The following is a 144,179-nucleotide window of genomic DNA, read 5'->3' on the forward strand; positions in this document are numbered from 1 at the left end:
GGCTGCGTCCGAGTGCAGGTCAATTTGGGTTATGGAATAAATGTACTATGTGTTGCTATTTCTGAGGAAGCCGTTGCTCTTCCACGAGAAATCATTGGGAATTTGGAAAATGGAAAGAAGTTATATTACAGGATTCGTTTTGGTAAACAAAACGCTTAATTACAAGAGTCCTAGAGATCATTGCATCATATTCACTCGTAACAGCTCCCTCCAAACATGATAAAGTCGGCAAAATGATAATTAGAATAATAAGAAATATTTCTTTTTTATACAGAAAACTTGACTGAAGACTCAATATGACGACACCTTTGATGACGAACCATTCAAAGATTTTGCATGATGCGAATCATGCAACATCAATCTGAAACGTGACCTAAGTATCAGTTTCTAAAGGAAAAGTCGATATTTACAGTATCTAAAAATTCAAGGATCTTGTGTTATTAAGTAAAACTAAACCAAATATGAAATTTGTTGCATTTAAATATTTGAAAAACATGGAACAAGGTTTATTTCGACAATAACCGACTACGTACTATTGTTTAAATAAACAAACAAACGTATCCCCTTTGTTGTCCAAATAAATTCTGAACAATCATATTTAGCCCATTTAGTACAGTAGCATACAACGATCTCACCAGTTGATAATCAACCATCGACTGAGCAACAAGGAACCACTTTCAAAATGTCCAGGTTCACCAATATGCTTATTTGGGCCATAACGAATCACTGCCCAGCAAAACGCCAAAAATGAAACCAAATGAAAATGAATACATTTGCTTATACTGTAACGAAGAACTGCCTTTCTCGAATAAAAGATAAAAGTGTAATACAAATCTGTTAAGTTAATTTGTGTCGCAAAGATAAAATGCGTGTTGCGAACATTATTTTAGAAGATTGGAAAACAAATCTTAAAAACAGGTCCAAAGCTGTACTTTGAAGTTATTGTCTTTTGATAAACTTTTAACACTTAACTTTTTAAGTGTCAGTCTTACAAACATTTTTATTAGTCAATTATGTACTTTAATATAGCAAATCCATATAAATAAGCTCATATCTAAACTTCATGGAAATAATGGTAAATATACAAATCACTATAACTTCTGATTTTCTCGGAGAAATTATCTCAATTTTTCAGAGAAGATGCTTAGATATCAAATGTTTTGAATGCTTAATGCAAAGCTGATGGTTACTTGACTAGGTTATAAATTAATTATGATGCACTAGTGGGGAAAATTGTGAAGTATGTAAAAATCCCTTCAAAAATAGCTCAAAACTTTCAAATCAAGATAACTTCCGATTCCCTCGTTTTAAATATTTTGAAATTCACGGAGAAGATGATTGAATACTATATCTTTCGAATGGTAGGTGCCAAATTCTTGGACATTTTTTTTGCGTTAATAACGGTTTCTGGCACACCGTGCAAAGAGTTATTCTTACTTCGTATGTATTTTTCCAAAAACATTTTTTGAATTTTGCTTACTAAATTTTTGCTTAAAGTTGTGACATTTTTCAAAAAACACACTGTAAAATCATATCTAATTTCCTCAGCATTGGATCGACCAAAATTTTAAATCAAAGTGTCATTAGAATCGTAATCTCATATTCTTTGAAGAGACTCCACGAAATTTTGGCGGAAAAATCTGAAAAGTATTCAAAATCAATGAAACAGTCAGTCAAGTTATCGTGCAAAAGTTTGGGTTCACCCTTCAATATGATGCAAATCGTGCAAAAGTTTGGGTTCACCTGAGCCGCACGCACATCATTTTTATCAATATCTCTGCCATTTTTCAACCGATTTTAATAGTTTAAAGCTTTTTCGAGCGCAAATAATGATTAGTTTGAGATTTCACAGATTTTTCATGTTTAAAGTATGTTCAGGTGAACCCAAACTTTTGCACGATGACTCGAACGACTGTTTCAATAATTTTGAATAGTTATCAGATTTTTCCGCAAAAAATTCGTGAGTGCTCTTCAAAGAATATAAGATTACGATTGTAATGACACTTTGATTAACAATTTTGGTCGATCCAATGGTGAGGAAATCAGATATGATTTTTCAGTGTGTTTTTTGAAAAATGTCACAACTTTAAGCAAAAATTTTGTACACAAAATTCAAATAAATCTTTTTGAAAAAATACATACGAAGTAAGAATAACTCTTTGCCTTTCGAATGCGGCTTAGAGAGTTTCAATTGGACGTGTAATCACAGAGATATGGACAGAACACTTTTGTATGTTTTTTAGAGGGTGAACCCAAACTTATACACGGGAGTGTATATCTACAATCTAAATTAACACAAATAATTCGTAAAACTTTTGGATCCCGGATCCATTTTTTTATGATAGAAACACGGATTATCAAGCCCCTGGGTAATCGCGTTCGACCGTATAACATTTGACTGTGGTAATATGATTAAATTATAAATGTTTGCATTTCATTCGAAAAAGTTCTAAATGAGTCATGATTGTTACGAAATTTTGAATTGATTGTTGTTCAAGTTCCAGTTTACTTTTCAAAAAAAAAAATCTGATGTTAAACATTTTCCAATAATTTTAAAAATGAATGAGTTTCTTGAAAATGTGAAATTTAGAAACCTCTTTCCAGGAAAAAAAAGATCAAAAAGTAACCAAAAAGAGACCGAAAAGAGACAAAACAGTAATCAAAAACCGAAACCTAACAGGAACCAGGACAACATAGTTTAATCAGACCAGACATTTCTCTGAAAATATTTTTAAACTTTTTTCCAAATTTTTTTTTTTTTTGCGACATAACGACAACATACTAGCACATCTGGTATATGCCAGTAAAGGACATTGATGTATTACGACAGTGGTCCTCAGCCTAACTGGTTGTGCGGGCCACCCCTTTGCTTATAAAATACGTCGCGGGCCACTAGATGTAAACATATAAGTTCAAGCAAAACGACTCAATTAAAATTACTCTCGACCAAAAAATTCGCTTGGCACGACTCATTCAATCGAGTTTTTCGACATTTGTTACTCAACTTGAATGGGTAATGATTTGGGCAGAGACTCGACAACACTTACTTAAATTTCGTGTCAAAATTAACCAGCCTCTGACTGGTCCGCCAGACAGCGTTACCAGCAATGATTATTGTACGATAGCTTCAGCCCCTTCTATGTTCAGCTTTTTTTCTCTCTTCTTTTCAATTTTCAATGATGTGTACCAGTTTTCTGGCAACACAAGGATCATACAAGAGAAGAAGAAAACTGATAAGAAGTCAGGTGTCACATCCTGTTTTAGGGGTCGGCAGGTGATTTATGGAATTTGCATGCCTATTATGTCTGGCAATTACTAGCGGTTTCAATCATCTTTCCAAATAACACTGATGTCCCTGGATTCTCAAGAGTTCATCCTTCGTGCAAAGATAAATGTCAAAAATTATAGGATTTCCGAAAGTGAAACATCATGAACATAATCAATTCAATAGCGATTCAAGAGATAAGGCAGGTGGAATATTTCTTTAAAGATGAGGATGGGTTTGATAAATTATCAATATTATAAACATTTGAAACACAATGATTTTAACAATAGCATAATGCCAACAATTAACATCCATAGAAGAAAAAAAACCTTAACCAAATAAAAACTATGACTTCAGCGTTATATAAAAATTAAAATTGAAATACTTGGAAAAATCGCTTTCTTACTTGAACTTTGAAAACTGCGCTACTAGAACGTTGAAAACTTTGGTGTTTTAAAGAAACGATGATATCAGACTTGAAGAAACTTTGGGTTATCAAACAAACAAAGAAATAAGAAACTGAAATTGTTTACCTTCGTTTCTTGATAACCAAATCTGAAGAAGTATCGAATGGCTTACAACAGAGAAACTTTTGCCAGATATTGCAGAAGATATCTTTTCAACTTCTGAAATCACAAGATGCGGGCCGCACAACTCCAATATTCAAAATCACTCCGCGGGCCGCACAAAACCTTGCTGAGGGCCGCATGCGGCCCGCGGGCCGCAGTTTGGTGACCACTGTATTACGACGACATTACGAAAAGGTTGGATTCATATCTATATTTAAGATATTCACTCTCCAAAAATTTTCCAAAGGAATTCCTCCAAAAATTTTGTTTTTTATATCTCAAAATAGAACCAAGATTTTTCCATACATTATCACAAAAAATACCACAAGGCTTTCATCAGAAATTCCTTCACATATTATTTCAGATATATTTTGTGAAAAAAACCCTTAGTCCTCGAGGATTTTATCCGGTGATTCTCCAATTAGTTTTTTCTAGAACATCCTCCAAGACTCCCGTTTAAAACATGTTGTAATATTCAAATAGAAACTTCTCCAGATGCCTCCAAGGATTTCTCAGGATTTTCTACAAAATTGTTCTTTAGAATTTTTATAAGATTTTGACTACAAATTTCTCTGAGGATACCTTCAGGATTGCTCCTAGGATTTCTTCTCGGAAATTCTTCTATTAATTCTAAGATATTTCTCAAGGAAGTTTTCAAAACCTTTTTCTCAAGCATTCTTCCATGAGTTTTCACCAAGGAAATTTGAATGTAATTTCCCAGAAAGCTGAGAAATAAAAAAAAATCCTTGACGTAAATTTATGGGTATCTTCTGTTACAGTTACTTATGTAATTTCACCCTTGATTAAAGAGGATTTTCAGGAAGGCTTACTTTTGAAGAACTTTTAGAAGATTTCCAAGATTATTGCTACGATAATAAAAAAAAAGAAAAATCATAATATCTCGCAGGATATTGCGCAGGATCTCCTGGAACACAGGACGAAATTACTAGAAAATTGTGTAGGAATAATCATTCCTACAGTCGAAGGATTTCATAGAAAAAATTGCTGTGCTGTTAAATTGTGTGGAACCTTAAAAGAACTTTTCAATATTCCATGGGAATTTTTTGAGAAATTCATTGAAAAATGTTTGGATGAACTCCAGTGATCCTTGGATGAAATGCTGGAGAAATTCCTAGAAAAAACAAAACTCTAAAGAAACTTAATAACGAAACACAGGTCGAATTGAGGGAATTTTTTGAAATGTTCTCAATATATTGACTCGAATAACCCCTCGAGGAGCTTTTGGATCTATTCTTTGGAATAACCGTAGACGAAATGGCGTTGAAATTCTTGTCAAGTTTTCTTGGGAGAAATTCTGTGGGAAACTTTGGATATCTCTTTGATTAACGACTGTAGAATTCGGTTGGATAGTTGTGTGAAAAAATATCTGGAGGAAGTCCTAAGATAGTCTTTGTTCAAAGTACTGCCTGAGAAAAATTTATAGAGGTATTAACGTTGGAATGTTCAAGGATTTCCTGAAGCAAATTATGGAGGAACTCCTGTAAGCATCCTATGAAAAAAATGCTGAAGCAATTTCTTGAAAAATTCATAATAAAATCTCTGAAGAAACCACAAGGATATTTCCTGAGGCTGTTCTCGAGAAATACGAGAAGAAATTTTGCATCTCAGTTATCTGCAAGCAAGATAAGGAAAGAAAAGAGACTTTAGATACTATTTTGGTTAAAATAGAGACTTCAGACACCTTTTATCAAAAATAGAGACTTTTTAGAGACTTGCAAAAACATGGTATATAAAAAGAAACCTGCTACCAGCCCTAGGTATGTTAATCCTTTACCGAATAAATTTAGATACATTAAAAACATCAATCATGTTTCCATAAGCTGATGAAATTTCATACTCGAAAGAATTCTCACTGAACAGCTCATATAGTTTTTGGAGAGCAGCGCAGCCGAATTTTTTTCGAATGAAGATAGTTTTCTGGCAATTAATGATAGCTCTGGGTTATAACGCAAAAATCCTTTGTCGTGAACATATTCTATCATGAATTACTGCTTCAAAATAATTTCCCTGATTGTGATCGAAATTCCCTGAGAATTCCAGGTTTTTTCCAGGTTGAATAAAATTCCCTGATAATTCCAGGTTTTCCAGGTTTTTCCAGGTAGTAGACACCCTGTGAATGATGAACAGTGTTTAATCCTCTATGCTCCAACGGCGTCAATTATATTAAAAACCATTGTTTCCACAAAATTTGAAGTGTTTTAGAAGAAATTTGGCTGACCACACGTCACATATAGTTTGTGTGGCAATCACTATGGGAAAGACGAATCTTTTGTATTCAGTCATCTAGCTATGATAAATAGCTAGATGACTGAATACAAAAGACAATAGAAAAGTTGACAATCTGTTCCAAATTGTTTAAAAACAATAACTTTTGAGACCTGAGAGGTTGATCAAGAATCAATACGGACCATGCAGTGTTCCTGAGTTTCGAAAAAAAAATATCAGAAACTTTGTTCAGACATTAAACTGAATCGTACGCCGCTTTAAAATTAATAAACAGATGATGAGACTGCAAGTTACACTCCCGGAATTTATCTAAGATCATTCGCAAGGTAAACATATGGTCCGTTGTTGAGCGGCCCTCACGAAAACCGGCCTGGTATTCGCCGACGAAGGACTCCTCGAGCGGTCTCAGTCTGTTAAACAGAATTCACGACAGTATTTTGTATGACAAATTCAGCAGGTTAATTCCTTTGTAATTACCATACTCCACACGTGTCTCCTCCACGTGTAGCGAGCATGCGATCTCTAACAACGATGAAACGCGGGCAATCGAACACGACATGCTCCGCTAGTTCCTCCACATCAGCACAATTGGGACACGCAGGAGATTCTGAGTGCCCGAACCTATGCAGGTACTGCCTATAGCAACAATGCCCTGACAGAAACTGCGCCAGGTGGAAGTTTACTTCCCCATGGTTTCTTTTATACCAATTTGACACATTTGGTATGGCTGATGAGTCACTCTACCTTTAGTGTAGTTATCCCATTCCTGCTGCCAACCTCTTAGCGTCGTCTCTTTACACGCGTTGCGGACTCCTCTTAATCAATTAATTTGATAAAACCTCGTTAACGATGTTACGCCAATTTACTTGGTGCATGGCTGTGTCTCTCCAACTTCGATTTTGGCCCACGTTCTCCAAAACTTGTTGCACCTGATCAAGCCACCTCGCTCGCTGTGCTCACCGCCTTCTTGTGCCAACCGGATTGGACGCGAACACCATCTTTGTAGAATTGTTGTCCGGTAGTCTTGCAACGTGCCCTGCCCAGCGCACCCTTCCGGCTTTCGCAACCTTCTGGATACTGGGTTCGCCGTAGAGCCTAACGAGCTCGTGGTTCATTCTCTGCCGCCACATACCGTTCTCCTGCACTCCGCCAAAGATCGTCCTAAGCACCCATCGTTCGAACACTCCAAGTAATTGCAGGTGTTCTTCCTGCATGGTTCATGCTTCATGTCCATAGAGGACTACCGGTCTTATAAGCGTTTTGTACATGGTACATTTGGTGCGGGGGTGGATCTTTCTCGACCGCAGCTTCTTCTGGAGCCCATAGTAGGCGCGACTTCCACTGATGATGCGTCTCCGTATTTCACGACTAACGTTGTTATCAGCCGTTAACAAGGATCCGAAGTAGACGAACTCATCAACCACCTCAAAAGTATCACACTGCTTCCTAGGCGGGTTCTGTCGCGCTCGGTTCCACCAGGCCGACTTTTGTCGCTTCACGTTTCAGGTGGGTAATGTACAGGTCTGTCACCGTTCCAAATGTTCTGCCGACAATATCCATGTCATCCGCGAAGCAAACAAATTAGCTAGATCTTGTGAAAATCGTACCTCGGTTATTGAACCCGGCTCTCCGCATGACACCTTTTAGCGCAATGTTGAACAGCAGGCACGAAAGTCCATCACCCTGTCGAAGTCCCTGGACTTGGAACTGGAATGTTCGCCCGAAATCTTCACGCTATTCTGCACACCGTCCATTGTTGCTCTTATTAGTCTTGTGAGCTTCCCGGGAAAGCTGTACTCGTCCATTATTTTCCATAGCTCTTCGCGGTCGATGCTATCATAAGTCGCTATTAAAATCGATGAACAGGTGATGCGTTGGGACTTGGTATTCACGGTATTTCTGGAGGATTTGCCGTACAGTGAAGATTTGGTCCGTCGTCGAGCGGCCGTTGATGAAACCAGCTTGATAACTTCCCACAAACTCATTTGCTATTGGTGAGAGACGACGGAAGATAATCTGGGATAGCACTTTGTAGGCGGCATTCAGGATAGTGATCGCACGATAGTTTTTACATTCGAGTTTGTCGCCCTTCTTGTAGATGGGGCATATGACCCCTTGCTTCCACGCCTCCGGTAGCTTCCCAGATTCTGACAATCAGCCGATTGAGACAAGCGGCCAACCTATCCGGGCCCATTTTGTTGAGTTCAGCTCCAATAACATCCTTACCAACTGCCTTGTTGTTCTTGAGCTGGTTGATGGCATCCTTAACTTCCCTCAAAGTGGGAACAGGTTGGTTTTCTTCATCCGCTATGCTGACGTAGGGCGGCGTCCATTTATTACGTAACGCTAAAATTGGAAATTTTTGACCGCCTCCCCCCCCCCCCCGTAACGCTTTTTGTATGAAAATTTTCAAATTTTTGTATGAGTCGTAACGCTCGAGCCTTCTTCCCCCCTCCCCCTAGAGCGTTACGTAATTTGTGGATGCCGCCTAGTCACTTCCTCCGCTGTCGTGACCGTCTGCGCCTGTGTTCCGTGCCATCAGGTGTTCATCGTAATGCTACTTCCACCTTTCACCCACCTCACGTCCGTCACGGATGCCTCGGCTGCGTTGTTGATGGCTGCTTTTATGTTGGTCCAGCAGTCCTCAAGAGGGGCTTCGTCAAGATCGCCCTCCTCCGGCAACGCTACCTCGAGATGCAGCGCGTATGCGGCGGTGACGTTTGGTTGGGCCAGTCGCGCTAGGTTATACCGAGGTGGGCGTCGATATCGTACATTGCTGATGACGGATAGTTTTGGGCGCAGTTTCACCATCACTAGATAGTGATCAGAGTCAATGTTTGCGCCACGATAGGTTCTGACGTCGGTCATATCGGAGAAGTGCCGTCCATCGATCAAAGCGATTTGTGATTCCGTCTGCTGTGGTGATCTCCAGGTGTACCGATACGGGAGGCTGTGCTGAAAGTAGGTGCTACGAATGGCCATGTTCTTGGAGGCGGCAAAATCTATCAGTCGTATGCCGTTCTCGTTCGTCAGCCGGTGGGCGCTGAACTTTCCAATGGTCGGTCTGAACTTCTCCTCTTGGTCAACCTGAGCGTTCAAATCTCCTATGATGATCTTGACGTCGTGGCTTGGGCAGCGGTCGTACTCGCGTTCGAGCTGCGCGTAAAATGCGTCCTTGTCATCATCAGTGCTTCCGGAGTGAGGGCTATGCACGTTTATGATGCTGAAGTTGAAGAACCGCTCTTTGAGCCTCAACTTGCACATTCTTTCGTTGATCGGCCACCACCCGATCACCCGCCTTCGCTATAAAAGCTGTTCCCAGCTCACGTGTGTTGCTGCAGCTCTGGTAGATGGTATGATTACTTCTAAACGTCCGCAATATCGAACCTGTCCAGCACACCTCCTGCAGTGCTACGATGTCGAAACCGCGGATCTTCAGTACATCGGAGAGTATGCGTGTGTTTCCGATGAAGTTGAGAGATTTGCAGTTCCACGTACCGAGTTTCCAATCGCTAGTCCTTTTTCGTCCTTGTGGGCTTTGCCGATTGTTCTGGTCCGTATTCTCTCGTTAACGTTCCTGTGCTTAACAAATTGTAATAAAAGCTTAATTTTGTTTGACCAAATTAGGATGATAGTGTTTTCTAACACAGAACACTTAGATATAAGAAATGAGTGTAATGTTTGATTCTAATGAAGGAATTAAAAAAAAAGATTTATATACCTTCCTTAAAATGCTACCTGTTCTTGTATGGAACTGCTTCATGCAAAACGTATTTTATGTTAAACGTCTTTATGCGACATGAGCCATCCCTGATCAAGGCGTAACTTATCATTTGCAGAAGAAATCGGTATTCCTGTAGTGTCTCTGTCGGTCCAAAGGCTAGTTTTTTGTTTTTGGTGCAAAGATAACACGGCGTAACAAAAATGACATTTTTACGTGTCTCTAGGATCAAATTATGTGTCTCTAGTAGATTTAGGGTTGCTGAATCCGATGCCGTTTTCTGAAATGTTCCAGCATTTTAAATATTTAGCAACAGGTCGCCAAAGTTGTACAAAACACTGGTTTTATTTAAGTTTACATAAAAATTAAAGTACAATTTATCAAAAAATTTTGTGATCTAATCCACCAAACATGCAAAATAGGACGTTAACTTTCATTTTAGATATAATTTGATTGAAATTGCGCGATTGAATTAAGATTAAACCGATTTGTTCAACATGCTTGCAGTCTTCATAAATAAAATCTTCATTTCTCTTATATGGTGAAATACAATACTTTTCTAGACCATCAAAAAATTCCTTTTACACATCGTAAATATTATAAACTTTTAAGACAAGTACAGTCATACAAATAAAGTTTGAATTCTGGCAAATAAAGCAAATAAATTGCTATAGAAGCTGGCAAGCTTGCATGCAAGTTGGCTGAAATAGTCAATTTTTGCATTTTTTAACAGCCAATATCTCAAAAACTGTACGTGCTATGCTATTTTTGAAAACGTCAATGGATTCAGCAACCCTTAATTAAGTAAATAGCGGTATTTTGGTGCATGAGACAAAATCGTGTTCCGCATTGTAATTCATTAGCATTTAATGGCCTACTATAGAAAAGACAATAATACCATAACAATGTTATTTTGAGATTTTATTTGTTATTAGGGTATTAGTATCTTGGCATTTACGATATATACCAAACTTATAACATGAGCCAGCCCTGGTTAAAAATTAATTACTACTGACGATCCATGTCTAATTGTCGTACAAACGTGATATCTGATTAGTGGCTGTCACTAACTAATTAAGCTTTGTCATACACACGGATGCCACATTGTTCAAAAAAATCTTTTTCTCTATAAACCTCAAACGATATGTGCATCTGTTCGAAACAGTCGAGACATCAGTGCAGCCGTCTCCGTCAATTCGATTCGGTCGTGATCGTGAAAACTTAGTCTCGATCAATGCTCCGTAGAGTAACTTTTTCACGAAAGCTCACAGCTAACTCGTTGCAGCTAGTTGCAATTTGTGTCCCGTCTGAATAGGTTTGTTTCGTTTGAACTTTAACCGTTTCAACTGGTGTCGTTCGAATTGCGTTCGTACGGCCTATGATCATCGATTACACGCGTGACGTTCTTGATCTTGAATTTCGCGTTTCCGGTCGTTGCGGTGAATGCTGCTTTGAAGTTTGTGGAAACGTCGTGTGAGTTGAAGACACTCGAGAAACCGTTGATGAAAATATATCTGCGTATGATTACGTGATCCTGCTTGGTCCAAAAGGAATAGTTCAACGATTTGAGGTTCAACAAGAGCTTTTATGGACTCAATCGCAGAGAGGAAACTGTGCGTCGAGTAATTTTTCATCGCAGCTCAGTGAAACATAAGGGTAGCATATCGATGACATATTAAAAGTTGCAAATTTTATAGCTTTACATAATCGCAGTAAACCAGAGTTTCGAAGATCACAGTGAGATTCGAAAATAAACGTAGTTCAACATTCTGCATAAGTATAGAAATCACATTTGTCCACTCTAAATTGGCGCAGGCGTGCAGGGAAATCGATTAATTGGTATATCCCTTTCCTATTCCAATCGTCTAAGAGTGTCTGTCGATTGGTGTTTAGGGTAGATGTACCAATAGTGGACGTAATAAGCACGACTGAACTTCTTTTAACCGCCTAAATTCAAGAAGCGCAATTAATGTACATGTTAATGTTGTAACGGGAAGAAACGACCATTGATTTAATGAGAAAAATGATTTCATCGCAGTAATCCACGGCATGTCAGTAAAAAATAATACCTCCATTATTGGTACACTGTTCCTTTAGTTGCGGTATATTTTTAATTTGTGTTCCTATAGTTGCGGTATCCGTTGTTTTCTTATGGGATCCTCCACTATAGGAACACTTTACCGCAACTATTGGTACAGGTAAGAAAAGGTTTTGCAAATTCAGTGATATTCCATCAGTTTTGAAGCAATTTGAACGCTCTTTTCGACTATTCCGTGTATCAACAAGCCAATACGTCGATTGGCAGTGTCAGTTCTGTGGCTAATATAGTAAAATCAGTGTAAACGGCACTACCGCAACTATAGGAACACCCACAACTAAGGGAACACTTACCCTACATACGTGACGCAGTGTAATAGTGCTGACTTAAGCAGGATAGTAAAATCTGTCGGCAGACGTTTGCTGAATTGCTTTACCTGTCATCATAAACCTTTACGATGAGTGACATCAGAGAAGAGGTAAGTTGAGATTGGTTTATTGGAGTAGACAAGATTGTAGATTTTGTTTGAAGATTGGAAGGAAATTGTCAATCAACTGTCTTCAGTTCTCTAAATGTGTTTACTTGCATAGAATAACTATCATATTTATCATTATTTTAATATCAGCGATTTTATCGTCCCCATTTTTTCTATCATTAAGAAAACATTTCAATATTCAATATCTTTTTAAATTACGATAAGGATAATCATTAAAATTGACAGCTGGTCAGTAATTTATAACTCTAAATACTCAATTATCTTGTGCTCATTACTGGTCTCTGAATCAGTTATCACTCAACAGCGCCCATCGATATACTTTTGGTCGATTTCCTGCTTTTAAAATCTAAAGATTCGTAAATGTTTTATTTTAAAAAATAAGTTATTTCTAAAAAAAAAATCAAATCAAATTTAGAAATTTTAGACTAATGTTTGTCGATTCTGAAGACGCTTTTTACCCTTTTTCAAAACTTAAAAGATATATATGAAAATTCACAATACTTTACCGTTTCTATTTCAATGCAACATAACGTAAAAAGGTGATATATTTTTAAAAAATAGAGGAGAACTCAGATTTTTCTTTCCTTTTCTGTAAATTTTGAAATGTGTACTGGCGATAGAATTATAGTGAAAACCTACTACCTAGTCCTAAAATTTCCCTCCAAGATATTAATCGAAACTTTTTTTAAAGATTTTAATATATTTGTTTTTGTCTCGCATATAGTTTTAACATCGAACATGTAACATGTAAGTGACAACAAATTATTCAGTTGCCTTCAGTTGCTTTGAAATTCACGAAAGGCACAAACATTTTGTTTTTGAAAATCGTCAAGTTTTGCCTTATATGATATTGAAATAGTATGCTTGGAACAGGTATAAACATATAGAAATGTGCATTTATAATTCTTCAAACGCATAAGAGTACACTCATGTATTAAAATGAGTGTCTTCTGCAAATATTATGAATCGGTATTTGCAATTTCACACATACTAGCACATTCGCCCCCTTTCTGTCTTTTTCGCCCCCCAAATTCAGTTTCAAAAATTTTCGATTCTTTGAATTCCTGATATTTCTATTAAACCAGATGGGATTTTTTGAATTACCAACAAGTTTTTTTTCCTTTTGAGAGGTACCACAGATAATTTCCATTATTGAACTGTAAAAGATATCAACAGCTTTTTCAACATTGTTTTCTTCTCTGATCAGTGATTGTCAGTCAATTAAATTTATTCTATTTTTATGTTTTCATAATTTGCATTATCGTATTCATAGATATTCTCATATTCGCACACTGTGGGTCTGCAGTACTGCAGTTGTTGTGGATAAATAAGGGTGTAATACTTCCATTTATTTTTTACATGATTAATTTGGTTCATGTCCAAAATTACAATTTTGTCGAAAACTAATTATAACGTTTAATTTTCCCCGACCACTGGAAGCATAATGCCCTCATTTTCAAAATCAGGGATGAAGTCAGCATATTTTCATCTCAGGGGGAAGGCCAGATATGATATCTTCAGCATTTAAAAAAAAGAGTCGTAAGCATGTTTGTTGGCATGATCAGGTGGAAAGTACACTGATGAAAAAAAATGTTTGTCGTTTTCTATATTCACCTTCACCCAAGCATGCTCAAACTCTTTAAATTTCGAAGAACAAATAATTTCAGAATTAAATGTTGAAGAAACTGCAATGAGGACTCCTCCTCTTGACTTTTTTTGTGACATAAGAAAATCACGTCTCTAAAAACGTTATAATCACATCCGAAAACTTCTTCGCTTTTTATATTCATATTGTTTTATTTTTTAAATTCCTTTATTAGTATCACTTCAAACATTACATTTATTTTAGGTGTTCTTTGTTAGACAACACTTTAATTCCAATCTACAACAACTATTGTATTGAAGTTTTTTTTTTAATTTTCAAAAATGCACCATCATTTATAAAAAGAAATCCTTCAGATTTTTTTTTTATTTTTCTCCAGTCATTTACAAAAAAATCCACCAAACATTCAACTATTACACCTAAAATTACTTCAAAGAATGTTCCAAACACGTTAGTACTTGAATTTTTAGTACAAACTGATCGTCCCATAGTTAAAAATAATTCTTCAAACTATAATGAAGAAATTTTCTGAAGAGAGCAATCCCACCCGGCGGATAGAAAAGATATTCATAAGTTTGCTTGATATTATTTAGCTTCTTATGGGACGATAGCCCTACAAACATCTTCAAAAATAAAAAAAAAAAAATCCCAAAGAAAATTGCTTTGAAGAATTAATTTTTACTATGGGATAATAGATTTGTTCTTACATTACAGTACTAACGTGTTTGGAACATTTTTAAAAATTTCTCTATAGTATAAACCTACATTGTCTTTGGGCCATCTTTACATCGCCACCAAAACAGCTGAAACTTTCACAGAACACTATTTTTATGGTAAGGAAAATATGGAAGATTTGAATTGCAAACAATTTTAAATTTTGAATCTCCCTAATAGTCAATTCATGCGAGGCTTAAACAAATTCATCTGATAAGTTTATTAATACTAGTCGCTTTTCGATTAGATTTTGGTATTATAAACAATTGTTTGAAGTCCAAAATATTGTGATTTTCCAGTTGAGTGAAATTCATGTTTATTCTGAGCTGTGATGAAAATATCAGGTCAATTGAACCCTTAACAGCCGAGATCCAGACCTCCAAACTTTTTTTTTTTTTTTTTTGTTGGTAGCGATAGGGGTAGTACTGGCACTCTTAATCCGCCCTAAGCTTCTTCCCAGCATTTGCTTTTATAAGCCTCTATTGCGTTCATCACACAGACGTTCCTAAGCAATGTTGCTCAAATGGTCACTGTGTACGCCGTAGTTTTGCAGTCTAGTAGTTCAGACTACTATCAAACTATGATAAGGCCTGAAATGCTACTAGAGTGGTTAAAGTGAAGAACGAAATAGTTTTATTAAAAGGTCCTCATTCCCCATTTCATTTCATCACTCACTATCGTCACTTTTATTTTCGACACTATCACGAATATCACCGATTATCACTCATCAACTTTCGTAATACACTTCAGATATACTTTGCATTATAGCACTTTTCACATCACACCATTTTCATATAAATTCATTGTTATTACCGTTTGCCATCTGTTAGCATCACTAAGTAATTAAAAGATACTCAATTTAAATGTTCCATTATTTTTGTTACTGTAGAGTCATTACTATTCAAACTACAATTTAGCACTATCAAGAAAGTTACAGTAAAACAAAATCACTTAGATCCATTCTTCTGCACACGCTATCATTATTAACACATTTATCATGTATGTTTGAAGAACTAGGCAATAATGTTTATGTTCAGAGAAATGATTGCAAAATGTATTATGGCCTTTATTGAATTAGTAGAGTTCACATCATTATACATCATCATTAATATATTTTTAACAAAATTATCAGAATCACTTCTGATTTCATTTTCAAATTTTCATCACCATAGATTTTATTATAAAATCACTATTAGCTCCCTCACAATCACTAAATTTAATAACAACGAGTGTTACGCGCAGTTCCACCAAACACCCATTCTTATGTTGCATTATAAAACGATTGATCACACGTTAGCTTCGAAACTTAACAACCATTACTGATTAGTACAAAGGATGCTACAGCTCGTGATGAACGAACCAAACCATCAACAGCCAGCACTGGTTTGTAAGTAACTAATAAGCCCTGGCGGTCCCTCCGTTCGAAGAAGACTTGATAATATGCCGAAACATATTAACAGATCCTCCGCCTGAATGCAGCCGTTTCATGATAAATCATGAACCGTTAGAGGTGTGCCAAAGTATTGGGAAGGTGATATGTTTCACAGACGGGTATTATTATGGTGCACCTTCTACTTTGGCACCGTCAAACCCTGTGATCGTGGCCAGGGAGATCCAGACCTCCAAACTTGATCATTTTGTGTTACAAAAAATAATACTGCGTACTTTATTCTGTCCCGTACTGTATGAGTACGTATTGCGCACATTATAAGTGCGGTTAGAAGAGCGAGATTGCAGATAAAAGTGCGGAATTACGTCGGACAGATTTAGTGTTTTCACCGCACTTATTCAGCATAAGATGACGAATAAGTGGGGCAAAGACACCAAACCGATCCAACGTAATCCAGCACTTTTATTCATGATTCCGCGCTTATAGCAAGTCAAGTTTTCGAAGCAATTAAACAAATCATTTGTCTATCATTACGATCATTCTCTTTGATTCTACTAAGCTTCAGAGTCGTGCCTTTCAACATGTAGGTACACACACTCCAAATAAAAGCTTTACGTCAGCATCACACTTTGAGTGGTGATAAGAGCCCCTCATTCATAAACAAAAATAAAACAATAATTCTGGCAGGCTAAATGATAGTAACCCGGATCCAATAAATTATACGTTTTATCAACCTCCTGGTGCTGTTCAATTCAACTCTAAACTGATAGATGTTTGATGTTTAAATGTATATCGTGTGTACAGCGACAGAACCGATCAGATTCAAATACCTTCGAGTGCATTGATAGCTATCAGTGAACGAAAAGGAGGTAAATCACCCCACGTAACACGTAAATATGTTATTGTTGCTAAATTTTGGGAAAGCACACGCCATAAAACGGAATTGCATTATCATTTGTGTCGAATCAAATACACGAGCCACCACCAGAGGCTGATAGCTAGATTGTTTTATTATTTTTCAAAAATAAACCAGTGTGCTGTTGACCTTTAGTTTGATTCTGTACGCATACTTGCGGTTTAGTCTTTCCGTACCAGTAACATGTGTAAGTAAACCATGCTAGGCGAATTTCGAACTGATGGGCGTTTGAAAACAGAGCTTCCTTAAATTTTCACAAGAATGATGCAATCTGGGCATGAACTCTTGGAGTGTGAATTAACACAAATGGATGAACTGAAGTTTCAATATCAAGGTGCGACAGCTACCTCGAGAATCAGAGATAAAAAAGTTTTCTATGCTAAATTTGCTATCCAAATCGAAGGATTTGGTATTGTGTAAATGTGGTATACGCACTGATTTTACCAATAGCCCTCCTTCGATAATAAATCTTCGAGCTGTTTAGTAGAATACCTATAAGTAGATGAAAAAACCGAATTTAGTACTATACCATTTAATTCCACTAGAGTTTGTATCCTTTGACAGATACGCGTATTTCGACCTCAACTGTAAGGCCGTCTTCAGTGTCGTGTACTAGACTCGGGTACACGACACTGAAGACGGCCTTACAGTTGAGGTCGAAATACGCGTATCTGTCAAAGGATACAAACTCTAGTGGAATTAAATGGTATAGTACTAAATTCGGTTTTTTCATCTACCTCCTTCGATGTTCAATGAACATTCCGCGGACCCTGAAAATGGATGAAATCGAAATGCAAATTTATGAAAATTTTCCAAATTATAAATTATAAACAACAGATATCCTTGGCAGCCACACCCTTCTTCTTCTTCTTCTTCTTGGCATTACGTCCTCACTGGGACAGAGCCTGCTTCTCAGCTTAGTGTTCAATGAACACTTCCACAGTTATCAACTGAGAGCTTTCTTTGCCAAAGTTGCCATTTTTGCATTCGTATATTGTGTGGCAGGTACGATGATACTTTTATGCTCAAGGTAGTCAAGGAAATTTCCATTAAGAAAATATTCTAGACCGTCCGGGAATCAAGCCCAGACACCTTCATTGCTTTGTAGCCGCGGAGATAAATTTTTACATAAGAATTTTCTATAAAATCCGTCAAGACACACTTCTCTGAATTTTTTTTCCCGGAAATTACAAGTATTACTGCTCGTAATACTGGATGCATTTTGCAAGATTTTTTCCGGATTTTTTTTTATCACAAACTAATTCAGATATTTGTCTTAAGTAAACATTTATCAATTTTTCAACGGTGATTTTAAGGAATTTTACCATTAAATTAGGTCAACATACATTCAACAATTCAATTTGATTTTTTAAGGATTGCTCTAGAGATTCCACCATATTTTTTACCAGGGATTATTCCAAATATTATTTCATAAATTCTCCAACAAAATTTTGGAAAAAACATGACGGTTTTTCTAGATTAATTGCGGAGACAATTATTGAAAACATAATCAATTGAAACCCTGCATAAAATTCTGTAGGATATTTTGGAGGCATTTCTAGAAAGTAATTGAAAAAAAAATCCCTGCAAGGAGAACAAGGTATATTGTTGGTAAAAAAAGTATGACGGTAATATTAATAATATTTTTAGGTTGTTGAAAATATAAATATAAATATTGTTGATTTGACATTATATTATTAAATATAATTTCAATCTTGAGCTAAATTTAAGTATGCATTTTGTTTTATACATTGCGTTAGGGAAAGCTAATTTTTTTTATGTTGGCAACACTGATAAAATGTCACTAATAAGCTAAATTCTGTCAGGTATCCTGTAAGACACCCCACGGTGCTCCCCTGGCCGGCCGTTATTATCAGGAAAACACTCCATCAAATCTGTGCTCACCAGTTGTTTTCTATAGCTAAGCAGCATGTCTGGGAAAAAATCGTATAAATCGTACATAATCATATAGTTATTTGTAACTTCTGGCGGAATTTTGAAAGAGAAGATCAACATAATTTGGAATTACGCTCTTTTGGAGATGTAACCATTGGAACACTAATTTAAATTGAATAATAAAAATAAAAAATCGCATAACGTATTTTTAAAGACGTCCTCAAAAAACATTGATCTAGCACTTCAGAATCACTAGATAATATTAATTTAAGGTGATGCTAAACTTTTCAAGATGCTGCAATATTCAGTATGAGTGTTGCAATACGCGATTCCATACTTATGATGGGTAGTGTATTTGAACAAACCATCTTTTGAACAAATTTTAATGGAATACTTCTTCTGACAATCACAACCAATAAAACCATCCCTCCCTCCCCCAATATCTCAGATTTCCATTGCATTTCTGGACTTATACCATCGAAAGGCGTTACTTTAAAAGGGCTCGTACACCCAACCATGTGGCTTATAGGAGATCCAGGGCTGGTTTAGGGGATTTCGTCAGTTTGGGGGTGTTATTAAATATCTTGTATGCGTTAAGAGCCAGCACAGTTCTGTCTTCACCGAAGGTTCAGTACTCATTATGATCTACCTTTAGGTGTTGAGGATCATCCTTTTAGTTAAGAGCTTGGCCAGCAGGGGCGCTATTTTCGAACCAGATGATTGGGAAGGTTGGTGTCCAGGGAAGAGTTGTTCAAGGGCTCAAGGGCTGACATGCGGTGGTTATTTAAATACGGAATTCCACCACCAAGGGGCGCTTGTGTACATGAAACTTTTGTTTTGCGGATATCCAAGGATCCTAACCACTTAGAAAGATGGCGTCTTGCGCAAAGTTGCTCAGTGAGTCAAGAGCTATAATTATTCTCAACAGGCGACGCTAGCAAGCATGAAACTTTTGTTTTGCGAATATCTAAAGATCTTGCCAACTTAGAATGATAGTTCCTTCAGTAAATTTGTTCAGAAAGTCAATGGTTATCATGGACCCTGATACTTTTGTGTTGCCGATGTTTCAGGAATCTGACCAATTAGAAAAATGACGTCTTCGGCAAAGTAGTTCAGTAGCTTAATGCCTATCATTATTCGAGCCAAGAGATTCGAGATTTTGCTGAAAGACAGCACTAGTAAGCATGATTTTTTTTTCGAGGATATTAGGAGCCTGACCATTTTGAAAGATGGCGTCTTAAGCAAAATTATTCAGTAGCTCAAGGAATATCATTATTTGAGCCATGGGATTCAAGATGTTGCCATCAGATGGCGCTTGTGTGCATGTAGCTTTTGTTTTGTTAATATTTCAGGATTCCAAGTGATCAAGGAAAGACAACGTCTCCGTCTGTTAACTAAGTCAAAGGCCTATCATTGTTCGAGCTAGTTGATTTAATATTCTGCCAGAAGGCGGTACTAGTGTGCATAAACATTTTGTTTGCGGATATCTCAGTCTTCGGCAAATATATTCAGTAAGTCGAGCCGAATGATTAAATTTTTTTCCACCAGGTGGCACCAGTGAGCATGAAACTTTTTTTTTTGTTGAAATCTACTTGCTAAAATAATGATTGCTTGTAATCAACTAAACAACTCTACCATAGACGCCCCATTTTCACATAGTCAGGATCCTGATATATCCTATTGATATTTTGGTGGAAATAATGATAGTCCTTGAGCTACTGAACAATTTAGCCGAAGACGCCATCTTTCTAAATGGTCAACATACTGAGATACTTTTAAAACAAAAGTTTTATGCTCACTAACGCCGCCTGGTGTCGAAATCTCGAATTTAATGGCTCAAACATGATAGAAAAACTTTGTTGAATGCACCACCGTTCTAAGTAGTCAGGATCCTGAGATATCAGAAAAAAACAAAATTTCGATGCTCACTATCGCCGCCTGGTGGAATTTCGCATCTCAATGACCACCTACACCTATCTACTGAAAAAAATGGCTAAACATCATTACCCTCTATTTTGAAAACTTTTTAAGATATTTATCATTTCCCGACCAACCAGTCTTCATAATTCTTTATAGATCTTTGACCAACGATGGCGATCGCTAACGGTTCAAAACGAATCTATATCGATCGCTATCGAAAATCACTGACTGGTTGACCGGGTTATGAAAATGATCGATAATCTGATTTTTGGTCGTAAGAAGTGGTCGTATAAATAATCATCGTAAAAAGAGGTTGGAATGTATATTTTTGATGAAAATTTTGATTTAAATTTAATTGAGTATACAATATTTTGCAACGTTTACTCAGCATTTTGTTCTGCTTCATCAACATATCTGAAAAAAAAAATCGTTGCTCCTTTATCGACTAAAAAACGAAACATTTATAAAAATCATAACGATGTGCGCATCGGCAAATTTTGATTTGATACGTAATCTCCTGCGTTAGAGCCGGTTATCTTATCACCTATAACTTCTTCTTCTTCTTTCTGGCGTAACGTCCCCACTGGGACAGAGCCTGCATCTCAGTTTAGTGTTCTAATGAGCACTTCCACAGTTATTAACTGAGATCTTACTATGCCAATGACCATTTTTGCATGCGTATATCGTGTGGCAGGTACGATGATACTTTATGCCCTGGGAAGTCGAGAAAATTTCCAACCCGAAAAGATCCTCGACCGGTGGGATTCGAACCCACGACACTCAGCTTGGTCTTGCTGAATAGCTGCGCGTTTACCGCTACGGCTATCTGGGCCCTACCTATAACATTCCTCGCAAATTAGAAGTAAGTGCATTTGTGAGCATGACTTGAAGGGTAATGATGTGAATGTTTTCAGATAGTGGCAATTATCGAAGTCATAATTGACATATGTACATTAGGGTGATTAAAAATGTTTAAAATGTTTGAAAATCAAATCTTCCTTACTATTCTTAACATAAAAATAGTGTTCTGTGAAATTTTCAACTTTCTAGGTGGTGATTTTAGAGTGGCTCAAAGACGATGTAGGCTACTATGGGGAAATTATGAAAAATGTTCCAAACAAGTTAAATGTTAGTACAAACTCCCTTAAATCACCACACAGAAATCTTAAAATTTCACAGAACACTATTTTTTATGGTAGGGATTATAAGGGAGATATGGAATATTGGATTTTTAAACTTTTATAAATATTGAACAGCTCTGATGTACAAGTGAATAGCTGAATCAATGAAGTGTGGGAATTTAATTTGGCCACAAATGAGACGATTTGTTTACGGAATTCTTGATTATTTAAAGTAGATTCGCTTATTGGGCTTCATTGATATTTTTTTTTCTTAAATGTGCTCTTCTCGCGATTTATGAACGGTTGGTAAACCTATCATGACCATGTTTTCCAATCGATTTCAAATTAAAAAAAATGCAAAAATGCAATGTGTGCCACAAATGAGATTTTTTTCAGTATTTTTATTCAAAAATTTAGACAATTATCTACAAATCATCCATATAACACTGTGTATAGGAGTTGCCATTTTTCGATTACATTATTTTGAAAAAAAAAAAAATCGGGTAAAAAAGTTTGGTGCTTTTCAAATGATAGTCAAATTCAAATGGTTCAAAGAATCTTCGGAAGAATTTCTGGATGAGTCTCTACCTGTATTTCTGTGGAATCTTTTTCCTAGAAGAATATATGAAAAAGTTCTTGATGAAACAATGGAATTGCTTCGTAAGAATCTTTGGAGTACACCATAGTTTTCTGCAAGAAAAAAAAAGGCAAAAAGTTATTTGATTTCTCTGGTTTTCGAGTAGAGATGAAAAACTGTATAACTTAATAACTTTGAATATGTTTTGTTGAATTGATATTTATAATAACTAAAATACCATGTTAATGTCAAATTTGGCTATTATGAATAGCGAATAAACTAGTAAAAGTTGTTGTCTATCCATTAATTATTATTTGACTCTATTTAGTCACTTTCTGCTGCTCGGGTATCATACATCATTAGTGATTCGAAAAAGATGAATGAAACTCCTTGTCTCGACGCATGGCTATTCGACCCAGTGTGACCCCTGAGAGGGCAGATTCTATATTCCCTTTTTCCTATGACGTCAGAGACGTTTGCCTCCCTTTGCTTTTTGGAGGTGTGTCAGAATCGTGTACCATTGCGCAAGATACCTTGCCAGCGTAAATGTACGGATACAGTTATCGTTCACTCTGGTTATGTGTCTACTAATACGAACAAAATACCAATACTTTTCCGATATAATATATTATGTTCTAGCACTGATGCATAGTTTTTCGATGTGTAATCGAAAAAGCTTTCCTACATGGCCACCAATACACAAGCCAAATGTTGTTGAAAAAGCTCTGAGTTTCCGTATACAAAGACAACTAACATCCCCTATAAATATATTACTTGACAATTTGCCTGATACTTGATACTTGATAAATTTTGAACCTACTACGTATGATGTAGAACAAGTTATTTATTCAGCTTGGAATTTTCTGTGATTTACAACATATAATAAAGCGAATGTTGTTCTATCTTGTTTTACTAGTCGTCCCATTCTCGAGCTTATCTTTATTGATGTATACAGTATACCTTCGCTGTTTTATTATTCTACGACGAATGGCACGAGTTTGTACCCGTGCCCTCAGCCGATCCACGACATAATTCGAGTTGTTAGCTGATGTCTTTTGAGCTGCTCGTAACCTCGATATGTCGCAGACTAGAACGTTTTCGAGTCAGCAGTCTACATCAACTAGGCATATTCAATTGGAGACATTTCAGACTACTTGCTAGCTTTGGTATTGGTTTTGAGAGTGGTTCTAGTATTGAACCATTTTACCAGTGATGCCATGAACTGTTTTTTTATCTTGGAACTGTAGCGGATATGTAAACCAGCATGGAGACGTACTGCCCATAACAGCATATTTGTAACATTCGACACAAGTAGGCATTGAGTAAGGGGTCATCCAAATATGACGTCTATTATTTTGGGGGATGGAGGGGGGTTTCTATGAAAGTGTGACATAGTATTGAAAAACTGACGTGGCAGAAGGGGGAGGGGGTCTAGAAATCCCGAAAAACAATGGACGTCATATTTGAATTTTCCCTAAATGGAATACCAAGTGTGCATTTCATGGCAGTATGGGAAGAAACTAAATTTTCAAAAAATTACCAAGAACTCAAAAGTGGTTATTTGAGGCTGAAATTTTGTACATATTGCATATTGGTTGAATAGTCAGAAAATGATTCTGATTTCATTGCTACTACATTTGAATAAGCTCTATGTGACTGTTATGCGATTACAATTGCCAATGTGACAAAACAACTTGGCATTTTTTTCGATTTTTTTTAGAACAATCTCACCGATTTCAGTGAGTTGATCGAAAGTATTTATCATTTGATGACTGTCCCCGGTATTAATTTGAAATCTCAATGTGAGATAGGTCCCTTTGAAAAGTTACACGAGAAATGGTCAAATCGCTTTGTAAATTCCCATAGGTTACTAAATTGCTCATAACTCCAGAAGCGATGAGTAATGATGTTTGATATAGTATGGTATAAAATATTTCTGTGCAAATAAACATTGTTAAAAACATTTCTTGAGCCCTAACCTTCATCTTCCTAAATCGTGAGAGGGATAGAAAATCATACATTCGTACATTCAGTCCATTTGTTGGTCGTCTGTTAATACCATGGGACGTCACTACAATACTCAATACTGATTTTTCATGGAAGTACCCAAGTAACAATGAAAGCTGAACAGCAAGAGTATTTGCTGAATATTGGCTGATCAGTGGTGTACAAGGCTGAACACCGTGACAGCTGAACAATAATTTGAAGAAAAGCTTATTAAACACTCTTATTCAGCAGAATACTCAAAGCTGAATATTGAGTTGAACAAACTATTTTTCATCTACAATTTTAACTTTTGTTCAGCCAACCTGAATAATATTGATTAAAGGTTATTTAAAGCTTTATTGAGCATTTTGCACCTTATTAGACTACTGTGCAGAAAATATTTGCACAGTGAACAATTGCACACTTCACACAACCACGTACTTTAGAGTTTGACAGCATGCTTCGATACTAACTTTTTAGGTGTTTGTTTTGATTTGGGGAAATGATTCAACTGACGAACTAAATTTACTCGGTCCGGGAATGCAATCCGGACATTGCCAGAAATGCCACCCAAAGAAAGATACAATGGCTTGTGCAGAATTCATACCCGGTATATCTCTAGATGACGAGTTAAGTTCGATCCTCAACGTGAAATAGTTGGGTGAGCCGTTGGACAGCGGCGAGGATCAAGTTAGTAAAAGTTCTTCCGCTAGGAGGAATGCTGAATCGCTAATCGATTACGTACTGTATCTGCGGCAGGCTTGATAGAAACTCCTCTGCGATGCAAAGAGGAGGCGATTTTGCCGTTTTTCTGAGGAGAAAAAAATAAACTCAAAGTTTTCAACACAGATCCTCAAGCGATTCGAGTGAGAGTGCAGAAAAATGCGAGGATTTTTTCAGACACTCTCTCTCTCTCTCTCTCGTTGCGATGCTCACCATCACTCACACTTCAAACGAACTCTCGAGTCTGCCGCCCGAACAGACAGTCCTCGGGGAGTTGTGAGAGCACCCTTTTTTGATGGAATTTAACTCGGCTTTTTTTTGTGCTGCATCTTCCTCGCTCATTTTTCGTTGCCTCGCTGCTTAGCATTTTTTGGCTCCCTCGCAAAGAGGCACTGGCAGCACGCTGCTCTAGAGTATGTCACCGAACTCTGATGATGTTGAGGAGAATTATCAAGCCTGATCTGCGGAAACGGCTCTGATTCCGAAGACGATTTAGATGATGGATCATCAGATAATATCTTCACAATGAAAAAAAATGCCCATCCCCATTGCAGATGCTGGCTATTGGCTGCCGCTCGCGATTTTAAGACCCAGGAAAAGGGACAAGGGAAATGAAGTTTGTTTGTGGGATGTAGCTGGCAATACGGTAGACACTTTTCTATACCAATGCTAATTACTTTCTTATAAACATAACTAAAAAGAAGTTTTCATTTCTCTGCTTGGAATTATTTTGAAACGTCATAAATAGCTTTCGAGGCATACGCCTACTGATGTTAGTGAGTGTGCAAATTGTCTCTAGCACATGAACAATTTCAATAGAATCTAAAAATTCGTGCAATGGTCAATAATCAAATCAACAGCCATTGTCGAAAAATTGTTCACCTGTATGTTGATAAAAATATACATACCGAAATATATACCTACATTGGGTCGAACACTAAATTAATTATTATAAAACTGTTTCATCGAGCAACAAAATTTTCACATCCCGAAGCAGACATGCTGTAAACGCACACGGCCCTATCATTTGTCGAAAAAAATTCTGAATCCGGCATCGATGACCTTGTGTAACAACAAGATAGAACACTACACTCGATAACGCAGATTTCTTTGTAACATTTTTAATTAACTTTACGAAATCCAAATCATTACCAACTTGCGTTGACAACAATTGAATAGCAGAAATTGAAAATTACCGAGGATTCTATTTTGAAACAAAAATCACAACACACTTTGACAGCTAACTCAAGTGTTTTTGCATAGCGCTGTTATCACTTTTTCAGCCTCAATGTAGCCTAGCCCTTATTCAGACAAAATAATATGTTAGTCCCTTGCTGTTGATGATGTTCACACAGTCTCATGTGGAGCAGATGTCAAGGTAAGTGGTTATAAATCAGCGAATCCCAGTTCAAATCTCAATGCCACATATTTACTAATCTTCATCTTTAAATTCCAGCACTTTTCTACACTATGTGTTTGAAATTGTTAGTTGCGTTGATAAAACCCAAAACTATAAACCTGTAAATACTTTTTAATTTTTTTTTGGTTAATTGTTGAATAATGGATGAATAAGCGATCGTTAAGCTTTCGAAGATCGCCATCTGTTCTAATAATAGAATTATGGTTATTGAAAGAGGCCTGAATAAGCGCATGCTAGACCTTTATTCAGCCTTCTATACAGCTTCAATTAAGCTTAAGGCTGAATAAAATCGCCAGAATTAGATGTTTAACAGCTGAACAACAGTGAATGCAGGCTATGAACAGCTTTTGTTCAAACAAAGGCTGAATTGAATTAGCTATAAAAGCGTTTGAGCAGCTTCAAATTGTTACCTGGGTATACACTTATATGGTGCTTGTATAGAGGTTTTTTCTAGGGGGGGGGGTGTGGTATTGTTTCTTGGAACTTCACAGCCCCATAATTTACGCCCATTGGCTTGAAACAGCGTTAACAACTGATGAGATTTATCATATTGTTTGTCATTTCCAAAACCAAATTAAAAAATATTTGTAATCACACATTTTTTTATCTACCAATCAAATAATCAAAGTTTTCAAAACATTCAAAAACTCAAAATTTCTGCTGAAATGCTCAAAGAACAGGCGTTTAAAATATAACATTAAAGGACGTCTGCAACAGCTGCATTTGTATCGAAATTCTGAGTCTATTATTGATCTACGTTTTCTAATTGTTGAATTTAGTGAGTTCATATTCAGCCATTCCATGAAAAACCGAATTCCGTGAAAATTCGCTATTTTGTTCCTTATCCGAAATAAGGAACAAATTTTCAGCGATGTATGTTTTTAAGTTAAGTTTAAGTTTAAGTTTAAGTTAAGAATATGTATCAAAGACTAAAAACCATGCATCGCTGAAAAATTGACCATAAATGTAAAATTTTCTGAACTTTCAAGGAAAAATGAGAATGGGCTATTGCTATTTTGTCCCAAGGTCTTCGAAACACGAAAAACGGTCTTTTTATTTATTTATTGTTTTCATGTAAAAAAACAAGTTTTGTGAAATTTTATATTTTTCTTGAAAAGTCAAAATCTTTAGCTTTCATTTCGTCCAAGAAAATTGAAAATCGGTCAAGCGGTTCAAAAGTTACGCTTTTTTTAAATACATTTTTTGCAAAGTCGCTATTTTTCTGGTCACTCTATCTCGGAAATGGTCACCCTAATAAAAAAAAAAATCCCAAAACACGTGTATCCTTATTTCGGATAAGGAACAAAATAGCAAATTTTCACGGAATTTGGTGACCCACTAGATCGGTTTTTCATGGAATGGAATGGAATGATTTACATATTTTCTTGTTACATTTTTTTTTGTTTTCAGCGTAATTTGATAATAACTACAAATTTAGTCAGCTCACAGCTTTCCGTAGACACAAATCTTAAATTCTGATGTTTACTTTTGAAATTAATTTTTAAGTGGAAATATTGAGCGCTAAATATCACTCTTCAAAATTTACAACTAAGGTTTATTGAAAGTACGTTTATGTAAAATTCAGCATGAAATCATGCACATAAAGAGAATAACGGAAATTTCCATGATGATCATATATATAAAATTTCAGAGTTATCTGTCTGTCAGTAATGCTCTGAAATGTTTCATCGAAAAGTTTCGTTGAGCACTACAATAGAAGTTTAAGAGCACTACAACGGTCAATTTTAATATAAGAACATTACAATTGCAAATTGTGGAGCATACAATAGCTCTTTGTTCGAAAGGTTGTTGTCTGTAATTTTTGCCGCTGGCGCCAACTGTTAGCGTTTGAGAAAAAAATAAACAGTCATTACCCTATTAGCTGAGATACAGAGCATGGAGTATGGAAGAACAGCATTTGATTATTAAATTTGTCACTGAGTGTATATAAAAAAATAACTGTAGTTTTTAAAAATCGTTTACATTTTGTTAAAAATTAGATGACATAAAATACATGTTTTGTTAAAAATGTCAGAACACAACATAAAAATAAACCAAAAACTTGTTATATAGCTAAAATAGCTTTATTATTTCTTGACTCTCTCTACGCTAGATATCCCACTACAGCTCGGTCTGGGATCTGCTAAAAATTGAAAGCACAAAGGCCAACATTAACGTAAAAATAAACGTTGAGTCGTTGACGTTGAACCAACGCCAAGCATTAACGTTAACGTTGATCAACGGCCCAAAAAAATCAACGGAAAATTCGTTGATCGTTACAGTTAACGTTAACGAATCGACGAAACGACGTTAGTCGTTGATTAACGTTAACAACCCTGATAGGTATTGTTATTCAAAATTTTATTACCCTTAATTCAATTAGCCCGGAATATAGTTATGCGGGGTAGATAAAAATGCTCTGTTTCTTGGAAGGTTTTTTTATTTGCATAAATCCCGAAGAAAATACCTTAAACAAACATTGGAAAAATTTCTTATCCAAATCCAGAATATTTGTGTTTAGGAAACACAGAAAGAATTATTTAATCATTATCATTATGAAAAATGATATGATTTTTTGCAGAAACTGATTATAGAATTATAGGACATGTTTCTAATAATATGAGTTAGGAAACTTATGAGTAAATAGGGTGCAGCACCACTTGGGCACTTCTATGATTCATTTTGGCATGGGGGGTTTTCCTCGGTCGAATCGTCTGAAACTTTGCAATAAGGAGCACTTCACTACGACGCATATTGTGGCCAAATATGCGCTTTATAGCTTTCAAAAAACCCCACTGCTGAAGTGAACTAAAGTGCCAAGAGTTGGGTTCGGCTCCCTATCTTGTTTTTTAGAAACTCCTTGAAGTAAAGTCCAGCAGATTTTTTTTTCACGTAATTCGTGGAGGATTTTTTTCTGTAGCATACACAATAGAGAAGAATCTTTGATTCTTTTCCAGCAAAATTCTTGATTGACATGACAGTTCTGATGATATTGTTATCCCTACATAACCAAAAATGGTGAAGCTGGGGGGAATAATATTGTTCCATGATAAATTTTTCAGCGAACTGTTTGCAAGATTCTGGTATGGTCAACTATGTGGCGAGCCTACACAATTAGAAAATATATTCCTGTAACAAACTCCAGAACACTCATGGTCCTATGGCAATTTTTCATCAGAATGAGCACTCTAAGGTATATTGTCTGATAGCTACTTATAGATCAATAATAATGGAATACTTGTCAGTATGGCCCCTTTGGGAACTCGTTCAACATATGTTGGACTTTTTACGAATCAGAAACACTCATTTTCCAGAAGATTGATATCAATTTTGTATGGACTGTACTGATAAGTGCTTGTGGTCAACCATGACGATGACCACATAAAGAACATTTCATAGAATGTCCATTTCAGGGTTAACTTCTATGGTTCATATTTTAGTCCAGGTTGGACAGGGGTGTTGGGCCAAAAATGAAGCATATCAAAATCGGAGCATGCCAAAATTGGAATTCCATGGTACTAATTTGTCACAGTAATTAAAACATAATCTTTACAATAACTTTGAAAACATGTTTTATTTCTTAAATACGTTGTTTACCGATTAACTATTGGAAAACAAATTTTCGAGTAAATTCAATATCACAATTGTCGATTTTTTCGGCCTATTGGAAAATTCTAAATAATTTCCAAACGCAAATCGAAGAAATCTTTCAAAACAATGGAAAAAACGTCTAGTTTAGAGAAATTATGGAAAAATACATAACGTAATAGAACTGTGCAAGTAACAACAGCGAAAAATTCAGAAATTCAATTGTAATGATGACAAATATTTTTTTTTTGTGATGTTCTTTATATCTCAAAGAAAATGCTATAAAATGAACGTTTTTTTCCTCCTGGAGGAATTACACATGTTATTGATTATTGAAATGGTTTTTCCAACACAGTTGTACACTAGGGCGATTCAAGTTTTAAAAATGTTTAAAAATCCAATCTCCCATATGTTCCTTACTATTCTTACCATAAAAATAGCATTCTGTGAAATTTTCAGCTTTCTAGGTGGTGATTTAAAGGTGGCCCAAAGACAATGTAGGTTTATATGGAAATTTCTATGGAGAAATTTCGAGAAATGTTCCAAACACGCTAGTACTGTAATGTAAGTAGAAACTTATCATCCTATATTGACAACTCACTCTTCAAACCTTAATGAAGGATGTTGCTGAGGAAACAAATCCCTTTTGAGGAGTTTAGGATTTTTGGACATGTTTGCAGGGCTATAATCCCATATTGAGCTAAATAATAGCAAACAAACTCATGAATATCTCTTCTGCTATCCGTCGGATTGTCTTTCTCTCTTCAGCAAATGTCTTTATTATGGTTTGAAGAATGAGTTTTTACTAAGGGATAATAAGTTTGTACTTACATTACAGTACTAGCGTGTTTGGAATGTATCTCAAAATTTCTCCATAGTAATTTCCATATAAACCTACATTGTCTTTGGGCCACCTTTAAATCACCACCTAGAAAGCTGAAAATTTCACAGAACTCTGTTTTTATGGTTAGGATGGTAAGGAACATATGGGAGATTGGATTCTCAAAGATTTTTAAAAGTTGAACTGCCCTATTGTACACTTCAATGCAATAATATCAAACTAAGCTTAAGCACAAGATTTTTTAAATTTTATGACTGTGCATTTTAAAGGTAAAAAGGTCAAATAGAAGAAAAATTCAAAATTCGAGAGAAAGAATTATAAATAATTAATTTAGCAATTTTTATTTTGGAACTTTCCTTGACCTTTTTTTAAACGTTTGAATTTAATCTCTACTAGTTACACTGCTACATGACTACGATACTTTCCCATCCTTCAGATCGGTCCAATACAATCTATAGCTACGCGAACTAACACAGCGTACAACCGCGAGAAGGCGATTTATTTATAGCGTGATAGCAGCAGTCAGCACAGAAAACACATGTGTCCGACACCCATACCGTCTTGAACGGATTTCTCAAGTAGGGGGCAACCGAGAGAGACTGGTAGACAAGCAGAACATGAACCAACACACATTGCCATAGAGCAGCACATTCGCTACCAGTCCGCATCAAGGTGACCTTCCTGGACAAATTTTCCATCAAAAATCACTTTCTCACAGTTGTTTTTGACACGCCGGCACCGAAAGTAGTTACACTCCTAGTCTATTCCCTGGACGGATACCGAGCCACATTGCTCCGGAGATTATTGTATCTCTATTTGTAGTCAATCGATCACAGCCGATATATCCTCAGGAATTCCGACGTTGAGTATCGAAGCACCGAGGACTATCTAAAATTATTTTCTTTTCGTTTTCCTCCCTAGAGTGGTTGTGAGTGAAACGTGGAAAAACGGGGTTTGGCCTTCTTGTTAGGGTGCACTGTGTGTCGAAGAGTCAAAGCTCAAACCCATCTCGTCCTTCTCGTGTTGTCCTGTTGTGTGAACGCTAAGTGTCCCATAATACAGTGTTGTTTCGGGGAATGTTATCAATCTTGTCCATAGTAGCGAATAGCAAGGCGTGAAGAAAAGGCTAAGTTAGTGCGGAAACAAAATATAAATATTTTCTTTGTCCAAGTAAATCGCCAGTCCAGTAGTTGTACCTCCAAGCGGGTATTAGAGTAGCGGGTTTATCAGTCGTGAACGCGTTCGTGCTCAGTCGAGAAAGGTTAACGCAGCAAAAAGCCTCAGTGAAACCGTAAACCGAACCGAACGACGGTCAAGTGGAGTACATTCATTCACTCTTGCACGGAAAGGAAGAAACGCTCTACATCTTGGGTGTAAAACAACTTTTCCCAGAAGAATTTGTGAAGTGTTCAGAACAGTCAAGCATAGTTGATTGTTTATATCGATCACACTCGGTGGAAGATTTGATACAGTGATACATTGTCGCAGCATCCCTTGCTTAAGAACACAGCTAACTCTACGAGATGGATTTGGTCAAGCCATTCATGGATCTACACGTGGATAGAGTCAGCAAGGAAGTAAGTACAGCGGGGAATACCATTGATTGCAGTATTTTCGTACAAACAGTGAAAATTGAACACTCCAGAATGATAGCAACTCGATATGAAGATTAGGTAACGCTAGTTGTGTGCGAGGAAAAGAATCACCAAAAAGGCCTTCTACCGCGTGAAGACATCACTGACCTTGGTCGCGGGTTTTGAAGGACGATTGGAAAGAATGGATTTTTGGCTCGCATTGACTAATGATGCCCACTGTATTTCCTATAATTCCCAAGTTCAACGGAAAATTGATTGACCCGGATATTTTTTGGACCAAGAATTGATAAGAAGCGTCGCGACTCGCGAGTCATTGTTTTGTATCGTTTCGTGATTCATTTGACAGATTGGAGGCACATAAACTGTCACAGGCGTATCACATCAAATGACGAAATTCATCTGCAATCAAAGATTTAGCAAAAATTCTTTAGTGTGATGTTTACATTTCAAATTTCTTGTTAATCCAACAAGAATTTTAAAATTCCAAGTGCGACAAAAAATTTAGATCTTCGATTGCGTCATGTTTTCACCGAAGGCAAACGAGTAGGTCAGATGAAGCAACAATAGACGAGTGAGCACGAGACGAAAGAAGAACGGCGCACACAAAAATCAATGAGTTGCTGTTTCCATCGGTTATTCGGCATGGTAGGATGAAATGCCTATCATAGTGAATGGAAAATCGAGGATAATGTGGATGATTAATTTCTAACAGGTAATGGAACTGGAACAGGAATGGTTCAGTTTGAAAAACATTGAATTAAAACTGAATCAATCGAAACCAAATCTTGTAAGCGAAAAGTGTTACACCACACCTCGAAGCTTATCGCCAGCAGTTTGACCCTTCGAACTCGGAGGGGTCAACTGTATACAACAAATGTGTTCTGAGCGGCGCCGGTTGGCATCAGCAGCACGAGAAAACACCGTTTCCGGCGGATTGGAAATGCTAAACAAATTTGAATCAAACAATTTGAATGTTTGAATGTTGCTGCCTATCGAAAAGTACTTAAAACATCATCTGCATTTTAACTTTATAGTTAACGCACATGAATCAATCCTTTAAGTAAACAAATTTTGTGAAAAACAATCTGAATAGGACTGATTTTTATTCGTTTTTCAAAAATAGTGAATGAAAATTGCTAATTATTTTTCAAAACATCTTCTTTCTAGCCCAGGCTCTTTGATTCAAGTTAGGAAACAAAGAGTGGTCAGTTGTTCCGAATTTGGGAGTTTTAGGAAGGGGATCTCGAACTCCATTAGGGGAATCAAGGTTTCCTTTCAAATCGCAACGAAAGGAGACTGTCGCGATTTGCCGGAAACTCTTAAAGCTCGCGAACTTCTTCTCAAACATCTTGAAGAGAAAATGCATATTTTTTCTTTTTACTTATGACGACAAAACTGAACGTTTTTTCAAGGTCGTTTTGAAATGTCTCTCAATTGACTTATCCAGTCCAATCATTATGAAAAAGAGAATTCAATCTGGTATCCATCTCAAGAATATTATTTAGTTCTCTCTAACAAAAGTGATCTAAATAATATTGAAGCTTTCAAAAAACCAAGACGTATGTTCGATGTTCGTGTGGCATGGGAACATTTCCAGAAACCTGGAGGAAATTCCCAAACTCCACTCAGTGCCGTCGGTGCCAACAGTGGTGTCATGGTACCAAACATTGCCACATGGATGCTAAATGCATGATTCGTGGAGGTTCTTCTTACACTAAGCACGTCTGTCCTGAGAAACAAGATATAAAAGTTTGTATGCGCGAATTGCGTGGGCAATGATAAGTCTAACTTTTGGGATTGCCCTTCGCGCAAACGAATCGTTGAGGCTCGCACCAGGCAAATGAACAACAACGTTTTTCGTAGCCGGAATTCGCCAGGCAGAATTTTCATTTTTCTCATTTTTCAGTTAACGATCCTTGCTTAAGAATCATACCCATTAGGCTAAGTTTTTTTTCTATCAGGAAACCGTTCGAACCTATTGAATTCGAATGGATATACCCTAGGGCAATTCAAAATTTAAAAATGTTTGAAAATCCAATCTCCCATATGCTCCTTACCATCCTAACCATAAAAATAGTGTTCTGTGAAATTTTCAGCTTTCTAGGTGGTGATTTAAAGGTGGCCCAAAGACAATGTAGGTTTATATGGAAATTACTATGGAGAAATTTTGAGAAATGTTCCAAACACTCTAGTACTGTAATGTAAGTAGAAACTTATCATCCCATATTGAAAACTCATTCTTCAAACATTAATGAGGGATGTTGCTGAAGAAACAATTCCCTTTTGAGCTAATTTTGTTTGGGATTTTTGTACATGTTTGCAGGGCTATAATCCCATATTAAGCTAAATAATAGCAAACAAACTCATGGATATCTCTTCAGCTATCCTTCGGATTGAATTTCTCTCTTCAGCAAATTTCTTCATTATGGTTTGAAGAACGAGTTTTCAATATGGGATAATCAGTTTGTATTAATATTACAGAACTACCGTGTTTGGAACATACCTCAAAATTTCTCCATAGTAATTTCCATACAAACCTATATTGTCTTTAGGCCACCTTTAAATCACCACCTAGAAAGCTGAAAATTTCACAGAACACTATTTTTATGGTAAGGATGGTAAGGAGCATATGGGAGATTGGATTTTCAAACATTTTTAAATTTTGAACCGCCCTAATATACCCCCTCCCCCTATCGTAATGATCAACTGGATGGAGCATGTGCAGGAGTTGCTATCATCATTCATAGGCGTACAAAACATCAACTTTTTTCGTCTTTCGAAACCAAAGTTTTTGAAACTTTGGGTGTTTCTGTTGAAACACAGCTTCGTAAATATACTTTCATTGCTGAATATTTGCGTTATAGTTAATAACTGAACTGATACTGCTGTGAGAAAGATCACCCCTGAAAACCCGGAACCTGGTGCGGACCACCCCCTAGTTGCGCTACTGTTTGAAAGACTTCCTGTAAGAGCTGGTGTTACTCAAGGCAGCATTTTGGGACCAATTATACAATATTTTCACATCTGACTTACCTGAGTTATCTCAGGGATGTTAAAAATCTTTGTTTGCGGATGACACAGGCCTCGCCGCCAAAGAAGGAAGCCTGCCAGTCATCAGTAGTAGATTGCAAAAAAGTTAGGATATTTTTTCTTCACAGTTGCAAAAATGGAAGATTTTTCATAATGCTTCCAAATCGTAACTAATAATATTCCCACATAAACCAAGAGCTCTTTATTTGAAACCTTCAAGTAGACATGTTGTCACGATGATAGAGGTTCCAATAAATTGATCAGATGAAGTTAAGTATCTAGGGCTCATGCTAAATAAGAATTTAACTTTCAAAACTCACATTGAAGGCATTCAAGCCAAATGTAACAAATATGTAAAATGTCTTAAGAACAAGCTTTTGATATTCAAACAAATTTTCAGGCCAGCCTTGTTGTATGCTGTACCAATATGGATTAGCTGTTGTAATCTCTTATAAGCAGGTGAAATCAACTCACCTGTAAAAAATCTGAACTGCTACGGCAAATGAAATGTAATATGTTGTTAACAAAATGGTAATAAAATCTTAAATTAGTTTTACCAAATTAGGATGATAGTGTTGCCTTACACAGAACACCTAGATATATGAAATGAATGTAATGTTTGGAATGATACTAATAAACAATTAAAAAAAAATTACATCAGGGATATCAAAAATCTTCGTTTGCTGATGACACATGCATAACCGCCTATTCTACATTAAAAGTACAAAAATCACAGGATCATAATGGGATTCCCTTAAAGCCCGATCCGTTATGCAGTCTGAATAATGGAATCGTCAAAGTACAATGCTAATTAAGTGGTCGAATCGACCACTAAGTCTCGTGCAAATTTATTATTTGTTAAGAAATTATTTTTTACGATTCAAAGTGAAGGGATACTTCTGAGCCTTCTGATTGAAACCGATTAAAATTTAAGATTTCATGCTTTTTAAGTTGGTTTTTAATATTATTAAACGAGTATGTTCAACAAATTCTCGTTGTAGTTTTCTTCGTATGAAAACAATCAACATCGGGATTTGAACCAATCATCAACAAGTATGTTCGTCATACCCTGTCGTTGACCAGAACAGGCCCTTGATGAGTTCTACGGAAAGAGGCGTGGCCGCTGTAAATAACACTACCGTATAGATGTGCGGCCACAAATACCGAACGTTGCACGCGCGATTGACGCGTAAAAGTTACATCCTCAAGGTCAACAAGCTATGGGTGAATGATACTCCACAGCCACTACCATGCAGGCCCGCAACTAGAGTACTTACTTTCACATTCATAAGCGCGCCCGGTGGCTATGGCAAGCTCTGCACTTCGAAAAGTACTAAACCACAGATAACAGACGTTCAGGTTCGATAATGAACCTGTGTAAGACTATTACCGGTCGTTTCAATAGGTACCACAAGAAGCAACATCATGGTGGCGCTGGTATCGCAAAGTTTCCATGAGATTGATAGTGGTGAATAATAAACTTATCTAGATATGATAATTCCTCACTGATTGAGGCAATGTGTCGCATGGTGGCGCTATAGATTTCACCGTATTTCAGTTTGAGTCCTTTAACCGCGTTCCAGAAGATTTTTGTTCTAGCATGGATGTCTGTTATCTGTGACTACACTATCGACTTTAACTCGCAGGGTATAGTAGTTAGTCGGAGGAGCTAAATAAGCAGACAGTCGTCTCGCTTCGTAGATCGCTCAATTCTTGAACCGACCCGTTCACTGCGCAGTACTTTGTTGTCTTCCGGTTGTGTGCAGTTGTCAGCGGGGGGATACCTGAACTGACCGAATAAATTATCATACCCAAGTGAGGTCGATACCGGATAAACTGTAGCAAAGCTCGATCGATTGTAGAATGAAGTTATAGAAAAAAAAAATATATCAACTTCAACAGGAAGCATTTGCGACACGGTTTTGACGACAAGCTTTATAACAACCGACAACGCGATTTGTCAAGCAATTGCTTAATTATCCTTATCCCGCGTGTTTGTTTGCTTTGAAGTTCGAAAACTCTGTAACGTCTACGTCAATGACGGCTCGTTCTAAGACGCAAATGTAATTCCTAGAAACGAGACTAGCCGAAGGGGGGCTCGTACTGGCTGGCAAATGTAATCGTCTATATCTCCCTCTCTATACAGTTAGGTATAGTCTATTAGTAGAGACGTTGTCAATCACTTTGGTAATTTATCGACTGCCTTGCATCGAATGGATATAATTGTTGTATGTATTGTGATGAGGACTTAACATAAGCTAATTGGGAAACGAAATTTCGATAAAAAAAAATAAAGATCGAGATTCTAGCTGAAACTTTGAGGTGGAAGGAGATTTAGTAACATCGCCTAGTAGGAAACCTCACTGTATATATATATTAAACTTGATTAGAAATGTATCAATAGGGTGATTAAAATAACAAAAAAGTTTGAAAATTGCATATCTTCCTTACAATCTTCATAATAAAAATAGAGCGCTGCCTAATTTTTATCCACTAAAGGCGACTCAAAGACGATTAGGCTCATATGAAAATTATTACATTGAAACAAATATTTAGAAAAATCTTCCGAACACGATAGAACTTTTATGTAAGTACTTTCATCTATATGTCTAAACTTATTCTTCAAGCCATAATAAAGAAAGTTGCTGGAAATAAAAAAAAATCTAACGGATGTAATAAGAGATATACATATATTTACGTGTTTTGCGGCAAAACTTTTGCCCCTTTCCCCGGATGAATGGACATCCTCTTAGCATTAACGTGGACTCGATAGTTTCACTGGTATTGAAAGCATCATTTTTTTTAGTTTTCATATAATCCTTTAACGTATTTGAGCTAGCATAAAGCTGTCACCAAAATGGCTAAAAATTTGGTAGAACTTTATTCGTATCGTAAATTTTGTACGAAGGTATTGGTGGTGGTATTTCCAACATTTTTTCTACTTGAACCACCCTAATGCACCAACAAACAAAGAGAACCGATATGCTATGGCTATGTATCGTTTCGAAGATCCAATAACTATCAGATAGCTACCGGCCGCAGTCAGTGGTGCACGGCTGGATGTCCTTGAACAAGTGTAAACAGAAAATGCGGTGCACACTTGTTCGAATGTCTAGCTACACGCAGGCAGAGATAGCGAGACTCTCCGATGTCGTCTGATTTCAGCAATAATCAATCTCGATTTCGGCAAAAGGTCAACCAGTCGACGAGTCCCGCTCACTGGTACTACCGGTTTGCACCTGGGCGCTAAAATCTAGCAGAAATCAGAGCCAAATTGACCGGTTTCACTTTTATCCGATCCAACGTAAGATGGAGTCTAATGTGTGGGTGCAAAGGATGTATTTTTGTTTTCTCCCATATCATTCATTGACTACATCTAAAAATAGGCCACGAAACGAAAATAAAACATTTTTTCGGTAATCTAATTATCAAGACTGTTCAATAATAATCGGCCGTTGCTTGATCGTAAGATTCATGCAAAAATCTCAACCCCATGGGACCGTCCATAAACAAAGTGCGGGCTTTAAGAACACAGAAAGGACCAAAAACCACAAACTAGTTTGGACAAAGTAGGATCTGGAAATCATTCTAAAAGAACTACGTAGTTCATGAACATCCCCGCATTCGTTGAGGGAATCGGTATTAATGCAAGTTTATTTAACACACGGGATAAAAGTTCCCCATCGCGTGACCGAGCATGACTGTGCTTTTCATTCGGGGAGCTGAGCAGTGACGACAACCAAGTTCCAGACGCACAGCTGTTAATATTTTGCACATAGACCTTTTATAGTGGAAGCTTTTGAACAGGCTCTTTCGTAAAATGACAATGCTGATTTGTTCCTCGACGAGGCAACACACACAAAACAGACAAAACAGTCGTAGCCTTAGAGTGCTAAAACGTTCAATCAGCAGAAATTCAATTATTCAATTAGTTGAAAAACTGTTTTCAGCATTAAACTTCAATATTCTAATCTTCTACGCATATTTTGTGAAAGCCAATAGTGCAACTGGAAGTACTGATAATAGTACACCCACGTTGTGTGTTATTACACTGCGGAACACGATTTTGTCTCAAGCATCAACATAATTTACTCAATTAAGGGTTGCTGAGTTCATTGCCGTTTTCAAAAATATCACAGCACGTCTAGTTTTTGATATATTGGCCGTTGAAAATGCTAAATTTGACTAAATTTCGGCCAACTTGCATGCAAGTTTAGCAGCTTGTAAGGCTATTTATTTGCTTAATTTGCCACAGCATTCAAACTTTATATGTAAAACAATACTTATCACCAATGTTCATAATACTTTCGAAGCTCAAAAGTTTTTTTTTTGTGTTTTAGAAAAGTGTTGTATTTTGCCATATAAGAGAAACAAAGAGTTTTGTATGGAGGCTGCACACATGTTGAAAAAATCGATTGAATCTAAATTTTATCGTACAATTTCAACCAAATTATATCTAAAATAAAAGTTGAAGTGCTATTTTGCATGCTTGCTGGGTTGGATCATACAAAAGTTTGATAAATCATACTTTAAATTTCATGTAAACATCAATTAAACCAGTGTTATATGCAACTTTGGCGACCTGTAGCTAAAAATTGTGACGTGCGGGAACATTTCTGAGAACGGCATCAGATTCAGCGACCCCAAATCTACTAGAGACACATAATTTAATCCTTGAGACACTCAAAAAATGTCATTTTTGTTACGCTGTGTTATCAGTACTTCCAGTTGCACTATTGGCTTTTTACATCTGTTTTGCCATGAGCGCCAGCAGCTACTCATCTAAGTATCCTTGATTCACAACTCGAGTTTATCCAAAAATGATTGTGAAGATTGCACTGCAAAAATAAACTTATAATCTTCTTCTATTGATATATGAGCAATGAGGCTGTGCAGCTGAAATGACACCCATTGGGAACGATTTTAAAGCTCAGGGGGCGAAAAAGCACTAAAGGGGCAAAAACGCTGCTAAGGCAAAAGCTGAAAATAACGAGAGATTGTAAATTACTTATTATTCAGCAAACTGAACTTACTAACTCCAGACAAAATAATTTCACATTTTTTATAACTGTTTTACTACATTTTTAGGAATGTTCATTTTAAAGTCATGATAAAATAACATGAATAAATGAATAAAATGAACATTTTCCAAAAGAAAATGTTGGCTTTTTCTGTTCTTTGATCTCGGCTAAGCTACGTGGTGCTGAACAATTTTTAGTCTCATTTTTCAAATTTATATAAAAAGCTTGATATGATTAATAATAGGACATTTCTAAGTGTCTTCAAATTTAAAAGTTTTATCGGAATCTTAAGAACTTGGAGAAATCCATGATATTCTTTGAGCTTAAAAAAAAATTAGAAGAACTTTTTTTTATGAATATTCAGATTTTTTATCAGAAAAATGTTGTTTAAATTCTTTGATGTGAATTAGAAAACGAATTTCCCGAAACCGTTAAAATAATGGTAAATTACAGTTCAAAGTAATCAATAAAGTTAACACAGTAAATCATAAATAACAAACCAAATCATACTGTATTGAGCTATCCTTTTAAGCTGGAGTTCTTTAATTTATCAACAGGTCGACAACTTCCTACTACTACACAATGTGAACGTACTCGATCTTTTCGCAAGAAGTTCCAAAACTACTTCAAATGTTCATAAGTTTCATAGAATTGATGCTTGAACATTGCGCAAAATAAAACATAGAGCTAGACTAAAAAAATGCTTTCAACAACATATCGTGTGCGAAAATTGATTAAAATAGCAACATTTTCCACGTTAGATTATATATTTTGATTAAAATGATTTTATTTGTATTTTTATTTTATTTTTTTAACAACTCTAAACTAAACTAAACTCTAAAATGTGCCATTTATTCTAAAATATGTTTAAGTCTCCAGCACTCCGGGTATAAATCTATCCCATCATTTGACATGGACGAATGTTCGAGATGAGGTCTGTGAAGAATGTTGCCTCCTCTGTTAAAATCTTTCCGATATGTGCAAAAACATTTTTTTGGCGAGCTTCGCGAGAATATTGAATTATAATGCATGTATTAGGTGTGCCTGCCAAGTGGATTCGTTAATTCTCCTTAAGGCCTTCGACCGTTTTCCTCTGCACTCCTGATCAGGTTCCTTACCAGATATTTTTTGATTACTTGACGAGATCGTTAATGGATTCTCCCATTATCTCTGTTGAATATCTGTGAAGAATTTAAACTGATGTCTTTATTTGGGTTAATACAGTTTGATTGTTATTGTAATCTATATTCATGAGTTCATTTGTCTTAAAGCTTATAATATGGATGAACTCTGGATGGATTTAAGGATTTTTCGGAATTCAATACAAACAAATGTTTCTCGTTATAGAAACTAATAAATCCACGGTTAAATCAAGAATTGCGTCAACGTTTTTCAACCGACAACAAAATAGAAGTATTTTCGATCATTAAAAGTGTATGATTCTTGGATGATTGAAACATCTCTAATAAATGAAAGATAAACTATTTCCAGTGCTCATTTCAATGGACAAAGAACACAAGAAAAACAAAATCAAGCTCATTTACGAAATTCCAAGCATTGAACGACTACTATTAGTGATCAAACTGAATGGTCCTGCTATACGGGTTTCTCCAGTGTTCATTTCGGTGCGTACACACTTAAACAGACACTCGGAGTTCGGTAAAATAAATTATCGGAATAAATCGGTGAACTAGAAATTCACTGATGATTCGGTATTTGATAGCCTGATTACCGACATCCGTAAATTAAAAGACGAACGGTCTGTGAATTCTCACGAATTTACCGAACACGGTGAAATATTTTACAGATTAACCTGTAAATCAGCCATTTTACCGAAATCCGTAAAACTATTAGCTGAGTTTCGGTAAATCGTGTCCACATTACCGAAATCGGTAACCTGTACAGCGAGAAACGTCAATTCCGCCATATTATGATTTCGTTCAGCTCTCGTGTTTCGATCTGATGTTTTTGAGTGATTATACCGGGTGTTAGAGCCAATTTTCTTTAATATCGTGAACAGAATATATGCCAAATATAAGCAGCCACGCTATACGGTAAGATTCCTTAGAGGGAAATTATTTGGTCCTATACTCACGAAGCATAACATGTTTTTTTTCAGATGGGTGATGACCACTTGCACTCGACAAACGCTGTCTCTGCACATAATTGCGTATAGAGCAAAACAAATTCAAGCGCCCGGATTCATGTCCTGCTCCGCAAACGCTATCTTTCTACATGCAATTTTACTGTAAAATGTAACCTTGGTATTAGCTGAAGCACGAGCAGATGGATGTGTGCCGAACAAGTGAATAATAAAATAGAACACATGATTGTTTATCTTTTCTTGCAAATAGGAATCCACCGGTGATTTTTTATTTCCACAATAAAATACAGCTTTTCTGTAAAATAAATTACAAACCACACTTTTTATTTCGGTAAACGTTACCGATCAGTCGGTAAATTTGACAGTTGCAGCGCCAGTCCTAGCTTACAGACGTGTCGGTAAATTTTTCGTTTATCGAAACGATTACCGACTGTTCAGCTGTTGAGATTTCGGTAAACGAATCACCGAAGTCGGTAATTTTTCCTTACTGTGTAAAATGGGATGGGGGTAGCCACTCACTTACTTTTTTGTAATGCTTCATCTCATTGACAATCAGGAAATTTTAGCCTTCGAATGCCTAGTTAAAGTACAAAAACTAAATTTTACCACAATACGGCTTTCTCCGATGATCATTCCTCAAAAGATTTGATAGGTATTTTACCCATTATTATGTGAGATTGATCAGAGGCTCGGAAACCCAGGAAGATTAATTAAATCATGAAAATTGAATCCTTATATGTCTAGTCAAATGGATCAGCAATAAAACAGACTTCTTCGGTGGCCATTCCGGTGACCGAAAAGTATCTCTATTTATAGAGCACGTGAATAATTGCATAGAACGGCTTAGTTTACTTGAATATTTAGGGTTAATGTAACTGGATCCCGGTGGCCAATACCAATTTGGATGATATGCATAAAACGATGCTCAATTATCTGTCCTAGTTTATGTGGAAAGAATAGACCAAATGTACGCAGAAATTGCCAGTTTTCCGACTTTTGCCACTAGCTGGCGTTGTAAATTTATATCTGGAATATTATAAGACAAAAGACTCTATTGTGATATTGATCACCCTAACGAGTGAATAGGGTCCTAAAATGTTTAATGAAATCTTGTTTTCATTTAATAACACGAAAGAGCATGTTACTGCAACTACTTTAGCAATTTTTCCCGCTTAAATAACGAATATATCATATTGAAACTTCAATTTAAAAATTGGATTCATAAATGAACCATAACACTTGAGATCATGTTTGACGTTCGCTTAGTCGACAAAAATACCACAGGGTTTTTAGTTTTAACACTGGGGTTGTTCCTATCTGACATTTCGGAAGGGACACGGAAAACAAAATACATCCAAAGTTTGAGTTTAAATCAAAGGGTGTGACAAAATCTATAAAAACATAAAAAATGTGTTATTGTACTTAAACAAATGAAAAACATTAGAAAATTGAGTAAACATGTGTATTTGGCGGAAAGAATTGATGATCAAAAGAACTCACAGAATAATTCGAATCGACAGCAATTTAGTAAAGAAATGAGAATATCTTGTCAAATGAACTACAAGCAGATATCTACACGGTCATCTGCCCATTCGGCCATAAGCCAGTCGAATAAATATGTTTTGACCATTTGTCCTAAACATTTAGGCAATAGTTGAGTAATTTCTTAGGATTTACGAAATAATTTTGAAACTTTATGATATCACCAAGTGCTTTCCATCATTCATGGTTAGAGTAAACGTAGGGAATTAAACTAAAAAAAACTGTTTGTTAGCAGCCCATACAGGGGTCATAAAACTGGGGGTTTCCCGAAGAATAATATAAATAACTTTTCCCCGTCACAAAGCTGAAATGCTCAAGCACAGTGCATAGGCTGGTTTTAGCGGGTCGTCGTTGGTACGTCATCCCCGCATTCCCTGAGTTACCTTCTCAGGGGATCTGTTTGCAGATTTCCCCCTTGTAAAAAACAAAAAAAAGCTGGACCAGTCTAGTCTAGAGGGGAGTTTTCGTTTTCTGCTAAATAAAGAAAACCCTAAATTACTCAACTGTCATTGTGGTTTAGCGGTACGTGCCTCCAGCACTCGATCTACACGATAATGCCGGGACAGTGTCCTATATAAGTGCTTTCCGACATTACAACAGGCTTGCGTCAGGTTTTGGATTCGGGGAACTACCAGTCACTGCAGTATAATGTCATCATTTAGCAGTGGTTGCAAATTTCACAAGTGCACAACGCAGTCAATTGAGCGGAATTCCAACATAGATAATGTCGTATGGGCACTTATAACTCCTCTAGGCATAGAATCTGATAGTTTTCCGACACATCAGTTACACCCACGAATGAAAATGTGTTCGATAGGATAGCAGAAGTGCGAAGTGGGCGTCTGACAGTTCCACTGTCACCTTGTTTCACATATAGGGATTTGTTTCACTTGCTGTCTATCGGTAAAGAGCAAGAAAACTGAAAGCGGTGGTAAAACGTCTGGGTAAAAGTTAGGAGCTTGATTGGAGCCGTTGTTGCGTTAAAAAGCTCCACTACAACCCACGACATCGCATTCTATGACGTCACAGACGTCGCAGAGGGCATGTGCGATGCGAAGGTGTTGTTGCAATGCTCGAACACTCACTCAGCCAAAGTGTCTCAAAGCCAAAGTCACCTTCGTCTGTGGTGTTGGTGTCATATCGGAATGCTCAGCGTATGTACTTCGAAATACACTGATCGTTGTGTGCGTTTAGTCATGTGCATGTATACGTGTGTGAATGAATTTCATTCCGGCGGTGGTATTGGTGCTAATCGATACAGTACAACATTTGTACACATTTTTACATCACAGTGTGAACTACCTAGAATGCAAGGAGTGGGAGAAAACACGTGGAGACTCGCAACAATAATGAAACTGTCGAAATGTGTGCACGACGTATGTGGTGATGGTGTGCAACGCAGACTGGATTTCACCATACGGCGATGATGCTTTAAAAAAGTAAACAGAGTCGAATGTTTATGGAAGTGTAATGATCGGTTTAAATAGCAGTTCTAAGAAATTTGTGGATAATTATAAGACAAAAATAAATGATATGCAGTACAGTAACTGAGCATCCATAATTGCGTTTTTGTTTAAATATTGATTTACCAAGAATATCAAACCCATTTCTGCTGTCTAAGTAGACCCAATTGCTGATAACTTCTTGAAACTTAATTCAACTATAGTCAAGCTGTTTTTTTTTCTAATACATTTAAACTCAAAATAATTTTTTAAATATCAATTGTATAACCTTTTGAAAATGAAGATATATTGAATTTATTTGTATTTTACAACATTACAAACTTGTCCGTCGATTTATAATCACCTTTTTTTTCGCTCTTTCGATTATTGCTCGTAAAATTGTTTTAAAGAACTGTGGTAAATAGAAAAAAACTTATCTTGATCATTGCTGCTTTATTCCAATGCCAACTGAACAGCATTTTTTGGAGTTTTTAGAATTATTCTACGAAAATCAAATCTTTCCAAACTCCGCCACTTTGCATTGCATTCAGTATATTTTGACGCGTTCATTTTCAATCCCTTCTTAGAATTTTTTCAACACTTACATATGTAAATAATGTTTATTGTTCCATATTGTCGCGTAAATTTTACTTTCTTGTAACAAAATAATGTTTATTGATTGTAAATGATCATCAATTCTAATGTAATACATCTTAAAATATTTTTGTAGGTTTTTTAATTAGCCCCGCTTTGCTTTATCGACTGTTGAAACTCATTCACCACCTGCACTTTATAAACAAGCTTAAATTCAGGTGTTTGTCCAAAGTTTGCTTCAGATACTATTCTGAACACTTGTACAGGAGTTATTTTAATCATTCTTTTACGGACAGCCTAAGGAATCCTTCCAAGATACCTTCAAAGAATTGTGCCTAGATTTTTTTTTACAAGGATAACTCACGAGATTCTATCAGTATTTTCTCCACAAATGTTTTCAATTTTTTTTTTCAGAAAGTTCAAAGTCCTCAAGGAATTTACCCAATTAATTTTCTCCAAGTTTTTCGTTTTTGACACTATGAATTCAACCAGTTGTTTTCTTCAGAGATGCCTATGCCCACAAATTTCTTCTAAAATGGTCGTTCAGGATTTCTTTAAGATTTCAACAAGCAATTTCTCTGAGAATACCTTTAGAAATTACTCAGGAGATTCCTCATAAGATGCCTTAAAAATTTCGTTGGTAAATTCTCCTAGGATGTCCTGAAATCAGACTTGATACTTTATTCTATCAAGTCTATCCTCTGCGATGCAAAAATGAGGCGATTTCAAGGGTTTTCTGAGAAGTAACTGAACTCAGAATTCACAACACGAATCCTCAAACTATTCGAGTGAGAGTGCATCGAAATGCGAGGATTTTTTTCTGGAACCCTTTCTCTCATGCTGCTATGCTCACACTTCAAAAGAACTCTTGATTGACCCGTCCGAACAAAACAGGGCTCGCGGAGTTGCGATGATACTCCTTTAAGGCTAAGTAGCCCGTCATTCGTTTTGGCAACAATGATGAGTTTTCAGCTTGCATTTCAAAGTGATAAAACTCAGTCTTGATAGTTTATATTGACCTGAAAAAGTATCACTGTACGCGCTAACATGCATAAAGTATGCTGATACTTTTTCAACTGTGTCAGTGCCAAACTAACTGATTTTCTTTGATTCGAAATCGTGAGATGAATTAGCAACAATCATCAACGAAGCGTACAAATTTCAATGACGGCCTACTTCGCCTTAATGGCATTTTCCTTCGTTGTGTTTTGTGTCGCATCGCATATTCCCCGCTTATTTTACGTTGTCTCTCTGCTCAGTAAATTTTCGCTTCCTCACAAAAAGGCAAAGTCAGCATGCTACTCTAGAGCATACTATTGAACTCTGGTGATGTTGAGGAGTAGTATCAAGTCTGCCTGAAATCCAGGAGGTCCTTCATAGATGTTTCTAGGAATGATCAACATAAATTTTCATAAACCATTGGAGATATTCTGGGAGGTATTATTGAAGAAAAGCCAATGTTCTTTGTTGAAACTTCTGTAGAAATACCTGAAGAACTCATACAAGGGCTATTATATTTCTTGTTTAATTATTGAAAAAATATAAAATCGTATTTCTGGATAGTATGTAGAATATCCAGAATACATAATTCTTTGAAAAAACAGCACGGATTCCCTGAAGAAATTTGTGGAGGAATGGGCAAAGACATAGCAAGAATAATTGCTGTAGTATTTGCTGGTGTGAAACCCTGAATAAAGATTTTTCTTAATAATTTCTTGAAAGAGTTCTAAATAGATTTCCTGGAATAAATCATGGAGAAATTTTTGGAACAATTGCTGGGAGAATAAATGAAAAAAAATGGCGTAGCAATTCCTGCATAAATACTTGTCGGGTTCTTTAGATTTTTTTGACGGATTTATTTAAAACCTGTCCAACATTAGATCTTCTTGGAAGAACTGTAGTAGGAAGATGTCCTAGAGTAACAACTGGGTAAATTACTGGGGGTAGTAGCGTTAAAGTACTCAAGGATATCCTGGAGCAAGTTCTGAAGAAATTCCTCAAATAATCCCATGAAAAGCAGCTGAAAAATACACAATCAAAGTACACACCCTGCTCAACCACATTTTGTTTGCATTCTTTAAATTTCATGCTGCATCTACCTGCATAGCTTGATGAATTCCACACGTTTATAACAAATTATTGGCTTAACTCTTGAATATACTGAACGGAAAAGGAAATCATAAGAAAATGAGTAAACGAAAACATAATGAGAGAAAAATTAAACTTTTCAAGCATCCAATTTACTTAATTGTGAGTAAAGTGAACACAAAAATTTTAGATGTTTTTCTCGGTGTTATCCTAAGTAAACTTTTGAAATATTAACAATAATTATGCACATCAGAAATCGTTAAGATATCAATTCTAGACAGGGCAAGCCAAGAACCCTTATTTTTGTACCCAACCCACGTGGAAAGCCGCAACCGTTTCTTCATTCTGTGTGAGCGCAACTTGAAATCGTGAGTTCGCGCACGTTGGCCCAAAATCGTTCGCCGTCGGCGTCGGTCGTCGGATGACGTGCCTCCTTCCTGTCCGACCAATCGTGACGCTTCGCAGGAGGCTCGTCTCCCATTCAAACCGTATGTAGGTAGACGCGCGTCGGTTGGTTTGACGCGGCATTTTCCCAACAGAGAAACCCGTTCGTCGTTCGTTCCATTTTGAGTCAATGGAAAACTACGGCTCAGTGTTGTGGGTAACCGACAACTCAGCGGCTTGAACTGGAGGATTTCATCATACACATAAACACAGTATTGGAGAATACATTTGCAACTTTCTTTCGATTTTCCATGCAAAAGGTTCAACTTTGGTATGGTAGATCTCAGTTATTTCTGGACCGATTTGAATGAATCTCAGACGTCAGACATAATTTGAATATCAACATGAGTGATTTTTCAATAACGGGACTAAAGCGAAGCCAATACTCAATTTGCTTGAGCTATGTCAATTCTCAAATACTTTTTGAAATCGATGTAAGCAACTTTTATTTGGTTTGAAAAAGAAAAAAATATTGAGAACCCTTTCTCCTAAAACTGTTTTTAAAATTTTTCGTCGGGTACATCACTTCAACATTGCGTTCAAAAATTAAAGATTTTCTTCAACTTTCCCACTAAAACTTTAACACAAAACGATACATCGTTTTATCAAAACGCTTACGAAGTTTTTGTACCAGTGTAAAATCAACGCAGTGATTAGGTTCCGTTTGAACACTTTAGCCAGGATTTATAAAATTTGTCAAAAAAAAGTCGAATCGTTATGATCAACTATGCTTTCGAACTCGAGACTGAAAAAGTCACTCAAAAATATATGTTGAAATCTTAGTTATGTCAGAAAAGCTGTGAAAATTTTATTCAAATCGATTCTTAAATAACTTAGATATAACCCTCCAAACTTTTATATTTTGTATGGAAATCAAAAACGTTTCAAATGTATTGTCCAACACTGTAGATAGGAACCAGCCGGCACCGGTTCGGTTGCGCGCTTGACCGAGGTGACGACGAGTGTTGTTGCTAGACACGTGGGAGTAAGTAGTACCTACCTAGTTTACTTTGGAGGAATGCTTTTTCTTTCGACCGATCTCCTCATCATCGCATCGGCGGCAGATTGTGCGGCAAAAGAAATGAAAAATTCTTGCGTGGTGTCACGGGACGCGTCAACGTCAGCCACCACCAGGCAAGTAACGTATATCTGTTTGGTGTTTTGCCCTTGCTCAGGTCGTCCGAGAGTGTGAGTTGGTTTGTATGGGAAGATATATTAAATTGAGCGGATAAAAAAATGTTCATCGGGACTGAAGCTTATGTGATTCATTTTAAAAAGATGGAAGCAGAATGAATAACGTAAAAATATGCGTCTGAACTTGGTGAATCTTATTTGCCCAACACACATAAGAACAGATGAGAAGCAGCCTCTGTCCAAGTAGGAACGTAATACCAGAACGAAGAAGACACGTTTTTCAATAACTTTTGCTTACACATTGACAATGCTAACAATTGTTCATAGAACTCAGTAACAATTTTGGTTTTACCACAGTTCTGTAAAATAATTTTGGCATTTTGATCGGAATTCAAACAGTAGTAGGAAAAAAAAAACATTTTCAACCCATATAGACCTGAGTCTATAAGATATTAAAACCCTCACCGCTCAGTGAATACTTAACTGATTCAAATAAATTTTTTTACGGTATACTGGCACATTTAGTTTCTAGAAGTGGCCAGAGGAACTCGGGAATATTCCTATGGCCAGAGTTATTCTGTAGGGTCACTGGTTCAGGTCGAGGGCATTTTTTTGAGACATGCCAAGTTATCTTTATTTATTGGCAATGCAAATAATTTTAATTTGTTTGAATCATTAAGATCTGATATTCAACATCATGAATGAAGAGTTTTGTTCCGTTTAGAAAGAACCGGAGGTGACCACTCGGACTTCATGCCCCGAAGAACCGACTATAGACTTGTTGGATACTAAACCGTTTCAATTATCGTAAAGTAGAGATCAAACATAATAGTTCACTAAAATGCATTTCCATAAGCTTGGCGCAGATGAGCTTGAGTTTGAGCTTGATTGGCCGCCCGTGGTTGCTACTCCAGTATCGCCAGATCAGCTGCACTTACACAAGGAACCAATCAGATGACTGCTTGGGAAGTTGGGATTAACAGACACTCTCAGTGTATAAGTGCTGGTGATCTTCTATTTTTAGGCAACAATGGTGCCTGCCACGTCAGAATGCAGACCAATGAGGGGAAGGCGAAGGAGTTGATGATGCATTCAACTGGCTCCCACGGTAGACCGTATATACCACTGCGTCTACGCCAGTTCATGCGGGAAGGGTGAAGGGGTGGGGTATTTTTTATGGCAAAGAGGCTTGCTGGTTTGGTTAGCAGACTGCCTATGTATCAGGCGTAAGGAAAGGCTATAATGATGAAAGAATGGAAGCGTAGGGAAACGATTTATTTATGTCCGTCTCGGGTTATAGCAAACGCTATAAACTGTAATAGATCAACTGTGATATATTAAGAGTAGTAGATAGAAGCTAGTGAAAGATACCACTACAAAGTACGAGGAAAGGGACGGACCTTATGAAGCAGAAGCGGTAGCCATTTGACCACCTTCCCCATCTTTCCATAAGCTTGGCGCAGATGTTTAGATACAAATTGGCCACTTAAAGTAAATTTTCCAGGGACCCAAAAATGTTTTTTTTTAGGAATGCTGGAAACATTGTTCACACTGATGTGTTTTTATTAAAACTGCTTGATATAGTGGTCACATTATAGCCGATTCTGGAAATTATCTATGACTGGAAATTTGACTACCTCGAGGGGCACAAAAACACAGCACGCTTATAGCCCGACCTGATCCAGTGACCCACTGGAATAACCCCGGCACGGTGTGCTGGAACACACATATTATCGAACTTGCATGAACCTCCGATCTTTTTTCACTAAAAGTTAGCCTTGATAGTCAAAGAAAGCTTGCGGAATATTAAAAAATCTTTCATCGGCAAAAAATTGAAAAAAGTCGATTTTTGTTTTTTTACCCTTCTCCCATATATGAGTTCATAGGAGAATATTAGAGTTACGCTAATATAATGACTTTTAACGGCTTAATGACCGATTTGACATATCTTTAACATGAATGAATTCTTAGATGTTTCAAATTAAGCATCATTTCCTACATACACTCACACAATATGGCCAGCCCATGGTGGTATGCCGTATTTTGTATAATGGAAATTTCACTTTTCCTCCAGAAAAACTCATACGAACGCTTTGTATTCTTCTTTCTGAATCAAATCAGTAATGTTTAACGTATGCGGCATAGTTTTTTAATCAGAATCGGAATCCCCAGAAATAGATACACATAGCAGTATAGGCTGTATTCATGTGCAGGGTTCACTATAGCATAATTAACAGTAAATGGCTTATATAGCCTTAATGTGGTCTCAAGCTCATCGTGATACAAGTTTTGTGCAGTCACTAATCTACTCATATGCAATGCGCACATTATATTTAGGATTAAAAGTGCCTGATTTTGAATAAAAGGGCTGGATTACTTCGGATCGACATTATGTCATCACTATAATTATTTGCCATAAGATGAATAATAAATGTGGCGAAAATGTCAAATCGATCCAACGCAATCCAGCACTTTTATTCACGACTTCGCACTTATGGAGTGCACATTTTGCGAAATAGACATAACAATTTCAATAACCAACATGGACACATAAACTTTAGTATCGTAAAACGAGGTATCTTTGATAATGCGGGTAACTTTGATAGTGCGGGATTCGCAACGTAATAAACAAAATAACAAAAATTATGTTATTCAGTTAAGCAAAACGAATGCGAAACTAAGCAGTATCAGTGTGACACTTCACCTCTGAGCTGTTTTCGTGCCAATCGAGAGTATTTGAAGCATCATATTCGAATATTAAAAAATGATGAGATTCTAGTACTTTAAAAACGCTCACAAACAATCTGTTTTACTATCACTATTTTATGAAATTATAATGAGTTCGATACGTATGCTTGATGGCCTAGCTATAGTAGAACATGAATCCGGTATCGAATCTCATAGCGAAAAACAGTTTTACAATTTAGAATCATTTTTGTACTCAAAGTCACAAATTCCCCTATAACATTAAAGCCTAGAGGTATGCAACGCCTCATGTACTTTACGGGATTCATTCGATTTATACACAGTCATGTTCCAAAAACGATTGATTTATGGTGAATTTAATTTTATACCCATTATTATCAACTTATAATGGTATTTGTCATGTTTGTTTTGCCTGAAAACACTTTTAAAGGTGTTTTTTGTTCAATAAAGTATGCACTTGAATTGATAAAATCTAATCCAGTTTCTGTATTAACATTCTCCAATCCAATTCAAACTGTGATGTCAAACAATAGTTTGTTGTGGATTTTCATGCGCTTATCTACTCATTATCAATGTTACCCCATTACCAAAAACTGACTTTCGATTATATGAGAAACTATTAAGATCGAACCGTTATGCAATCTTTCATATGCAATCGATAACTAACAAAGTAGTGCTTGTTTTACAAGCACAAAAAATAAAATATTTAGATTTTCTCTCAAAAAACTATCAAAATTACCCCGTTTTATGGTATGTATTTAGTTTTAAGTATGTGAATGTAACTAATGATACGTTAATGATGTGATGTTTTAGCAAACGCACCCAACCAGAGGCTGCAAGATTTCAATATAACTCTGCATGACAACTTTACAAATATTATATAATATTGTTATTCATACAAGAAACATAAGACTATCCTAGATTTTTTTTATGTTCACATTTTACATTTTCTGTATAAACCCTGTATATGTAACGATATATTACAATATTTGTATGCGTTCTTGTTTTGGATGTAGATACACAGTATTCAGGTTTGCGTAAAATTTTCCTCCATCTTTCAATCAAAACAAATGTGAATAACAAGACCAGCTAGAGTGAACATACCATACAAAATTGAAACAGTACATTGCCCTATATAATTGTATGGCTGTTTATTTTAATGGTTGCATGTGATTATACAATTGTCTGTTATCTTAAAAAAGCTTCATGTTAATTAAATGCGTAAAAATGCGATGTCGTTAATAAACGGCATACCACCATGGGCTGATCACATTGTGTGAATGCAGGTAGAAAATATGCTCAATTTGAAACGTCTTGTAATCGATTCGTGTTCAAGGTATATCACATAAGTCTTTGAGCTATTGCAATGCATCAAAATTATTGTAACTCTAATGTTCTCCTATTAACTCACATATGAGGGAAGAATAAAAATACAAAAATCGACTGTTTTCAATTTTTTGCCGATGTAAGATTTTTTAATATTCCGCAAGCTTTTTTTGGCTATCAAGGCTAACTTTTAGTGAAAAAAGATCGGAGGTTCATGCAAGTTCGATAATATGTGTGTTCCAGCACACCGTGCCCGGTCACAGGAACATTCCCAAGATCCTTAAACTACTTTCAGAAACTATATATGACAAAAAAAATAATTGAAATCCGTTAAGTAGTCGCTGAGTGGTGAGAGTTTTACTTTTTTATTTCATTCAGGCCTATACGGGTTAATTGCAGTAATATAAAAAAAGAACTCATCAGAAAGGTCAAAATAGATGTCCTAGAAATGTTTCTGGAAAATTCCTGAATGAATTGTATAGAAAACATGCGTATACTGTATGAATTGCAGTAGCAGCTTCTATGAATAATATGGGGAGACATTTCAAGAGAAATACAGGAATTCACGGAGAAATTGCTGTAAAATTGTACATGGTTAAATTTCTGGCATAATAATTTTAACATTTGGAAGAAGCTATGAAGCAGTTTAAAGTGTAATTCTTGAATTTACTTCTTATAAAATCGCAGAGCATTCTTTGCTGCAATCCTGATGTATATGGTTGAAAAGGCGCTTTACCAACTAAGGGCTCGTCTAGCATACAAGAGTCCAGGGTTCGAATCTTAGCCGAACACGTGGATTTTTTTTACATGGTTTTACCCATAATGTATCCATCTTTACCACGCGTTATAAGTTAATTAATTTAATAACCATGCGGATTGGATTACCGAACATCTCAATATATGTGTCAATAGATAAAATAAGTTTTTGAAGAAAACTTCGACACTCCATGTGTGGAACCATTCATTTTTTTTTTTAATTACATGAACAGAAGTAAAGATATGTATTCTTCAATATGTATTATGTAACACATGAATTAGAGTGCGTTGACACTTGGAGTGTCAAACCAATCACTGACTTTGAATTAAAACATAAACGCAACATTTATTCCATTTTCACGACGAAGATGTGTGTTTAAAATAGAATCATGAAACGAGCTCACCAATTTATAATCCATCGCACAGTGGCCGCATCCCATACAAATGCTGGCCAAAAGTACAATTCTCATTCAAAACGTTCAAAAATGCTAATTATATGACAAAACATGACTTTTAGAGGTAATTTGATAGAAATAGTCGCTGAAACTGAAAATCGATATTTCCGGTACATTTGACATAATTACTTTAAAATAGCACATTTTTTTAATTCACGCAATGAAATCCGTATCCAAATTAAAATCAAATGAAACGTCATTATTTCGATGCCAATTTGAAGTTAAATATCGTGGGCAAGCTCGAGGTGGTTTTTGAATCTATTCAGGAGCTTATAATGGAGAAAAATGCAATATTTATATCAAGTAAAATGGTCCAATGGGCTGATTCGTAGTGTAACTAAAAAATATTTTTTCTTATCTTGGCGCAAAAAAGCGCAAGTTAAGCCATAGTACATCGAATACTATGGAATATTTGCCACACATTGAGGGGTAAGGGGTCATTTTAGAGCGTTTCCCAGATATCTTGCGCCACCTTTGAAAAAATGACTCATTTTTGAAGCAGCTCTATATTATACACTTCTTGACTTTCTCAAATAGTGAACATGTCAAATATGGTTCGAAATATCTTCAAAACATAGCCTTAGGTATATTCTTTCGAATGAGACCGGTTGAGAAAGATTTGGCCATGATTTAGTACAGAAACTGCAATTTCTATAGAACAACCTTAACGAAATTCGAAAAATCCAAAAGGGTCAATTTCAGCTGACATCTCTCCAGGTCACATGCTGTTAAAATCCAAATATACACCGATCGATCTGAAATTTTGGGTCATTGTTATTCAATACTGAAGAAAGCAGGAAAAAATATTCCAGAAGGAATTTGCAAATTTCATTTTTTTGACTTTTGGCCAGCCTTAGGCCACTGTGCATCGATAGGGCAGCGCACCTAACGCATACGAACTAAAAGAGTAACTAGGGTAAATGTTCCAATAGTGGAGGTACTAAGCACGATTCAACTTCATTTAACCGCTAAAAATTGAAAAAATAGCCATAAATGTATAAATTATTGTTGTAGCGGGAAGTAACGCCCATTTACTTAATGACAAAAATAATTTCATCGCAATAACCAACGGCATGTCAGTGAAAAATAATACCTCCACTATTGGTACCCTGTTCCTTTTTCCTGTTGCGGTATATTTTTCGATTCGTGTTCTTATAGTTGCGGTATCCGTTGTTTATTTATGGGATCCTCCATTATTCCTTTACCGCAACTATTGGTCCAAGTGAGAAAAGTTTTATCAGTTTTGGTGGTATTTCATCAATTGTGAAGCTATTTGAACAATGTTTTCAACTATTTCGTTATCAACATGCCAATACGTCGATTGGCAATGTCGGTTCTGTGGCTATTTCAATGAAATCAGTATAAATGGCAATACCGCTACTATAGGAACACCCACAATTAATGGATCACTTACCCTAATAGGCTTTCTTGGGCTTTACGAAGCACTGTACATCATCAGGCTTATTTGAAAGATCGTTTTTTGTCATCAACAGCTCTCGAATAAATTAAAAAAAACCACAGAAAGTTTGCCCATGATATTCTAACTCAAATTGGTTACTTACTTTACTTTTGATGGCACTACGTTCTTCAAGACATAAATTCAAATTGGTATGCAAATAATAACATTTTTTAAAATTTGAATGATGATACGGTTTCATCATTCAAAATAACAAAATTTGCTATTTTTAGCCAATTCTGTCAAATGTACCGGAAAGAAAGGGTACTTTGGTCTTACAGTGCAGGGTGTATCCACATAAAAAAGTTTCTAAGTACACTCAAAATAATCCAAACGTCATTGTTACGTGGTTTTTTTTTTTCATCGCACTTTCCTCGTAGCTCTTACGGAGTTCTGTTTGATACTTCGACCTTGACACTTGCTTTTCCCGGGGCAAGCGACGAGGGCAGGATCAAACATGTCGCGCGTCGGTCTCGTAAGTGAAAAAGTGGCGTGATCGATGAGTTCGGTTGAAGAAAGTGAAAAAGTGCCGCGATCGGTTAGTTCTGTTGGATCTTTCGACCTTGACACTTGCTTTTCCCGGGGCAAGCGACGAGGGCAGGATCAAACATGTCGCGCGTCGGTCTCGTAAGTGAAAAAGTGGCGTGATCGATGAGTTCGGTTGAAGAAAGTGAAAAAGTGCCGCGATCGGTTAGTTCTGTTGGATCTTTCGACCTTGACACTTGCTTTTCCCGGGGCAAGCGACGAGGGCAGGATCAAACATGTCGCGCGTCGGTCTCGTAAGTGAAAAAGTGGCGTGATCGGTGAGTTCGGTTGAAGAAAGTGAAAAAGTGCCGCGATAGGTTAGTTCTGTTGGATCTTTCGACCTTGACACTTGCTTTTCCCGGGGCAAGCGACGAGGGCGGGATCAAACATGTCGCGCGTCGGTTTCGTAAGTGAAAAAGTGGCGTGATCGGTGAGTTCGGTTGGAGTAACTGAAAAAGTGCCGCGATCGGTTAGTTCTGTTTGATCCTTCGACCTTGACGCTTGCTCCTGGGCAGTGCGTCAAGAAAGCCCGAACAGTTTTTTTTTTATTCTTTTTGGGTCGCGCGCTTATTTTTTTTTTTCCTGAATGCTTTTTTATAGCCGAGCAAACGAGTGAAGCCGAAAGTGGATTGTGGCTGCTCAGTCAAGGATAACGGATCAATTGGTGAGCTCGTTTCATGCTACTATTTCTAATCTATAAAATATGTATGACTGCACATTCAATCGTTACAATGGTGGGATGTAAATATGATTTTTCAACAAACTATGGATGGTTCGTCACTGTGAGTGTCGACACAAACTCTGATTCATGATTTATTTATGTTTAACATTTTTTTTTTTTTTTCAGAACACCTCTCATATACCTTTATTTTTGTAATTAAAAAAAACTTTGAATGGTTCGACACTACAAGTGTAGACTTGCGAAAGGTTCACTTTATTCAACAAACTTTGGATGGTTCGCCACTGTAAGTGTCGGCATAAGAATAAGAGTGTTCTATGATGTCCCAACCAATCGAGTTTTTTGTTTCTTTTCAAATGAGTAAAATATAATAACACATGCTTTCGTCCTGACAGCTGTAGGAATGTTACATTTAGGTATTTGTTCAACAAACTTTGAATGGTTCGTCACCTCAAGTGTCGGCATAATTTTCCTCTACATAGAAATTGTTCATATCAAATGAAAATATTATATTTACGTATAAGCATGTTTATATCTCACAAATCATTGTTTATCATGGTCTAATCGCTTATCAAAGTGAATCCTATGACCCAACGATCCTCCCCATTAACAAACATCCCTCTCAGTAACCTTTGTGGAGATGCAGAGGCAAACACGGTCTCCAAAAAGCAAAGGTTACACACTAACATTCCTTCCCCCAATCCCACCTGACTGCAAGGACGTGGCCGGCGCCGTTATTGACCCTGTATAAATAGAGGCACTGAATTATGCACACTGAAGAAGATTATGGCCAATCCCAGCCGAACTTCTAGTTGATTCTTTGTGCATTTTCACTGACTTCGGTCAATCACGGAATAGCAACCATTGATATGTGTAGTCAGTCTAAGCTAAGCTAAGCTAAGCTAAGCTCTAAGCTAAGCTAAGCTAATTCTGTCAAATGTACCGGAAATATAGATATTTTATTTCAGCAACCAATTCTATCAAATTGCATTCGAAAATCCTCTTTTGTCAATGAATTAGTGTTTGTAAGATTTGTACCGTTGGCCAACATTTGTATGGAGTGCGGACATTCTTTAATGGTCTGATTCGCTGTGTATCAATTATATAAACGTTCATATATTGGCTCAAAAATGCTCAAATCGAATATCCAAGGAACATTTATAACGCATAGAAGGATGAATGATCATTTAAGTCTGTCCCAGCCCATTATTAGTTAAACTTTTCAAAAGCAGTTCTTTCTTTTAATAACAAAAGAATTTACTTGAAAATGTGTTCATTGTATTCTATTCTCCAATCGAAAACATAGTTTCATCGAATACATTTCATTTTTGAACAAACAAAATGCTTTTGATACTTTGATGATAACGTTGATTATGATGATGGATGCTCGAAGGTTAAGAGCGTTTCCTAGATATCTTGCTGGAGCTTTGAAAAACTGTAATTTTTTGAAGATGTTTTAACTTGTACATTTGTTGACATTCTCAAATGGTAGATACGTCAAATACGATTCGAAACAGCATCAAAACATCTATTCTTTTGAATGAGACCAGTTGAGCTAGATTTGGTTGAGATCTATTGCGTTTCGATGGAACAACATTCACGAACTTTGAAAATCCAAAAGAATTAAATTATTAACTGATATCTCTTAAACTCCCATGATGTCAAAAATTGAAATATACATAAATCAATCGTAAGCTTTGGGGAATGGCTATTCAATACTGAAGAAAGCAAAACTAATAAAAGAATTTGACAACTTTATTTTTTTGACTTTTGGCCCTATTTGGACCACGTTGCGCTGTTAAACCTATTGTGGTATGGAGTAAGATGCACTCATTTTTATGCGATTATCCTTCTCCAAGTAACCTTAACTCTATTCATCCCAATTGTTGCTTTTCCTTTTCTATCACAACACGTAAGATGGTAAAGTGGTCGGTGTTTAGACAAACTAGATGATTCTTCGGCATTGTAAAGATATGTCAAGGACTTCATCAATTTTGGCCTACTGTAAAAATTTTGTTGTGAAAGCTTGGTGTACTACGGGAATCATTAAAACAATTGGTCCAGTCTGACAACACCGATCAAATAGGTTTTATATAATCTTCCATTTAGCGGAACGTGCCTAAGATGCATGCCAGACTTCGGCTACTTGATACCAACTGAAGACTAGGGGTCGTCAACTTCTACTCAAACAAAAAAGCGCCAACGAACAACACATAGTCAATTATTTCATTCAAGAACCATTCACCAATAGCTGAAATTCTGCATGTAATATCTGAGCCGAGCACTATGCAGTGCAAAAATTACATCATCCACTTCAAAGCGCGACAAATTGGTTGCAATCATATGCAGTGCGATAATAAAGTCGTTTCAATCGTTATCATGCTGTGAGTTTACAGCTTTAGCTTTAGCGATCTCAAAGGCGAATAAGCCCTCCCTTGTTAAGTGAGATAAGGGGCATGATGTTATCGCCGATTGACGCAATAATCGGTGATAGCATCATGCACCATATACGATGAAAGTTCCAATTTTTGGGTTTGTTGTTACAACAGCTACAAACAACACCTTTGAAACCCCTAATATCAATGGAAATATGTTTTGGACGCCATAATCAAACTCAATGTTGTAACAGATCATGTTTCGAGCCCAGATGAAGCAAAGACCAATCGGCGCGACATCGTATGTGTAATCTTGAACTTCCGGTGTTCCGTTATCGCTTCGGCTCTGTCAAACTAAAGGCCGAGAAGGCGGACCTAACAGGTTTTAAATGTCGCAAGTCATGTTCAAATACTGAACGGTACTGTAGATAGTCTATAGACAGCCACCGAACGGTCATCTCCGTCCAATTGCGGAGCATGTGGGGTGTAATGTGGTTCGATAGTGTCAGCAGAGCTTCTTATCTCACGAGAGTTGGAAAAAGGTGGGACAAACACCAAACACAGAGATAGTTATGTGTGTATTTCTCGTTGTTAACTACACAGTCAACACATGCCAAAGTTTGTAAACATTGCCCGACTGCCAAAGCGTCGTCGATTTGAATAAATCAACAAGCTGAGAGTTACAACGCAGAAAGTATCGACGCCACTGGCGTCAGCTCCAGCGGTAACTAGTAAGTTTCTAACTTGTTTTTATTTACGATAATTGCTGGCAAATATTTTGTTTTTACTAAACGGAACTACAGGCAGAAGCCACGTTCTACATAACATACAGATATGGGCAATTCCCTTTCGTAATTGTTTTCATCCTTTTGAAATATTTAATTCAAATCTTCGTGAGAGAATGCACCAAGAAGTTGTTTTCAAGCTTTTCGTATTTTCATTTGTGAGTAATCAATGGTGAATGTGACAATCTCTAACCGATATGAATAATGACCAAAAAGTTCAGAACGCCATTGTCGTATCGGCGATTTGACAAAACAACGTTCATTATCCTTTCTCCTCGTTTGACGTCACGAATTCGCATAGTCACCCAATCGGTGATGATCTTGCCCGTGAAACATTGACGTCACTGCATAGCGGCAACGTATAAACAAACATTCATCAGAGAAACGTGCGTTGCTGTCACTCAGCGAAACACAGCATTCCTCATCCGAGCGAAGCCAAAGACAAACGCTGCGCAAGTGTGTTTCCGTCCCCAAGCTGGTTTGGGCGATGTTTTTTTTTTTCGTTGAGACATGGCACCCACGCAATAGGCGGGAGCTCTTTTATTTTTGTCCTCACGGTACAACGGAGATGTGAGTAAAATCCAACCTCACGTGGCAAGAGCGAGATGAACGAACCCACAACAATAAAAACCGATTCGAAAACGCAGCGGAAATTTTTGATCTGGTTTTCTCAATAATTTTAAGAAAGTGATTTATTTTGAAAAAAAAAATCAATCTTGATCAATTAGTTTAAAAAATGACAAAAAGGTTCACCATGGAACTAGCAAATCCATGCTGAAGGTGTCTGGGTTCGATTCCCGGTCGGTTAAGAATATTTTTGTAATGGAAATTTCCTTAACTTCCCTGTAGTGGTATTATCGTGCTTGCCACACGATATACGACTGCGAAAATGGGGCAACTTTGGCAAAGAAAAACTCTCAGTTAACCCATTCTTTCCCACGACTTGGATAGTCTATTACATTATGAAAAAAAAGTTTTCATAAAAAGTGAAAAAGTGATATTAAATAAATAATGCTGCAAACAGGCTACATTTTATGAAATAAGTTCGCCGAAAATTAATAAAGCTACCATGGGGAAGACAGGGTTTAGCAGGATCCTAAGGAAAGCGCAATCTCAACGACGATGAATTGGTTTAATTTTTTTTTGTCTCGAGAAAATCGTTTTCCAAGATTTTTTGCTACACACAATGATAGCTTTCGGCGGGTTAAAGTGAAGCGGAGCATCAAAAATAGAAAGCAGGATCGAGCTTGTTGGTAAATATAACGGATCAGTTGAATTCATCAGCATCATATTAAAAGTGAAACATCTTTGAATATAAAGATGGCCGTCACAATGACAGCCTTGTGCCCCGCCCCTACTTCTGTTTTCAAAAGCACTGATCTGGAGAAATAGTAAACCAACGTTACTGAATTTCTTATTTTAACCTTTCAGTCGTCGCGCGGTTTGCCATCGTTAGAACCATCACGCTACTGTTGCGAATGAGAAGCGAGGTTTTTTCAACAGTGTTGTACAAAATACAACAGCGCGACGACTGAAGTGTTAAGCTTTTTTGTTTGCTGCTTGCTTCGAAAGATTTGTACCTTTAATGATTTGGTATGTTATCGTAGTTGGATTCGAAGCTGTTTCACCTTAATTGATTGACATGTTTGGATATATTTGCTGCTGAATAAAAGCCAACAATTTTAGTCAATAAATTTTACATTAGAAGCAAATCTGGTCATAATGAATGCGTGACCATTTTACATCTAGTTTAAGAACCCCATTTTTTAGTTTAAAAAGGTAAAGTTTTACCATTAAAAAATGATCATTATTTGCAAATTAAAACTGTTGTCGGTAAATTTGAATCATTCTGGACGTACTGATACCATTTTAGGTTTTGTTCAGTAGCTCCAGTATTGAAATTCGGAATTTAAAAAAATCACGGATAAAAAAAATAGGAGGTGTACACTACATTTCCGGCCATGTATCCGGATTGGCCACCGGTATCCAAATCCTAATGGATGCATATGATGGTGCAACTAATTCACTTCACAATACCGTTAAAATGTTAAGAATTGGTCTATTGAGTCAAAAGATATGATCAAAAACGTGAAACAAAGTCGTTCAAGCCTTTTATGGATTAAGAGGATATACTTGAGGCTTTGGACAATTTAAAACACACGAGTCATGATTTTATCCCTTGTACGCGCCCGCATTCACACAACGCGCATGACTCTTATCTTTCGTGTAATATGATAAGTCACGATATGGTAAAAAAGACATACACCATTATTGTTACTTTCGCTCTCTCTATCTCAGGGCTGCCCAACGTACGGCCCGCGGCTTAATTTTGTGCGGCCCGCGAAGATTTTGAAAATTTGTTGTGGCCCGTTAAATGTGTTACCAACTTGAAGTTAGAGCATATCATGAGCAATTTTTTCCTTTCTTTTATTTTATTTTCAAACTGAATTCTTTAGTAGCTAGATCAGTGGTTCTCAACCTTTTTGCAGCAACCTCTTTGAAGCCCTACAAACATCCCGCGGACCCCTAAAATGAATGGTCACGAAATGAATGCCTTCTAAAGATTCCATTATGAACTAGCAGACACTCTTGGCAGGTACACCCAAAAGTCACGTCTGTGGTTCATTGAAAATAGCATTAAAACTAAGAAATTCGCTTACATTTGTAAGTAGTACATTTTTAGACCTATATATGAAAGTTGCCTCTTTACCTTCTATTACTTAAGAAAGCGATTTGTTAGTCCCAGAATCTCCCTCACAAGATTGGCACATCAACTTGCAACGTCCTTATAAAAGCTGAGGAATAGGAAGGTGTGCTTAAGTGATCACCTACTTAAGAGAGATGCAGAGAACTCCACAAATTTTCATACGTGTGTACAAACAGATAATGCAGTCCTACTGCTAAAATCATCTGGAGTCCACCAATTTTATTAAGAATCTTGGCAAAAGCTTACTAAACATCTTTCCAAGAGCCCGATAATAAACATCTAAGAAATATCTTGCCAAAATCAATAGAAAATCAGGTAGTTGAGGTGATTCTAATAAAAGTTCTTGCAGACTTGTTTGGGCTTCTCAAGCTTTCCATCATAAACTTCGGAATATTCGCCAAGAAATTTCTCAAAGAAAGTTTAGGTGTCCTCCATGCTTGTACTAATTTCATAATCTTGTAATAAACTTTTAAGAAGCCAACTGAAAAAGTTGTAGTAGTTCGTCAAAATTTCGCCAGGAATTCTTCAAAGTCAAGTCAGACCAAGAATCTTTAAAGAAAACTTGATAGGATCACTAGGGCAGATAAAAATCGAAATCTCACTAAAAATGTGGTCAAAAATTCAAAAAGATTGCTTTAAATATTTAGTAACAAAGAAGTATTTAAAATTTCTTTCGCCAAGAAACTTTCAAGAAATCTTCCTTGGGTCTCGCCAGGAAGCCAAAATTATGTCAATTCCTAGGGATACCTTTAGTTATGAGATTAGGTTCGTCATATTTGAAAAAAAAAATCATTCAAAATCAGTGAGATTGGGATTGTAATCTCTTATTGGCAGAAACATATTTCAAGTCATTGTGTACATTAAAATTGAACATTTTAAATATTAAAAAATGAACCCCGCTACTAATGGTTTATGCAAAACAAAGGATTCTTTGCATGTATTTATCAATGAAAAATGACACAGAGGATGAAGCTCATGTAGTCCACTATTGTGCAAGTTTTCTGGCAATATTTCTATGGAAACTGAATCAAACGTACCCTTAATATTAAAGAAAACCGAAACTAATTGCTCCTTGTCCGCAAAGGCTAGATGAATATCTGCTGAAAGCAACGCTAGACAATCGTTTGTTCCTTCACCCTTGCGAAGGCCAAATGATTCGACCCAGTGATCGAATCAGGATAGGATCATAGCGATCGGGCGGTACGAATTACACAGCGTAACAAAAATGTTATTTTTAAGAAGATAGAAAATTCCAGCATCGTGAATGGAATCTTCTGTCCAAAGAATCGTCTCTTGGGGTTTCCCAGAATGGCGGTTGTGCTGGAACTGAGTCTGGACAGACCTTTTTTTGCGAAGTTGAATATCCAACGGTTGGAGTATTCATCAATCTCATTTGAAGATGAGCGGTTTCGTATGTTGCGAGCCACTCTCCAAAGTGTCGACATTGAAGTTTCTCACGAGAGGACATTAATGAAATGCAGTTAATAATTACGCTTCTTCGCTTTGATTAGATTCTTCAGCTTTTTTCGAGCTTTACTCTGAATACAGTTATGAGGTACCATATCTACGAAAAGAAACGTCTATTATGCCAAACGCCTTTATGCAAAATGGGTCCCTTATTCTAAAAAACAACAAGAATAAAGTACATGGGTACTTTATTCTAAAAAACAACAACGCAATAGCCACAAATCGTGTCATTTATCAAGTGATGCTTTATGCTCAATCAAGCGAAAGAGGTGAAGAAAACAACTAGGTCAATGCCTTAACCTTACCAAGCTCACGTAGACACCTATTTCTAATCAACATGGCTTTAGGCGTCCCTTCTTGCAGTTGTTGTCGGCTTGCTTCCCTCATATCTTTGACAACGTTTCATGATACTAGCCATCTGCATATACAAATTCTTCAGCTAGATCATATTCTGTATTGTATGAGATCTATTCTTTCAAATTTGGTGTAGATTAAGTACAGCAAAGACGAAAAGCTGCACCCAAAACCTTTATTAGAACCATTCATATACAGAAAATATAAGGTTTTAATACATAAAACGAAAGATTTTCATTCAAATACTGAGCATGAACCTTGCATTTCTTCTGCATTTGTAATGTTTTTACCTAGAATTGAACTCAAATCTGGTAGCCTCTGCTTGTGTATATATTGTAGATGGAATATTCATTCTTGTAAACATTGGGGCCTTCCTTAGCCGAGTGGTTAGGGTCCGCGGCTACAAAGCAAAGCCATGCTGAAGGTGTCTGGGTTCGATTCCCGGTCGGTCCAGGATTTTTTCGTAAAACAAAATTTCGTTGACTTCCCTGGGCATAAAGTATCATCGTACTTGCCACACGATATACGAATTCAAAAATGGCAACTTTGGCAAAAAAGCTCTCAGTTAATAACTGTGGAAGTGCTAATTGAACACTAAGCTGAGAAGCAGGCTTTGTCCCAGTGAGGACGTAATGCCAAAAAGAAGAAGAAGAAACATTGATGGAGTAAAACAATAATTCTAAGAATAGCAACGAATTCTTCAATGGTTTGGATATTTTAAGCATATTAACTTCAACATCAACACGCAAAGATTGTTCGCTTCTCTTTGAATATAAAGTTGTACCAAACGTCTGTTATTTTAGGCATTTTCTTAATTCCCTTATTTGTATATTTCAAACATTACATTCATATCTTGGATATTAGAGAAGAAAGTAATGTTTAAATTAATACTAATAAAAGTAAACAATATGCACTCTTCAAGGCACTGTACAACGCATGAGCTTGAAGAAACATTGGTTTTTCTTTGCCGAAATTTCCGGTTTTCAAGCGTGACATTTAAACATAACTCTAGTCTTACTCATTTAAAGATTAGTCGAACAATCCTCTCATGACCCTAAAAAAAACTTAATTCATAGAGCACTAATGCTCGATTAAGTGTCATAGGTGCCTTACTCATAAGTGCTTCAAACTAATCACCAGCACCACTATCGACCAGAACGCTAAGGTTATCAGTTGCCGAGTAGTTCGCGGGCGAAGTCTAAGCGCGATTCCTCGAAACGATCAATTTGAAAGTAAACAAGTTTCCTTGGCGATGATGGTACAATAGTAGTAAGTAACACATGTGGTCGTTCACATTTATCCATATGATTTACTATCTTCAAACGGACACAAAGGCAGACAACCAAAATGAAAGATGAGCGAACATCAACAATCAAGCTGGGTGTTGTGGTTACGAGTATTGAAAAACAGCTCTATTTTTGAATCACTACTCGAGTAGGACTTTGGATTCTAGTCGTTGTTTTCCTGCTGAAAGGTTTGATTTCCTGAACCCGCTCGAGATAATGCTGGGAAGAAAGAATTTAAATAACTGAACTTAATAAATGAGATTGCTGATAATTGAGGAAATGAAAAATTATCTTTAAAATAATGTATTATGATGGATAGAATCACAGGAAATATGAATATGGACGTGGAGAGGATCAACTGTATTCAAAAAACAGTTGTTGTTTTCATACGGAAACCCGACACATTCTCTGAAACGTCAAACAATAGTTACACAAAAACAGTTCAACGATCATCAAGTTACATACGTCATTAAAGAAAATAGCCAAGCCTCCCGGCATAAGTGTAGCCAGGTTTTCCATCTTGGGGGAAACGAACTCGAATGAATTATTCAGCAATTTCTCACAAAATGACAATTTTTGATTTTTTTTATGTGATTATTATACACTTTCGCATCACACAACAATGCGAAAGACGTTAACCTTTCTCATTTCAATACCTTTCTGATTCGAATTCCAGGCAGCTTCAAATTCCAGAACAAAAGCAAAACAAAATGCTCGTGAACATCGGAATGCTGATCTACTCACGAGTAAACGAATCTAAAGTGATTCGTGAACGTGTTCGGAGTTGTTCAGAGTAAATTGTGTTGTTTTGGCAAAACAAGCTATTTCTCATCCGAGATTTATGGTTTTCAAAAGTTTTTAACCACTAATTGGTAGTTTGCTGTCGATTTAATGGATATACAATTAATTTGTCTGTCAAAACCATAATAAATGACACCTTGTTTAGTTACTCGCGAGTAAAAGTTCGCGATTTATTGCTATTTCTTTTGGTATGTTCTCCCAAGCAGGAGGGTGCTAACCTACTCAAATCAAGCCTGTTCGCAAGTCTGTCATTTGCCTTGGTTTACATTCGTGAGGTGCTTCGTGATGCGAACATTTCCACCACTGTCCCAACTGCTTTAGACGTCTTTCTAATGACTTGGTGAGTTCAATTGATGATTTAGTATTTCTAATTATCATTTTCATGAGCTGTCCGGAATGAGAATCAAAGTGTCCGTAATATGGGGCAAAAGTGATGTCCAGAATAAGAATCATGAAAAGGCCATTGCTGTTTATTTAAAATTATTCAAGTTTTGGAATCAAAATCTTTACCTACCACTTGAAAGATAAATGTTTACCAGAATGATTTATTTCATATGCTTTTTGTTGAGTTATATACGTCATTGAGGCCTTGAGTGTCGTTATTCTGCAGGTAGAATCAGTTTTCAATTATCAACAATTGTCAGTTTTCAGTTAATTAACGATCACTTGATTAACAATCATACCCATTATAGAGTATATTTTATTCATACTCATCGACAAGCTAGTTTTCTTCCTACCCTCACTGCGGCGAGTAACTGTTCAATTTGTTTCAATTCAAATGGAATCTGCCCATGTTGGCATGAAATTCACAAGTGAATTGTAATTCGATTAGGTTTTTCTAATAAATCTAAATAATTCTTAGCTACGTCCCAACTTTTCGGAGCGTTCATATGCATTGATCGCCGCTCCGGTTGAGAATGTTTTAGTCTAAATACTATAGTGGAAACTCTCCGGCGCTACTTGCCGGGTGCATCTCTCACACAGTCCATCCGATCGTACCCGAACTATCGAGTAGGTTGTCGTTCTTTCCCTCGGTCCCTTGCAACACATGCACCCGATTCGACCTGCGCTCGAAAAACCTATAAGTACGCTTCCGATCTTTCATCGGGCATCATTCAACGTGTAAAATCAGTCGCAGAGAGCAGATAATAGTATTCAAGACCAATCCAATCGGGAGAAAGAGTGAGAGTGATAGTGACAGTGAGGAGTGGAAGCGAATCAAATGTGACATCGCACTCTACATATGTGCATGTACGTAACAAATACAAATTGGATCGCTGTGACAAATATTGGACACGCGGAGTCGTCGCGGTTTGCGATTTTCCTTGATAGAGGCGGAAAAGGAGACAACCCAGCCAAGTGGAATCTAAATATTCTGAACCGCACTCGATGTCGAACTTTCGGGTGGTTAAGTAGAGAAAGGCTTCTCGTGGCGGTCAGTGCTGTGTGGGACTTTGGGAGCAGTGTCCAAGAAGCAACGTCCGTTGCTATTAGTTAACGGAAAGTGCATTTCCAGAACGAGCCTTATGGTGACAGGACAGTTCTGCATTCGCAAACTGATCACGTCGTGCATGCGGAAACCCAGAACCTGAAAATTGGTGAAGACTGTTCAGTGCGAGAGCTTTCGAGTACTATATTCCAAGTATTGCGCATTTCAAACTAAAAGAGTTTACAGCCTCCAAAGTGATAGTGCTAGAGGTTCCAGTTGATCGATCAACGCTGACTAACATATTCCAAACCATCAACCATGGGAATCATCAAAGATAACACTAGCAAGGTAAGGGAAGGTGCTGATTTATTGCAGAAAAAGCCGACTGCTCGTCTGATAGGGAAATTTCGTCAAGTCATTTGATAATGATGATAAAACTTTATTGACAATCAATTGACGCGACATCAGTCCCGTTCGATAATGACTGACGTCGAAAAGGTACATCAAGTCAATCGGTTCGCAATATACCTACATAACACAAAAGTGGAAATTTATTTTCCCGCGAGAAGAAATTTTCTGTTGCTATGACCTTCAGTCCTCCTTGGCTTGTACCGCCCCGGGCTATTACGGTAAGAAGCGAAGAAAAGCGATCGGAACTCTGTGTTTGCCAACAGAGAAATGCGCAAGAAGCTCGTCGTGGCGAAGCCAGACAGTCATCTAAGACGGCGAGGGAAAATGTTAGCGATCTGAAGAGCGTAAAGATTCTAGATTAATAAAGTAAAAAGAACGGAACAACCTTTGCAAATTGGAGCTTCTCTCGACAAAAACAGTTACCACAAACTGGTAGAGCTGATTTAACTCTACCTGTTCATGGTGAAAGTTTACGAGAATTTGTCAAAATGAGTAGGTGGTAAACGGCATAAGCTGCGATTTGCAAATGTTGTTCCGCTCTTTTCACAACTTAGTCTAGGTATTAGATTAATATTTACGTGAGATCCTCTGACGCGTGTAGATCGCTTGCAGTATGAGTTTTAAGATCTTGAGTGTTGTTTAAAAGGTGGGCGCGTAGCAGAGACAAACCCAAGTTGTTTTTCTGTAAAGGTTGCGGTCACATTGGGCAATCTCACACTGAAACGGTCGATGCGAGATTAAAAACTGTGCCTAATTAGGCCTATGGTTTAGCATCCTCCACCAGAGCAGAGTTGGGAAGAATTGTTTTGATCAGCTTCACTATCGCCAACGCAGATGAATGAGTGACCACCGGTCGGTAATTAAGATTACATGTGACCGGATGAGTAACAATAATCGTAACGACCACATTCAATGATAGCTTTCTTGAACCCATTAGGCATCAGCTATTGGAATAGGAATAAACAGTAATCCCTTAGGTAGAGTATACACTTTATCTACGGGAAACCACATCTGTCCAATAATGAACTGCTTTTACATAAAAGTCTCTTTAGCATATGGCCGACTATTTCACTAAACAAAGAGCTACCATGCGGCTCCATTATTTTGTACTTTGCGGACCATTATGGAGAACGCACTATTATTGATGCCATATTATACTGCGATCGAAGCGCGTGCTTAGTGTGAACTTAAGGTCTTATTTTTCTTCTTCTTTCTGGCGTTACGTCTGAATGGGGCAGAGCCTGCTACTCAGCTTTGTGTTCTTATGAGCACTTCTATAGATATAGAAACTGAGAGCTTTCTTTGCAAATTAATCATTTTTTGAATGTGTACATCGTTTGACAGATACGAAAAGATCCTTGGCCGATGGGCTTCGAACTAAAGATCCTCAGCTTGGTCTTGCGCGTTTACCGCTACGGCTAAATGAGCTGTCTAAAATGGTAGAAAAACGTTAGATTTCATCCAGTATTTCGAAACTTTGTGAAAACCTCCAATATTTCAACTGAATTGAACCGTATTTCAGATCAACCGTATGTCGCAAATGTAAACAGAACGTGCTTTTCTCAGGGAGCTTTGAATTTCGTCAAGGACTATTGCAGTCATGGATTAGATTAGCTTCGATTTGAAACTATACTACAAAATTCAATTTTTATAAGATGCACTTTGTATGAGTTGCAATGGAAATACGAACTTCGGTATTTGTTAGAAGAATATTTTCAAGACCTTAAGTATCAAGGTGTTACTAATTAGGTTGCTATGGATTTTCGGCTTTCAGTCTATACAGATCAAAAACGGATTTTCGTTCTACATCTGATGTTTCGGTCCCATATATTTTCGAAGGATAGATGACAATCACGCCGTTTACTCCTTTCAAGCCTATGTCTCAAACATAATTGCACGTCGGATCATAAATGTTTCAAGTTCACTTCTTCTACGCTCGTTTCCGAATCTGCCGGCTGAATTTGGTGTACCTCCTACGATATTTCACTAACGTGTAATTAATTAGTAACAGTCGAAGAAAAAATAACAAACATTTAACGATTTCCTTCTCGAAATGAAAGCTACAAGTTCGTTGATACCAAGAGCCGGGCAAGTGGTGACAATGTGTCTAATAATTTCGACTCATAGAGGTTTTTTCTTTATTGTATTACATCTCAACAGGGACAGGAACATTTCTCAGCTTAGTGTTCTTCATTGGCGTAGCTATGATTTTTTTCTGGAGCGGGCCTAGGGGATGCTAGCAAATTCTTATTTTACAGAAGTAATGCCGGCCACAATAATCATGATTTTCACAAATTTTGTGGTTTTATTTGTTTGTGATTCAGTCGCTGCACATCAGTTACATTGGTAAATTTCAATTTTTACTAATCATGTCTAGTATTAGTAGTTCTTATTGAACAGAAAGCTTCTTTAGGCTTTCTGATTTTACCAGAAATTGTTTCGAAGAATCTCTATCAAATTTCTTCGAAAAATCTTTTGAAGAATTTCGCCAGAGAATGCTTTAGAAATTCTGTTTACATTCCTCCAGGAAGGTCCTCTACGTACCACGTACCACTATGTTCCAATTCTTAGTTTAAAATATCATCCATCCATGATCAGATGATGTGTTTAAGATTTCACTGCGGAACACGTTTTTGTCTCCAGCATCAAAATACCTCTATTTACTTAATTAAGGGTTGCTAAATCCATTGCCGTTTACAGAATTATCATAGCACGTCTAGTTTTTGAGATATTAGGTGTTGAAAATGCAAAAATTGACTATTTCAGCCAACTTGCATGCAAGTTTTCCAGCTTGTAAGGAAAATTATTTGCTTAATTTGCCACAGAATTCAATATTTATGTGTATAACAATACTTATCATCAAAGTTCATAATACTTTTCATGCGGAAAAGTTATTTTTTGATGGTTTAGAGAAGTATTGTATTTTGCCATATAAGAGTAACGAAGAATTTCGTATGGAGACTGCAAGCATGTTGAAAAAATCGGTTTAATCTAAATTTAATCGTGAAATTTCAACCAAAATATTTCTAAAACGAAAGTTTAAGTCCTCTTTTACATGCTTGGTGGATAAGATCACAAAAAAGTTTGATAAAATATACTTCAAATTTGAGGTAAACATCAATAAAACCAATGTTTTATACAACTTTGGCGACCTGTAGCTAAAAATTGTGACGTGCTGGAAAATTTCTGAAAACGGCATCAGATTCAGCAACCCCAAATCTACTAGAGACACATAATTTGATTCTTGAGACACGCGAAAAAGTCATTTTTGTTGCGCTGTGTTTTCTGGAATTAGAAAAAGTACAAGATATTCTAGGAGTCTCACTGAAATTGCCTTCAAGATCACCAAGCAAAGATTAATTCCACAAATTGTTCAGAGAGTTCACCACCAATTTTTCCAACTTTGCCTTTGAGTTTCTTCCTTAAGTTTCTCTTAAATTCCTTTAACATATCTTTAAGATAATCTCTCGGAAATTCTTCAAAAATTGTTTGAAAAATCCACAGCCAAATTATCTAGGATTTTCTGCAAAAACATGATTCTTTCAGATAACTCTAAGGAATCCTCGATGTTACTCCCGGCATTCTTTCAAAATTATCTCAAAAATAATATGTTATAATTAGTTCAAAAATACAAAAGAAAATTTTGAAGAACATCATTCCTTCAAAGATTTTGGCCGAATACGTGCAACTGTGCTATAAAATCTCTTCTGAGAAAATACTCAACAAATTCCCAAGCAACTTGTTCAGGGATTTCTTTAGAGAATTGTGTTATTGTTTCCCTTGGGATGTCGTCCTACGATTCTTCCGAATAATTAACCAGAGATTCAAAGTATTTTCCGGGCATCCGTTTTTCTTCAACCAGCCCTAACGATTCTTCTGGGGATTTAAAAAAATCAACGGATTTGCAATTTATTCTTGAACTTAAAAAAAAAATATCGAGAAGTTTTATCAGGTATCTTTTAGGTTCTATAAATTACTCCATGAATCCATCCGAATGTTAATACCGGAATTCTTGCAAAAATAGCATCTAGAAATCTATCACTCTCCAGATTTTGATTCGAAAGCTACTCCAGGAAAACCTCAATATATTTTTACTTTTTTTACTTCAAACCTCAATACTATTTATAACTTTTTTTTTACAAATTACTCTATGAATCACTTCATATACAATTTATATCAGATTCCTAAACTAACTTCAATAGAAATCGGAAAATGTACTGAATCCGTGACGGAAACTTCAAGAATACCTCGTGGAATTTCTGAAACTTTTTGACGGAATTTCTGACGATATACATCACAGAAAAGTTTAAGTAATTTCTATGGAACTCATTACAAAAATTCTTGTTCTTTTTCTTGCTATTTTATAAATGACAGTTGATAGGCGTTGAAACGGAAGGAATTTTTACTGGAGATATTTGTATCTAACATTTCATGATACTATAGCGAACAGATTGATGTTGAAACCATTTTTTTCCTACTTGCAGGAATTTCAAACAAACTTTTTTGGACGGACATGTTTTAATTATTTTGGTTGAACTGTGGAAGTTTTACGCTAAAGTATTGGCGGTTTTCTATGAACAATGCCAAAGATGGATTCTGACAATAATTGATAAAACTATTTGTAAAGAAATATTTTAGAGAAGATCCTTACAAATTTCTCTATGAATGTGTCATTAAATCCCTTCCCCTTTTCGGTTATTTTGCTAAATGATTCTCCGCACTTTCGTATATAATTCTATGATATTTCGGGGAATTGACGCAGTACTTAGTATTTAATCAACTTCGCGAAAGAATTTGAAATAATTTTTGGGAAACTTTTTGAAGGAGTTCACAGAAGAATTTCCAGTAGAACTTTCAGTCAAATATCACAGTATAAGATATGACAGAATCACATTTTTTTTGGAGGAACTACAAGTAAAATTTTTGAACTTTTGAAAGGTTGATGTTCTTAATTGAATCTTATTTGAATATATGGATAAAAATCAGACATATAAGGAATGGTTTTCCTTCAAGACGAGTTCACATTAAATGTATGAACAAATCTGACAATATAATTTGACTAATTTTCAAAATATTCTTAGCAAAAGTTCTGAAGGCACCCTTCAATATTATTTCAGGATAAGAGTCATGTAATTTTTCATCAGTTAGGCAGATTTTTTTGTTTTATATACATATTATTATCCAAAATTCCGGGGAAGGGGGGTTGATTGCTAGATGGTTCTAGGGGGAGGGGGTGGAGCTTCAAAAATCAATGGAAATACTTGGAGGAATTTTGGAAAAATTTGGGATCATTTTTTTGGGAAATTACTGCAGACTTCAGCTTAAAACTACTGAGGGATTTCTTGCGGCATATTGTAGAAGTTTTTTGAAGCATTGTACTTGGGAAATCGCTGGAAGAGGAATCACTAGGACAATGGATGGAGGAATCTCTGGAGGCAAGGTTTGCTCTTAAACACCGTAATTCCGGGTGAAATCAATCTTTTTTTTATGATTTTTTGTCTGTTTTCCAATGCCAATCAACTGATTGAGGAAAACTAGGACGATGATGAAACTCATGCCTGAAAATTTCTAACAAATGTAATTTTAGTACTAAAAATCATCTCTAAAATAAAAAAATATCGGGGGTTCCATTTCGGGGTGAAATTGATCACTTGTCAATGCAATTATTGTTAGTTTTAAAACAATTTGAATAAGTAATTAAATTCAAAGAACACTGCGTTAAACGCCTAAATTGATGATAATGCTAGTTGTATAGCATTAGTGATGTAGTTGTTTGTTGTAATGCTCTTATAATATTTGCATTTGCACATTTGTAATAATTTGTTAAAAAGTTGATCACAGTTTTCGAATCTCAATTGAGTTTTTACTGTCCATAAACTCATAATTGCCAAAAGTGAATAGGAAATCCAGCAAACATGGGACTATGTTGTGCGATTATGGACAGTTCAGTTCGTCTCCCTTTGCTAACATTGAACTTGAATTGAACGCTCTGGCCAAAGTGCAATGCACAGTGTAATTTTTCGAGCGGCGCTATAGAAACCTTCAGCAGTAGTATGTCGCACATGACTTAATTGCACCGACGTCGGTGTCGCCAAAAATAATCTAATTAGTAACTGCAATCACCCGCTGCTAACACGCTGCCACTGGTGGTGGTTTTTCTTCTCGTCCACCAACTATTTAGGGTAGGTGCAGCAGTTTTAGTCACCCATAGAATAATTATTTTTTTATAAATCAATCATAAAACTTTTGAATGTTGTCAATATGTTAAACGAAAGCTTTCAATCCATGTTTAGCCCGAAAATTATAAGAGCTGATCAAAAACCTTGTTTTTGTATTTGAGATTACGAATACTGGATCACCTGTTTTCAATTTCTGTTCTTGAATTCAATACCTACATTGATTAAGGAAGATCTAAAATGTTAGGTTCCTAAGGATAACGATATTGTTGCATTATTTTGAAATGATATAATGAACACTAATCGATTTATGCACTTCGGGATCGTAAAACGGTACATAATCCGGGATGGCGAATACCGGTGCATCCACCCTACGTCCGAATCGAAGGGGTTTGTGATTGCCAAAAAAAATGGTCGCGAGTCAACGCCAAACAAACAAGCAAGCAGAACGCCAACCGCTCGAGGCACGTGATTGCAAACACGCCTTCCTTCCGTTTTTTTTCGCTTTTTTACTTTTCAAATTTGGTTGTGCGGTTGATCAGACGACTATAATCGACGAAGGCCACATCGCCGGTAGCCGAAGGCCAAAAGTTGAATGGCTTGCGGCAGCATTTCAGAGAATCGAAAATAATCAAGTTTGCGGTGGGGAGTATCGACTTGGTTCCGGTAGTGATCGAGTTTGTCAACTTTATCTTTAAGCTAATTTCTGATAGCATCTGAAGTAGGAGCCTTTCTAAGCCAAGTGTTAAGCAAAGCCTTTCTGAAGGTGTCTTGTTTCGATTCCCGGTTCGTCAATTGAACACTAAGCTGAGAAGCAATGAAAGTCTGAAGTACATGGCACATGTCGTTACCCAATCACGAATGATTCGTACAAAACCGGATGAAGATGATCAATCGATTTTATTTTTCCATTCGCATCAATGAAGCATAACTTATTTTAGGAAAGCATAGCCATGGAATGGTAACTGTCCTTTCCTCAGATAACAAATGAAGCCCTGCAAAACTACAACTGATTACTGTATTGTAGTTAGATGGCTTTATGGGTGTTGCTTTCGGACTGATGCGATTTCAGAGCATACGCAATTGGTGCGACAGAATTAATGCCAAACGGAGGTTGTATCTATTTAAATCGTGAGATTTATTATTTGATTCTGTTAATACAGTAATGCCCCATGCTGCATTTAGGGTTGACAAAATCGAGAAAGAGCTAAAATCGGGACTACAAATTTCGACAGGTTTCAAGTTTCATTTTAACTTAAGGACTTAGTTTTATGATTTTGTTAATATAAACATTGTGTTTTCCTTCCATTCTCTATGTAACGTAACCCCAGGAAACATTGATCAGTTTCTTGGATAATCATTAAAAATTTCAAAATTTTGGTCTTTAGATGATTGTATAGACGTGGCCAAGGTCATGATTTACTTTTTGCACCCAATATTGCCAGTATAGACGTGCTTACTCTGATTAAAGTAAATATCAATTACAGGCTGACAAAATCGGGAAAAAAAGGATGCTAAAATCGGGGGTAGACAGAATCGGGGGCTGACAAAATCGGGTCATTACTGTATCTTATTTCTTTTAAAGAAATGTGCCTTTCATAAGAATCATACTAGGTTGTTTAATGGGTTTATGGACAAAAGTTATGAAGCAAAAAATTTCGAAAGATAAGTCATAAGATCGAAAATTATTTGCTTTCCACCCTTTTTAAACACTGAGTTTCGAATTTGTGTACCTGGTTTTTCCTCTTCGAACTTTTCTTCTTTCGAGGCAGCGTGTTTCGACGTTTTGTTATAAGTTTACTTGAACGGATTGCTTGGGTATTGATTCGAGTACGACTTATTATTCGACAGATCTTCTGGATTCTAATCCTATAACAAGAGCTATATAATAGCTTGAGTCAGATATTCGAATCGAAAGATGACACAAAATATTTGAAGGCCATTTTTTTAAGTTATAGAATGTGGCTTTCAGTAACGTATTCATAATTAAGTTTAGAAACTTTAAAAAGATCTTTTCGAAATAATATTATAATATTTTGCATTTCAAATTTGTATAAAAGTACAATTTGTATTCGTTAAAACTAATGTTCTGTAATATTTTCTACTTTCTGCAAAAAAAAAGTTTGATCATAAATGCATTTTGCGTCAAATAATATTAGAAGGAACATTACGGATTTAAATGAAACTTGTTGAATGTATAGACACAGACAAACAGACGTCACACTCTCATCATTGTCCATCGACTTTTTAACGGTAGATTCAAATATATGGTAGGTGGTCAATAGACTCACCGCAGCGCTCGCGTCGTTTTTGTTTGTGTTTGACGTTAAGAGGAAAATAACCATCATCGTTATACAAACTTTCAAAACCATTTTTTTTGCTCAAAATTAAAGCAATGTTTGTGAAAATCTCTCATTGCATTGCACTGACTATCTATAATGTGATGATAGATTGATTTATTTGCTTTAAATGTGAGCGAAAAAACTGGTTTTTTATTTTTGATGATTTCTGTTGATTGAATGATGGATTCTTGAGTCTTAACACACTAACGCCATCTGTTGGCCCATCGGCCAAATACACCAATTTAGCATTAGGCGTACATGTTCTCTCGACTATGATTGTGACGCGATTTGTTCTAAGTGTTGCGTCTTTTTATCTGTGGTATAGAACTTAATTAATCAATCCACATCACATACTGATAGACAAGGTGCTCCGTAAGACCGTTATTATGAAAAAAAAAATGCCCATCAAAACTGAGTTAAGGGCTTGACCCCTGAGGTCATTCTGCATCTCTGGGTCAATTGAAAAAAAAATCAATAGCAGGAATATCGATAAATCTTGATTTAAAGTTTTTTGACTGAAAATTTCAATATAGCCCATATTTAAATTACGCAATAACACCAAAAACTATCTGTCGGGGATCCGTGATAGAGTAAGCACAGGGGTAAGGTTGGCAAAAGTTCGAATAAATAAAAAATGGCAAAATTACATTATTTCCGGAAAAAAGTTAACCCTTGACAGGACGACTTTGTTGCACTCTTTTGCTCATATTTTTTGACTCAATAGACCAATTCTCCAAACTTTTAACAGCTTAAAAAATGCATCCGAATGCATCAACAAAGAATTGGATACCGGTGGCCAATCCGGATTCTAGGCCGGAAATGAGTGTACACATCCAATCTTGGTAAAATTTGAATATATTTTGAACATTTTTATGTGGACGTTTATAAATATGGTATGTGTCAAGTCTTCCTTAGCTTCCTTCTGCATGATAAGCAACGATTACTTTACAAAACCTACCAACAAGCCTCATCCAACATAGGGGGGTCTGTAGCCTTGAGGTTACGCTTTCGCTTCATAAGCGGAAGGTCATAGGTTCGATTCCCAGCCCCTCCACAAAACCGTGCTTTGGGGAGCACATCCATCCTCCGTCAGTATCAGATGGTGACTGAGACAAACTGACCCTCTTCGCAGGCAGCTAGCCTCACTAATAGCAGAGCTCTCTCCTACCTGCTCGGTGTGAGAGTAAAAGAGTAGTAGAGAGTGAAACTAGATGTAAATATAGATAAGTTGAAAATAGATCTGTATCGATAAAGAAGCTACAGATCAAGTGAGTCCGGCACAGTAGTGGCCACGAGCACGGAGCGCCTATAAAAAAAAGCCTCATCCAACATTTCCGTCAGAAACTCGTCTTGGTTTTTGGATAAATTTCATCAAAATAATACATCAGCAAGAATGTTCAGTCAAACAAACGACAAATGTTTTTGTATGATATTTAACTGGATTTTTCCAGAAAGTTCGCAAAACCTCCATTCCTACTTTGACAGGTATCTAGATCATAATGCTTGTAAAGCCTGTTCATTTAAGAAAGTGGACATGTGTTTTTTACAGAAAACTGTTTATTTTCGAACAAATTCATGAGTTCACCTAAAATACATCGAAATCAACGTAATTTCGACCAAATTCACATAAATTTGAACATTTATTGAGCATTCCTGGAGAGTTCTCTTACTTTTCTCTTGATACCTCCCATAAAGTTCTGTACAACTTTTTCCGTAACTTTTCGTTGTGCTGCTGTCCACATTTTCTTGAAAAAATCGATGGATGCCGTTTGATTACTACCCAATATGTTTCAATATGGCGTATTTCTGGACAATTTGATGGATTCGGTCATTTTTATACACATTCGACTTTTTCCTTCTTGAGCATCTCCAAAGTAGCTGAAGCATAGTGAGCCGATGATAGGTCTGGCAAAAACAATGGAGGCATGGTATGCTTTCGGTAGATGGGCAGAAGCCGTTTTTAAATGCATTCAGTTCTGTAATTTTCGCCGTTGTTTGAACCCGTCGTGAAATATGTAGTATTTTCATACCGCCGGAGCAAATTGCTTGCCATACCAAATCATTTTTCCCAAAAAAAAATTGTTCGGATATATCGTACGTCGTCAGGAATATCTGTTTCCACCACAGTGTTGGAAAAAATCAATTTGGACACTTCTCGATTTTAGCCAAATCTCGGAACGATAGTTTTTCTAAACATCATTTGTGCAGAAAAAAAATGCGTGTCGCCATGTCAATCCGACCCATCGCTTTGAATTTATAATTGTTTTGATGTCAACTTTTGTCTGCTGTAAAAATAAACACTTGAGTACACACTGGAATAAAAAAAACTATTTGTTTTTATGGAATTTTTGCACCAAAATGTTAATATTTAGGTGTCCTCTTTCTTAAATGAACAGTCCTTATTTTAATTAACAAAAATCTGAAAAACAGTATGTTGTTTGAGTTTATAAAGGTAATTCTGACATTCTTTTTTTCATGAGATCACATATATAGTGACTTAAGCGACAACTTTTTTGTATGTGATTTCATTTACTTGTTCCTGCATGTTTACTTGTTTTTTAGTGTTATGGTCAAAAAAGGAACCAAATCACTAAAAAAATACTCGCTACCAACCCTGAGAAGAACATCGAAGATTATCGAAGAGATTCATAAAATAAGGGATTTTTGATAAATTACAGAAGATGCACGAGAACTGTTGAGGAGACTTGAGATTTTTAGCAAAAAAAAACTCTCTGTTCAAGCTACAAAGTGATGCCAAGTAGATATCGAAGAAGTTGCACCTAGATTACAATTCAGTCTAAAGGATATACTTTGAACGTAATTCAATAGTGCTAATGAAGTCAAAGTGAAATTACTAGTTTCAAGCAGATTGATTGAAATACGTCACAACAGTAACAAATTGCCAGTGGCGTGTTAATCACTTAAATGGGCGAGGCGAGATTGCAAAACCGATACCAGCCCCATTGATAAAAGAAGGAACGGGCACACTTTGCCCGTTTATCGAAATGCGCGTCAAAACATCAGCAGCGCAATCAGTCGAAGCACGTTTGGGTTGTTGGGCGTCGACGGGTGCCAACCTGTCAAAACAACGCCCGACGCCAATAATCGGGACGATTCGTCCGTCCGACAGCCCGCCCAAACAAATAAACGTGCTTATCAGTCGCTGCCATCGAAATCATCTAGAAAATATGTGCTAATATGCAACTAATCAGCCCAGCCTTGAATACTACGTCTTGACCTTCCGTATGGCTGGGGCACGACCTGCATCATCTGTCTGAACTGGAAGTACCGTAATCCGAGGATAAATTGATTATTTTTTCCAAAACTTTCTGTTAAATTATCCACTAGATTCCAGATAATGTCAAACTTTATTTTTATTTTTATTATTGTGATTTTTTACACAGAATGGCTAGTTCTTCACTAATATTGTCAAACTAATTTAGACAAAATCAGTACTTCACCTTTCTATGATTTTTGATAAAACAACTTTAGAAAATTGATTATAAATCGAAAAAATAAAAAATTGAAATTAACACTTTATAACAAAATATGGTTAGGACTAAAACATTACCTTATCCACTAAATTTGGGTCCAAAGAATCTGAAAAAGATGCCGTGAACAAGTGAATTGTACCATGCAATACATGATCGAAAAACAAAAAAATATCTAAGTCTGTATATTTTCAAAGACGAGTTAAGTAAGCTTAACATAAGGTGAAGATGAATCGAAGCCAAACTTCAAATTTTCATGAGCACGAATCTGGAGAACCAACATCCTTCTAAGCTGAAAACTTAATCAATTGGTCACGAGCAAGTGAGATTCGTGCTCTTGAAAATTTGAGGTTTGGCTTCGATTCATCTTCACCTTAAGCTAACACAATATGTTAAATACCCACAACTTGCATGTAGGCTTAACATCTGCGTATTGTTCAGTACTGACTTTGTCAATAGTATTGGTTATGAAAAACAAACTTTTTTGGAAAAGAAAACAGTTCAAAATCATTATTCGACACCGAATTGTGATCCGGTTCCGAACCAGCCAACTTCGTCCTAGTGATTAATTCGCCTCCGAATTACGGTACTCTTCAATCAGTTGGTCCCCGTAATCCCAACAAATTGAAGCGTCAACCAAACCGCATGAATTATCAGTTGAACCAAAGAGAGGGTCAACAGTGACAACATGATTCTGTCGCAATGGCTTCACGCTGAGCTACTCATGTGTAAGCGGTAATTATGAATGGTGTAGCAAACGACACCCATATTATGAGTTTCCGCAAGGGTAACAGTAAACTTGTACTTTGGACCGCGTCGCAAATGTGCACCAAATGCAAATTAATTGTTCCGCGAAAAACCGAACGGGGCTTATCAACACAGCGAGCAAAACAGAAAGTCATCAAAAACAACCTCCAGACGGTGTTTGTAAATACCAGCGCAAAAACATGTGTGTGAACGATTCTGTTTTTGGTACATATGAAATACAAATAAAAAAACGTACTTCGGATCCCAAATCATATGCGTTAGGCGATTACCGTACATTCCGCTTTTGAGCAACTCAATCTAAAAATACATAACTTTCCTTTCACATTCTATGACCTCGAAAACGATTTTGCTATTCGTAGATCTTTATTGCTCGAAAGACGTGGATCAAAAGATGAACACAATAGGACAAAGGATTTTTAGTGGAAAAGTAGGAATGTTTTAAGTATTATTTAATGACAGTTGTATTCAAGCATTATTTTGATCTATGTGTTCCTATTTTACCATTTCGGTTAGGATATGATAACGATAATTTTGAAACAACCAAGCTAATCAAAATGTTCTATTCCCATCTTCTGTTACAGATCCGCGAACAATGTCAGGAACTGATACTGTCAGACAAACAGATCGAGGAGATCATGCGGCGGTTGCTGAAGGAAATCAACCGAGGTCTAGGAAAAGCCACACAGCCCGAAGCAGACATCAAATGTTTCATCACCTACGTACAAGATCTGCCAAATGGAAAAGGTAACACCAGCTGATGATATACACAATGCTTTGAATCGATTTTTCTAACAGAAGTTTTACTCTCTCTCACCCGCAGAAAAGGGAAAATTCCTAGCGCTCGATCTGGGCGGTACCAACTTCCGGGTGCTGTTGATTCACCTCAAGGATGAAAACGACTTCGAGATGTTGTCGAAAATCTACGCCATTCCACAGAGTATTATGCTTGGCAGTGGGACGCAACTGTTTGACCACATTGCGGAATGTTTAGCTAATTTTATGAAGGTAGGTGATATGCTACAATATTTGCATAAAAACCATTTTTTTGTGATTTATGTATGAGTTGTAATGAACACCGTTCCTCCGTTTTTACTTTTCATCACCTAGAAAGTTTTCAAACGTTTGTCTACAATAAATTTTCGGACAATACTTTTGCAACTTTTTGTTTTTTTTTTCGCTCCAAATAGTCAACTTTGGAATGTTAGATTTGAGTCATTTATGGAACAATTGAAATGAGATTTTCGCAGACAAAACTTAAATTTCAATGTATATTTTTCAGTATTTACTAAAAATTAATAACGGTTTGACCAAAGTCACTACCAAAAATTCTTTAAAAATAAGTAAAAGTACTTCAACGGTGTAGCGTATGACGAATTCCATGTCAAATCGATCAGTCACAGAACTCGACCATCATCGATTTGCAGTAAATTTTGCATATGTTTTTGGTATGATACAATAAGTGTTTTCCATAGAAAAATCGATCATTTTGACTCGAGAATAACATATGAAAATGGCCTATAAATTTTTACATGCAACTATTTCGAAAAATTCTAACTCCGAAACTGTAGATTTTAGAAAAAAAAGTTCTATGAAGAAGTTGTAGTGAACCGTTTGGCCTACAAGAAAAAAATATACATTGAAAAAATATTTTGTTTTTTTCATGGAAAATTCAAAATAAAACTTAAATTTTAAATAACGCAAAAACCCCCTTTTTATATTTTTTAAATTTTCACCAAAGAATCTTGATAGTTAACAGATGTTTGGGACATAGTTCCACTATAAAGAAATTTTGGATAAAAAAGTTTTTCTAACAACAACTTTTGGTCGATTTTCAAAATTTGGGTTTTTTGTCTAAATAAATACGTTCTGATGATACAATAAGAATCTCGCCCGCGTGTAAAGGAAGTTACGAGTCACGTGAACGTGTTCGAAGCTCACAGTCAATTGCGCCTTTGAAAAAAAGCTATTTCTCCTCCGAGATTTATGGTTTTCAAGGGTTTTTAACTACAAACTGTCGATTAAATGGATATACAATTGATATGTCTGTTAAAACCACAATAAATCATACCTTGTTTGTCTACTCGTGAATAAAATGTTCACGAACTATTTAATATTTCCTCTGATAAGTTCTCCCGAGTAGGTGCGAATTTATTCACACAAAGTCTGTTCACGAGTCTGTCATGTTTGTTTTTTTATTGGGTTACACTCGTGAGGTGCTTCGTTATGCGAACATTTCCATCATTCAAATTGAAAACATGATTGATTGGTCACTCGCTGGTGATGATCAATCGATTAAGTTTTCAGCTCAAAACGACGATCGGTTCTTTAGATTAGTGCTCTTAATGATTTGCATTCATTTTGATGTACTTTTTTGTGCATATATTGATTTTTGTTAAAAATTTCACCGTTGCCCGAGGAGAACGAAATTTCCGAATTAAATATAAAGAAAAACAAGTCTTTTCGAGTGATTGTCATTCAAAACACGCATCTCGAAAGAGCGCAAAACCTATACATCTTTTCCAAAAACTTTATAACTTAAGACAGCTTAGAACTAGAGGCTCAATCGGAAACAATCCAGAACAAAGCCAGTAATAGGAAAATAAAAATTTAAAAAAGAATTATAAAAATTATATTCATTCTGAATTTAAGATCATTGAAATTGATTAATTTTCTCAAGCGGTTAAGTTGGACGACGTATATAAAGAAGACAACATTCTCCGGAATGTTTTAAAGGAATCTCTCATAAACATTGGGGGTACCTTTGGTTAAATTTGAGCGGGAATGGCATTACTGAGTACCACCGTTGGTTTGACCACATTTAAACTGAACACTTTTTAATTTGTACCCCGTTAATTTGCACATCGTTCAGATTAAAAATGGTTCAAACGCCATGTAGCCCATAGAACGGGTGTCCTACGTTAGACAGAAACACAAAAGGCGGAATTTAAATTAAGCGGACTTTTTGAACCAGCAGAGCAAACGACCGGCCGTTTGAGGCTAGCCTCGTAGCATCAATATAACACGAAAATACAGCATATGTTTCTAACAAGGGAATGTCACGATGGTGTTACACGGGGTTTTCAACCGGACTATTTTTGTTAGATTCTACATGTCGAAATATGAAAAACCCCAAAGCCTTTCGGGTGATGGACCAGTGGTGTAGCTACGTGGCGCTAACGTGCATGTAGGTTTGGTCATATTCCAGTAGATTCTAGCTCATGATCCTCACCTAGAAACGTCATGTCTTTAGCAAAGTTGTGCAGAATCTTGAATGAAAATTGAGGCAGCACTGTTTTGTTAGCAATTTTGCTGCTATGTGGCGCTAGTAAGCATGTAAATAAAATGTATTTTAGTTGGTTTTTGGTGACTTCGGGATAGTACCATATGTATATATGTAATCGCTCCCTCAAATATTGCAAAGCTTCATTTGAATATCTCAAATACTTTATAATTTAATAATAATAATTATCTTTCAATAAACCATTTGAAAAAAAGCTTTCAGCTAAATTTCCGTTCAACTAAACGTCATTCGACCAAAATAAACGTTCCAGAGCAATTCGACTAAATGTCTATTCGACTAAATGTCCTTTCGACCACATGTACTTTTGACCAAATGTCATTCGACCAAACGTCATTCGACCAAATGTCATTCGACGAAATGTCCTAAAGCCAACCTGATGAACGCCATGAGGCTGCTGAACAACTTTGCTGAAGACCACAGCTTTGTAGAAAGTAAGGATTCCGATATATTGCGCAGTTCCCACCTTACTGGACCCCGCACTTCATAATTGCGGAAGCATCAAAAGTATTGTTTTTTTTTTTCGTTGGCACGAAAGAATTCGTCATCAAACGTCAACAACCCACCGCAAAATTGCTAGTGTTTGGAGGGGATTTTAACCTCCAAATTGCCAAATAACCTCCAAATCATCACCTCCAAGTTAGTTCTAATAACCTCCGTTGGTGGCGCGTCGATCGTCGCAAGTTTATCGTTAAACCGTCAATAGGCAGTGATTAGATTTCGCGCAAATGAAAATTGTTTACGTTTCAACAAAACTATGTGATTTCAGCAGGGTTGCTAGTCTGTTCGTTTCACTAGTTACACACAAAAAATTGTAAATCATTTGTGAAAGTATTTCTGTCACTTATAATAGGCTTGTTCGACTATAATTTATTGTAGTAATAATGCAGTCAACTGATAATCCGCATTTGGATAGAAAGGTACGTAATTTATCACGTAAAGGTACAAGTGAAGGACTTTGGGTATGGATCCATCCATTTGAATGGAAAAATATTTGGAACCACTGTTTGGTGACCTTCGAAGTGCGATACACAACTTCCCCAATAATCCATCTATCAAAGCAAATCACAATATTACATCACAAATATTATAGTTTAGGTGATGCTAAGCTTTTGGGGTGGTTGCAATATTCAACTGGGGTGTTGCAATACTAGGTGATGCGATTCCATACTTTTGATGGGTAGTGTATCTATATAGATCTTTTTTTTTCGCCAGCCATTATTTAGATGTTGAAATGCGACGTTTCAAAAAAAAATCACAATTTTCTTCCTTTCTTCTCCGCAGGAACATTCTGTCTACGAAGAAAAACTACCTCTAGGCTTCACATTCTCATTCCCGCTAACACAGCTCGGGCTGACCAAAGGTATTCTGGCACGGTGGACCAAAGGTTTCAACTGTTCCGGCGTTGTCGGAGAAGACGTTGTCCAGCTATTAAAAGATGCCATCGCCAGAAGAGGGGTAAGTTAAAATATGTTCCTTCCCGATGAAAACCCCTTTATTGTGACAATTCAAAAAAAGAAATGCTGCGCTGATCAAATGCCACAAATAGAGCTGAACGACTTACATAATTACGAACCTCAGTATTCGGAACAATTTATCAGATCATAAGTCAAAATTTTCTCTTTCCATCTTTTTTTCCCTCGTGCTATCATCAAATTGGCAACAATCGGAAACAATGCAATCAAAATCATAAAAATCCATCAACTCATCAACGCGGACGCCTGTAAATTACCCCGAACTGAATTGATTCGCGTGGTTCATATAAAACAACTTATTTACACACTGACGTCCAACCCCCACCTACGTATTCTGCAATATTTTACGACAACCGGGGACCGTCTTGGTCTTGGCTTTGCAAACCGCGTCCAGGACGTAACGCTATTTGTGATGGCAATCTTGAACGACTCGACCGGAACGCTAATGTCGTGTGCGCATAGCAATCGCAATTGTAGAATGGGAGTGATAATTGGTAAGCCTTTCCTCGGTGCGGAGAATGTCTCCTCCGGTTGATAGTCGGCACCTTTGGTCGATTTCTCTGATATTGAGTGTGCGTGTAGTAATACTTATACGATCTACAGTAAGAGATTGAAGAGCCACGATAGTCTCCGCTCAATAAAAATCGATTGAATGTGACCGACCGTCGCAAATTCCAAATTCTACATCCCAATCGTAGTACTCCTTCATTTGCGAACACTATTATCTTCATCAGTATAATATATGATTTTATAATTTTATGGTTTTGATTTACATTCCTTCTTTTCAAATGGTATAATTTCAGCTAGTATGTCAACCTTTTCTATTCCAAACCATATCTTCTTTGCCACCATTGAAGGTCTTTTTACACAACATTCTGCTAGGAATGCCATCCTTCCATTCTAGTGCATACAGAATGAGAATGCATTCTATTTCCACATTAGCATGACCTACCCACTCAAATTCATCAGAGCGCATGTGTAAGACGCGAAGGCCTGTTACGAAGAGTCCGGTTCAATTCCGTCTTGTTGAACAAATCAAAGGTCGTTTGTGGTAGAACTCGCTATGCGTCTCAATTGCCATTATTCCCGAGCATCTATCTAATTTACGACACTGTAAAATTGAATTGGGAAGAGATCACAAGATGGCCCTTCAGAACTTCCGACCGAAAACAGCCGCAGACTATCAGTTGTGATTGAGTGACTTTACTACATATATGCAGATCATTGGCCAGGCCGCGCACAATCATGTAGGTTAAGTGGTTGTCGCATCAGAATGTCCTGCTCAACCGAGGGATGACCCATTTCACGTAACACGTTCAATGGAGCTCGTCACCGACAAGCAATCAATTGAAGATCAGAGTGATTCATCGCGGAATTTGATTAAGCGATTTCTGTGAATGGAAATGGTACAGCTGGAATTGCAAATAGCAATGATCTTGTTATTGATATGATGATATTCTAATATAGCTTCAATTGCTTAGCTTAGTATCATAGTATCACTACAATCCAAATACTTTTCAATAACTAGTCCCAAAAAAGAGGTAAAATACTAAACATATTATCTCATTCGTATTAGTCCGTCTTTTGCTTTAAAACTTGTGAATTTAAATTAATTTAACACTGCAAAAGGTTAATTTTGAGTCAAAATTAAAAACGTCAAGAGCATCGAAGCCCGCAACGGAAAATAGTCCACCAAAAGGCCAAAGCAGTATGGAAGGCATGTAAAACAAGTATTTTTCATACTGATATGCTAAACATAAGGAATTGATCATTTTGGTATTCTTTATGGAAAAAGGTGTTGCGAAATTGCGCTAACACCATTATTTCTAAAAATATTTTAGTAAATACAACATTACTCCTTTAATTCGTATGCAATTATCCAAAGCGCTTGTTTTTGATTGTTTTAATAATAATATAATATTAAAAGTAATATGTAAAATTCAAACAATCTAACCTAAATTTTCTTTCCTTATTGTCGTAAAATCCTCGACTTCTTATACAACATGTAGGGTAGATGTACCAATAGTGGAGGTACTAAGCACGATTGAACTTCATATAACCGCCTACATTCAAGACGCGCAATTAATGTACATGTTAATGTTGTAACGGGAAGTAACGATCATTGACTTATTGAGAAAAATAATTTCATCGCAGTAATCCACGGCATGTCAGTGAAAAATAATACCTCCACTATTGGTACACTGTTCCTTTAGTTGCGGTATATTTTTAATTTGTGTTCCTATAGTTGCGGTATCCGTTGTTTTCTTATGGGATCCTCCACTATAGGAACACTTTACCGCAACTATTGGTACAAGTAAGAAAAGTTTGAGCAAGTTTAGTGATATTTCCTCAGTTTTGAAGCAATTCGAACGCTCTTTTCAATTATTACGTGTGTCAAAAAGCAAATACGTCGATTGGCAATGTCGGTTATGTGGTTAATGTAATGAAATCAGTGAAAACGGAACTACCGCAACTATAGGAACACCCACAACTAAGGGAACACTTACCCTATACGTTATTTATCCGAAAAAAAAAAACTTGTTTTATGTTTTTACTATTTCGCACTCTGAAGTAACGTGTTTGGCTTTGAGTCAAAAAGATCTATTTACAATGTTCAGCTTTTCGAAAATTTGAAGATGAGGGATGGCCTAATTCATGTAAACTTCTAATTGGAATGAGGTATTAAGGTACTCATATAATAAATGAAGTTTTTTCATATTACATACTTCAAGCAGTTTTCAATATCTTTCCAGTAACTCATTGAGATAGCTTAGTTTGTTTGAATTAAAATTTTGAAAACAATGTTCGTCTGATTTTGCAACAGGGCCAAAAGTTCCATACTGCCAAAAACGAACCGTGCCAAAATCGAACGGCCTTTTTGGTGCTTTTTTTCTAATACAATTTATTAAATTGAAGTGGAAATCCTTCAACACCAATTTGATTCAAATTGTAGGAATTTTTAATCTTCTATCTTCTTCATGGATAGAAAATTAATAACTCCTACATAGAAGAAGATAGATATATATCAAAGACGAAATAAAGTCCTCCATGTCACACGCAGTTGCCCAAAATGTAAGAGCAAAATCTAGAAAGCTGTGAAAAGTGTAGTTCAATCTGTTAAACTTTGGTACCAAGGGACCAAATGCACTACTAGAAAGGGTATTCAATCTGAACGCAAGTGGAACAGAGCTGTTTCTATATAAATATAAAAGGAATAATGTTTGTATGTCACGAAATGGTCTGAGAGCGAATCAACTGATATATTGGTTCTTTTTTTGTGTATAAATAACTCAGAGTATACATCGAGTATGTTATTTTGTATGACGTTTCATGGCGTTTTTGAACAGCCTACTTCATGGCAAGACAAAGTTTGTCAGAACCACTAGTAATTACTAAAATCTAACGGTTTCGTTTTGCCTAAATAAAACCGTACTAGAATCGAACAAGTACTGTATCAGCTGAGAAGCAGGCTCGGTCGTGAGGGCGTAATGCCAAGAAGAAGAAAAAGAACACTACAATAGCTAATCAGTAGAATATTCTTATAATTTGAGATGAGAACCTTACAACATCATTAAGGCAACATGATCGATGGAGCATAAATTTGTGCGGTTGTGCAGTCATTCATACCAATCGCATTTCGATATCGGGAAAAATCAATCATTATCCTTTACTTCTTGTGTTCTTTGTTTTCAGATCATTTGCAGTTATAGATATAGAAATATCTTTGCTAATGTTGCCTTTTTGTGTCTGAACATATACATTATGAATCTTAGACACCGTTCGTAGTTTTTAGCTTCTAAATTAATTTGGAACGAAGCTAGTTACCTTGTAAAACAAGGGCTGAAAATCTCCCTAATAAAGATAAATAATAATAATACCTTGTAAAAGCTATTTTTTCCAAAAAATCGCAACTAAAATGGAATAAAATTAGGTTTTCTAAAGATCATTCACTATAACGTATGATACGCAAAAAATAAAAGAAAATCCAAATTAAATTTTCAAATCTCTTAAAATTCTGAATAAAATGCGGTAAATTAGACGAGACATAATTAATTTCTAAGGAATTTTAAGATCTCTAAATATAATTCAACCGACCCGTCACCAATTACATCATTATTTCATTTATCCTCATACGCAGTAAACCAAACATGGAGCATGGAGTCTAAATTTCTATTACTACACTGTCCAACAAGTTTTTGTCTCAAACTCTAAAGTACCACTATTTAGTTCATTTGAGATCACTGAGTATACAATCATTAAACTTTGTAACTCTTTCAATGCTAAAAAGGTACTTTCGATGATTTGGAAAAAGTATTGTTTCTGGCCATATGAAAGAAACGACGATTTTTGTATGAAAAATGCAACCATGTTCAAAAATTCGATAAAATTTAAATATTTAAACCTAGCAAAGTTTCTCAAAAGATAAAGTCCTATTTTGCATTTTCAGTGGATTGAATCATCAAAATACTATTATATAGTAGTTTGAACTTCATTCAAACATCAATATAAACAGTATATTATACAACTTACACGACTTGTAGCACAAAATTGTGAAGCGATGGAATATTTCTATGAGCGGCATCAGATTACCAAATCTTAGCCCGAATGCTGAACGTTTTCGTAAAAATATGCAAGGTACATGGAAGTTCGATAATTATCGAGATGTTGACACCGTGTAGTGTGACGAAAAAATAAATGTATGGTGCTCTAAAATACTGCTTTTTCAACTATAGATTTTCTGAAACGGAAAACACTATCGCTATGAAATTTCATTGCGGATAGTTTTCGTAATCCTATTCGTGGAAAAGAAAAAATATGTAATGTTCTGTTTAGTTTGACAGAATACAACTAAAGATTTGTGACTTTTGGGCGATCTGAGTGAGTTTGTTGTTAGCTAAGCTAGTGTTGCAGTGCTTCTAGTAGCAAAGATTAATGTTTGCCGTTCAAATAGATATCCATTTCGTTTTTCGACATAAATTGATATTTGTTTTGTGAAAGCCGACAACAGGTTCCATGTCTCAAAATAATAACAAAATAATAAGGTTTCTCTATTCAAATGTACATAAACACTGTAGTTAAAATTCATATTATATTAACCTGTACAGTTAGTAGTCGAAATAACAAAAAAATATCTAACATCAACTTTACCTAACTAATAAGAGAATATAACTGATTATGTTATAATTTTAATAAATAAGATTCTATAATAAATCTTTAAGCTGTTCAGTGGAATGGTTATAAATAAAAGAATGCAACAAAATAGAATTTTAAATAAATGAAAATCGAATATAGTACTATAACATTCAATTCTACTAGAATTTGTATACTTTGATAGATACGCGTATTCCGACATCTACTGTAAGGCCGTTTTCAGAAGTCGAATCTAGTACATGACACTGAAGACGGCCTTACAGAAGTCGAAATACGCGTATCTGTCAAAGGATACAAACTCTAGTGGAATTAAATGGTAAAGTCCTAAATTCGGTTTTCATTTATTTAAAATTCTATTTTGTTTCACATTAACAAAATATGAACGATTTAAATGATTGTTGGCAACTATGATCGTTGAAGAGAATGAAAAGTAGATTTTGATATTTTCGTACCTTTCAATTCCACTCTAATTTAGTGTCAATTACTAGCATCCACTAGTGGGAGGCTAGGCGCACAGACAAACAGACGTAACGCAAGAATTATTCTCACCGAACAGCAAACAGCGCTCAACTTTTATATTTGGTAGTTGGACGATAGCTCACTCGTGGCACTCACATCGCTTGACTTTTGACGTTTGCGCACTACAGCCACTTAGATACCAGTTGACCAAATACAGTAATTTTAGCATTGAGTGTTAATATTCGCGTGACTATGTTTCAAATTGATAAATGTTTTAGGGTTTTTTTTTTTTTTTTTTATCTTTTCACTAGTACTCTACAAGACAGGAGAAGATCCCCCAGTACCGGATAGCACCCAATACCGAACAAAGTAAAAAAATGAGAGATCATGGTCCAGTCAATATTGTGTATTTGAAGAAAAGAAAGCTTTTATAGAGAGTAATGTAGAATAAGACATCCTTGACATATACATGCCTTTTTAAAAAAGTAGAAAAGTTTTTAAATCGTTAAGAACTTGACGTATTGCCTTTAATTTGAACCTAATTAATATTTTTTAATATAGCAAAATAGTTTGGATCACGCAAGCATGATCGAATATAATCATAATTTTAAAGTATGAATGTTTTTGTATCATATTTAATCTAAATCTGTACAAATCAGAATTAGGGTCAAGCACGTCCTGTCCCCCAGTTTCGGACTGGTTGATTTGCTATATGATATCTTTGAAATTTTTGCACCAATGTCTCAAAATACATTAATTTTTCATGGATTCCGTCAATCATGGTATCAACCATGCAGTAAAAATAAAAAGACTGAACATTCGGAACAACATCGTAATATGTGTAATTTGGCATCATATATGAAAGAGGTTTTTGATGGACAGCTTGCAAACTAAGTTAAACTCAAATTGTTCTTATAACTGGTGCAAATGCATTAAGTTGGCTATGAAATACTATTCCTGGCTGAATTAAATTGTAGAAATGAAATAGAAAAATAAATACGTTCGATCCGAATGACTCAAATCGAGTTAGGCGGCATCCACAAATTACGTAACGTTCTAGGGGGAGGGGGGAGTAGGCTCTAGCGTTACGGCTCATACAAAAATTTAAAAATTTTCATACAAAAAGCGTTACGGAGGGGGGGGGGGGGAGGGGGTCAAAAATTTCCAATTTTAGCGTTACGTAATAAATGGACGCTGCCTTAAAGGATAGCTAATAAAAAAGAGCTATTCCTGACGTAAAAACATCCCGATATACAAATTTATAGAAATCGAGTCATTTCCAGATGTTTTTATTTAATAACACGAAAGAGCAACTACTTTATCAATTTTTCCCGCTCAATCACGGCCATATCATATTTAAACTTTAATTTAAAAATTGGGACCATAAATGAACCTTGACACTTTTGAGCATGTTTGACGTTCGCTTAGTTGACAAAAATACAACTGGGGTTTTAGTTTTACCACTGGGGTTGATCCTATCTGACATTTCCGAAGAAACACGGAAAACAAAATACACCCAAAATTTAGGTTTAACCCAAAATTTTGTGACAAAATCTAAAAAAAAATCCTAAAACAATGGTGTTTTGCACTTAAGCAATCTAGAAACATTAAAAAATTGAGTAAACATGTGTTTTTGGCCTAAACTTAAGAGTTTGGAACTAAATTGGGACAGGGCTTTAGGACCCTATTTGGTAATAGATTTCATCATCCAAATTTAGAATCAAAATTAAAATTTACATTTCCAAATTTATTTTTGTATGCTATAACAATGATAATATTTATCATAAATGAGTAACAGGATCACATGGAACCAATATTTTTTGAATTTTGAATTTGATGACTTGTGTCCGGTACTGGGGGATCTCCCTCTACGACCTGCAGTAGCTGGAAGGTCTTTTCGAATTTAATTTTTACAAAATTATATTTTTTCAAACCCATTTAACAATCTTGAAAATTGTTGTTGTAAACCAGGGGAAAATGAAATATGTTGTTATAGGTATTAATCCTAGGAGTTGAAATATAGTAAAACTCAATTTTTTTCGTTCTGACCTTACCCTTTAGATTTTTGTTTTACAAAATCAGTACTTCGTTCATATTGGTTTATCCACTTAACCCTCTAAGACTCAAATTTTATTTTCGATCTAAATATCATTTTTTGTTATCTAAAATCGTTCTAAACACGTTATGGGCACTGATTTATTTTTATTCATGAATTTATGATTTTTGGTTTTAGATTTTATCCTTTTCATCCTTCTGGTTACTGATTTTAATTGATTTGTCATAAAACAGCCTTAAACTACGCATATGATACAAATAAGAATTTGACAATGAAAATGACGATTTGGGACGGAATTGATCATTTTACTTAATGACCACATGTTCATCATCATGATTTAGGAATAACATATAATTGCCCCATCCTCTAGGTCCTGTAAGTTTGCAAAAGATAACAAAATCATACAATTGGAAAACTTGATCGGAAAAAAATAACTTGAAAATCCGCAAAAAACACCTGGTGGTAGGAAATATAGTGAAAAATAAAAACACACAAGGAACCTACACAACATATCAAACACTTGAAGTTTGCAAGAAGGCTTTGCACCAGTGGATTCTTCAGTACTGTTCCTTCGACAGTGCTCACTGCAACTTCAAAAACAAGAATATTTTTATGTCAAAGTAACTTTTTTGAAAAATAAAACAGTTTAAAATCAACATTCGACATTTTAGCCTAGCAAATATCTGAAAATTATGATCTTAACCAAACGTTCAGCATCCTTAAGGGAGTCCCAATTTATAGCCGAACTAATCGAATTAGTTTTATTTATCAATTTGACTCTAGATCACGATACATAGGGGGATTAAGGGCATAATTATTTTAATACCAAACAATGTCAAACTAAAACTGACGAGAAGAAACTAACGAGATTGCAGACAGAATTAGCTGTTAGTGGCTCCCTATCACCAAGAATCAGCATAATCAGCTCAACATGCGCGCATCGCCCGTCAGTGCACGATTTATTTACGAATCTTGTTTCTTTTCTTTTTTTCTTTCTCTCTCTATACTTTCGATGATACTCAATCTATAAATATAACCTTGCACGATACTCCCATGTCGACTTTATAATACATGGTCATGGCTTGTTCCCATCCACGAATGACCTGATCTCGTCTTGTCGTCGCACGCACGAAAACAAAAAAAAAACCCAAAATCATTCGACCGCTCTGCAGGATGTCCAAATCGAAATCTGTGCCATTCTCAACGATACCACCGGCACGCTGATGTCCTGTGCTTGGAAGAATCACAACTGTAGAATCGGATTGATCGTCGGTATGTAGGCTAAGACACCCCGCTTCAGAGTTGTTTCGATGAGTTTTATGTCCCAAGTCACGATTTAGGTTTTATCATGGTCTTAAAACACCAGTAATTAGTGTGTAAAACCGCAATAAAACCAAAATTGTTACTAGGCGACTAGAGTTAACTAATATGTGATTTTGTGTCCCCGATTAACAAACTAGTGTAATACATCTGTAACCGATCGTGATTCGAATGATTCGATAACTCAGAAATTGGCATTGGTCTAAATTGGTGGTGGGTTTTTCGCAACCAAAAATTACTGTGATGAAAATTTGCTTGCTTCCACTTTTAGTTTTCCATTGCTTGTTTTTAGTTTGATTTCATCCAATCTTTCATAATTCCACATTCTTTCCAAATTCCCATGACCTTATTCAGAAATATGCTGAAACTTTTATAAGATTACTAATGTTAATTCTACTATTTGTCATATTCTTCCAACTGCAACACCAGGCACCGGTAGCAATGCATGCTATGTGGAAAAGGTCGAAAACTGCGAGATGTTCGACGGACCGAAAGATCCGAAGAAGGAACACGTCCTCATCAACACCGAGTGGGGTGCGTTCGGCGATAACGGAGCGCTCGACTTTGTGCGGACAGAGTACGACCGGGAGATTGATCACTTCAGTATAAACCCGGGAAGGCAGATGTAAGTATCATTGACTAGGGCAATACATCCGAACGAATAATGGGCGTATCCAGCTTTACTCTTTAAGATGAACTTCATAAGAAAGTTTTGAAAAAAAACTAAAAAAAGGCTTTTCTCCAAACGTTTTTTGAAAGATTTCTTCGAGAAGTTTGATAGAAACTTTACCATTTTATATAGTATTTGAATCAAGTCTTGGATAATTCTCTAGCACAACTCTGGTAATAATTCTTAATGAAAATTAGCTGGACGAATCCCAGGAGGAATTTACATAAAAGAGAATTACTTGTGAAAATAAAGTCTTGGGTATTTCCCTGTCCAAATCCTTCAAAAATCTAAAATTATGCCAGTAGTTTTTTTTAGTTACATATTTACATACACAAGAATCATCGGAAACATATTGAAAGACCTATCTTGAAGCGACTAGAAGTCTAAATAATGAAAACTTTCTAGTACAACAAATAACTTTAAAAATTGTTTTGACTTACTCATTTTACAAAATAAAATGCCTAAAAACATGATTTTTTAACGGCATAAATATTATATTTTACAAATTTATGTCAGTTTAACGTTTAAACTTGAGCTGAAAGGGTTTTGTCTGGAATTGGGGGCAGGAGGTGTTTGGCCAAAATTGTAGTTTGTCCACATTTAGTTTGAATAAGGTACAAAATATATTCTTATCTTCAATTAATGATTGTATTCGATCATGTTTGCGTAACTCAAACTATTTTGCTGTTTTTAAAATAATTGCTAACAAGGCTCAAATGTATGGCGATACGTCAATTTTTTAACGATTTTTAAACATCTACTTTTTCAATAAGGCGTGCATATTTCAAGGATGTGTTATTCTACGCAAACATTACTCTCCATAATAGCTTTCTTTTCTTCTAATACACTATCTTGATTGGACAATGATTTCTCAGTTTTCCAACTTTGTCCGGTATTGGGTGCTGTCCGGTACTGGGGGATCTCCCCCTATATTTTTTTATTAAAAAAATGTGTTTAGATAGTTTTTGTAAAATAACTAAGCCAAACAAATTTTTAATTTATTTCGTTGTATACACAGTATGAAAACAACTAAATTAACTTCAAAAGCAAGTAAAAAGACCTAGAATCTAATAAGTATTCATGAAGTTATGGTCAATCAAAAATGTTTTTTTAGTAAAAAGAGGAAGCATTTAGAGAAAACTAATTTTAACTAAGACTAGTTTTGATTTTAGACAAATTGGATACTCTACAAACTTTTCATAAATTTAATTTCGATTAGAATGATGCTAAAAGTTTCAAAATTGGTTGGAAAAGACTTCACTGAAGGTCATATTTCATAACTTGGAAATTCACCTTCGAGTCGCTAGCGCCACCTCTAAATCCTAATATTTGTGGCTCAAAATTTGAGTTTTCACTTTTTATGTGATTTGAATTCAGAAGAGCACACGTTTTTTTTTATTCGGAGACATTTTTTAAAATAAGCCGCACCCTAATAGACATTCGTCAGAGGTTTTTTCAGTTTTTCGCTCAGGAATTCTTCAAATTCTTCCAGATTATTCCAGGAATATCGTAAGAAAGTTCTGAGTACTCCTGAAATTCATACAAGGGCTAGCATTCCCTCCAAGAATATTGTTATGGACTTCTTTGAGAACTAAACCAATACTTTCTCTCAGAGTATCTTCAGATTTTACTTAAAAGATTCCTCCGGAGATTGTTTAGAATTTATTCTAAAATTTTAATTCAGAATTTCTTAAGGATTTCAACCACAAAATTTTCTAAGGACACCTTCAGAAATTATTCAACAGATTTTCCCGCATTTTTTTTTTTTTCAAAGTAGTCCTTCTTGAATTCTCCAAGAACTGGTGCTGGTGGTGACCAATCGATAAAATTTTCCGCACAAATTTTTGCTCTTTAAAATTTGAGCTTTGGCATCGATTCATCTTCACTTAAAACAGACCTAGAAGCGATAAAAACCGAAAAAATGTTTTTTTGAGCCATCAAATCAGAAAAAGAGACTAAGTCAGTCAGGAATAATCAAATGAATTAAGGTACAGTGGGGGAAGTGTATCAGTGGGGTAAGTGGATCATTTGTCCATATTGCGCATAAATACTTGAATATGTTTAATGTTTTCGCACCATTGCATCGTTTTATGTTATGTTCTTACGTCCACACTGATACTAGTGCAAAACTGGTTCTACACGTACACTAACACAAGCAAACTTGTTGGCTGCAAAAATCAATTAATTTCAAAATTGGTTTCCGTCAATCAAAAATCCATTGTATCTCTGCCTCAAATCAAATTCTACCATTTTTTTCAACGCCTGGTGAACATTTCGATTCTAATTTAATGAATCACAATGAAAAATATATGATTTTTATAAATAAATACAGATATATTGGACATGGTACACTTACCCCCACTTTTTAATAGGGTGGGGTAAGTGGATCAAGTATTATTATCATTTATTGGCAGACTGCTTACGATAATTTGAAGAAGTTTAAGTACTCGCAAATATTGTTTTGTTTAACGTTTTCTTATTACTAGCTTAAATTTGTCTAATTGACTATAGAAAATTTGAAATAATCCAACCAAAATGTATTTTAATATTTCTGGTACTAAAAATATAAAAGAATGAATATTGCAAAATTCAAACTAAACTTTTCGTGGTTTACTAAAGCTGAGTTGCAAAAGAGCAAAATATACTAATTTTCCAATTGAAAACATATTATCGTACCTTATTTGACCATATAATTTGTTGTTGACAGATGATAGAAATTCATTCATAAATAGAATAAGAAAATTTCAGTTTGTTACACAGAAATAAATGTTACTAATATTTTTAAACTACCAGTGTTTTTCGAAAACAACGTTAGGAATAATCCTACAATACTCCAGTATAACTTATGTAATGATATAGAAGATTTTTACTCAAATAATTCTAGCTACAATGTTTTTTTTTGTTCGAATTAGTGTGAACTAATGTATTAATAATTTAAAGAATAAAATAAAGACACTTTCAATTTTTAAAGCATCAAAACATGACATAACTAGCACTAATGACAAGAACGAGAGCAATATCATTCTGAGTATACATAATTACAGCATATATGTTTTGAGAATAGATTTTTTTGGTGGTGATCCACTTACCCCACCATGGTGGAGTAAGTGGATCATTTAGCGCAAATTTTCAAGTCCCTTATACTCAATACATAAAAATCAGAAAAATCTAAATAATTGACGGTTTGACGTAAATTAGTCCCTCATTTGTTATCCACAGAAAAAAGTTTGAATAACATTATTCACGTAAGCTGTACATAATAATGAAGTTGACTATTGATTTTTCTGTATCCACTTACCCCACGGTACCTTACAGGAATGATTGCTGTAGCATTTTATGTTGTGATTTTTTTAATGAACAAGCCTTATTATTCGTTGGATTTCAAAACCCCAGGAACAAACAAAAAATAGATAAAAATTCGGGAAATACTTGGCTAAAATTTAGTAAGCAAAGCTATTCTATAAAGTTTTTGGTTTTAAAAAGTGTAGAGCTCAACTCATAGCGAAGTTTCGAATTCATTAACAGTTACTTGAAAAATTATTCGTGGAATCTTTGGAACAGACTACTGGATAAATTTTAATACCTTTAAGGTGAATTGACTCTATGGTGACTGTGATTTGTGGATGAAATGCAGGAGAATTTGTTTCCTTCTAATTCAGGAGAAACGTATGTAATTCTTAGTCCAAATTGTTCAGGAATTCATGGAAGAGTTCCAAATACATTGCGTGGAATAATCTCTGGAGGAATTCATGAAACAATTCCTGGTAGAATCCATGGAGGAATTCTTGAAGAAACTTATATAAAAAATAATGCAAGAGTTACTGTGGAAATTGCCGTTTCCCCGAGGAATTATTGTAAGATTTACGGGTGTCATTTTTATATGAAATTCTTTAACCATAGAATATAGAGATACATTTTTCAGAAAGATCTTCATAGAAAAAATGTAAATGAAATGTAGAAATCGATAAATAACTGGAAGGAACTCTGAAACAAATCCTGAATAAGTTTGGACTGCTCAACAATTTCCTCAAGCAAATCCTGGAAGAATTCATCTAACCGTTCCTTGAGAAACCACTAAAGAAATTTTAGGATGAATTTCTGAAAGAATTTCAAAAGAAATCTTCACAATTCTTTCTGAAGGGATCCTCAAATCTCTAGAGTGATCCTGAAGTTTTTCTTCGAATTAATACTCCTGAAGAAAATATGGAACATTCTCGTACGAATCTGTGGAGCCTCAGAATTTATATCAGGAATTATTTCCTATTTCCGTATTATAGAACTTCATCTTCGTCGGTTTTGGGCGATACTTCTCTAGTTGCTCCGAACGTTTAGAGTCGCCTGGTCCTCTTCCGCTGCGAACAGTCAGCGTATTCGTGATCTTCCACGAAGTCGACTACTGGTTCCTTGCTGAATATTATTTTCGCAATTCATTCTTCCGACATTCGCACTAAGGGATCAGCCCACTGAAGTCTGCCATATTTTACACGATTACACAATTTTTCCGAGGTAAAAAAAATCTTCAACAGCTTCAAACACATCCCCATCAAATACTACCTCAGCACCTATATCACAAAGCCTACCGCTATCTCTACCTGCAACCATGTACTTCGTTTTGGTAGAATTAAAGGTCACGTCAATCCTAGCTTCCTCCACTGATCTGCGATCGATTCCAATAAAGTCGATATCGCAAAACCAAGGAGCACACCAGATCTCCTAATAGCCCCCTGGAGTGAAATGTTGAACAGCATTTTTTAAAGTGCGTCTCCCTGCTTCAATCCAGATAACGTCACAAAGAAAACACCTCGTCTGCAATCCGAACACTTAATTTCGAACCAGCGTAGCACGTATCAGGCTAATTAGTTTCACCAGAAAACCATGTTCAGACTATATCTGCGACAGCTCTTTCCTTTTCACTGTATCGTACGCCGCCATTAAATCTATTGATCAAGGATAACTACAGGAAGAAAAAGGAAAAGAAAATATGTGAAGAGACGTATCGAAGGAGCAGTTGATTTTATGACCACCTTGGATACTTGGAGTTGTTTATCCTCTATCAACTAGTGAAAATTTAATCATTAATAAACCAACCTTTCTACTGAGCACACGTCTTTCTCTAAAGGTTATGGGCCCAGTAGCGTCTGGCCGTTGAAGATCAATTCAATTCAAGTTTGTGAAGATTGTTACGGATTTACGGAGAAGACGGAAGGATGTCGAGTGCAGCCAAAGTAGGAATTGTTCAGTTTGCTGGCGAAGGATACGACGTATGGAAGTTCCGGGTAGAAACGCAGTTGTCGGCCCATGGCGTAAAGGAAATGATCACGAAGGATGAACCCACGGAACAACAGCAGCGGGAAGCTTTTCGGGAAAAGGACGAAAAAGCGAAGGCGCTTCTGGTGGCATACATCGCTGATTCTCACTTGGAGTACGTGCGCGACAAGAACACTGCAAAGGAAATGTGGAACTCCCTGGCAAGTACGTTCGCGAAGAAGGGTTTTGCGGCGCAAACCTATATTCGAAGATCTCTGGCAACGCTGAAGATGGAAGAAGGAACACCGTTAATGGACCATTTCCGCCGATTTGATGAATTAGTTCGACAGTTGAAGGGAGCTGGAGCTACTATTTCGGAATTGGATGCCGTGAGCCAGCTGTTCATTTCGTTACCATCGTCGTATGATGTAGTAACAACGGCTATGGAGAACCTGGAAGATGATCAGTTAAAGATGGACACGGTGAAGGCGCGTTTGTTAGCCGAAGAGCAGAAGCGATCGGGAAGAGACTGCGGTTTCAAGGTCAATGGTGTTTCGGATGGATCAAGTTCAGCGTTAGCAGCGAAGCCTTTGAGAAGCAAGGAGAGGAACTCGGAGAAAAGTAAGTTTCAAGGAAAATGCTTTATTTGCGGAGAAGTGGGACACAAAAAGTTCGCATGTCCGAAGATCAAGAATCGGCGCGACAAGGCTCAAGTGGCGACAATCCCGGTGGATAGAGAAATTGCATTAGTACTATCTCAGGAAGAAAGAAAGGATCTGAACGAGGAATTGAAAATCGAATGGATCCTGGATTCGGGAGCAAGTCGTCATATGGCGTATAACGAAGAGCTGTTCCAAGATTTCAAGGAGTTCGATAATCCGCTGGTGATTGAAAGTGCGAAGAAAGGTGAGAAGCTAATCGCTACGAAAGAAGGCACAGTGAAAGGAAAGGTGGCTGGTAATGGACTGACGCTGTCCTTCGGAAACGTGCTATGTGTGAAGAATTTGAAATTCAATTTGCTGTCGTTATCGCGTTTGCTGAAATCCGGTGTGAAGGTCGAATTCAAGCCAGATCGAGCAGTTCTATCGAAAGATGGTGAAATTATAGCCGTGGCGATGTTACGTGGAAGCCTATTCTATTTGAAGATGAACTGTCTGGCGCCTGGCTCGGCAATGCTTGCGAAAGGAACCGAAGGTGGGCTGCAGTTATGGCACAAACGATTTGGACACTTAAGCTACAAGAACATTCGACGCCTGAAGCAGTACGAGATGGTTGATGGACTAGGTGAAGTCAGCAATGAGGGAGGATTTTGTGAACCCTGCGCGGAAAGCAAAATGATCCGGATGCCGTTCAACAAGACTCGACCGAGAACAACAAGACCTTTGGAGCGTGTTCATACAGATGTCTGTGGCCAGATTACACCGAAGACGGCAGATGGGTATCAGTATTTCGTGTCATTTATCGACGACTATACCCATTTTGCTGTGGTTTATCTGATGAAGCGTAAGGATCAAGTTTTCGAGTACTTCAAGGTATATGAAGCCATGGCGACGGCGAAGTTTGGATTGAAGATTGCCAACTTAAGATGTGACCTTGGAAGAGAATATTTTTCGAACGAGCAGAATGCGTATTATACGAAGCAAGGAATCCAAGTGGAATCAACGGTTGGCTACACCCCTCAACACAACGGAGTGGCAAAAAGGTTCAATAGAACAATTGCGGAAAAAATGAGAGCAATGCTTGCAGAATCCGGAGCACCGAAGACGATGTGGGGAGAAGCAGTATTGAACGCGGTGTATGTAACAAATCGAAGTCCTACTGATGCACTGAAAAGCAATACCACTCCCGCTGAATGTTGGCATGGTGAGAAACCGGATGTTGGAAAGCTGAGAGTATTTGGAAGTCTGTCATTTGCATGGATTCCGAAACAAAAAAGAAGCAAATTGGATGCAACTGGTCTGCGAAGTGTGATGCTCGGTTATGCACCGACTGGTTATCGCCTGTGGAATCTAAAAACCAGAAAAATGTTTGTGGCCAGAGATGTGAAATTCGATGAGACAAGTTTTCCGTTCAAGACACCGGAGAAAGAAATGCCTTCAAATTTGGTTATTCCGGAAGTTATCCCTGCTCCTGAACCGGTCGAGGTAGAAGATGTGCTACAAACTGTTGAAGCTGAGAACGATGCTACGAATGACGATAGTCCAGTGGTTTCAAGCGCTGATGAAGATGAATTTGAGGACACTGCTGATAACATCAGTGAAGAAAATGCATCAGCGCTCCCACCACAATTGAATAATGGGAACATCTGTGAGGAGATTGTTCCGAGGTCTAGTGGTCGGGAGCGCAGGACCCCAGGTTGGTTTACTGACTTTATTGCTCCATATAGGGCGCTTTCTGCTGCTGATGAATCCCAACAGGTACCCACGTGCTACGCTGAGGTCGACGGGCATCCGAACGAGTTAGAATGGAGGAAGGCAATCGATGACGAGCTGAGGTCCTTGGAGAAAAATCAAACCTGGACGATGGTGAGGTGTCCTGATGCGGTGAAACCTGTACCAAGTAAATGGGTGTTCACATTGAAGACTGATGCTGATGGGAATCCTGTGCGCTACAAAGCCCGTTTGGTTGCCAAGGGGTACCTGCAGCGGAAGCACATCGATTATGAAGCGACATTTGCACCAGTGGCCAAACTTTCGACTATAAGGACAATTTTGGCTGTCGCGACAAATCGGGACCTGAAGGTTCACCAAATGGACGTAAAAACGGCGTTTTTAAATGGCATTCTACAAGAGACGGTGCACATGCGAGTTCCAGAGGGGGTATGCAGTCAGCCTAATGAAGTATGCTTGTTGAAGAAATCCCTGTACGGCCTCAAGCAATCGCCTCGCTGTTGGAACGGTAGGTTTAATGAAGTTCTGGTGAACATTGGATTTGTTCGTTCCCGCCATGACTACTGTGTATACGTTCGTGGACAAGGAAGGCAGATCGTATACATCGTGATTTACGTGGATGATTTACTTGTGGTTGCTGGAGATATCCGGACGATAAACGAAATCAAGATGAGACTGAAACAAGAATTCGAGATGACAGATATGAACGAACTCCACCATTTTCTGGGCATCAAGATAGAACGAGATGAAGATGGTGCTATGCATTTTTCCCAAGAAGCACTGATTCGGAAGATACTGATGCGGTTTGGAATGGAAAATTGTAAACCTGTCAATACACCTGCTGAAACGAAGCTGCAACTTTGCCTATCGACTGAAGGTTGTAGCCATCCATATCGAGAACTAATTGGCAGCCTAATGTTCCTGATGCTGGGATCAAGACCAGACCTGTGCTTCATTGTGGGTTATTTAGCACGATTCCAAGATGCTGCAGGAGAAGAACACTGGAGGCACGCTAAGCGAGTGCTACGTTACCTTCAGGCTACCAAGGACATGAAGCTGACTTTCAAGAGGAACCTGCATGAACCACCAATCAAAGTATTTGTAGATGCTGATTATGCAAGTGATGAGCTGGATCGCAAATGTGTGTCTGGATTCCTTATTAAGGTATTTGGCTGTACAACCGTTTGGTCATCGAAGAAGCAGCGTACAGTAGCTATGTCGTCAACAGAAGCTGAATATATTGCGATGAGTTCTTCAATTAGTGAAACCATTTGGCTCAGTGGACTTTTGGCGGACCTGAGAGAATCAAAACTGTATCCTGTACCAATTCACGAAGATAATCAAGGTGCTATTGCTATGGCAGAGAAGGAAGAAACAAAACGCGTCAAGCATATTGATGTCAAGTTTCACTTCATCCGAGAAGCTGTTGCAGAACGAAAAGTAAAGCTCGTGTATGTACCAACCCAGAGGCAGGAGGCGGACATTCTTACAAAGCCGTTACCTGCTCCAGCACTAATTACATTGCGGTCAAAGATTGGATTAGAGACCATCAACTGAGAGGAGGTGAAGAGACGTATCGAAGGAGCAGTTGATTTTATGACCACCTTGGATACTGGGAGTTGTTTATCCTCTATCAACTAGTGAAAATTTAATCATTAATAAACCAACCTTTCTACTGAGCACACGTCTTTCTCTAAAATATGAGTTAGAGAAGTTTTTGCTTCAGCGACCTTAATTTAAAAATAATGACTTTTTACAGTAAAATATTGACCAATTGTTTAAACAGAGATCTGCTACCAGCCCTGCTCAGAGTTGCACAATATCGGTCATATCAGCTGATGGACTAAAACTATCAATATCAGTTGCGAACTATCAATATCACTTGGATCTGACAACCAACAGCTTTGATGCGACATCGCACTCTCGATCACAATCACTGCAGAATGAGTGATCACGTGGTAATTACCCACGCTATTAATGTTTTTCAGTGACCATCACACAGTTTCAATCCGTCTGCAAGCACTATCAAGGATATCGTACTGATAAATTGCCATTTTATTTGCTTAATTAAAGGCTAAACTTGAACCATCAGTGATCCATAGTCTATCGCCATCAATGCACTGGTGATGGAGTAGAGAGCATGATGTTGATGTGATATGGAATGATCCGAATTTTATCGCAGTCAGCCTGTACAAATCAGCAAATTTTAAGCGTTGATGGTGACAGCAAGCAACTCTTGCCCTGCTTAAAAAAAATACTGAAGATCAGGGATTGAATCCTGAGAAAATTGAGAGAATCTCTCACGTATCGCTCTCTGTAACTATCATAACATGCTGCACATTATGAGAGACTGTTTATCGTATACTGCTACAACTTTGATCATATTGGGGGGATAGAAGTGCATGATAAAGCTCGGCAAAGAAAGCTCTCAGTTAATAACTGTGGAAGTGCTCATAAGAACACTAATCTGAGAAGCAGGCTTTGTCCCAGTTGGGACGTAACGCCAGAAAGAAGAAAGAAGAAGAAGAAGTGCATGATAAAACCCCTCTAAAGATGCTCCAAGCCTGGGGGATACTATTGCTATTAGAAGTTCGTGAATTGTTTATCGTGCCAGTAAAGAAAAACACCTATCCCCAACGGTAAACAAGTGAGATAAATTGATTTTATCATCGCTCTCTCTTTAGGTCTCTCGCTCGCTGCTTCCATTTATCAGACTTGTTACACCTTGCGATACAATGACGATCGTGGACCGCAAAAGAAGGGATGTTTTTCTTTGCTTGCTTTGATCGTGCTTCATACTCAAATGAGAGCGAACTCTGCAATGCCTGCTGAAGATATTCTCAGAAAAATTCAGATGAATTTTGAGAGAAATTCTCAAATATCTTAAGGCGATTCCTATAAAATCCTCACATAATTCAAGGTATATTTCATGACATTATTCGATTTTTTGGACGAATACTTAAAAGAGTACATAGTATGTTATTAGAGATTCTTAACCAGAATTACAGCGATAATTAGTTTTCCTGAAGCAATCTTGTGATTTTTTTTTTGCTGTGATTGTGAATATTTGGATTACTTTCAAACTATATTTTCTAAAACAACTCTGGAGTATTTTTTTTTTTTTGACAAAACATTGGAATAATCCTAGGCACAAAACTCTACCCCTCTTGTTAATAAAAAACAACTTTTTTTTCTTCATTCCAGACAAGAAAAGATGATCTCCGGTATGTATATGGGCGAGCTGGCTCGCCTGGCCATCGTCAAGTTCACACGGGCCGGCCTCCTGTTCGGAGGTGTCGGTTCCGACATTCTGTTCAAACGTGGGCAGTTCTTCACCAAGTACGTGTCAGAAATTGAATCGGACAAACCGGGTACCTACATGTACTGCCGTGACGTGCTGGACGAGTTGGGTTTGGAGCACGCAACCGACGAGGACTGTGCGAACGTGCGTTATATTTGCGAGTGTGTATCGAGTCGAGCTGCCCATCTTGTGTCCGCCGGTATCGCTGCCCTCATCAACAAGATGGACGAAAAGAGTGTCACCGTAAGTGCTTCTTCGGATCTAAGAAACAACCGACAAGATATAACTAAACTTACGTAATTCCAAACAGGTCGGCGTTGACGGTTCGGTGTATCGTTTCCACCCGAAATTCCACGATCTGATGAAGGCCAAAATCAGACAGTTTGTGAAGCCGGACATCAGCTTCGACCTCATGCTGTCGGAGGATGGTTCTGGGCGTGGTGCGGCACTGGTGGCCGCCGTGGCGTGTAGAGAAGCCCACTAAAGCAGTACTGCAGTTTCTTAATGCCCCTCCCCTCATCAAAACCTATACAACTACTGAACTAGTGATCTAGAGAATAATTATTAGAGCAAAGCCCACACCCACACACTGAGAAAAAAGAGATATATAAGCAGGTAAAGCATGCAGCAAAAAGTTTAAAGCAAGAATCCTAATATAAAAAAGAAACTATCCATAATAGACAAACTATTATTTTAAACTGTAAGAAATAGGCTGGAATATGAAACCGATTCAAAAGTTTAGGAAATTGCAGGAACGATTAGTGGAAGGTAAATCGAGGATATTGTTAATTATTTATTACAAAACGAAAGTAAACTGAAATTGCAAAAAGAGTGAAAAACATAATAATACCCTGACAACTGAGTTTAGCTGTACATTAATTAGTTTTAATTATTTTTTTTATAAATTAATAAACAATTATACCTTTCAAAGGCAAAATTCGTTTGGCACGGCGTATGAACTGAGAAAAACCACATGAAATGTGATTTCTTTCTATCCTTACTTTGATTCAGTTAACACTGAAAACAAATTCGATCGGAATTGGGTTTCGAAATAGTTGATGCTTTCATCAATTGTACATAGAATAGTCTTGCTATACAAAGCTTTCAAAATTAAGAGAACACGACTCTCCTAAGACGTGTGCAGTTTTTGTCAGGGTTAGGCGTCAAGGACTTCAAACGATAGCAAGCTGTGTTTCTATTCAGATTAGATATGATTTTAAATCTGATACACTGCGCGAATACCAATTAGACCCTGTTTATTGGATAGTTCAAATTAATCCTCTGGAATCAAACAAGCATAAACAGTATCGTTTTTGTCTATATGTTCAGTTTATGGAACGTTTCCCCCGGCTTGATGAATGATGCCCGATTCGAGGGAAATTTATGTTTAGTTACTACACTGTTTTTTTTACTGAAGGTGTCAATCATAAGCAAGTCATACAGATAAACAAAAAGCTGAAATTATGCTTGTGAACGATCTTCACTGAAAGGTTAAATTTAAAAGCAAAACAAAATGTAATGATTAAATTATATGAAACAACAATAAACAAAGTAAGAGAACGAAACAATAGCAAAGTGTACATTATAAAATTAAAAGAAAAAAAGAAGAGATCATAACAAAAGCTAATTGTAATTTACATTAGAGAAGAAATAATTATAATACTGTTGACAGTGAAAAAATGAGAATAAAGAAATGCTATTGATATAGTAGAATACATCTTAAAACTGTTTTGTCCTTCACTTTGTTGGGTAGCATCCATCAATCCATGTCTCACTTCAAAGAATTCGTTATTGTTTTCTGAGCGTGGATATTCTCTTGAATAAAGCAACACAAAATCGGGCTCTTCTGGACAAATACACCATTTGTGTTATTTTTATACATCATGACAAATCGATTCTGCGATCCTTTTTGTTAAATAATGCTTTATTCACTCGTTTTACAATACTCAGCCTATAAATATCTCAAATATTCAGTCGAAGTTCTTCTTCTTGAAATTGAGACCCGCTTTTAATATTTGATCTCCACCGCCTTTCAAAAACAAGTAGAATTTATTGTGGAAGCTTTCTATTGCATTTGTGGAACGAGACAAACCATCTAAGGGCCGTCCATAAACCTCGTGGCCATCTATAAGGAAAGCGAGGAGGTCTAGCCAAAGACCACGGTCCATAAAAAAAATTGAAATATTTGTATGGACAAAATACCACGAGGGAGGAAAGTGCGGGATTTAAAAAAAAAATATCATATTCACATTCCTAATGTACTCTGACGCACTGTCCAAAATCTCAAGCAGAAAGCGCTGTTTAAAAACTGTTTGATAGTTATACAACTGCTCAACATAAGCTATTCTTACGTATGTCATACTATGTGACTTTATCAACCTTGACCCAATATGTTAGAAAAATTAAATATTTTTCTGTTTTCCCACTTGAAAATTAGTTGCTCTTTCTTGATTATGTTCTCAAAATAAATTGATGTAATTTGTTTTATTGTTTTCATAGCATATTATCCCTTCTTTTAAACATCAACTGTTTTTCCCAGGCTTATTGTCTTTCAAATTTAAATTACAGCAAAACATAATACACTCGATTCTGTTTTTGCACGGGGGATGCGTACCGTGCAAAAAAAGTTTTCATTTCAAAATTTCAAAAACCGTGCAAAAATAGTAACATCGTTTCTCGACGTTTCATGTAAAAATAAGGTTTTGGCGGAAAAAATGTATGAAAACTTTTTTTTGCACGGCCGTGTAAAAAAAAATCCGTACAAAAACAGAATCGGATGTAGCTACAAAATACCAAAGCCTGTGTGCACTAGGGTGGCCCATATTGATCAGATTGCACATATCTTAGTAACATTCTCCAATTATTTTCAGCTTCTGGGGGTCCAAGGAGCTACTGTGAAAACTTGAGCAGAATCCATCAACTCTAATGAGGTGCTAAACGAGCTTGAGCTGACGGATTCCACAAAAAAAAAAATCATTGCAGCTTCTGGGGGTCGATATGTAGCAAGTTGAGGGTATTACTTGAGATTGTTGCCAGTAGATTTTTTTTGTTCATATAAAATGGACCATCTCAATGGGTTGATTTAAAATAATCAACGCTAAATTTGTGACTGAAAGCCGAAATCTTCAAATATCATCATCAAAGTTCAGTCAATGTTTCTTAAAATTAATGGACACGTTATTATAGTGTTGTATTAATTCCAGTTAAATGCTGTTGTATACTATCGGCGTACATTTGTCTGGATTTTGGCAGCACCTAAATATGTTTTTTTTGGGTGTGTCCCATTCTATTTGGGTATGTGGTATTCTGGGAAACGTTCTATTCTGGGGAATGTCCAATTCTGGGGTATGGAGTTCTGGGGAATGCCGTACAATCCCGTACAATTTGTAATACGCCGTGATTGATCAGAGCGAATAGTCAAAATTGGACAAAGATTCAATGAATAGGGCTTGGAATTAGGTAATCATTCTCAATGCTGACATATATGATAAATAAAGATCGAACATACCTCTGCATGTCCACAGTTGTCATGGAAAAAACACTGCAAAACACAATATTTCAAATAAAAATCATTGAATTAGGTATTGAAGGTATGCGAACAATATTTTGAAAAGAATCTACAACGAACGTTTATTCATCAATCTATAGAAGACATTTCAATGACTTCTGCCTTTTCTGGGGCTTGAGCAACTTTCCCCGAATGTATTTTCTCCAAACACCAAACCGAATGACCCTTTTCTCCAAATAAGCCGTTCCCCGAAAAGTGATGCTGTTCAAGGAAGGACCAGAATAATCTTCAATCAACAAGGTGATGAACAATGTTGATTTACAAACTAAGAGAAACAACTAAGAGAAACCTCTTATCATATTGAACAATTTTGCACAAAAATTATATAGTGCTTTAAATATATTCATTTAAAATTTATTGATAATTACAAATTTAGACATTTTCGTCAACATAGAAGATTTATAGTAACTTGAAAGTTTGTTTATTGTTCAAATTATTTTCAAGCTGTGTTGAAAATTTCACGTCCATTGGAGCACAAGAAACCGAGATCAAAGTTTCCAAACTTTATGTATAAAAAACAGCATAATGCGTACTCTATTCTTTCCAGTACTGTAGGACCAAAAGGACAAACAGGAACCGAAAAGAGATCAAACTGCAATCAGGGAGTACTACATCTCAAATCTCTAGAGGAAATTCTTAGGTGTTTCTGTGGAAATTATGGACGAAACGAAAACGAAAATTGAGAAACACTGGAAAAAATTCTGTAGGGATCCCTGAAAGGAGTAGGTGGAAAAACTCCTTGGAGAGTTCTTGAAGGATTTTCCGTAATTACTCCTGGAGCAATTTGTGGGAGAATCAATGGGGGAATGTTTTAAGTAATCTCTGTGATAATAGTAGTCCTGTGACAATCCCTGGGGTTAACTTCAGAGTAAACCTTGTCAAAATTAAAGTATCAGCTGGACTACTGAAGGATTTCCTGGCGAAATAGGGGAAAGTATGACAATTACCTTAAGAAAAAGTCAATAGAAATCTAATATTCAAACATCATTATTCTAAAATGCTGAAATTTGAAAGAGCCATTCGTATCAATATAAGCAATTTTTTGAAACATCATTTATTCCTTTGGAACACTGATTTATAATATGCCTATTGCTTCATTATCTTGTCAGCTTTGGGGTTGCATGAAATTTTAAGATGTTTTGCAGTTTTCAAGGAATGCTCATTTTATTGGCTAACCCGCACGACTATCCCTATCTATAAACATCCCTTTTTAAATTTCAGGGACAATTTCTGCAAGAATGTCTTGAGAAAGAGAAGCTTTTCCTAGAGGAATACATGAAACAATTCCCGAAGAACCTATGGAGTCGTGTTCTGGAGCTTTAAAATTTTGCATAAGGTTTTTGTTACAAAAATATTTGCACTGAAAATTGCAAAAATTTCATCTTGATTACTCAAGTAATTTCCTAGGAGGTTCCCAAATCTTTCAGTTTTGCGACCCACCAAGCCGTTGGGCTATTCCTCGCGATCCACCAAGGATGAATCTTCAGAACTCATTCGTTACATTGCAATGTAGGGGATGATCACATGATATCGGGAATTATCGAAATACAGTAATTTCTCGATTATATCACGGATCCTCAAAATGTCGGTGTGATATACTGAAACGTGATATAATAAAACAGTGTTTTTTGCCGTATGATTTTCATTAAAATCTGGCTAAACCTTTGCAGACATTGAGTGAATGGAATGAAAAGCACATACAAAATGCATCAAACAGGAAAGTATGGGTTGTTTTGGGATTATCATGTAATGGGAAACATATGAAAATCATATGATTATCATAGCCAGCGTGATATAATCGAAAAGAATACCGTGCTTAAATCGAGCGTAACAAAATGAAGCGCGATAAAACTGTGTTCATAATTTGAACGTAATTATTTCCCTCCAATTGGTATTATTAATATCGAAATATCATAATTCACGAACATAAATTTGGGAAAGACATTTAAGAGAGTGTGTGGTCTTTTGATTTCGTTGCATGATCCTGTGGAGTAAGCGACGAACTCAAGATCAATCGTGTCCAGTTCGCGTTGTGCGTTCAGTCGAGGACCACCTGGTGAGTTCGTTTCATGCTTATGATAACATGTTTTTATCATGGAACATTACGTTTATATATTTTTTAAACAAACTTTGGATTGTTCGTCACTACAAGTGTCGACATTAACCTATATATGTACGTGTTGCATTTAATCACACATCTTTCTTTTTCATCATTACTAAAAATAAACTTTGAATTGTTCTTCATAATCTCAAACTATTTTTGTCGACGTACTTTTGTCTTCTACCAATAACTTTTCACGAGACAAAAATGCAAAACTAGTTTCAAGTAAGAGTTATATGTTTCCTCCTTATCCATGGATCGCATCACTGATCAAAAATGACTTCCTCATCTCTTTCCTCCCTCATCAATCAACACACTTTCCATGATTATTGTGGATATGCAGAGGTATTCTCGGTATCTAGCAGCAACAATCATTACACACTAACATTCCTTCCCTATCCCACCTGACTATAAGAACTCAGGCATTCAAAAACTCAACAATGTGTACATCGTATTGGTAGTTTCACTGGAAGAAATTGATAAAATGAATGAGAACTGTTTCAATCCGCTCGACATAAGTCGACGTTCGAAAATGTATAATAATATACAAGACAACTTTTTTTTTTCGTATTGTGGCTCACGAGGTCCCTGGGGGTCAGCATGGCTAAGAACTGAGAGCTTTTTTTGCCTAAATTGCCATTTTCGCACTCGTATATCGTGTGGCAGGTTTTTTTTGTTTACTTCGTTAATCAATTGTCTACATTCTACAACATGTTTGCTTAATTCTATGTTGCTTTATATCCAGAGTTGCTTGCTGTCACTATCAACGCTTGAAATTTGCTGATTTGTACAGGCCGACTGCGATACAATTCGGATCATTCCATATCACATGAACATCATGCTGTCTACTCCATCACCAGTGCATTGATGGTGATAGATTATAGATATCACTGATGGGTCAAGTTTAGCCTTCAATTAAGCAAATATAATGGCAATTTTTCATTTCGATATTCTTTATAGTGCTGCAGACGGATTGAAACTGTGTGTTGGTCACTGGAAAACATTAATAGCATGGGTAATTACCACGTGATCACTCATTCTGCAGTGATTGTGATCTAGAGTGCGATGTCGCATCACTGCTGTTGGTTGTCAGATCAAAGTGATATTGATAGTTCGCAACTGATATTGATAGTTTTAGCACAGACAAACAGACGTCACACTCTCATCATTGTCCATCGACCAACTTTTTAACGGTCGTTACAAAAATATGGTAGGTGGCCAATCCACCGCGCGTAGCGCTCGCATCGTTTTTGTTCGCGTTTGACGTTTACACACTACCGCCATCTGTTGGCCCGTCGGCCAAACACACCGATTTTAGCATTGGGCGTACATGTCATCTTGACTATGGTTTGGATCGAGATTTGATCAAAGTGTTACGTCTGTTTGTCTGTGGTTTTAGTCCATCAGCCATCAGCTGATATGACCGATATTGTGCAACTCTGTTTATATCTTAAGTTGGCTTAGCTTTGTTCACGACATGTCAAATTAATAACTGTGCAAAGTTGATTATAAAGATACATCATTCGATTCATTAATCAGAATTTTGCATAGTTAGTTCGATGATTATTTGATACAAACAAATTCCGATTTCTTAACTATCTATCGATATGTATGAATTCGAAGTTGATAACATATTGGTGGAATCAATCATGGCTAATTCGCGATGCTCATTCAAAGTTTGAACACAGACAAACAGACGTCACACTCTCATCACTGGCCATCGACCACCTTTTTAACGGTCGGTTCAAAAATATGGTAGGTGGCCGATTCACCACCCACAGCGCTCGCATCGTTTTTGTTCGTGTTTGACGTTTGCACACTACCGCCATCTGTTGGCCTATCGGCCAAACACACCGATTTTAGCATTGGGCGTACATGTCCTCGTGACTATTATTTTGATCGACATTTGTTCTAAGTGTTACGTCTGTTTGTCTGGAGCCCAGATAGCCGTAGCGGTAAACGCGTAGCTATGGACCTTTGCACGAGTTCACTAATTTGACGTTTAGGCGGTGCCGTATTCATTCGTTGCCATGGTCACGTAAATAACACGGCACCGCTCAAAAGTCAGATAGTGAACTCGTGCATCGGTCCATTCAGCAAGACCAAGCTGAGGGTCGTGGGTTCGAATCCCACTGGTCGAGGATCTTTTCGGCTTGGAAATTTTCTCGACTTTCCAGGGCATAGAGTATCTTCGTATCTGCCACACGATATACACATGCAAAAATGGTCATTGGCATAGTAAGTTCTCAGTTAATAACTGTGGAAGTGCTCATAAGAACACTAAGCTGAGAAGCAGGCTCTGTCCCAGTGGGGACGTAACGCCAGAAAGAAGAAGAAGTCTGTTTGTCTGTGGTTTGAATGTCAATAAACATGCATCAGCCATGTTATAGCAGTGGAAACGTTGTCCAGCCTAATTTGCATGAAGCATATGAGAAAAATTGATTTGAACTGATTCGATGCTATCCCCATGTTTTTTCACACAATACACCAAATACTACAATATTCTGAAGCTGATCTTACATAAGCAATGTACATGGTTTTAATCATGTATTGATCCCAAAAATTGTAGATAAAACGCTTAAATATATAAACATATGATTGCTTCATGAAAAATGGTCAGTAAAGGTAAGTTCAAAATCTAAAACAACATCTAAAATAATCTCTAATCCTATTGCACTTTCGAACATTTTTTTTTACTAGAACTAGCCCTCGTGTGTTAAAATACACTCAAATAAAGATATAAAAAAAAAAAAAAAAAAAATTTTTTTACTAAAGAGACAGTAATCTGTGGTGTATTTTATGTTCTGCTATATGTGATAACATAATATTTTTTACGTTTGATTGAAGTAAGATTTTGCTAAACCATTTATTAAGCATACTTATCTCACTATGTAGTATTTTTTTTCGTAGTTTGAGGGAAGTTTTTTTTGCCTAAAAGAGGTAAAAGTGAGCTTAGAGACCAGAATTATCCATAAACTGGCAATAATGTTCTTCCATGCAATATTCCACAAACGGAATCTTGCACGCAACTACACAAACACCCACACCTTACTGTCAGTATAAGCAAATGTTGGAATTCAGCCAATGAACGTATATATGCGCATGTCGTTGAATGCCGCCCGGTCTCTCAGCTGATCCCACTTTTGTAATCAAAAAATATTTGATGCTGACTGATTTAAGTCCTCTAAGTTGTCGAAATTGACGCTATCTTTATAAATTAAATAATTAAGTAAATTAATGATATTAACAAACGACTATACAAAAGTCACATGTTATATTTTCATTGATTTTATATCATCTGATTTCATTCTTTGGATCATTCATTCTACACATTATATTTATGTGTGAGTGTGCCACATATAAACTGAGTATTTGATAGATTGTCATTATTTTTACCTCATTGCAACACTGCGTACCTACTTCAAGACCCAGATAGTCGCAAAAGAAAACTTGCCATTCGCATTGCTGAATGACAATCTTGTTATTATCATTAAAATAAAATTCGTACTAGTAGTGATATCTGCGTATGAACAGCAATCGTACTTTAGTCCAGTATCAGTTTGACTGACTACGTACTACGCCATATCAGCCATAAACCTGGTTACATGCAATTTTAGAATAGTGAAAGCAATTGCAAATTGCAGTGATGAACCCCAGGATAATTGTGATAGGAGCTGGCGCAGCAGGGATAGCTGCAGCAACCCGTTTGATCGAAAAAGGATACAAGAATTTGACCATTCTGGAAGCAGAAGATCGTATCGGTGGACGTATTCATACAATTCCATTCGCTTCCAATGTGGTTGATTTAGGTGCTCAATGGTACGTAATGAAATTATTTAATCGTTGTGTAGAATGATAATCCGTGCACTTTAATTTCAGGTGTCACGGAGAGGTGAACAATGTATGCTACGAGCTGGGCTCAAAGTTGAATGTATTCGGTTCGAACAATTTTAAGTATGAGGACTTTGAACTGGTTATGTCAAATGGAGAGAAGGTTCCTCAGGAAAAAAGTCAAAAATTAATGAGTGCCATTTGGTCCATCCTGGCATCGCATCGTAATGAGCTGAGTCGTTACCGAGGTTCACTAGGTTCGTTTGTTTTGGAGAAGTTCCGCGCAGTCCTGAGCACTCCAGAGTACGCAGACGTAGACCACGAGACAGCTTTCCAATTTTTGGAATTCTTCCACAAATTTGAAAATTCTATAGAGGCCTCGGATAGTTGGTTCGATACATCAGGACCGGGCTACTTACACTACTGGGAGTGTGATGGAGACCATCTATTGAACTGGAAAGACAGAGGATACAAAACGGTGCTGGATCTACTTATGGTATGTTATAGTACTCCGACTAGTGATTTACAACAAAACTGTAACTCAATTATATCAGAATATGTAGCAAACAGCTAATTTTGACGATTATCGTTAACGACTCAATAGTTTTTCTGGATATAGATGTTTCCGGATCTGCAGTGTTAATAATTAGCTAACAGATGTGTTGTTGCTACGTCCGAAACGTCAGTCGAAGGAGAAATACACGTGTTAGCTAATTATTAAGATTGCAGTGCCGAAAACATCTATAGCTACCATATTTCGTTCTATTTTTGTTATAAGCACTCTCTTATAGTTATAACGACGAAGGCTGTATTAAATTTGTTTCAATTCGTTGAGCTACTTTTCCCCGAATGTCGGTTGCCCGAATGTCGTTTCTTCCGAATGGTCATAGCTTCACTGCCCATGTCAATGGGATTTCTTATATACATGGGACTGTTATACAATTATGGGCAGTTTCAGGTTGGCGAATTGATCGGTCATCTGATATGTACCCTTCTTAATTCGATTGGCGGTTCATTTGAGTTCCATTGTCGCGTCGTCAGTATCTTTTTTAATATATGTTTAGTAGAGAATGACCATATATCTCCTTGTTTTGATTGCTTACCGGTCTTTTTAGTTCACCACCCTGCCACTGAACACCATTCTTGCACCTTTCTGAACTGCATCACTTTTGGGGGAAACGAGTCATATGGGGAAATTGAATTCGGAGAAAAGGATCATTCGAGGAACTGGCGTTCGGGGAAATGACATTCGGAGAACGACATTCGGGGAATCACACAATCGTTTAATTGAAACATGATTTTAACACAATTAATTACTAAGAATTAGAGAGCCTGCATAAGCATGGCCTTTTCCCGAACGTCAGTTTCCCGATTGCCAATTCCCCGAACATCCCGTTTCTCAGAATAGTTTTTGGCACTCATAATTGCCACAATTTCGTATTTGTACCATTGACATATAATTAAAAAGCAATTACTTATGCATGGACAGTTTGGATTCATGTTTTCTATGTTAAGGAAACAGTTTAACTACCATCGAATACATGTCACTGAGATTACAAGTCCTTATTAAAATTATTATGGCTCATTCTAATGTGGTAATGAGTTAATCTCAGGACTGATAGCGATCGAGTTTCTTAAAAATACGAACTATAGAGATCTCATTTCTGAAATAAAAGACCAAACAGGAACTTAAAAGAGCCCAAATAAGAACCAGGAGACAAAAGCTTTCATGATTTTTTTTCTGAGTGTATTTTTGGTAAGTATTCATAACATTACGTTACGTATTACTGGTAGTAATTTTGGATGAGTTTTTTTTTCAGGAATTTAAGAATTCTTGGAATATTTCCACAAAAGAATGTCGTCTAAGATACCTTCAAGAATCTAGTCAGTTTTTTTTTAAGAACAACCTCAGAAATTACTCCAGAGATTACTTAAGATTGCCTCCAAAACCATTGCTTAGAGTTTTTCTCAGGGACACCTTTAAAAAATACTCTAGATATTCAAACTAAAATTCATCCAGAGTTATCAGCCAGACATCGCACGCGTCGGACGTTCTTCGTTGCCTCTCTCTCACTTTTCTCGATCGCAGTTCGTGGAAAATGTCCGGTACGCGGCCGAACACACTAGTGATAGATTTCAGTGTGCTCCCAGTTCGCCCTGAGGTGGCAAAAGTGCACTTGTTTTTGGAGAATGATAAAACTCCAATATGTGGACGTAGGGGCCCAGATAGCCGTAGCGGTAAACGCACAGCTATTCAGCAAGACCAAGCTGAGGGTCGTGGGTTCAAATCCCACCGGTCGAGGATCTTTTCGGGTTGGAAATTTTCTCGACTTCCCAGGGCATAGAGTATCTTCGTATCTGCCACACGATATACGCATGCAAAAATGGTCGTTGGCATAGTAAGCTCTCAGTTAATAACTGTGGAAGTGCTCATAAGAACACTAAGCTGAGAAGCAGGCTCTGTCCCAGTGGGGACGTAATGCCAGGAAGAAGAAGAAGATGTGGACGTAAAGAGTATACAGTTGCATCACGCACGCAACTGTGTACTGATTGAAATGAAATCAAAAGAAATTGTAACACGCTACCAATTAGAACATAATTGGAAGCGAACCATGCTTTCTAATAATGTAAAGTTTCGCATTCCGGTCTACGTTGATTGTGACGCAGTGACGGTCCGGGGTCATGACCTTCTACCATCGATGAGCCACGTCACCATCGCTGACCATATGCTGAAGTATGGAGAGGTGATCTCCATAAGAAATGAAAAATGGAAGCATTATTTTCCAGGAATTTCCAACGGAGTGCGGGTACTTAGAATGAACGTTCTTCGGCATATCCCTTCGTTCATTACCATCGAAAATGAACCCACAATGGTCACTTACAATGATCAACCAAAATCTGGCCAATCGTCCCATCCGGGCAAGTGTCCGGACCTAAACACTTCTGCTAATGGAATTTCATCAATGAGAATATATACCGAGGTGAGGAAGAAGACATTTAGTGTGCGTGACATCCGTGTACGGTGCAAAATGTTTCACTACTACAAGCGAGCGAGCTCCCATAAGAAGCCATGTAAATTAGTGACGTAGTTATTTTTGTTTACGTTTTTTCTCTTTACTAATACATAGCCTTTGCTTCTTCTTCCACACCTTAGTATATATTCTCATTGGAATTTCATCACCAAAATCCACCGACGGGTTGTTCACTCAGGATGATTTCCCGCCGATAACCAATAAGCTGCAAAAAACTTCATCTCCCGTTCTCGAACCAGCGAAAGCAAATTCAATACAGAGTCAGAATTAGGGCGAATGTGAACACTAATACATTGTCAGTAAAATCGGTTTGAAGTTCAGCGGATATAATTTCAATTCTATATTATGTTTCCGATCGATTTAATCGCATGATGCAATTTTGTGTGATCCATTACAATATTACTTTTGTAACAAACCATTTGATTTATTTTCTTATTATGAACAACATGTTAAAATAAATAAAAAAGCATCATGCGCCATTCATCAAAATTGAGGATTGTTGCGCCCCTCGGTTTTCGTCTCCTTCAGTTTGACAGCAGCGATTGCGCCTTTCTACCTCATCCTTCTGGTTTGACTATTATCAGCTTCGCCGTTTTGCTACGCTCTTTCACACGAACCTTCTTCACTATCGACCTTCTGCACACTCAGTTTTGAATGCGCCCTGCTGCCACACTCAATCGCAAATGCGCCCGGTTACTGCAGGGGGGAAGGTGGGCGAAATTGACAACAGAGTTCGTATCGAAAGAGAATATCAAATGCGCCTTTATGTTTTTCTCACTTATTTCGTGAAAAACGTTATTTTTAAGAAACAGTTGTGCATCATATGATTGTAGTTTATCAAATAAACTGTTAGGTGAATAAAACTCAATTTGTTTACATTTGTCAGTTAGGCCGTTGTTCTGGTACTGTATTGAAATCAATCAGAACAACAGAACGACAATGACGACAACAACGACGACGACTGGACCGATGAAGAAAGTGCTTCAAACTCATCCACTGAACAAAATTGGGCTACATACAAGCGAGGGCGATCGAGGCAGAATAACAAAGGGTGTAGAACGAAAAAGGCCTGTTCTGATCAGTGTTCCCCAAACACCGATCAAGTGGAAATACAGTTGAGGTCGAAATACGTGTATCTGTTAAAGGATACAAACTCTAGTGGAATTAAATGGTATAGTACTAAATCCGGTTTTTTCATCTACTTATAGGTATTCTACTAAACAGCTCGAAGATTTATTATCACTAAAGAGTTTAGTGATTCCTATTGCTTGAGATCTTTGTATTATTCATTGGAGCGTTCAATACTGGAATCCACGGCAACAGTCTGGAGTCCTACATCGCTTATTTGGATAAGACAAATCGAAGGTGTTAAGCGAAAATTTATAAGATTTGCGTTGAGGAGTTTACCGTGGAACAATCGATCTGATCTGCCTGCCTATCCTGATCGATGTCGACTTTTAGGTATAGACACTCTTGAGAAAAGGGAATTCGGAAAGTATTGCTAAAAATAATCTCTGATGAAACTTCTGCAAACATTCCTGATGAACTCTAGCGCAGATCTTCCTAACTTTAGTCTGGGAGGTTTTCCATAATAAGATGATTATTGAATAACATATTCAATTGAATCTCTGAATGAGTTCCTGCAGATTTCCTGTTCGGATCAGAATTCACTGGGTGGAGAAGAAAACATCGGCTTTAGAGATTGTTTTGGTTAAAAAAGCGACATTAGAGATCATCCGTTAAATAGATTAGCATTAAAATAGAGATCAAGTCTCTAAAAAGAGACTTGCTTCCAGCCCTGTCAAATAAGCTAATTGGCTTTCGAATAATCGTCATAGAGAGTTTTATTTAGAGTGCAATTTCAGAGATATCGACAGATAACTGTTGTATGCCTTTAGGAGTGTATATTGTTAAAAAAACGTGCTAGCTAAGTAATAAAATCTGTTTTAAACTTTGTTGTATTCCATTGGTCGGGACATTACAAAGCAGAAATAAGTAGGGTAGGCGTACCAGTTATGGACATAATGGTTCCCTATTTCGCCATACGTGATAACTTTCATGTCTTCAAATTTTGAAAATTTTTGTGTGTTGTAGTAGTTAAATTTAAGATAGATTTTGATGGTAAAACATTAAAAAAGATTTAAAATGTGAAGGTTATCAAAATTTCACATATGGCCAAATAGGGAACCACTATAGCCATAACTGATACACTTTCCCTAACTCAAATATGATCTGAGCTAAAAGTCTCTTCAATAAAGATAATAATAATAAGTAGCTCAAATAACTGTTTTTTTTTTCACAGAAACGCTTCCCTTCGCCATACACGGCCAACGCCATCAACATTGAAGACTTTACACATTTTAACAAAACCGTAGAGAACATTTGCTGGAACTCCGGTCCAGATAGCATAGCTTCGGTTCGATGTGCCGACAACAGCGTCTACGATGCGGATCACGTTATTTGTACAATGTCCTTGGGTGTCCTCAAGGAACGCTACCAAAGCCTTTTCTCACCAGAACTGCCAGCTATGAAGAAAAATGCCATCAAAGGTCTGTCCATAGGTACCGTGGATAAGCTGTATCTGGAGTTTGACAAACCTTTCTGGGCTGCCGGTTGGCACGGATTAAGTCTGCTGTGGGATCAAAACGACCTGGAAGAAATCCGCGCATCTCTCAACAGTTGGATGGAAGATGTTTTCGGCTTCTACGTAGTGGATTTCCAGCCTAATATACTTTGCGGTTGGATATCTGGTGCAAATGCTCGTCGAATGGAACGAACAAGCGACGATGAAGTTCGCAAGGCTTGCATGTTCTTGCTGAGAAAGTTCATGAAGGGCGTTGACATCCCGGAGCCGGTAGCGTTCAAACGTACCCAATGGTATTCGAATCCAAACTTTAGGGGATCGTATAGTTTCCGCTCGACGACAACGGACTTACTGAACACTTCGGCGGAACACTTGGCTCTTCCGTTGTCCAACGCGATTGGAATACCCGTGGTGCAATTTGCTGGTGAAGCTACGCATGATCATTACTACTCGACGGTACATGGCGCTATCGAGTCCGGATGGCGTGAGGCGGATAGACTTGTTGGACTGTACCAAAGGTATGTATGGATGAGTTTTGTATTGTGTTTGATATGTGTGTGAAAATGTTTAATCTTTGGTGTTTCAATGTAGTTTAGAACAGATTATGTTTTATTGAGAGCACTTCTGAAGATCGTTTCTTTAATTTATTTTCCTAACTTCAGTAAAGCATAGCATAACATAGATTGACTTTAATTTTTTTCCTAACTTCAGTAAACGAGACTTTCTGACTAACCTTTAATTCTTCTCTCCATGTATGTAGGAAATGGCAGGATTTTCCTAGGATCTCATTCATCCAACATTTTCATTCAAGTCTTCTTCAAGTAATTTTAAGTAATTTGATTCAGGGTGTCAATTCAAAATCGGTTTTCCAATTCTCGGATTTTCCCGGATGACAAAATGCGGTTATTTTTTTTATTAGAATATGGACAAATTCCGTTGAGTTGATCTAACTTATTTATGAACCAGTTTTGATTAAATTCATAAAATACTCAAAACGGTTTGAATTTCACAAGAGTTTTGGACAAAAAGATGATGAAATATTCTAAAGACCGTCCACCCCCTAGAATTTATAGGGAGTCTTGGAGTCATATAAACAAATTTTTGATCCATGCATCTAATCCAATTATTCTCTACCACATGCGGAAAATCCAGCCCATTACCTTTTAAGAATGCCTTTGGAATTATGCGTTAGACTGATGTGCCACATTGTGCACGTTGACGTTAGACTTGGCCCATGGCTGGTTCCTGGATAAATTCTTGATCTGGTGTAACTAATGCTGGATCCAAGAAAAGAGCTTTTTAAAAGAAACGATATCTTCAAATACAGTTTATTGTTCTCCTATGAAGCTGGTTAAAACTTTTCACGTAAATACAAGTTTGCATCTTCCAAACAATCTTCATCAGATTTCGTCAAAAATCTGACAAGGGGTATCTAAAGGACCTCATAAATTATTAATTTATCGAAGATATTGCCATCAAATTTCTTGAGGATCATTGAAAGAATTTACTACGAATCTACAGAAATCCATACTACAACATCTTGTCAGAGGTTTCATAAGAACTTTGTCATAGATCAAATACTAGATTAACTAGTTATCCAGACAAGACTTCATCAGGAATCATCAACAACCCCAGAAATCCGCCAAATCTAATGAATGTGTCTAGGATTTTCCCGGATTTCCCGGATTGATGGACACCCTGAATTTCTTTAATGTATCTAAATTTTCTCCCTAAGTTTATTCATAACATCATTCAAAGATTTCCTAAAAATATGTACCATGAGACTTGAATGTACTGGGATGACTTGAACCAGGAATTTCTCTATGGATACCTTCAGAAAGCCTTTCAGGGCTTTCTTCAGTGATTGCTTCAGGAATTCCTTCAGACATTTTTTCCAGAAATTTACCAATAAATTACACAAACATTTCATCAAGGTATTCTTTCAGGCATTTTTCCTAGATGAAAGTAGTCAAGAATATTTTCCAAAATATATTAAGGGAAATCCTCATGGAAGAAATCCGAGTTATTTTTAAATGAAATTCTGAACTGAACACCTGCGATTAACTTAGTGTGTTAGAAAGATAGGAAGTGTTAAGGGGGCAGGATCCGCCATCAATTTCAAAATTTTCAAAAGCAGTTTTTTCGTTCAAAATCAAGAAAATTTACATGAAAATGTGTTCACTGTATTCTGTTCTCCAACCGAAACACAGTGAACACATTTTCATCGAATAATGTTTAGTTTTGAACAGAAAATCTGCTTTTCAAGTTTCGATGATGACGATGATTACGATGACGGAGCGTTGATCGTTAAACGGTTCGAGATAAAAACGTGGTGGAATAATTATTATACAAAAAAAAAAACAAACAAAACCCGGGGTTCTATTATTTGCGAGTGGAATTTTTAAGAAAAATCGGAAAAATTCTAACGAATCGCAGAAACACTGGGATAATTGATGTAGAACTTCCAGATGAAGATCCTAAATGAACTTTTCAAAGAATCCATGGAAAACTTACTTAAAAAAAGCTTTGGAAGTCTACTGCAGTACTTCTTGAATAAAATATGAAATGCTGGTAAAATACCTTTAAAAAACTTCATGAGCAAGCTTCGGACAAATTTATTCAGAAATTCTGGAAGAATTTTGCAGACTTTCCTGGAGTTATTACTTGAAAAATTGGTGCATATTTTGACTTCAACTGTAAGGCCGTCTTCGGTGTCGTGTACTACACTCGACTTATTTTTAATCTGATGAAGAAACTCGACAGAAAAAAAACTCAACGAAACTCATATTAACAATATATGAAGAAATTGCTCTTGAAATACATCAGAAAAAATATTACAAATGCTCATAATAAATTCCTGAAGCTTATATTGGGATCCCATCCGTTATAGCTACGAATTCGTCAAGGAATTGCTTTTAGTATTCTGCTAGAAAACCATGTAGTTACCATAGCCAGGGATACTAGATGTTGCTATTTATCTTATAAACGAATTAATTAACCTATTACGCGTGGTAAAGATGGACAAATTATGGGTGAAATTATAAAAAAAATCCACGTGCTCGGCTGGGATTTGAACCCAGGACTCTTGTATGCTAGACGAACGCTTTACTAACTAAGCTACCGAGCCACTTGGTGACCTAATATCTGAGTTGGTTACAAGTTTAGAATTCAAATCCCTACAGACCACGTGGACCTTAATTAATTTAATAACCATGCGGATTAGATTACCGAAGAGCTCAATATAAGCGTCAATTTATATTAAAAACGAAGATAATGTATACACTTTTTGAGATAAAGAAAGACTTTCTCCTAAACTTTTCACAGTTATACCATCTCTAGCAGTCCAACTGACAAAACTCCTGAATAAGTTTCTTGAAGGAGTCCGGAATGAATATCAAGTGACATTGACATTTGAATAATGCTAATAGCATCCTTCTCCATGGATAACGTTATCGGAAAATATTTATTCTTAAGGCCATTTCTTAATTATTATCGGTTCGTCATAAATCCTGATACAAACTAAGTACATCACACATGGAACAATTTTATTAGCATTTTTTATGGCATTTAAGGGCACTAAAATGCCGACTAATTCTGCAAAAATAAATACCGTAATCCGGGGAAAATTGATCACTATTTTGCAACTTTTTGTTGTGTTATCATTCGGAATTCAAATATTGTTAAATAAATTTCGACAAAATCATTACTCCATTGATCTTTATCACTTTATATAATCGACTTTTCATTAAATATTATTTGACATACAATAAAAACAATATCAAAAAAAATTGATCACCATATAACAAAACATGTTTAAGAATAAAATATCCCTATCTACTAAATTTGGGTCTCCTGAATCAAAATTCTTACAAATTCTTCCTGAATCAAAATTCTTACAAAGATCAGTAGTCGAGAAGCTTGACCTCGGGGCTATATCACATATGTAATTGCTTGGCATCAAATGCAATTGTTGTTTGAAACACGACTGCGTTGATGACATTTGATAGCTGTTTTCTTCAATCATCATCCATCATTGAAAAAGCAAAGCTACTATGTTCAATTTTGTAACATGTCAGCAATTGCGCCATTTGGCAGCAGCTCTAAATGCAGGGAAATAAGGAATGTCGTATTTCCGACGATTTTCTACAATTTATCTGTAATTCGGATACAAAAATGATGTACTACAATAATGTTCAGAAATAACAAAGGAATGATACTACGGTTGAACTTTTATGATTAGGCATGCGGTTAAGAATCTTGTAGAACAAAAACTGTTGAGAAATGTATGTTTTACAGGTACTTTAATGAACAGAAATTAATTTTATGAGGTCAAAACCATCTCTAATCGGCATACAGTGTTCTCAAAAGTTGTAAAGTACTAATAATACGTTCAACGATTCTATACCATTACCCGGAATACCATTACCCGGAATGCAATTTACCGGAATACCACTTACCGGAATGTACCATTACCCGGAAAAACCATTTACCGGAATGTACCATTTACCGGAATGCACCATTACCCGGAAAGCCAAATTTCCCATTTTCGACGACCTTCTTCAGTACATTTGTGTACAATATTTATTCTCTTTCATTGATGCTGAGCACAAATTATGTCACGCTAACCATGGACATTCTTGCCTCGGTTTCCATAAACACTTTTTCAAAAGCCATCTTCAAACAGCTATGGACCAAATATGTTTTTCTTTATGCCGGCGTTACGACTTAACTAGGACAAAGCTATTCTAGTAGCATTTCTACAGTTAATAACTGAGAGCCTATGTCAATCGACCACTTTTACATTCGTTCATAGTTTGTACATACTTAAGTACTCCAGCTCTGAAATGTCGTCAAGTTTGCCAACCAGAAATAATTTTGAACCAGCGGTAATCAATACTACCAACCTCAGCTTGATCTTTCTGAATAGCCTCACTTTGCCGCAACGAGCATTACGATACCAAAATTTAATTGCACATGTCATTTATTTGCGATTAAATTAGAAATGAATCGCCTGATATGATGCAGAGCTACTTGGGCACTTCCATGATTCACTTTGACATGGGAGGGAGGTTTTTCTCGATAGAATTTTCTGATATTTTGCAAAAAGAAGCACTACAGTACGACGCACATTGTGGCCAAATATGAATTAAGTAGCTTTCGAAAAACCCCACTGCCGAAGCGAATCAAAAATGTCAAGAATAGGATCCGGCTACCTATAGATCGAAAAACTATGTCTTCAAATTTGGGCTATAAAACTAAACATTACAGGCAAGGATAAAGATAATGAATAGAATTTTTATATATATATATATGATGTCAAATATTAACGAGGTCAATATAAATCGAATAAATCGCCTATCAATTAAGGTAGGGTGCATTGGAGTAAATGGAACATCCCAGCATTTGAAAATGTTTGAATTTATGATAGTTTTCTTATCCCCTTCAGTTAAAACAGTTTAGAATCCAATTGAAATATTGCATCACAAAATAAAAAAAAAACTGTGCGGCATAGTGCAATTCTCATTTTAGCTTTAAAGCTCCCCCAAATCAACACGATTTTTAAGCGAATTCGACAAAAAATCGACGTGATTTCGTTGTTGAGTCGTTGCAAGCACTCTTATATGGAACCATCTAGACTAACACGACGAAAATCGCTGCGAAATTGCGTCGCTGTGGGTTAGACACGCTCATCAAACTGTGCATGCAGCGCATGTCGCTGTCGCCGTAAAAAAACGCCTTGATTTAGGGGAGTCTTTAGGTTTGAGGAAATCTAAAAAATCAAGACGAAACTAAGAGTGCCTTGGTGATCGAGAGTAGGGACACTTTACGCCATTGTGACGTCCATCTCTGGATTCCGAGATATTGAACCTCAATAGATCTACTTTTCCTTTGAATTTCCTTGATTGCGCTATTTTTCTACGAATGTCATAACTCTGAATGTCTGTACCCCGAATTCAGTATAATATACTAGAAAGAATAGTAAGCAATCATAAGAAGAAGGTATTTGGTCATTTTCGACTAAACACATTTTACTAAAAATGCCGAGATCGGTGGAACTCGAAAGAACCGCCAACCAAATAAAGAAGGGTGAATATCAGATGACCCCAAATGGGTTAATCTAGAAAAGGGATATACGAAGGATTTGCATTTGGTTGATTGACGTTTACAGAAACAACATTCAGTGAATTGACACTCGGCGAAAAGTAGCACAAGCAATCGTGTTAAAAATTCTAACCATTGCTTATTTATTAACATTTGGACACTTGAAGAACCTTCTAGACGGTCGAATGTCGAAAGTAAAGTTACATAGTTGTAGCCAAATTTAGCCAGTTCAGCCAAGACAAGCTGAAAGATAAGCTGAAAGAACAGCTTATTTTTAAAAGAAGGGTGAATCATCTATGAAATGCAAATATATGAAGATGGTTGCATTTCAACTGATCAAGTACGAAGTATCTTAGACTCCTCTTCAATGCTTATGTTTTTGAAGGAAGAACATCCCCTGTTCATTATCGTTGGTGATCATTTAAAATATTGCAAGTCAAAATACTGACCTGAAGTACCGTAAAACGGTTAAAAGGACGTTCATGAAAAAGGCGAGAAATAGAGAAGTAATTTTCCGGTAAATGGTTCTTCCGGGTAATGGTTTTCCGGTAAATGGTTCATTCCGGTAAATGGTTTTCCGGGTAATGGTCTTCCGGTAAATTGCATTCCGGGTAATGGTTTTCCGGGTAATGTCGGATAACCCGTTCAACTAGTGGTATTTATTTTGATTTTCCTTTTTCCAAATTCTCGTTAGAATTTTTGGAATGTAAAAAATAGCCGAAAAACACAAATTCGACTTGAGGCACCTCCTAATCTTCTCCAAACTGGATGAAAATTTGTCTGGTAGTTTGTTTTAGTATTGCAACTAGGACTAAGGGGTGACTGGTTGAATCCCATAAATTTTGATTTTTGTGAAACTGTCTAATGGATAGCATTCACAATAGAAAGATAAAAAATAAGTTTTATATCCTGCTCAAAAAGATATTTTCTCAGGAATCGATTGGTGATAGTTTCTCGAACGTGGGACAGTTCTAGGATAAGCTATGGTGCCCGTTTTGCCTCGATTACTTGGAGAGACTTGATTTTCATATTGTTTTGTGTAAAATTGTTTTATTGTGGAGAATCTTACCCATGAATTGCATCATTCCTAGTTCATTCAACAATGTTTTACAGAGAACATTATAAGAAGATGGAAATTCAGGGGATTATGGTGTCAAATGAAATATTTCTCAAATTTCTCAAAATTCTCTATTTTGCCCCAAACCCCCTAAAAACTATTTGTTTCGTAATTAATTGAACAAACATCTCTGAATTAAATTTATTATGTACTAAATTGTTTACTAGATAGGTGATACAATATAAAAAATCATAAAACATAGGATATTAAGGGGATCTTTTACACATTAAAAAAAAATCAAATAGAAAACCCAAAAATGAATCCATCAAGAAATTATCTGCAGTTTTTTTTCCTATTGAAATAAATCACTCAGGATTAAATTAGTTACACAATCATTACTGTAGAAATTTGTGAGAATTAAATTGAACGCTAGAGTTTGTCAATTTTTTTGGAAGGGTTCGGGAGTTTTTACTTAATTTGGGATCTGCAATACTTAATTTCAAAATCTGTAAAAATGAAGGTCAGTATAATCTTAAGAATAACTGCACACCTGTTTGATAGCAATCATTGTGATTGTTCCATCGATTCCGATAAATTGAGAAACGATTTTCAGAACGTATCAAAATCATAACACGTAGAATTGTAGTAGTTGCGTGGTATCCTAATATCCTCAGTTTATCACATAGTGAAAACAAAAAAGTCGTCATTATCTGCATGCATTTATGTTTCCTACAATTGTATATTTTCTCTATTTTTCTTTCATTTACACAGGAAAGCACATCTCTAAGACAAACCGTGTTCCTACTTAATTGCTATATATGAGATCCCTGTTTTTGGTTGTGTTTCGATAATTACTTTTACGTATATTACTAGTTACTTTTAAAACAAGACTCCAGACTGCATTCCTGCTTCCATTAAAGATGTTCGTTTTTAAATGATAGATGTAAGCTTAGTTTGCCAAGGTGCCAATAAAATCAACCAAGTAAGCTATTTTTACCATAAAATGCAATGCTCTCAAGCGACCGAGACCTTTTTTTTTGCCAAATCAGAAACAAAGAATTCCTTGTTATGCGCTCAAGATCCCTTCGAAGACACATACATATATCTAATAATGGAAGAATTTATTCTCTCCGTCGGCAGCCCGTTCCAGCGCCAAGTGGACGCAGATGTGGATGTATTGATCCTGGGCGCAGGAATAGCTGGACTAGGTGCTGCAAAAGCCCTTCTCGAATCAGGGAAAAGTTTTATCCTACTCGAAGCGCAGTCTGAAGCGGGTGGAAGGATAAGAACGATCGCTATGGAATCCCTTGGAAACGCATGCCATCGATCTGGAAAGGCCGCGGTGGATGCTGGAGCGCAGTGGCTGCATGGGAAGCGGAACGAGCTGTATCAGATTGCGGAGGAGAATGACTTGCTACATGAGGAGCTTTCCGAGGAAGGCTTGGGCGAATACGTTAGAGATGATGGGCGTAAGCTGGACAGTTTTTTCGTGAAAAAAGTGGACTTCTTGATTGGACAAATTTTGGAAGACTGTGAAGAATTCGCTCAACAAGAATCTGAGAATTTTCCTGCTTCGGTAGAAGTGTTTCTAAGAGAAGAGTTCAGCAAAAGATTGGATCCGAACTTGACCTCTGATGAGAAAGAAATGGCTTACCAACTGCTAGAGTGGCACATACGATTCCAAGTGATAGATAACTCTTGTCTGAGTATGACGGACGTATCCGCCAAACTGTGGGGCAGTTATTCCTTCAATGGGGAAAGCTGCCAGGCTCATATAAATACGAAGTATGGATTCCAAGCCTTAGTTAATTGCCTGATCGACAAAATAGGGTCGGATAGAATATTTTACAAAAAAGAAGTCACCGAAATACGGTGGAAAGATCAGGATAATCGTATCCTTGTTAGATGTGCAGACGAAACCAGTTACAGTTGCAAACATCTCATAGTAACTTTCTCACTAGGAGTGCTGAAGGCAACGCTGAATCGCCTTTTCCAGCCCGCTCTTCCCAAACCCTACCGGAGATCGATTCGGAATATAGGATTCGGCACGATTGATAAAATATTCCTACAATTTGAGAATGCGTGGTGGGAAGATGCGGAAGGTTTTCAATTGATCTGGAGAGATAATCTTGAGAAAGGAGCTCATTGGACCAGGTTCATTTCCGGTTTTGACATAGTCAGTCCAGGACCGGCAAATACTTTGTTGGGATGGATCGGTAGCTGGGGAGCTCTAGAAATGGAAAAGTTGTCCGATGCCCAGATCGTGGATGATTGTGTATTCCTGTTAGAGAAGTTTACCAGACGAAAAGTTCCCCAGCCGATTCGTTACTTTTGGTAAGAAATCTTGTAGCAAAAGATGTTAATAAAATGCTAAAATGATTTCCTATTTCAGTTCCCGTTGGAATTCGAATCCCTTCGTTCGGGGATCGTACAGTTACACTTCCGTAAACTGTGATTATGAACCAACGTTCCTGAAAGCCTTGCAGGAAACGCTCGTGTGCAACCAGTACAACCCTTTGACGGGGGAAATGGAAATAAATCAAGATCATATCTGCCAGCCCGCATTATCATCGTCTCCGACCATACATTTCGCTGGGGAGGCGTGTCACGAAAAGTACTTCTCCACCGTTCACGGTGCTTTCCTATCCGGAATGGAACAAGCTCAAAAGCTCGTCTAGTCTTTTGTGCAATATTTTAAAATCATTATTTTGTTGATTCTTAAATTTTATCGAATAAAGAGCTTTTGAAAACTACAGGGTGTCCGTATATTATCCGAACAACAAAATATGGTAATAGTAGTTTACGGAACAAGTTGCAGAATGATGATTTTTACAGCACGAGTCGTAAATTTATCTTACGAGGCTTGCCGAGTAGGATAATTACGACGAGTGCTGTAAAAATCGAGTTCTGCACCGAGTTACGCACAACATTTTTTGCAATTTCTTAGAAGACCACTTGAGGATATCAGAAATTATATCAGAATGCATTCACCATTATTTTACAATTTCTGAGAAATTGTTGTATTATGATTTATTACGCAACTCGAAACAGTTGCGTAATGAGAAAGCGTTGCGTAATGAATCATTACAGCACTGGTTTCAGTTAGGTAATGACTATTCCCGCACTGCATACTTCAGTGCAGGAAAGTAGGCCGTTCCATGACAGATTGGCGTGATGAAAAACAGCCTATTACGATGAGAAATTGCAAAATAGTAGTTTACGGAACAAGTTGCAGAATGATGATTTTTACAGCACGAGTCGTAAATTTATCTTACGAGGCTTGCCGAGTAGGATAATTACGACGAGTGCTGTAAAAATCGAGTTCTGCACCGAGTTACGCACAACATTTTTTGCAATTTCTTAGAAGACCACTTGAGGATATCAGAAATTATATCAGAATGCATTCACCATTATTTTACAATTTCTGAGAAATTGTTGTATTATGATTTATTACGCAACTCGAAACAGTTGCGTAATGAGAAAGCGTTGCGTAATGAATCATTACAGCACTGGTTTCAGTTAGGTAATGACTATTCCCGCACTGCATACTTCAGTGCAGGAAAGTAGGCCGTTCCATGACAGATTGGCGTGATGAAAAACAGCCTATTACGATGAGAAATTGCAAAATAGTAGTTTACGGAACAAGTTGCAGAATGATGATTTTTACAGCACGAGTCGTAAATTTATCTTACGAGGCTTGCCGAGTAGGATAATTACGACGAGTGCTGTAAAAATCGAGTTCTGCACCGAGTTACGCACAACATTTTTTGCAATTTCTTAGAAGACCACTTGAGGATATCAGAAATTATATCAGAATGCATTCACCATTATTTTACAATTTCTGAGAAATTGTTGTATTATGATTTATTACGCAACTCGAAACAGTTGCGTAATGAGAAAGCGTTGCGTAATGAATCATTACAGCACTGGTTTCAGTTAGGTAATGACTATTCCCGCACTGCATACTTCAGTGCAGGAAAGTAGGCCGTTCCATGACAGATTGGCGTGATGAAAAACAGCCTATTACGATGAGAAATTGCAAAAAGAATATTTCTTGTTGAAAACAAAAAAAAATGTACAGCTATTTTTTTAATGCATATACTGCCCATAAACGCATGTCAGTCCCATGTTTGCTGGATTTCCTATTCACATGGGACAATTATGCGTTTATGGGCAGTATAGGTAGGTACATGTTAAAAAAATAGGATTTTAATATTTTTCAAATTATTGCTTCGTTCTCAGCACAATCAAGTTTGCGGGGATGCTATGCCCGAGGACCGCTATCCGTTCTAGAAACATTTTCTGCCTTAATTCTGGAATAGATCAATCCTTGCATAGCTCTACACCTATTTAACAATGAGATTCAATTACACCCGATTCTGTTTCTACACATTTTTTTTACACGGCCATGCAAAAAAAAATTCCATACATTTTTTTTCGCCAAAACTTAATTTTTGCATGAAACGTCCAGTAAATAATGGAGTTACCATAAAGTACCCATTTTTCGGGCACGCTCCTAATTTCGCTCGCTGACATTATAAACATATTTTGCGAAATAAATTATTCCTGGTTAGTATTTTGAATAATTCTACTTCAGACATAGTTACATAACATGCAATCATATAGTCACATATATTCTAATATGTAGCAACAAAAAAACGAAATGGCAGTGAGCAAAATTAGGAGTATACGCGAAATATGGTAGCATCACGGTACCGTCGTCGGGGTGAGAATAGGTCAAAAAAGGATATGTACGAATTATTTTTTGAATAACTATCGCAATTTAACTCCAAACTTCAAAATTGTTGTGGATGTACTTTGATGGTACATTAACAATTGTCCAAAAAAAAAATAGAGAAAAATATGTATTCACTACGGCACTACAAGTGAATGAGAAATAACCCAATCTCACCCCATAGAATGGGTGACATTGGGTCACTACTGTAATTGAAATAAATTGTTTTTGAGAATATGGTTGCAAATCCATTCACAGCTGAAAAATATTGATGATGCAAACAAGACGAACAGACATCTAAGATGTTTCACAAGTATGATAACCCATTTAAAGTATGATAATACCAAAAAAATAAAGAAGAGCTATGAGAAACAAATATGTTACCCCAGCATTTATCGTCAAGTTTACATAAATTTTCTTGTGTTTTTTTTTCCTTCAAATCGTCTTCAAAGTCTCAACCCCATTGTCATAAAGCCCATTTAGTTTCCCCAAAGGTATTTTATACCTTTGCAAATAGTTAAACTTCGGTGCGATATTCCATGAACAAAAGATTTTAGGCAGTTGCTGACTTCATAATCTCGGTATTTCAGCGATCTAACACATTTGTACTTCCTTGAGATGTTTCTATGATATGAAAATACTAATAAATAATTATATATGAAAAAAATATCCAGTTGATAAAATTTTACAATGTCGCTGTGCACGAAAAACGGTTTATCACTTTCAAATTGCAAGCTGAAAAGTGATCATTGTTGCCAAAACGAATGACGGGCTGCTTAGCCTTAATGATGAAAGAGTACATACGGCACCGTAGAAGGACACAAATGTAGACTTGTGATTTCATTCACAATCGTTCTTGCATGACCCAATCTCACGCCCATTTTTAAAGTTTTAAACACCGTACCAAACAAAACGATTTTTTGTGAAAAAATCAAATAGATGCTGGATAATACGAGTGAAGTGAAAGGACTTTCAACCTTCTACTAATATAACAATAGAGATTAAAGTAAATTTTATGTTGTAAATTTTCTTCAGTTTCAACATACAAGTTTGTTGATATATTAAACAAAAACTACTACTACTAAAAATGTATATTGTGATTGATTATGTTTAAAATATGTTCTCCAACATATGAATTATTAATTTTATTAATCAGCTTTATCAGCTGAAATATCTCATAAATCATATTTTTCCGTTTTTACCCAATCTCACCCCCTAGACCCATTGTCACCCCCTGGGAGGGAGAAACCAATACAAAATTTCTGTACGTCATAGTGAGCCGGGATTCCGCTATCACAAACTGTCACTGTGAGCCCAGATCTCAAACATTGGACTAACATGGAAGAAGCGCGTAACTGATTAAAACACATTTTCGCATTTCATCAAAAGTGACAAAAATCGAATGAAAATCAATTCATGCACACAATGTAAGTAATGTCACGTGAGTACCTTTCAATCTGATTGAATATAAAGCATTGAAAAACGCATCGTTTTACTTTTTCCAATGAAAATGAATATTTAGTGCATAGAAAACTGTGGCCCTTTTTCCATGTTTGTCAGGAAAGTTCGAAAGTACACAACAAAAGAAAACTAGCGATTTTCCCCAAGCCTGCCTTGATTGTTGTTGGCAAGCTGGAGTTATCTTGCAGTTCAAACAAACGTTGTTCTATATTTCGTGTGTAGAAACTGTGCCTCCCTCCTAGGTCACCACCATCGACGGTGCTTTTTTGCACGGTTTTTGAAATTTTGAACTGGAAACTCTTTTTGTAAGGTACGCATCCCCCGTGCAAATACAGAATCGGGTATATGTATTCGAATTATTCAAATGTCAATTATTTCAATCAGCATTGTTTTTTTTTTCATAAAGGCTTATCTGCATTCATCGATTTCTCTTCATCATTGTTCTCTTTGCGTTATTGCAGAAAACTTATTATCTTTTCGTGTGCTGTAGTATGAAAAATTACTATATCGTGCTTCATTGACAAGAAGTAGTTGCGAAAAGAGGATCGATAAAGAGATATTGATTATTTTGGAGCCTACGCATAGTCCAACCACATAGGGTGACCATGTCGTGGAGATTCAAAATCAGGACATATTGCAATTTTCCTGACGTCAATTTCTGACGATGAGCACAGGTAATGTACGATTTAAAGAATATAATTTTTAGCGCGTTAAGCTCATAAATTCTTAAATATACATAAGAAAACAATCTACAGATTTTGAGAAGACACTAAGGGTGTTTTGACTTTTGATTTTGCTAGGTATCTGACGAATGTTGTTTCACGGTTATTGTTTGAAGTCTACCAAAAACCACAAAAGGAATCCTCTTGGCCGCTTAAAATTACATCAAGCATCTCGTCAGAAATTTAACAACAGGAATCCTTTAAGAAACGAAATCACGGAAAATAGGTACGTCCATTTATCATAACTTACAAAATGAAGAAACGGGTACTTTAATTTGTATACACTTGTAGTCCGTTCAAAAGAAAGCTGCTTTTCTAGTTTTGGCAAATGACCGATTCTAAATAGATCTCTAACTTAATCCCCTAAAATGGTAATTTTAACCGCACAGTTTGTCATAAATTGAAAATGCTGAATTCGGAACCATGCCGGAAATATTCCGGATTGTATTGGGGACACGAGGGTGCCAAAATTGGGAAATGTGATTATTTTTTTATTTATTGCAGTTACAACACTGAAGTTTTTATGTAATATATAAGATAATGGTCTATTGTCAACATTTCAACATAATTCGAATAAGTGAACCGTTCCGGAACATGGTAGCCGGTTCCGCCAGGGCCAGTTTGGGGACATTTCCGTTTCATGTCCAAAACATACCGTGCGACGTCTCAATCTTCATGAATTCGGGAGAACATGTCAATAAAAGAAGAAAAACCCCGGTACAAACAGATGTGGCCACTTCAGATCTCCTGGCACAGGTTCCACGAGGGCCTCTTAGGGGATATTTCCGTTTTATGTCCAAAACATACCGTGTGACGTCTCAATCTTCTTTAATTCGGGAGAACATGCCAATAGAGGAAGAATAAACTAAATATCCCTAGATGTGGCCACTCCAGAGCGCCTGACACAGGTTGCGCCAAGGCCTCTTTGAGGACATTTCCGTTTCTTGTCGGAACATACCGTGCGATGTCTCAATCTTCTTGAATTCGAGGGAACTTGTAAATAAACGAAGATTTGGTCACTCCAGAGCAATACAATTTGAATTGGGCGAATGAACTGGCTTATTGAGTTTCAAGGCGGATAATAAGCATGAGCTCAAGCATAGATGACCGCTTCATAGTTGCACTCCGTGATTGACCGGAGCAGTCGAAGATGCACAGAGATTTAATGAATGGGGCTTGGGATTAGCGAACCATTCTCAAAGAGCACGAATCGAGAGTTCAAAGACTGAATGTACCTGTGCATCCCCACAATTGTCTTGGTAAGTACATTGGGTTAGTGGGTGATTTCGGTCCCATCGCTCGCTTCAGCTGAAGCAAGCAATACAATCGATGGACCAAACATTTATGACTGGATTACACCCATTACACCACTTTTTCTTCGCACTGCGCGAACCGGACACGTCTGATTTCTATTGCATCGCCCTCCCCCGCAGGGGCAAGTGACACAATCGATGGATCGAACACTAATATGTAGGAAAACCCTTTGCGGGTAATAGATGAAATCTCGAATGGGTTCCAAATTAGATAATTGCTGGCTAGATTATTGTCTAATTTCTGATGAAATCCTTAACATATTCCAAGCAAAATTTGTATTCTGTTGCACGTCGAATTCCTCCATTCATGAATAATCGGTACGATTGATTGAACCGACGTTTGGTCGAATTTACTCTTCTTTAAACGGGCAATAGGTTGTCCTTTTTTATACTGTTAAAACAATTATTGGCAGTAAATATGCCAAAGGTTAGTAAGTCAAAGGATTTAATAAATCATAAGACTGTGTTTATGGTGTATTCATGAGGAGTTCCAAAGTGAATTCCTTTTAAGTTTTTATCAACAAATTTATTGAAAACCCTGAGTAATTAATAGAAAATTTTCTTCGAAGTTTACAATAGATTCTTGGTAACATTCTAGCCAAAACCTTTTAAGGATTCTTGTTGGATTTCTGATGGTGTTCGGAACAAAGTTCTGGTTGGTTCCTTGTTAGTTTTCTTCTCAGCTTTCTGCTGAGTTTTAAACTAGTTGCACAATGCATTCCTGGCGTATTCATGAAGATCTGCATAACAGATTTTCCAAAAATCGTGGAAAACATCTGTTCAGAAAGATCTTGTCTAAGACTGCATCAGTGAAGAGAAGCCACATCAGTTTGTATGTATTTTATCCTAGATTTATATGAATACTTTTCAGAATTTTCATTATGCTTTAACCGTGTTACATCATGTTCTGATCGAATAACGAAAAATTTTCAAAAAAGGTTTTCGTCAAAACCTGTTTCTTGTACTCTGAAGTAGCCAGATCTGTTGGTAGCGAGCTCATTCTTCATTTATTGACATATTTTTTTCCTTCAAATAACGGTAATGTCATAAAATAGGCCTTTCTGGAACCTGTACGTGATGCTCAAGAGTGGAAACACAGGATTGACATGTTCTGTCGAATTCATGAAGATTGAAACATTGCACAATAGGTTTTGGACATGAAACTGAAATGTCCCCTAAGAGGCCATGGCGGAACCAGTACCAGGTGCTTAGGAGTGACTTAATTAGTTGATACCTAGTTCGTACTTCATTGATTGACATGTTCTTTCGAATAGGGTCCTAAAGCCCGGTTCCAATTTTAGTGCCAAACGCTTAAGTTTAGGCCAAGAACCCATGTTTACTCAATGTTTTAATGTTTTCCGGTAGTTTAAGTACAAAAAACATTTTCTATGTTTATTTTAGATTTTGTCACACCCCTTGGCTTTAACTCAAATTTTGGGTGTATTTTGTTTTCCGTGTCCCTTCCGAAATGTCAGATAGGAACAACCCCAGTGTTAAAACTAAAACCCCTATGGTGTTTTTGTCGACTAAGCGAACGTCAAACATGATCTTAAGTGTCAAGGTTCATTTATGGACCCAATTTTTAAATTAAAGTTTTAACATGATATAGCCGTTATTTGGGCGGGAAAAATTGCTAAAGTAGTTGCAGTAAGGTGCTCTTTCGTGTTATTGAATAAAAACAAGATTTCATTAAAAATTTTAGGACCCAATTCACGAAGATTGACAAGTCATTGAAGATTGAGACAAAAGCAGAAATATCCCCAAAGAAGCCCTTATGGAACCTGTGCCAGAAGCTATGCGAAAATACACCAACAATGATAGTTTGTATGTTTGTATGAGCTCAAAGGATTCTATTAACAACATCAGAATCGTAAAATTTTGACTGGACTTGAAGGTGTTGTGATACGGTATGTAACACATCCCAAACTTTTTATGCAGCTGAAGTCGGCTTCTGAACCACAAAACTCAACACGGTTTTTCGGATAGATGCCATTTGAACATTTTAAATGTTTTTTTTTTGTATTAAGGTAACTTTTCCTAACCTGAAGTATCCTTGACATCTCACATTGTTCACCAAGCAGGAAAAAAAAGGATAAAATTTGAAATACGAAAAATAAATCAGGACTCTTCAAAAGAAGCTCAAAATCAGGACATGTCCTGCTAAATCAGGACGAATGGTATCCCTACCAACCACACCCACTATTGCGTTACGTTTGTTATGTGACAGTGCTAATGAATAGTTTCTAAGGAATAATAAATCTTCGAGCTGTTTAGTAGAATACCTATAAGTAGATGAAAAAACCGAATTTAGTACTATACCATTTAATTCCACTAGAGTTTGTATCTTTTGACAGATAGCGGACTTTGGGGCAAGTGTGCCACCCCTGCTTTCTATAAAAACTACAATGTATATTTTCCCTTTGAGCTTAGCAATATGTTCCCTTATAGTTCACAATACAATTATCAAAATATGATGAAGGTTGCTATATTTTTCACGTATTTACATCGACTTTTTCAGAGACAACCAAATTGGAGCGGATTTATATACAGGGTGTCTACTCGTTTAGCAAAATGAAATTCCCTGAGATTTCCAGGTTTTATAAAAATAATTCCAGGTTCAAGAAATACTGTAATTTTATATGTCTAAAACAAATTAATGAACGGAACTTTCAAGTGCATCAGTATGTGTCTTCTTGAAAGTATTTTTTGTACAGATTATGTACCATTCATTTTCATCGGTCGTTTGGATAACTTAGACAGCTTCATGGGCGCTAAATTAAACTTTATTTGGATATGTGGCAATATATCTACAATCTAAATTAACACAAATAATTCGTAAAACTTTTGGATCCCGGATCCATTTTTTATGATAGAAACACGGATTATCAAGCCCCTGGGTAATCGCGTTCGACCGTATAACATTTGACTGCGGTAATATGATTAAATTATAAATGTTTGCATTTTATTCGAAAAAGTTCTAAATTAGTCATGATTGTTACGAAATTTCGAATTGATTGTTGTTCAAGTTCCAGCTTACTTTTCGAAATTTTTTTCTGATGTTAAATATTTTCCAATAATTTAAAAAATGAATGAAAATATGAAATTTAGAAACCTCTTTCCAGTAAAAAAGAGATTGAAAAATAATTAAACAGAGACAAAACAGTAATCAAAAACCGAAACCTAACAGGAACCAGTACAAAATAGTTTGATCAGACCAGACATTTCTCTGAAAATATGTTTAAAACTTTTTTTTTTTCAAATATATTTTTTTTTTGCGACATTACGACGACATACCAGCACATCTGGTATATGCTAGTAAAGGACAAACATTCATTGATGTATTAAGACGACATTACGAAAGGGATGGATTCATATCTATATTTAAGGTATTCACTATCCAAAGATTTTCCTAAGGAATTCCTCCAAAAATTTTGTTTTTTATATCTCAAAATAGAACCAAGATTTTTCCAAACATTATCACAAAAAATTCCACAAGACTTTAATCAGAAATTCCTTCAGATATTTTTTGTGAAAAAAACCCTTAGTCCTCGAGGATCCGGCGATTCTCCAATTAGTTTTTCCTAGAACATCCTCCAAGACTCCCGTTTAAAACATGTTGTAATATTCAACTAGAAACTTCTCCAGATCCCTCCAAGAATTTCTCAGGATTTTCTACAAAATTGTTCTTGAGAATTTTTATAAGATTTTGACTACAAATTTCTCTGAGGATACCTTCAGGATTGCGCCTAGGATTTCTTCTCGGAAATTCCTCTATTAATTCTAAGATATTTCTCAAGGAAGTTTTCAAAACCTTTTTCTCAAGCATTCTTCAAGGACTTTTCACCAAGGAAATTTGAATGTAATTTCCCAGAAAGCTGAGAATTTAAAAAAAAACCTTGACGTAAATTTATGGGTATCTTCTGTTACAGTTACTTATGTAATTTCTTTGGCCACCCTTGATTAAAGAGGATTTTCAGGAAGACTTACTCTTGAAGAACTTTTAGAAGATTTCCAAGATTATTGCAACGATAATAAAAAAAAAGAAAAATCATAATATCTCGCAGGATATTGCGCAGGATCTCCAGGAACACTGGACGAAATTACTAGAAAATTGTGTAGGAATAATCATTCCTACAGTCGAAGCATTTCATAGAAAAAATTGCTGTGGTGTTAAATTGTGTGGAACCTTAAAAGAACTTTTCAATATTCCATGGAGATTTTTTGAGAAATTCATTGAAAAATGTTTGGATGAACTCCAGTGATCCTTGAAATGCTGGAGAAATTCCTAGAAAAAAAAACTCTAAAGCAACTTAATAATGAAACACAGGTCGAATTGAGGAAATTATTTGAAATGTTCTCAATATATTGACTCGAATAACCCCTCGAGGAGCTTTTGGATCTATTCTTTGGAATAACCGTAGACGAAATGGCGTTGAAATTCTTGTCAAGTTTTCTTGGGAGAAATTCTGTGGGAAACTTTGGATATCACTTTGATTAACGACTGTGGAATTCGGTTGAATAGTTAGTGAAAAAATATCTGGAGGAAGTCCTAAGATAGTCTTTGTTCAAAGTACTGCCTGAGAAAAATTTCTAGAGGTATTAACGTTGAAATATTCAAGGATTTCCTGAAGCAAATTATGGAGGAACTCCTGTAAGCATCCTATGAAAAAAATGCTGAAGCAATTTCTTGAAGAATTCATAATAAAATCTTTGGAGAAACCACAAGGATATTTCCTGAGGCTGTTCTCGAGAAATACGAGAATTAATTTTGCATCTCAGTTATCTGCAAGCAAGATAAGGAAAGAAAAGAGACTTTAGATACTGTTCACGCATAACGTGAATTTTGAGCCAGTCTAACTGCTCGAAAACCAAAGATAGAGTCAGCCTTTTATTTCGCCTAGATTAGTAGCAGTCCGTCGCAGCATCCGATGATGCTGCCGATAGTGATCTGCATATAGGTAGATTTTTGCGAATTATCTGTCCACTCATCTTCCCGCTTTACGAGATAAAGCCGAAGGATGGACCAGAAAATCCCTCAGTTATCACCCAAACGTGGAATAAACTACTTCACATCACGCCGAATATCGTTGTCTTATAATCGACGGAGTAATAAAAGTTGTGTCGTTCTAACTCCAATCAAGAACACTGATTCCCTAGTTCGAAGTTCCCTGATCGCGGTAACATAAAAATCTGGTCCTTCGAACCGGATCAAGGACAGTCGGGAACAGTGTTTGCGATTCGCGTTCGGTTCGGAGTGATTTTCGTGAAAAAAGTGCAAGTGAACATTAGTGACTGGAACCCTTTAGTGTCACGAAAGATAGTGACGAAGAAAGCGTGATCACGATCACGAATAAAAGTGGATCCAGAAAAGAAACGAAATTGAACTGTGAGCTGTGATTCGTTGCAAACGTGCAATTCAGCGATAATTAGCACAAAAAGTGATAGTGAAACCACCTCGGACCCACGCTAGACCACGTTGGATTCTGGCGTCATCGAGGAGCATCGGTCTATTGTGCTATTCATCACTCTCCCCCATTGTCGTCGGTGGCGTGGCTTGGATGTCGAAACGTGGTGTGGCTTCGGTTCTTTCTCTACCCCAACAGAGACTGTAAGTACACTTGCATGCGCATATGACCCGAGTGGCAAGATATACCAAAAGTAAGACCAGTGTGCTGGCTTACTAAATTTTTCGCAATTTTGCATGACTCGAGTGGTTTCGGATGTGAGCAATTTTTGGGATTTTGGGTGGTGATTGGTACTGTGGAAGGTACGTGTGGAAAACGTGGTTCATCGAATGTTCTAGTGCAGTTGGGCGGGAAAGATGGCTACTGAACTCAAAAGGCTTATCAAGCAGGAGCGATTTTGCGTAGATTCTCTCATCAATCTAGAGAAGAACGTACGAAAATTTGATGATTCAGATCAGGATATGCTTGAAGGTTGGCAAGAATATTTGGAGGAAATTTACGGCGAATTTAAACGGGTCAGG

At 36.7% G+C, this 144,179-nt stretch overlaps 2 protein-coding genes across 7 annotated transcripts; both read left to right on the forward strand.

The window, feature by feature from the left end:
• Positions 1-12,154: 12,154 nt before the first annotated feature.
• LOC5571932 (hexokinase type 2) lies at positions 12,155-109,412 on the forward strand. Of its 6 annotated transcripts, none has more exons than XM_021851194.1 (9): positions 12,155-12,318; positions 82,902-83,064; positions 83,141-83,325; positions 86,903-87,076; positions 87,897-87,899; positions 95,932-96,031; positions 96,509-96,704; positions 107,591-107,930; positions 107,998-109,261. In XM_021851194.1, the coding sequence occupies exons 1-9, from the start codon at positions 12,298-12,300 to the stop codon at positions 108,169-108,171; spliced, it is 1,356 nt and encodes a 451-aa protein (XP_021706886.1). In that variant the 5' UTR covers positions 12,155-12,297; the 3' UTR covers positions 108,172-109,261. The 6 variants fall into 6 exon arrangements, with proteins under 6 accessions (XP_021706886.1, XP_021706884.1, XP_021706883.1 ...); XM_021851191.1 differs by lacking the exon at positions 12,155-12,318 and adding an exon at positions 31,715-32,608 and having other exon boundaries at positions 107,998-109,412; XM_021851193.1 differs by lacking the exon at positions 12,155-12,318 and adding an exon at positions 68,961-69,480.
• A 7,330-nt stretch (positions 109,413-116,742) lies between these two features.
• LOC5571934 (spermine oxidase) lies at positions 116,743-132,715 on the forward strand. Its single transcript, XM_021849257.1, has 5 exons — positions 116,743-117,175; positions 117,236-117,683; positions 122,522-123,321; positions 131,103-132,296; positions 132,355-132,715. Exons 1-5 carry the CDS (start codon positions 117,003-117,005, stop codon positions 132,638-132,640), a joined length of 2,901 nt encoding a protein of 966 aa, XP_021704949.1. The 5' UTR covers positions 116,743-117,002; the 3' UTR covers positions 132,641-132,715.
• The last annotated feature ends 11,464 nt before the right edge of the window (positions 132,716-144,179 follow it).

Source organism: Aedes aegypti, chromosome 3 (assembly GCF_002204515.2).
Source record: "Aedes aegypti strain LVP_AGWG chromosome 3, AaegL5.0 Primary Assembly, whole genome shotgun sequence".
Lineage (NCBI taxonomy): Eukaryota > Metazoa > Arthropoda > Insecta > Diptera > Culicidae > Aedes > Aedes aegypti.

Excerpts from the sequence above, each read along its gene's own strand:
- LOC5571934 (XM_021849257.1), top strand. The coding sequence starts at position 117,003 with ATGAACCCCAGGATAATTGTGATAGGAGCTGGCGCAGCAGGGATAGCT. Across the intron at positions 117,176-117,235 it reads GTTGATTTAGGTGCTCAATG|GTGTCACGGAGAGGTGAACA; the intron begins GTACGTAATGAA and ends CTTTAATTTCAG. Across the intron at positions 117,684-122,521 it reads CGGTGCTGGATCTACTTATG|AAACGCTTCCCTTCGCCATA; the intron begins GTATGTTATAGT and ends TTTTTTTCACAG.
- LOC5571932 (XM_021851191.1), top strand. The coding sequence starts at position 32,555 with ATGGATTTGGTCAAGCCATTCATGGATCTACACGTGGATAGAGTCAGC. Across the intron at positions 83,065-83,140 it reads AGATCTGCCAAATGGAAAAG|AAAAGGGAAAATTCCTAGCG; the intron begins GTAACACCAGCT and ends TCTCACCCGCAG. Across the intron at positions 107,931-107,997 it reads TGGACGAAAAGAGTGTCACC|GTCGGCGTTGACGGTTCGGT; the intron begins GTAAGTGCTTCT and ends AATTCCAAACAG.